Genomic DNA, 142,395 nt, shown 5'->3' with positions numbered 1-142,395 from the left:
GGGCAGGGCCTTCCTCGGACCATGACAGTCTATGCTAGAAATTTCCAGAACCTCCTTCTCTCTTGTCCTTCAACCCCAACTGATGCACAGTCACTACTTTATCCCCTGGACCACTGCCTCAGTCCCCCCTGCAGCCTCTCCCTCTCCAATCCATCCCTTCCCCAGCCCTCAGAGCAGAAGGAAATAGACCGAGTGGTTCTCCCATTTATAATCTCTCAGCAGGGCTGACGACAGGGGCACTGGTGAAGATGACAGAATTCTTGGAGTCAGGGAGAGAGAGAGAGAGAGAGAGAGAGAGAGAGAGAGAGAGAGAGAGAGAGAGAATATCAGTGTGCACAGGGAACCAGCTCCCAGTGAACAGAAACCCTGCAAACCGGTCTGGGCAGTCCTGGAGCCAGGCAGGTCAGGTGTGGCCGCAGCTTCCAGAGGGAGGAGCGTGACTGACTGAAGCCGGGTTGCCTTGGGGCAAATGCCCCAGGCCTTCTCCTCTTCCTCCTCCCCTTCCTCCTCCCATCTGGGAGGCCCCCCGGAGCTCCCCTGGCCTGGCCTCTGACAGCCCTGCTGGGTCTGGGGGAGAGAGAGGACTGCTTTGGGGGAAACTGGGGCACACGCTCTACTGTGAAAAAGCCATGCACTCCGTGTCTGACAGCTGCGTTTCCAGCTCTGCTCCAACACAGCCAAGCAGCAAAGGGCAGTGTTTGTAATAAGTGGTGCTGGGCCGACGGGAGGAGGAAGTTGGACCCTGAGGTTTTACTGTCGATGAAAATTAACTCAAAGTGAACCGAAGTCCTAAACGTGAAAACTATAAAACTCTGACAAAGGGAGTTCCCATCAAGGGACCAAGAATGGAGGCCACCTCCGAGGCCTGGCCCACGTCACAGTTATAAACCTAAGTCCATCTGCACTTATGGGAAACACCTCACTGTTAAGTAAACCTCACCTGTATCAGTCACAATTCCCCAACTCAGCTTTAGCTAGCTTCCCATACCCTGAAAAACAGGGCCTGCGAGCCTTATAAGGAAACCCCCAACTTTGACACTGAGTTCTTGGCTCTGACACCAGAACACAGGCAAAAGGGGGTGGGTGGGGGGAGGAGGGGAATGGATAAATTGGACTTAGGTCAATCAAAATCAAAATGAGAAAGTGAAAGTTTCGTTCATCAAAGGACATTATCAAGAGCGTGAAAAGAAAACCCACAGAATGGGAGAAAATATTTGTAAATCATATACAGTATCTGATAAGGGGTTAATATCCAGGACATAGAAAGGACACCTAAAATTCACCAATAACAATATCAGAACCATCCTGTTCAAACGTAGGCTAAGGATTGGAAAGGACATTTCTCCCAAGAAGATATACCGATGGCCAATAAGCACATGGCAAGACACTATACATCACTTATCCTTAGGGAAATGCAAACCAAAACCATGAGGAGATAATACGTCACGCCCATTAGGATGGCTATTAAAAAACAAAGCAAAACAAAACAGAAAATAAATGTTGATGGGGATGTGGAAAATTTGGAAACCTTGTGCATTGCTGGTAGGAAATGGAAAATGGTGCAGATGCTGTGGAAAACAGCTTGGCAATTTCTCAAAAAGTTAAATATAGAATTACCTAATGACCCAGCAATCCACACTAGTTATATACACCCTAAATAACTGAAAGCAAGTATTCAAACAGATACTTGTATCATGTTCATAGCAACATCACCCACATTAGCCAAAAGGCGGAAACAAGCCAAATGTCCTTCAACAGACGAATGGATAAACAAAATGTGGTCTATCCATACAATGGAATATTATTCAGCTATATAGTGGAACAACATGAATACATTGTGAAGGCATTACACTAAGTGAAATAAGTCAGACACAAAAGGACAAATATTGTATGAGAGACCTAGAATAGGCAAAGTCATAGAGAGTAGAACAGAGGTTACCAGAGGCGGCGGGGAGGGAGGATGGGAAATTACTGTTTCATGGGTACAGAGTTTCAGTTTGAGATGATAAAATTTTCTGGAAATAGCTAGTGGTGGTGGTTGCACAACATTGTAAATGCACTAATGCCACTGAATTGTGTACTTAGAAATAGTTAAATGGCACAGTTTATGTTATGTATATTTTACCACAATTAAGGAAAAAGCCTTGCTCCACGACATACCTTATAATTTCGGGCAAGTCCATTAGGTGCCTCGTGCCTCAGTTTCCTTATCTGTAAAATGAGAATAATGATTTCAAGGATTAAATTAACACATAGTTGAAGTGCCTGAGGCCCACTAGATGCTCAAATGTTATTTTCCCTTATTACTTTGTTCCCAAAATAAAAATAACTATTTCTCCCCTTGATTAGAAAACTAACACATACTCATTGCGAAAACATTCTTCTCAGACACCATCTAATAAAGAGAGGCAAATGTTTTTAAGAATAATATAATTCCACCATTAAAAAACACCACAATTGTCATTTTGATATATCTTTTCAGACATTTTTCTCTATTTCCTCATATATATATATCTATTTTTTCATATATAATTTTTATTATTAAGTAAACAGCATCTGTGGGACAAAAAAGTATAATATAAACAGATTTAAAAACAAAACAAAGCATAACATGACAGTGTAATAAACACAATAGTCTATCAATATATACATAACCTAAAATCTTAAGCAAACTTACAATGGTCTTTATGATTCGGTATCCTTGCCCTCAAAAATTAATATTCTAGTGGTGATGAGAGTTGGAGGTGACAAACAAATAATCAAAAAGTATACCTTTTTTTCCTAAACAAAAACGGGATCCTTTTGCACAATGCCACATCGTAGCTTTCCTTTTCATACCGTAAAATAGTTTTCCAACATCCTTACTGACTTTTCAGATATATTATTCAAAGCATTTCTTAAGACGTGCCTGTGTCTTGTGACTGTGTCTGGAAGTAATGGCGGGATACCATGTGGTTTTCACTGCTCCAACACACTGAGTTCTGTGTGCTGACCCGGGTAGGCTGAATGCATACTGAATTTAGCGTGGGTGTGGCCCCTCTGCCTGGGCAGGCTTCTCCAAGGACCTTCTTCAGGACACTATTCCTTCAGGTGCTTCAGCATGCAAGGATTCTATGGCAGGCAAAACATTTTGGAAAAGGTACCTGGTACATTTTCCTCTTAAAGGTTAGCTGAGCATTTGTTAAAGGCACGTTGAAGGCTCTGAGAAGTCCTGCAATTAAGCAGTTGGTTTTATCTTCTGTGTCTTGTGACTGTGTCTGGAAGTAATGGCGGGATACCATGTGGTTTTCCCTGCTCCAACACACTGAGTTCTGTGTGCTGACCCGGGTAGGCTGAATGCATACTGAATTTAGCGTGGGTGTGGCCTCTCTGCCTGGGCAGGCTTCTCCAAGGACCTTCTTCAGGACACTATTCCTTCAGGGTGCTTCAGCATGCAAGGATTCTATGGCAGGCAAAACATTTTGGAAAAGGTACCTGGTACATTTTCCTCTTAGAGGTTTGCTGAGCATTTGTTAAAGGCACGTTGAAGGCTCTGAGAAGTCCTGCAATTAAGCAGTTGGTTTTACCTTCTTTAACCCAGTTTTCTTATTTTTTTTAAAGATTTTTTTTTTATTGATGTTTAGAGAGAAGGAGAGAGAGAAACATCGATGTGAGAGCAACACATTGATTGGCTGCCTCCTGCACGACCCCACTGGGGATGGAGTCCTCAACTTGCAATCTAGGCAGGTGCCCTGACTGGGAATGGAACCGGCAATCTTTCATGCCCGGGACGATGCCCCGCCAAATGAGCCACACAGGCCAGGGCTTCAGTTTTCTTATTTTTACATGGCCATTGAATAGTGTGGCTACAGACCAGTGTCATGGTTACCGGACAGCATGTGTGTTGGTTGTTGTCTGCAAAACGCTGCTGGGAACACACTACGGTAGAGGTGGAACTAAAATGGAAAAAGGCTGCTTTTCTGGCTGGTGGGGTATTCTTAGGATGCGGCCACTGGAAATGTTGAAAGCTCTATTGTGTTTTTTGAAAATTCAGGGTTGGGGGGGGGGCGAGTTTTAATAGTATGAGAAGGGGTGTGGAGGAGGCATTACTGGTGGAAACTCGGGGAGAAGGGAAAACAAATAGTAAACACACCAATGGAAACGCTATCTCAATGATTATCTTAACGAGAATAAAAGATAATGCAAATTAAAGTAGACGAGGCACTTTCAGACATTATTTAAAAAGGCGAGAAGGGGATTAGGAGAAAGTGCAAAATGGTAATCCCAATGCTGGCAAGGTCGCGGTGAAACTGACATCCTCAGTGAACCAATGGCACTGTAGATTTCCACAACCTGTTGGAAGGCAATATGTAGCAAGAACCCCCAAGATAAGTATCTCTTTGGCTAGTAATCCCACTACTAGCCACCTAGCCTAAGGAAACATACACAGAAAGCCTTAGACTGCTGTGCTATCAACAATAGCAAAAGACTGGCTGTCTCCCGTGTGAAAGTGTCAAATGGGAGGTGTGACTTCAGGTAGAAGTGTCCTACTGGCGGTGACTAAGTACCTGTGCAATGGAAACCGAATCGGTATCCGTGCGTTTGAATTGCCTGAGGAACTTAAAAAACAGATTCCAAGCTCTCCCCGATTTGTGCGAAATCAGGGTCTGGTCAAGAGCTCCCCACCTCAGCCATTACACGTGGCTCCTCCCTCTCGTCCCCGACCTGCCATTTCTAGTGTCACATTCTCTCTGCTTCTGGTTTACAGTCCAGGGAGAGGGAATCTGGTTGGAAAACATTCTTTTGTGCCAGGTCGTAGGCCAGCCTCGGAGATTGGCTGCCCTGTAGTCAGTGCCCAGCCCCGATCTAAACAACTATAGGGATCGAGCAGAAAAAAGGTACAAAACACAGTCCCCTGTGCCTACCTGCCTTTCTCGTCTCAGCAGGGTCTGTGCACAGGACTTTGCCTGGGTTGCAGAGGCAATCACGAAAACATCCTGCAGCTCATTTGGGAGAAAAGCAGATTCCGTGATTCCAAATTTCCAGTTGACAAGAAGTCAGGCTGAATCTTTGGATTGGGGCACAGCAGAAAATCTCGGCAAATGAGCCTCCTTCCTGAGCCGAGGGCTCTGACAGAGAGAAAGAAATATTCCATAGCCATTTCATAAACAACCACCGAGTCAATTAGCAAACCTAACCTCCAGTAGCATGCATTTTGGCTCCCCATAAATTTCAGAAATGTCGCTTTCACTCACGTCAGGGTTTTTAAGTAGCACTTTCCCAAATGATTCCAGCAAATTAGCAGTTTGGAATATCACGCTCAGCTTCAGCCGTCCTTGCCAACCTCATCCTGCTCAGAGAAAGCCAGGCTCAGTCTTTTCAAAGCTGAGCGTGTAATGTTGCTTCTTGCTGAAGTTTGGCCAGTGCAGGAGGGTTAACTGAGGAGAGGCTTGGGCAATGGAGCTGCCAGAGAGATGAATAAGAAGGAGCTGAACTTCCAGGGAAACAAGAAAAAGCAGCCCTCCCTCCCTTAGCATCTCAAGGTCAGCGGACTTCCTGCTGTGCTGTCTACTGTGAGAGCCACTAACCATGTGTGGCTACTCAAACTGAAGACCCTAGCTCAGTCGGTTAGGTTTGATTCCTCGTCAGGACAAACAAGGATCAACCAATGAATGCATAAAGAAGTGGAACAACTCTCTCTCTCTCTCTCTCTCTCTCTCTCTCTCTCTCGCTCTCAAAAATCAATAAAAGAAAAAATAATTAAAAAACAAATTTAAGTTCATTTCAATGGAACAAAAATGACGTGAACCCAACAAAAGCTGAATGAAAAAATTCCGTTCCTCAGTGGCACCAGCCACATCCAAGTGCGCAACAGCCATATGTGTCTAGCAGCTGCGATATTAGTACAGATGTAGACCTTTTCCATTATTCCAGAAAGTTCTGTCAGATAGATGTATAGAGTAAGCCATGTTCCCTTCCCGCTACCCCTAGCCAAATGTTGGTCACACTGTGCCCACCCTGTGGGGACAGATGTCACAAAGCCAGTAGGCAGCCAAAACCACGTGCTAAAGGGGAGGGATGCCACCGCTCGGAGGCTTCCTGGGTGGAGCATGGACTCCCCAGGGTTTCTTTCACTTTGCAGAGAGGGGGGGGGGGGGGTTCATTGGTCCCTCCTTTTCCTTTTCTTCTAGAAATGCAGCCACAGCGGTCATTTTTTCGATGAGCCTGGGGCTTATTTCTGTGTTGTGATAAGGGAGAGAGCCTTGAAAGGAGAGAGAAAAGAAAAATAAACTAAATAAACAAAAATAAACCAAATAATAAAAAAAGAAAGGGGAGATTAGTCCGGGATTCAGATGCCATTCGAGTTTAAGGAATACATGAATGGTTGTAGCTTAAAAATAAATGGAACCAAACTTCCCACTCCTATCAGGCCAGTACCGGGCTGCCCTGGGAGGCCGTGGCGGGGGTGCGGGGTGGGGGTGGGGGGGGGCGCCGGGAGGGGGAAGGAGGGCCACATGCCCATCAGGAAAAGCCTCAGGGGAGTTTCACGCAGCAGAGCTGACCCTCATCCTCAAGTAGCACACTGTTTGCAGGATTACAGGGACATGCCGTGGGGCGCCTGAACCCCCACCTCCAGCTGCGTCTTCCCTTCATCTAATCCCAGTTCCCGAGACACAGGCCCCGCTGTTCCCCTGCGGAGGGCTTTGGGCCCCTCCTGCTTGGCATCCCCAGCAGAGCTGCTCCCTCTTCTGCACCCCCCGCCCCCCCCCCCCCCCCCCTCCTCCCAGCTCGCCCGAACCTCAGAGCTGAAGAGCAGCCACCCCATCTGTCTGGAGCAGTCCCACCAGGCCCATTGCAAAACACGCTGATGCCAGCCACCCAGGTTTCCCATCTGAAAGGGTTGACTCCTTTCCAAGAGAAGGCTTAATAGATTAATTAGATCTTTGCCTCTCGGGGAATTGGCAAATAAACAACGTTGCATTTATAACAATAGGTATAAAGAACTAGTAGTGATTTATCATCATTTAGCCAGCCTGGGTTTAACACGAGGGGCAAAAAGGAGTTAAAGTGTGTATGTGTGTGTGTGTGTACGTGTGTGTTGGGGGGTGAGGGGAGGTATAGATGCAAATTAATTGCATCTCTAACCCCCAGGCCCTTCAGATAGAATTTGGCAGAGAACAAATCTACAGGCTTTTATACTTTGCCTCAATGCGAGCCCACATTTCTTGATCTTTCGGAAGCATGATGCTGCCCTGGATGACTGAATAGATCTTTATTTCGGAGTTCCAGCCCTCTTTCGCATTTGAATATGTGGAAAATATTTGTAAAATGTACTTGTTTTTGACATCTTGAGGTCCAGGAATGTTTTTCTAACAGTGATTTTCACAGATCTGTTTCCTAGAACTCAGTGGAATGCCAAAGTTACCCCATGAACGTCCCTGGGGTTGAAAAATAAATTTCCCTGGTTTCTAAATAGATTTTTGTTTCTGGTGATTAAAAAATAAAGATATATAGATGAGAGATGATAGATAGATGGATGGATGGATGGATGGATGGATAGATAGATAGATAGATAGATAGATAGATAGATAGATAGATAGATTTAAAACTCAACCAGGAAGAGGTCCAACTAATATAGGGATTAAACATTCCTTGACATGTAGTAATGAAGATGGAAACATTTCCCAAAGCTCATAGGAAATGGGAGTTTCTAATGAGAAAGAAATCATCTTGTAGAGTCTTAAGTGCATTTTTCTCTGTGGTCCCTGCAGCAACATCAGAACGCGTCAAGGCCATTTCAATGCAGCCTCCTGGTGGCCCCTGCCCCCTAGTTCTCTCTCGCACACATCACCCCCTTTGACACAACCCCCTGGTCCGTGCCTCCAGCTCTGCGCATGCTGTTTCCTCAGCCTGCTGTGCCCTCCTTCACCCAGCCCTACTTTCTGCCGGCTTAGCATACTCCTACTTACTAGTTAAAATGCAAACAATAAATGGGTGCTTGCAAAGTACAAAGTAGAGCCACCACAGCAAATCTGAGATAGACAGCAGAGCGAACCCGTTCTGCTGGTTCCGACTTATCTGGGAAGCCTGGCTTCTCTGAGCCCCAACTGCCATTCCCAGATCAGTCAGCTGCCTTCCCCCTCCCCGCTCCCCGCTCCCTGGCCCTTGAGGAAGCATTGAGGTTTTCCAGGTTCCATTCCCGAGCTTGACCCCCACCGACCCCTGCAGACAGCTCTTAGAGTCCCCCAAAGTGTGGTGGGCACTTAGACAGACATGAGCAGAGCAAGGACGACGGGCCAGGGACAGAAGGTCACCAGGGCAGAAAGCCCTGGGTGTCTAGCAACGGGCAAAACTGGGAAAACAAGGCCCTCGCCCCGGAATAACCTTTCCCCCCCTAGCATATCCCTGGTGATGAGGTTGGGACACTCCCCTGACCTTTCCTCCCCTGGCCTGTCGCTAGTCATGCGGCAGACACCCTTGGAGGAAGAACAAGGGGCCGCCGAGTGCCCTCATGCGACTCCATGCGGGTCCTTGCACAACCCTCCCCTTAAGCACTAACCTCTAGGGATAACATCTAGGCCTCAAGTTTGTTTCAGCTCCAGGCCCAGAACAGCAGCAAGGCCAGGCCAGGCGGGGTGATGCCGTGGCTGACATCAGGACCAGCTGCATTGACTAATGACCCCTGCCCTGGTGTCGACCAATCAGTGGAGACCAGGACTGAGAGGACACACCTGGAAAGCTGATGAATATTCTATTGGGATCCTCCCCTGAGACCTCCAGATAAATATCCCTCAAGAAGGGGGACCCAGGGAGGCCTCCCACACCCAGAAACCTCTCTGGCCAGATCACGGGGCGCATGAGGAAGACCAGTTCCTGAAGCCGGCACACCACAAGGCGGCCTTGCCCCAGAGCCACTTCAGAAAGGGCCTGCAGCCTTCCTGGTTGGCATCAGAGCCTTTATTTATTTAGTTTTGGCCACAGTTACCAGGGATCTGGGCTCAGCTCCCCAACTTAGATCAGCCTCTCAGTGACAAGGCCCGAGGGCTCAACACAACAGGAGGCTGCCCCCTCCAACCAGAAAAAGGAAGGTGTGGTTCTACCCAGGGGAGGATTCTGTTCTGCAGCTGCATGTCTTGAGTGACACTGATGAGTTGGAAGGAAAAGAGAATAATCCCTACTGAGCACCTACTCCTACTATGCACTCATATCATGTTAACCCTCACAACAACCCAAACAATAGTATTGTTTTCCCCAGGCCTGCCTGTAATATTTGCAGGGCCAGGAAAAAAAAAAAAGTACAAATGGAAGTCCACATACCACATATGTTATGCTTTCATGCTTTAAAGTTAAAAATCAATCTAAGCCCGGCTGGTGTGGCTCAGTAGTTGAATGTCGACCTATGAATCAGGAGGTCACGGTTCGATTCCCGGTCAGGGCACATGCCTGGGTTGCAGGCTCGATTCCCAGTGGGGGATGTGCAGGAGGCAGCTGATCAATGGTTCTCTCTCATCATTGATGTTTCTCTCCCCCCCCCCCCCATCTTCCTTCCTCTCTGAAATCAATAAAGATATATATGTAAAAAATCAAGCTAAGAAGCTATTAAGTAAAGTATGTGTTAACCTTGTAAGTGGACAAATATCTTCATAATGATAGGGGAGGACAAGTCAAATTTAGAATTCTTAGGCTCATTGGAGCCGAAATGTGGCAATGCAGGGAGAACGGCCTCTTCTCTTTTCAACCTTGACTCTGTCCTAAGCCACCAGGAGGACAAGCCTGTGTGGAGACCAGATGTCTCTGCTCTGTCCCCATCTTCCCCTCCCAACAGCTGCCCGGGGCCGCCAGCAGACCTCAGACAGGCAGTGTGGTACATCTTCAAGAGGATGGATCTGGGAGCAGCCCCCACAGGCCCCAGAAGTGGGTTCAGGCCCAATTGGACAAAGAATTTCAGGGCCCTGGCCCGTGTAATGTGGCCTAAATAGGGAGCACGAGTTTTAAGGGGGCAGGTCCCTTTTCCCCATGAACCCCTCACCCAGCAGGGAGAAATCGAGGCAAAGAAAACGTAGAACAGGACCCTATCGATTAGGGGGACCATAGTAGGGACTCCCTTTTATGAGCCTAAAGATTTTACTGATTTTATTTATCTCCTGCACAAATGAGCAAGTCAAATACAGCTGGCCAGGAGGGGCCAATCCTGGGAAGGTGAACCCAGGTGGGAGAGTCAAAAGTCCTTAATGCCAGGGGAACCAAAGATCCCATCTCAATCCGTGGGTCAGGCGGGACTGACACAGCAGCGGCCCATTCTGAGGTCACCGGCTCAGTTCACAGATGGTCACAACAGCTAGTAAGCGATGGAGCTAGGCTGTGAACTCACAGCGGTGTGACCCCAAGATGCCTGCACTTTCCGGACCCCACACTGAGATTGAGGGTGGCTGAGATTGAAGGGAGAAGAGGATGCAGAAAGCAGAGGGCTGAACTCGGAGGCTCTGGGACTTGATGAGTCTTGGCCTTCCAGCCTGCAACGCAAAAAACCACAGTCCAGTTCCAGGGGTTTCTGAATGTCGGTACGCCGCCCAGGTAAGCTCCTGACCTGGCGCCCTTCTCTGGCCCCAGCACTGGACCCAAGATGCACAATTCTCTGATGGGTGCGTATCTGACGTCCCCCTAGGTTCTCAACCTGCTATCTTTAAGCTTTTGCTTTAATGAACTTGTACCTTTCCTCTCATTCTCCCAAGCCATCTATCTGCCTGCTCCATGAAAAAAAGATGACCTTGGGTGTACCAAGTTAATGAAGTTTCCCTCAGACAGGGAGAACTCACAGAGCACAGTGACACAAGGTATTTTTTTTTCCTCATTAAATTTAATTATTACAATTATAACTTGTTTATAGACCCCTAATTGGCTTTGCCAATGAAAGCCAGAATGCATTATGAAGCAAGATTTAAAGAAGTAAAACACCTAAGTACAGACTGGAAATATGGCTATTAAATTTATATGGCCTTCAATCCATTAAAGCCTTGGCCTTCCTTCATTATCTCTTTAAGGCCAGTGGTTCCTAGTCTTGGCTACACTTTGGAATCACCTGGAGACCTTAAGGAACCACTGACGAATGGGTCCCACTCCCAGAGACTGTGATGTGATTGGTCTGGGAGTTGGGATTTTAAAAAACTACCATGTGATTTTATGCAGTTAAGGTTGAGAACCACAATTGGTTAAGGGAAAGATTTACCTTAACCCTACCTGTGCTGCAGTTAGCATTTAAAAGTACAGGTCCTGCCCTGACCAGCGTGGCTCAGTTGGTTGAGCATCGTCCCATGTGCTGAGAGGTCACATGTTTGATTCCCTATCAGAGCACATACCTAGATTTTAGGTTTGATCCCTAGTTGGGGCATGTGCAGACGGCAAGCAATTGAGCTCTCTCTCTCTCTCTCTCTCTCTCTCTCTCTCTCTCTCTCTCTCTCCCTCCCTCCCTCCCTTCCTCTCTTTTAAAATCAATTAAACTTTTTTTTTTTTTTTAAAGTACAGATCCTTGAGCCTGGCTAGAGCCACCTTTCCCAAAGCTTACCATTTCTGCCAACTATGGAAGCCCCACTGCCTTTCTAGGTCCTGCGAGTCTCTGGCGTGCAGTCAAAACTCTTCCTGTGTTTATAGTTTTCAGAAAAGAGGGTCTTAGTTTATCTCCTCCATGGTCAGCCAAGTGGGGCCGACCCCTGGAAGACAGAGCCTGGGAAGACAGAGCCTGGGGAAGAAGAGGCAAAGTCCTTGGTCCGTGGACAACAGATGGTGCCGCCTCCATCCTGGGGGTGGTGGGGTTGCCACTGCAGTACTCCACATTCTCGGGGCAGCAGCACTTGCCCAGCCCCTACCGGCTGCACGGGCCCTGGGCAGGCTCTCCTGTGTCAGAATCCTGTGCTCTAAGAACCATATAAGAACGTTAAGAGGGGCCACAGAGGAGCTGCTAAAGGCTTCAGAGCTCAGGCCCCCAAGCCCACCTTCTCTGAGTCAGTCCCGGAGCCCTGGTCACATGGCTTGGCACGGGCTCCTTTGCTGGTGACCTGAGGACAGTACCCCACCACAGTCTCTCAAGTGCAGCCACTGCCGCTGCAGAGAAGTTGTACAACGAGTTCCGCCAGGAGAGCTGGCCTGTGGCTCTGGGACTGCGGTTCCCTGGGGCTGGGCTTGGGTTTTCTCTCCGAGCCTCTCCCAGGGCCTTTCTTCATAGACAGTGTGGCCTCTGTGGTCAGCCGTTGGTCATCCACCGATCTAAAGACTCGGGACCACACTTGTCGTCAGCCAGAATAACCACCTGAGCTCTGCTCCTGGCCCAAGAGGGGACGAGGCCTGGGAAGAAAATGCCCACATTGTTTTATGATGAGAGCAGGCGTAGCTCGCCCGTTGGTGAAGGGAAGCCCTCAAATGCCTTTAATATTTCTGCCAGTCTTGGCAGGAGGTTATTTTCATCCTTTACCCCGGCACAGAAAGCGATTGTTTGCGAAAACTCTCAAGCTCCCTCTAGTGTAGACAGGATATTGGACATTACTTGAGCGTCGACACTTAAAAAAAATATATTTTTTATTGATTTCAGAGAGGAAGGGAGAGAGAGAGCGAGATAGAAATGCTGAGAGAGAATCATCAATCAGCTGCCTCCTGCATGCCCCTACTAGGGATCCAGCCCCAAACCTGGGCATGTGCCCTGACAGGGAATCGAACTTTTTAATGATATGGGGAAATGCTCATGATATAATTTTTAATGAAATTATACATATATACATTGAGGTATAAGCAGGGTAAAAAACATATGTAAGGTGGGGAGGGACGAATAGGCAGAGCACAGAGGGTTTTTAGGGCAGTGGAAAAACTCTGTATGACACCATAATGATGTCTTTATACATTTGCCCAAACCCATCTCTATATATAAAAGCCTAAGGGACCATCGCAACCGAATGGATGACTGAACAGGCTGTGTGGGGCGACTAGGCCAGCAGGGGGGTTAGTGAGGGGTGACCAAACAACCGAACAGCAGGCTGCATGGGGCGACCAGGCCCACAGGGGGGCAGTTGAGGGCGACCAGGCCAGCAGGGGGTGGGGGGGCAGTAAGGGGCGACCAGGCCAGTGTGTGTGTGGGGGGGTAGTTGGGGGTTACCAGGCCAGCAGGGGTGGCAGTTAGGGGTGATCAGGCAGGCAGGCAGGTGAGCAGTTAGGAGCCAGTGGTCCCAGATTGTGAGGGGAATATCCGAAACTGGCAGTCGGATATCCCCTGAGGGGTCCCAGATTGGAGAGGGTGCAGGCTGGGCTGAGGGGAGCCCCTCTTGCACGAATTTTGTGCACTGGGCCTCTAGTAGAATATAAAACATCAAGAGTAAACCCTAAAGTAGACTATGGACTTTGGGTAATCATGTATCAATGTAGGTTCATCATTTGTAACAAATGCACCACTCTGGTGGGGGGTGCTGATAATGGGGGAGGCCAGGCATGTGTGGGGAGAGGGTTACATAGGAACCTCTGTGTCTTCCTTTCCATATTCTATGAACCTAAAACTGCTGTAAAAAAAGTAAAGTCTTTAAAAGAAAAGATCTGGAAATAGATGGTTACACAACATTTTGAATGCGTTTAATGTCACTGAATTGTATACTTTAAAATGGTTAAAATGGTAAATTTCATGTTGTTTATATTTTAACACAATTTAAAAAACTTTAAAAAACATATGCAATGCATGTTCTGAAAATGTTGGAAAGAAATGCCCAAAATGTGAGCTATTTTTAGGAGTGAGATTATAGATGGTTTTTATGTTCTTCTTTAGCCTTATCTTCTTTAGGCCCACACTGAGCATGTAGGAAAATGTAATTAGAATATAGACTCCATAGTCTGGAAAGTTATTTTATCAGTCAGGGTCTCAACAGGAAACAGATGGCACACTCAAAACAGTTTAAGGAAGGTGTATTGGCAAAGGGGTTAATTACAAAGGTGTGGGGGTGTAGGGGACCCCAAAGACTGCACAGAAAGTGATTGCTTGTGAGGACTTGGGTACAGAAACAACAGACCTATTACCATCCCTAGGCTGATAGAAGAAGCTAGGGAGGCAGGAGGTAACAGAACGGAGAAGGGGCAGGAGCTGTGCCAAGCAGGTCACACCGAGAGGAGAGTGACCTTCAGTTGGGGCAGCAGCCCACCAAAGGTGACTGCTCAGAGTCACTTGACTCCCTCCTCTAATCTCCTGCTGGGGATCCCTAATGGACAGAGCCCACTGGAAGCCAGAGCACAGGGAGACCGTGCTGCCGGGCATATACGTCGGCATATGAGGCTCGGAGCAGAGTGCGAAGGGTGGAGAGTGAGCTGGAGGGGCCATATGGAAGTGGAATTTTTAAAAGAATCTGTAGGCCCTGGCGGGGTAGCTCAGTTGGATAGAGCATCAGCCCGATGCCCCCAAGATTGAGGGTTTGATCCGTAGTCAGGGCACATACAAGAAGCAACTAATGAATGCATAAATAAGTGGAACAACAAATAGATGCTTCTATCTCTGTCTCTCTGTTTATTAAATTAATCAATAATTTTTTTAAAAAAATTGGTAAGAGCTTGAAAAATTTATTGATTCAAAATTGATTTGGATCTTAGGGGGTTTCTGGTCCAGTCATATCACTCGCATTTTGAAATGCATCTTTTTTTCCCCTAAAATATATTTTATTGATTTTTTTAAAGAGAGGAAGGGAGCGGGATAGAGAGTTAGAAACATCGATGAGAGAGAAACATCAATCAGCTGCCTCCTGCACACTCCCTACTGGGTATGTGCCCACAACCAAGGTACATGCCCTTGACTGGAATCGAACCCGGGACCCTTGAGTCTGCAGGCCAATGCTCTATCCACTGAGCCAAACCGGTTAGGGCCTTGAAATGCATCTTTATCAAGTCCTGGGAAGATGGCCATTTGACCTTTGCAGGGATAGTTTTAGGCATGGGCAGACCTTAATCCAGGAAAATCCTACCACTCTTTGAACAGAAATGATTATTAGGGGGTTGTTTGTGAAAAAGCAGAATGATGCCATGGGAAGAGCAGAGACAGAACACCTGGATTCCAATCCCTGCCACTCGGTCAATTTATTTATTTATCTTGGTCTGTTTCTCACATGTAGAGAGGAGCAATAAAATTTACCCGACCTATTTGTTGTGAGGACTGAGAGATGCTATGCAATGCGGAGGAACATAATTAATAGCTGGCACAGGGGATGCTGAATCCGAACCTAAAGTTTGTTTCCTGGAAACTTGCAGCCATCGGTCCCTGGTGACCCAGAGCACCCCCTCCTCATTACTCTCCTTCAGATGTTTAGAGATAACAGGAATATCCTCCTGAGTATTTTCTCTCCTTCAGGCTAAGCTTTTCTTTTTCCTTTGACCATTTGTGTTTTTCAGACACTGGATTCTCCTCCAAACAAGGACCTACCTGTTCCTAGATGACCCATCTCCATGGCCTGAGTGGGTTGGTGCGGAGAAGGTACTGCACCCAGGCTGGCCAATTAGATTCCTGCCCTTGGATTTTCAAACTGGAACCGGAGGGAGTCAGATCTCTCCTGGTAGGAGCTGAGGGATGTGAGGTGTGGGACAAGTCAGCGTGTGCTGTTGTGTGGTGGAAAGGCGCGGTGCAAGAGAGAGAACGAAGGTGATGGGGGTGGGGAGCAGAGGGATGGAGCGGGAGGGACCGATGGCCGCATTCTGGCGTCTGGGAGCAGTTGCTCTGGAGGCCCATCGCGCTCCCTGTCTCTCCAGCGGCTTGTTGCTTAATCCTTCTTGAATTCTGTGAACCAGCAAAGTCCCTTTCCCTAAACCAGTTTGCAGTCCACGATGGGTTTCTGAGCGTTTTGAATAAAAGAATCACATGGCCACATCTGAAAGCCTAGAGCAGGGGTGGGAAACCTTCTTTCTGCCAAGGGCCATTTGGATATTTATTAACATCATTCAAGGGCCATACAAAATGATCAACTTAAAAATTAGCCTGTTCTATTTGCTTAAACATGTACTTAACTCACCCCTCACGCCTTGGCAGGGCCAGACCAGATGATTTCTCGGACCGTATACAGCCCTCGGGCTGGCTGTTCCTCATCCCTGGCCTAGAGCATGGACTTTGGAGTTTAAAAGGCCTGGGTTTGAATTTGATACGAACCATTTACCAGCTTTGGGATCCGTAGCAAGTTCCACAGGCACTTGGAAGCCATTTTTTTAAACCTGTGAAACGAGACTAGCATTAGGCACCTGGTGACCTGACTGTAACGAGGAAGAAGCACGTATATAAAGTCCCATTTCTGTACCTGACACCCGGTAGACTCACCCCATTGGCAATAGCAAAACAAATTCTACCTTTATTATTACTGAGTTGGCAGTTAATTCAGACAGTTATACAAGCTGTCACAGATTCGCTTTCCCCGCCCCACACCTGCACTGACTTTGGGAGTCTAATTGTGGGATTTAAAATTTTCCCTGCTCACGTTCCCCTCTGTCAATCCCAGGGAAATTGTTTAACAGGAACGTCGACATCTTTGAAAGGACAGATGCTCCTCTGTCCCCTCGGAGGCCTCTGGCTTGTGCTGTTTTCAGAGTTTCATGACCGGAGCGACAGGAGCCGTCGGTGTTTGAAGGAGCCTTTCTCCTCCGCACAGTGTAAGTTCAGAAGTGATTTTCCAGAATAATTGTCCTAGAAAGCTGCACACAGCCCGCCTGTCTGCTGAGCTGCCACCCATTGGAGTCAATTCACAGCTCCTATCGTCCGTCTACAACGATGCCCACTGCCCACATAAAGCCCCTGGCTTAGAGTTAGAGGATTCGAGGCTCAATTTCCAGCTCCAGAAGTTTCTAGTAAGTATTGACTTGAGGTGTTGAAACTTCAGCTGGAATGATTCATTCACTCGTAATTCCTTCAACACGCATTTAATGAGCGCATTTCATGTCCCAGGCCCTGTAGGGGCTGGTGCTGGCGTTATTAGACAAACACCTGGTATCGACCTCAGACAGATCATATTCTAGTGAAAGAGATCAGTAACATACTGCTATAATTAAAAAAAAATGTTTTAATTCTCACCCAAGGACATGCTTGTTGATTTTAGAGAGAGGGAAAGGGGAAGAGAGAGAGAGAGAGAAACATTGATGTGAGAGAGGAACATCGATCGGTTGCCTTCCCAACTGGGGATTGAACCTGAAACCTATATATGTGCCCTGCCTGGGAATTGAACCCACAACCTTTCAGTGTACAGGACAATGCTCCAACCAACTGAACCACATCAGCCAGGGCCATATTGCTATCATTTAATGGATATAATACTATAATTAATGGTTAGTGTCTGCCATAAACAACCCCCCCCCCCCCAAATCTCAGTTATCATGGGAAAAAAGTTTATATTTTTGCTTATGCAAAATCCAGTGTAGGCTAGAAGGCCTCCTTCCTTCCTATAGCCACACCATCTGGGGCAGGTTGTTGTCACAGGCGGAAAAGAGAAATGGAGGCGGTGCATTGCCTTGGCCCAGAAGTAACACACATCACTCCCATTGCCTAGGACCGGTCACATGCCCCCTCAAGGCTAACTTCAGTGGGAGCCAGGAAATGCAGGAAGCTCATAGATACTTGGTGCTTTCTGCCTGTCTGCACCCCCATAGGCAGTGCTGTGATACCAGTTGAGCGAGGGCTCATGCATTAATGACGACTCTCTGGATTCAAGTAACAGAAACCAGCTTCCATTAGCATGAACGGAAAAGGAAGTTTATAGTAAGAATTTAAAGGATGTTGGGTTCTCTGAGAATCAAATGAGAGAAATGCAACCGAGCATTTAATAGGGATTAGAGTCAGGAAATGCAAAGCCATTGAGATATGCCTCGGGACTCAGGACCACTTTGTGGAGAGGAAAGGAAGCTTTGACCTTCATGGACAATCCAGTAGGTGGACGATCCAGGAAACACATTCCCGTGGAGTTGATGTCTGCCCTGAGGTTATATGGGGTGTCCCAAAAATGTATACACATACTTGGAGTAATTATAAAGGCAGTGCTCATTACAATACATTGCAATTTCAACATTGAGCTATTGGCTGTTAAAGTTTGTATACATTTTTGGGGGGCCACCCTGTATATTTTTTTAAATATACTTTTTTTTTCTACTGTGGCAAAATTACCCTGAGTTTTCAAGGCTAGAAAGGAGTTTGTCAGGAGAAGATAAAGAACAAGGTCACTCCAGGCCTGTGTTCTCGGCTCATTAGGAAACCAGCTTGATCTGGAATGAAGGGCTCAGGGAGGCCAGGGAAGAGTGGGTATGTGCGGAATGAAACCACGTGGGTTGACCGTGACCTGTTTCAAGGGAAGTGAAACTCCCGATATCGGACCATGGGAAGAAAGCAGCTGGAGACTCAGGGCCAACTGCAGGAGAGAGGGAGCCGGCCAGCAGTCAGGTGTCACGGGGATCGCTGAGTTTCCTCCTGCAGCTTGCTCTGTCCGAGGGAGGCAGGACATATCCTCACATCTGTGGACACCCACAGCTCTGTTTTCACACGGCTTTGACCCTCGCACAAACTGTAGGACTCAGGGCAGGAGGCATTATCTGCTCTTTATAATGCTGTCCAGTATGGTAGCCACTAACCTCAGGTGGCTTCTTGAGTTTAATGACACTTAATAAAAAACTCTGTCCCTCGGTCACACTAGTCCCATTTCGAGTGCTCAGCGGAGATGCACAGCACTCCCCTCATCCAGGGAAGTTCTATTGCACAGGGCTGCCTTGGACCGTGAACTTCAAGTGAGTGTCTGCCTTGTTCGTTGTGGTAGCTCCAGGCCCCGCAACAGCGCCAAGCACATATAGCCTGTGTTCAATAAAAAAATGTGGAATGAATGAGCTGTTGAACAAATCTCCATTTACAGCGGAGGAAAGGGAGACTTGGAGAGATGTAACGTCCATGGTCCGGCAAACACATGACAGAGCTGGGACTCCAACCTGGTCCCCTCTCCTCTGAGCGCGGGCCTTGCTCAGCCCTTCCCTGCAGCTGCCTGGTTGGACCCAACCTCTGACAGGAGGGAGTGGTCCTCTGCTGTCACCTTAGCGACCTCCTGCTAGCTGACTGGAAAGCCACTTTTAACAATGGCTTTGTTACTTCTTTTTTCCAAGGTAAAGGGGATAGAAAATGTGGGAAATAAAGAAAAATAGAAAGTTATTCCTTCCTCTACACTAAAGCCGGCTCGGTTAACATTTGGGGATCTTTCCTCCCAATCTCTTTTCAATGCAGAGGTGTTTGAGGTTTTCCACAGGGTCGTGTCATTTGCTTTTGAAAATCTAAGAAGTTATTTAGGCCAGAAGCTTTCTGTTTGCTTCTCCCAGCCTCATCTTAAAACATCCAAGCCCATTTCTCTCTTTAGATGTCAGGAGAGTCCTGAATTTCTGTGCCACAACCATGGTAGAGCTGGGGGCAGGGGCTAACAGGATATTAAAACTGGGTGGTTGGGCCCGGCTAGATGGCTCAGTTGTTTGGGCGTCATCCCGTGCACCAAAAGGTTGCCAGTTCGATTCCTGGTCAGGGCACATGCCCGGGTTGTGGGCTTGATCCCCAGGAAGGGGCATGCAGGAGGCAGCCTATCAATGTTTCATTCTCACATCAATGTTTCTCTCTCTCCCTCTCTAAAAATCAATTAAAAAAATTTTTAAACCAGTGGTTAAAAAAAATAAAATAAAAAACCAGATGGCTGAGGCTAGAGATTCCTACCTGCTGATGAGGGGCTCTGTTTTTTCAGGGAGAGGGCAATGCGTTGCCTGTCACAGAGGCTGCCTCACTGTGGCAGCAGGACCAGAAAAACCCCTCCCGACTCTGGGCCCTGTGCCGAGGTGCCGAGGTGCCGAGGTGGGGTCTGAGTTCCTATCACTTGAATGAATGGGGATTCCTTTTACATTAAGTGATGACCTTAATGTAAAAACTTGTCCAGAACTGGTCAGTCTCGGGGGAGGGACCTGAGGGTTCATGATGCCTTGGGATAGGGACACTTTCACGGTCAGGGATTGTAGGCATTCACAGAAAGGTGACAAAGATGGACTTGCAAAACATTTATAAACCCACGGGAGCAATAAAACCATACCCAGTCAGCAACTACAATAAATCAAAGACCTTGCACCCCAAGAACGGAAGATAAAAACAATTTGAAAGAAACCTTATAACAAGCAGATTTACAATTTTTGAAGCAATGAATGAAGAACAGATGCTTTAAGCCTTAAAGCCAGAGCAGAACAGTGTGAGAAAAGAACAGGCAGGTTTGAAAAGTGGCCACGTATTAATTCTAGGGAAGATATAATTATTGAAATGAAGGGAGCCGATGAATTCAGAGATGTGAAGAAAGAATGAATGAGATTGGCCTTTTAAAGGCTGTTTCTGTTGTTGACGTTCTTTCTAGGCTTTTCCCTTATTGCAATGTTGTCCACAAAATTGTCATTAAACATTCTCCAAAAACATGACTACTTTTGCCAAGTTTAAGCTAAAAATGTCATCTCTTATTTGAATTTGTCATATTTGTTACACATATTTTTCTCGGTCTCCTGATTGCCTTTTTATTGTGTTTATGGTGGTCTGAATTCCAAATTGATGTATCAATTTAATCCACATTTGCAACCTTAACTAGTAGAAGACATTTTGATGTCAACTTAAATCCAAGTGGAAATGGACTGAAAGATTTTCTATCTTTTTTGAAGACCGGTCCTTGAGATAATACACTTTTAATTTGAGTAAGATGAGGCACGAACTCAGAATCTTTTGGTCTCTGGGGGCGTCCTTTGGACACTCTCCAGGCATTTATGCAATGAGGCCAGCATGTCAGGTGCTTTGGCCAGTGATAGGTCTATTGTAGGGTGTGGCCTGAGTTTAGAACAACTCTTCCTTTCTATGCGAGCTGTCCCTGTATCCCACTCTTGAGCCCAGTGGTCAAGTTTTGTGAGGGAGGGTCTGTGGCTCACTGACCAACTCCTGGGCTGCAGTGATTGGTCCAAGCAGTGAGTACTTAAATGGAGTTGGGCCAATCAGAATGCTCCCTTGAGCAGCGGAGAATGGGAATGGAGGGAACATTCTCTTTTCCTTCCTGGCTTTGGAGTTGTGAGAAAGAGCAATTTATCTATCAGGTTCCTTTGAAGACACCCAATATAATGAAGGACAAGAGAAGCAGAAACAAAAGGAGCCAAGAATCCAATCCCTCCATTGAGCTGCCCTACTTCCGGAAGTTGTCCTTCCATCTAGCAGTTGTCCCACCCAGGAGTCCCCATTTTGTGTTTAAACTAATCTGAGTTGGGTTCCTGTCACTTGAGATCAAAAGAATCCTTCCTGACACAAGGAGGAGTTTGAGGCTCTGATTCTTACATCTAATTTCATTGCCAAGTTTAATGTTTTTCACTTATTTAATACTAGAGGCCTGGTGCACGAATTCGTGCATGAGTGGGATCTGGCCGGCCCGCCCCATCAGGGCAGATTGGGGCTGGCTGGCCAGAGGGAGGGCCCCTGGGAGGTTGGCTGCTGGCCCTGTCCCCAATCAGGGTGGAGGGGGCCAATCGGGGGCCGGACCAGTGGAACGGGGGTGTGGGGGGTGAGGGGCCATGGGAGGTTGGCTGGCCAGCCCCGCCCCCATCAGGCCAGTTGGCCGGCCGCAGTGTGTGTCATAGCGACCAATCATTCTGGTCGTTCTGGTCGTTCTGGTCGCTTGGCTTTTATATATATAGATACATGCATTAGTAGCAATAATCCAGACTTTAAAAATTATACAAGTAACACATGTTTGTGACAGCATCTTAGACTATATAAATAAGCAAAAAGAAAAGGATATCCACCTACAACTTTATCCATAGGGATAGATGCTCTTAACATACTGGCATTCTGCACCACTTCCCTGACTTTTTGCCATCATCAACATAACTATCTTTTTTAAAAAATACATTTTTATTGATTTCAGAGAGAAAGGGAGAGGGAGAGATAGAAACATCAATGATGAAAGAGAATCATTGATTGGTTGCCTCCTGCATGCTTCCTACTGGGGATCCAGCTCGCAACCCAGGCATGTGCCCTTGACCAGAATCGAACCTAGGACCCTTCAGTCTGCAGGCTAATGCTCTATCTACTGAACCAAACCAGCTAGGGCTACATAACTATCTTTGATCTATTCTCTCTCTGTGTTTCTCTCTCCCCTCTCCCTTATCTCCTCTCTCTCCTGTCTGTTTTTATCTATATCTATCATCTATCTATCATGGTAATAGCCAACACAACACTTACACACCATGAATGGTCTAATTTTCCACATAATAACTCAATGTTCACAATGATGTTAGGAGGTAAATATTATTATTCCCAGTTTATAGATGACAAAACCGAAACTCAGAAAAGCACAGAAAGGTTAGAGAACACAGGCTCAGAGAGGTTAGGTATCTCACCCAAGAACTTAACTGGTCATGGTGAGGAGTTGGTATTTGAATCTAGGCTATTTGGCTCCACGATCTTTATTCTTAGCCACCACACTATACCGACTTTATCTAACATTAGAGTCAGTAACCTGAATTTGTAACCCGCATTTCTCACTTACCAAAACATCAGGGATTCTCTGTGTGTGGGGATGTCTACAGTTCCCACGTCAACTTTCAGAGTTGCATAGTAACCTATAACACAAATGCACCAAACTTCACTGAACCAGACTCAGACTGACAAGCATTGAGATTGTTCCCAAATGTTCACTATTATAAAAATACCTAGCTGTAAAAGCGTACTAAAAAACTGTCTTGATATCAAAACACAAAACCCTTAAATTACTCCCGTACATCAGATCCCCAGAAGTAGAGTTATTGGGTGGGTGGGTCTGCAGATGTTATGGCTTTGATGTCTGCAACCATCTACCCCTCAGAACAACTTAAACTCTCCTTCCTGGGGACTGATGACACTCTTTTAGTTTAGTTTATTTGCAATTTTAAAAATTGAGATGAAATTCACATACCATAAAATTCACTATTTCAAAGAGTATAATACAATGGTGTTTAGTATATTCACAACATTGCGCAACCATCACCACTGTCTAATTTCAGAACATTTTCATCACCTCCAAAAGAAACCCCACACTCATTAGCAGTCACTCCACATTCCCTTTCTTCCCAGTCCTTGGCAACTTCAGATCTACTTTCTATCTCTTGGACAACTCATAGGAATGGAATCATTTTGTGTCTGGCTTTGTTCACTTAACATTTTTTCAAGGTTCACCCATATTGTAACATGTATGAGTACTTCATTCCTTTTTATGGTTAAATAATATTCCATTGTATGGATAGACCACATTTTGTTTATCCACTCATCATTCATCATTGATGGACATTGGGTGGTTCCACTTTTTGGCCATCATGAAGAATCCTGCTATGAACATTTTTTTTTTTTTTAATTCTTGATGGTAAGAAGAATTTGTGGGGGAGGCCAATTTACAGGCGGTTGGAGGTGGGGGTGTCTGGGGAGGAGGGATCAGCTCTTTGTGCTTTTAGACAATGCCTACATAAGACAAAAATAGAATTCCTGAGAGCTTTTGTTATTGAGGACAATCTGGATTTGATACCAGAAACAAAGGACTGCTGAAGGACTATAATGTTCATATTTATTTTAGAATGTGTTTTTCTAGGCATTTATCAGTTGTTTCTGTTTCAAGTTTCTGAGTTTTTGTGGTTAGTTTATAAATAGCATCTTTTTTGTTTAGAAACATGACTTATTGGCCTTGATTATCATCGAGCCTATTCTCATTTACACACCTCCTGCCTTTGCCCAGTAGATTTCTCACAACCAATACCCTGCACCTGGTCTCAGTGGAATCTAAGAGCTAAGTTCCTCACTGGAGCCCCAACGGCTTAGGTCAGAATGACCTCACACTCTGGACAGAGTCCAGATAGCACTCTTCTTGTGGGCAATGCCAGGTGCTTCTGTTGTGTCTCTTCTTGCTGTGCTCATGTATATTTTTAAATATTTTATCTAATTTTCCTTTCCTCTTTTTTTTCCTTTACTGTTTTACAAGTTATGCTCACAGTTCTCATATGTAATGTAGTCCACAGAGTAGAGGAAAAGGAGATAGGATTATAACCGAATAGAAAAAGAATTGATATCCAGGATTTCCTATGAGCTGTAACTGATAGGAGTTCTGGTTGACCCCTTTTGGGAAGGGTGAGCAGATTTTGGTTGTATAAAGAATGGTTGTTCTATGTCAGGTAGCAGTACTGTTGTATTTTAGAAGTATGGGAAATATATCAGCTAGCAAAAGGAGTGGACTATTGACAACATTTGTGTGGGTCATTCAGCTTTTAAATTTGGAAATGATTCTACCACATGAGGCAGAGATCACCTCCTACATTTCCCATTGCAAATGCAGAAAATGCCACGTTTGCTTTTCCAGCCTCCCTTGCAGCTAGGCATGGGCACATGAGCTAGGCTCTGCCAATGAGAAGCAGCTGTCGCAGAGCTCAGGGCTGCCAGGCAGCAGGGACTGTGTAGATTCATTTTGGTGAGGGTGGCAGCTGCAGAGCCAACTCTGTCCAGGACGGGCCTCAGTGGTGCCAGTTGTTCATGTGGCATGCTCTGTGCTTAGGGGCAGTGTAAGTGGAATCTATAGAGACCAGCTCTGAGATGTGCTCTTGATATTGTTACTGACCCCACATGGTAGAGGCACCACATTCCTCCATGGGGCCCACCCATTCTTTTTGTGGAGTAGAGAAAGACATTTCCTTTCTTTATTCACAATTGTCTTCTTGGTAAAGAAGGATACAAGTTAAAAGACTCCAAGGCATGAGGCTTATTTTCAGCAAATGTTTGTTCATTCAGAATCTTGGGTTTGTGACTGAGTTCTGGAAGACAACAGAAACCATGGACCCATTTCTCAAAGAACAAGTGAGAGATTGGCGGAGTTTCAGGTGGGACCCAGGGTTTCAGTCTAGGCCAGAAACCCATCAACTAATGATGAATTGTCTATGGGGCTCCGGGGCAGTGCAAAAGGTAACTTAATGGTTTCTGGGGTCTGTGTAAGGAGGCATGGTCAGTACTACCATTGTGTACAGGGGACACTGGAGATGTGTCATCTATGGAGGAGCAGAGATGCTAAAAATGTGAGGCTGCCCATAAGCCACCTGGCTGAATGACGGGATGTGTAACTCAGGAACTGGGTTGGGGTGGGTACTGTTGATGGGGACTAAAGGAGGGCATGTCCCCTTTTACCCCAGGGAGGAGGAGGGGGCCAGGGTAAAGTGGAACACTACTAAAGAAAATCACATACAGTGCCTGTGCCAAGACCACCAATCAGCAGAGGCCAACATTGGGACCAAAGTTGGGGACCTCTCCTTGGTCCCAGCATACTGCCCCCTTGTTAGAAGTACTGTGTTACTCATCTGGCCTGCCTGTGGGGCTGGAGGGGACAGGGAGGCCCCTGAGAGTTCAGGTAGACAAAGTAAGGGTGGGGAAGGAAGTTCAGAGAGAACTGGACCTCTGGTTACAATGATAAAATATGAATAAATATGAATTATGATAAAATATGAATTTCCTGCAATGGACTGAATCCTGTTGAAACTCTAACCCCTAATGTGATGGCATTAGAGGTAGAGTCTTTGTGAAGTACTAAGGTTTAGATAAGGTCATGAGGTTACAAGGGCATGGTCCCCGTGATGGGTTGAGCACAACAGGAAGAGAACTCTGACCAGGAACTGAATCTGCCAGCACCTGACCTTGGACTCCCAGCCTCTAGAACTGTGAGGAATAAATGCCTGTTGTTTAAGCCCCCAGCCTATGGCATTTTGTTACTGCAGCAAGAGCAGACTAAGACAACTGCATGTTCACCCCAGACAGGCTATTTTAAGGACCAGATCTGATTACAAAAATCATTTGAGTGGATGAAAATGTAAACAAGAATGGCACAAAAGACATTTATTGGAGCCGATTGGGGTGCTCAGAACCCAGAAATGTCTACTCTGTTTTTAAGACTAAAATTTTCACACTCAGACATAGCTGGGTGAGATTGCTCAGACTGGTTACACGTGTGTCCCTAACGTTAGACTTCAGTCTCAAAGAACAACCTCATCATCTTCCCCACACCTAGTTTGCCTAGTTTGTGGCACTGACACCCACCCAGTTGCCCAACCTAGAAACTGGCTCCATCCTTGGCTCCTCCCTCTGTATGCCTATCAGTTATCAAGTCATCACTTCTTCTTCTTAAATGTCTAGACTAAGACAACTCACCTTGTCCTCATTGCCACCATCTCTCCCCAGACCTCCTCCACACCCCAACAGGTCTTCTTACCTGGCTCTGGTTTGGACAATGATGTTGGAAGCCCTGGGCCGGCTTTGGGAGAAATCCTGGAACCTTTTTTGACTGGAGAGGAATCAAGAGGTTTAGGGACTAACCAGCAAATGATACATGGGTTTTGGTCACTGGGTGGCCATAGATGAAGGTGGACCTGTATAATTTGGGGATGGGACTGGGTAGGCACCTGGGGTTTCTAGAAGAGGTAAAGTTTGTGTTATTAGTCTATGTCATAGATGAGTGCTGATCCTGTTTGGAGCTGTCAGTGTTAGACTTCAAGATAGTGGCTCAGCCTTGCTTAAATGGCATAATTACATTTATTCCTGTGTTCTGGGTCTTGGGAAGGGTAACGCCTCATAAATCAGCCCTTTAGCAGATCTGCAGGGGAGGCTACTGATTGTGCTCTCATAATCATTTCCCCTTCTTCAGTAATGAAATTCCTAAATGTTGGCTGGGTAGAGTGCCATCCAGAATAAAGACTGTATTTCCTAAACTCCCTTGCAGCTAGGTGTACCAGCTCTGGATCTTGACATGATTAAGTTTTAGTTAACTGTGCAAATCTATGCAACTTTTAGGGATTAACCTTAAAGGGAAGGGGCATTCTTTCTGTCTCCTTTTTCCTCTTTCCAGCTGGAATATGGATGTGTTGGGTGGAACTGGAAGTCATTTTGGACTATGAGGTAGAAAGTGTATGTGGAGGATAGTGAAGCCACCAGATTGGAGGAACAGGGTGCCGACGACCTTGCAGTTTACCTTACCAGCTCTGGATTCTGGTGTTTATCTGAGAGAAAATAAACTTCTATTTTGCTCCAGACACCTTTACTTTGGTTTTTGGATTCAGAATTTGATACCTGAATGTGGGATGCTACAAATACCATCTAAAATGTAGCACTGGCTTAGTGGAATTGGCAGGCCAGCAGATGGTAGGAACAGAATTGCATTTTTACATAATTGCTTTTTTCAACATTTGATGAAATTGTCATCTGCGGTAACTTGGAGGATGGACCACATGCTGCTGAGGCCATGACAATAGAGAAAATGGGGGAGGATGCAAAAAGTATGACTTGCTCCTTGTTGCTTTTCACAAAGTCCTACACAAGTGAGAGGAACTGGGGCTAGAGCCAGCCAGACTCGGCAGAGATGGGAGGGGATCCTGCTTTGATAAGGGAGGCACTGTTTGCAGCCTGAACTCAAAATTAAGCTTCTGAAGCGTAGAAATGCCTGTTCTCCGAACTGCAGCTCTGAGGGCAGTGGCCTTGAAGTGGCAGCCTCGGCAGCCTTGGCAATCGATGCCAAGACTTCCCTGCCAGCGCATGCAGACCAGGTGGATCCAAAGATCAGATTAAGGGCGTTGTCTCAGAGAGGGAGAAAACCACCCCCAAAACTATGGGGCAAAGAAAGGAGGGGTGCTTTAGAGCAAACACGGCTGACAAAATGCTAGCCATTGAAACTGGGTAAAGTTGCAAAAGTGCTCATTATAATCTCTCTAATTGGGTATAAATGTGAAATATTCCATAATACAAAATTTAAAAATAAGACTATCTACAAACAAACAAACAAAGGGTGTTTCCCTCCCACCCTAGGTCCCCTTTCAGGTGGCCTTTGAGGAAGAGGCACCAAATGCCAGGCTAGACCAGATCTTCAGCTGTAGGTACTTGAGGAAATTCTACTGGCAAAGAAAACACAACCCTGGGAACCCTCCAAAACTGCCTCGAGAGTAAGCAGGCTACGGAAACTGCTGTCCCCAAGAAGTCCTCCCACTGCAGGTCCCACCTCAGATGTGGTCAATGGACAAGGAGTTCCTCCCATAGCGGGAGGGGCCGGAAGGAGGCTTTCCAAGGGACTGGTGGGCCTGCCAGTTGTCTTCACTCTTCCTGTGCAGTGGCCTTTGACAGCCACTTGGAGCGCTGTTTCCTGTTCTCCCCTCTTACGAAGGAGGTTTCAATGGCTGTTTGCCTGCTGCTTCACTACTGTTTAAGGGTTATGTTGGGAGAAGATAACTTTGTCTTGAGTTTATAGGTCACTAGACCACAAGAAGCCACCCAGAGCCTGAAGGAGACCACAAATTACCCAAAGGTGATTTTATCTTTAGCTTCATGCTCTACCTGGATGGACTTTGGATTGTCTTACCTTGAGGCAAAGAGTGAGCTCTATGTGAGGCAAGAAAGGTGACCCAAGGATTGAACTACAGCAGGACCACTTCTTGCCCCTCAAACACATTCTTTCCTTATTTCTCAGAACTCCTCTGAGTTTCAGTTAGGTACATGGCTTCTTGGAATAAGAACTACCTCTCCCAGACTCCCTTGCAGTAGGTATGACCCTGTGACTAAGTTTTGATCAATGGGAGGTACAACATCCCGATGACGCACCCTGAGGGAAGGGGGTCTTGCTTTTCTTCTCCCACCTCCCTCCATCCTGCTGGCTGTAGTGAGAACGTGCTCATTATGGACCTCAACGTAGAAACTTCACACTGGGGATGGCAGAGCAACAAGTCAGAAGGAAGCTGGGACCTGGGGATCATGGAGACACCCTGAGAACCCTGCATGATAGAGGGTAAAGAACCTTATACTTTGTGTAAGCTATTGCTGGCTTGAGAGCAGAACCTAATTCTGACCCAGAACTTACTATCCACACAAGGTTAAGACTGACAGGTGTTGCACATGGTCATGCCCTGACCAGATCAAAGGTGGAGATGGGTGGAGAGCATTCTTCTCAAAGACTTAGTATTTACTTGAAAGAAAGCAAACAAAATAAGAAAACACTTCCGGAAATCAAGGCAATTATTAGAACAAAAATGTCAACACACAATGCTAGTGTTGCATAGCTTGAATGTTTTTATAGTAATCAAATTGTTTGCAGTAGAATCACTGGCAGAACAGGTATGAATGAAAAACATTCCAAATTTACAGAAAAAATATTGCTGGTCAATTAATATAATTTTCAATAAAACTACATAACACAAATCCTTTGTTGCTCCAAACAGAATGTGAGTTATTAAGATGGCAGGCAGTCCGGCCATCAGAATCCCACGTATTTGGTTCCTCAGGCTGAGGTCAGAGTTTTTGCCATCTTTACTGAGTCTCAACTCAGAGTAGGATGGCAAGGATGGCAAGAATCAGAGGTGGCAATCCTTGTCTTTGCATTCAACAGCGTCAAGGTTTGAGGGACAATCGCTTGGGGACAAGTCACAGAAATATGATACATCTCTCTCCAGAAGCTACATGGGATTAATTTCAAATCTCTGGAATATAGACTCATAGCATGGTAAATGTTGAAAGAACCAAAGAATTCATCCAGTCCAGGCCAACCTTCCCCTTTTCCATACTGAGGCAGAGGGCAACACGTCTTGCCTTAGTCTAGGTCTCAATCCAAGACCTGCCTCTTGAGATCTTTCCGCATTGATGCAGCTTCTTTGTTGCCTCTGGAGGATGAAGAGGCCTGCTGCTTGCACTCGAATGATAACCTCCAAGCAACAAAAAATGTCAAGTAGCAACATAGCAGCAATACCATCTACATTAATCTAAAAGCATATTAGGTATAAATTACTGTGGTAGGAATTAAGACCAGCACAAGTTTGTGATTCATACTCCTCCCACCACCCCATGCCACCCCCATCCAAATGGAGTTGAACATATATATATATATTTTTTTTTCTTCTGGAAAGTCAAAACACTAAGTGCTGGCTCTAATGGGCCACACCAGAAGGAATCTCCCGTCTTGATGAAGTCAGCACATAGATGCACTTAAATTAGACCTTCTGGAGGGCGTCAGAATGCAGAATGTAAATGTCTTCTTCGTTCACACCAGCCACGTTCCCAGTCAAAATACTGATCCTGATTTTGATGTTCTTCGCTTAGGACTAAAAAAAAAGGCTTTTTAAGTATAATTTCTTAAGTGTATAAGGTGGTAGAGCAGAAATCTTGAGTTACAGAATTTCATCAGTAGTATCTACAGTATTTACTTGCAATATTTTGCCCCTTTAGGTAATCCCCTTATCTTGTGCATCCCCAGTATTTTGTGGTTTTTGTTCCTGATAACATCTGCTGGGTCTGAATTAATGGCCAGCACAGGGGCAGAAAAAGGCTAGCTGCAACCTTTGGTAAGCTTCTTAGAAATTTATGTGATAATAACAACATTTCTGCAACCATATTAAACAATTAACATAAAATACAAATCTGTAAACACATTTAGACTTCTCAAGCTTTTTGGAGACATGATGATGCCTTTTTATCAGATGATAATGATTTGCTAAATATCCTGATGGCATTTAAATTTACATCAGCTTTTCTGTCTTCCCCTCCTTTTTTGGTGCTTTGCGGACAGAATTTTTCTGAGTCCAGACTGAATGAAGGTATGATATTCCTTTGTACTTCTGTTCTTTCCAGAAGAAAAGCAACTTTATCTTATAGAAACCCATACGACCCTACTTCTGTCCCATGGGATTTGGGGCAAATCACTGATAAGTTAACTTTGCCACGTAATTTGTCCACAGCAGTGTCAGATTCCAGCAGATGAAAATTCATCGTCAACTTACAAGTCCTCAGTATTATTTCTCCTATTTATAGATGAGGAAGTAGAGATAGTGACCAGGCCTGGAGCTAGTTATGGATGAGTGGAACCAGGAACCTAATTTCCTACTGCTTCACTCTACTCTCCTGCTTCCTCCTGCTAGCCTGGCACCAAGCTGACAAGGATGGGGCTCAGGTGGTCACCTGTTCCACAGTACAGGGTTACAGCACGGAATAACACCTCCCTCCCCCCGCTGCCATTTAGCAGTAGAATAATGGTGGGGAAAAGATGGGAAGTATGCAAGTAGATACACTAGGTCTGAAGATAAAGATCTTTATTCCTCTTGCAACCAGGAAACTATTCAATTGGTCTAGAGTTTGCTTAGACATCAAAATGGCTTCACTTCTGTGCACTATAATAGAAAAGCATCCTTTTTCTATAAATCCCATTAAGAAACCGCCTTAGCTTCCTCTTCTGAATACATAAAAACCGCTACTTAAACACACCACATTAAATTTATTTTGTGGTTTATTTTCCTTAAATAATAATTTGCTACAATCCTGTCAGAGATTTTTAAAAAAAATGGAACACAGTATTAACAAAGGCAGAATTCTTTAGGACAATCAGAATCATGGCGCACTTAGAATAAATTAACATCAACTCGTGTTTATATTCAGATAGTCTGATCCTCTCCTTTGAAATGAAATGGAGACCATTGTAACCGAGGGTGAATGCACACATTTGTTCTATACAGAGACTCATTCTTTACATAAACTCCACTGTCATTTGAATGAAGTGAGGAATCCTGAGAAACACTCAGCCATGGGTGCACACGCATTGACCCACACCCACAGGCAGCCATCTAGAGCTGGCTTTCCCATGTGCAATGGCTAGAAGATCTTTCCTCAGAAGGGCCAAAGATTCCGAATATTTAGATGCTATCCTGTCTCCCCTCAGGAAAATGATAATGCTTCAAGTGTCATAGCTTGAAGTAGCAGCAATCCATGTAGTAGATTCAGTAGTTGACGATTCCAGTCTTGGGCGCCGACAGCTCAGCGAGAGGCGGACAGAGGCGAGCAGCACCTGCTCCGACCACCAACACCCAGACACCAAGACAACACCCCACATCCTCACTCTCCGAGTCTCAACTGAAAACTCACCCGAACCTAAAGGACTAACCCGGTTCAGGCACCGCGTGTGGACCTGAAGAAGGTCCACGAAGGCAGGCAGAAAGCGGGGCATTCTGGGTACCTTCTCAGGACCAAGAAAGTCAGAGGCGCAGGGTGATGGGACGAAGGAAAGGGAGGCAGGAAAGGGACTGCTCGTCCTTCAGCCGGAAAGCCCACCCCCTGCCCTTGGGCAGATCCATCTCGGTTTCCTTAGCATAGGGCGTGACCGCTACCTGCAAAAGGGGGGCCATTCCATATTCAGCTCGGCCTGGAAGCACAGAAAGCTCGGCTTTTAGAGTCCTGCACACACATATACACGCAGAGCATCCATGTGACTCCAAATCGCCGCACCGTCTTGTTTCTGGGAGGTCACAGCGCTGCTGGCGTCCCCTCTCGAGTGCCCAAGGATGGTTGACAGGATCATGGTGATGCCTGGGGAGGAAGGCATCGGGACAGGCCCCAAACGGAGACCCCCTTTTGCGCATTTCTCTCCGGAGGAATCCCGGGCCTAAATGATGCTACCGCCGCATGCGTATCTACACAGTTCCTATGTACACGACTCCTTTTTCATAGAAATTTAAAGTGCTTGGGTTCAACGCGCCCTCTCCTCTCCCACACCACAGCCTGCAGGTTCCTCTTGCTCTTCCAGAGAGAAGGTCTGTCCTTCGGAGGATGCCCTCGGAAAGAGGAATGAGCGTTTCACAGTTGCCTTAGCTGGGATCCAGCATTGGGACCAAGCCTTCTTCATAAACACGAAGGATGGCTTCGCACACAAACTTGTACTGGCTCTGGAAAAGAGAAGACAGCCGTCAAGCCTGCCAGCAGCCCCACAAACAGTCCCTCACGCCCACACAGGGTGATCTGATAAATACCCTCTGGGCTCCAGCGCTGGCCAGGCCTGCCCTGTGCTACATGCCAGGGGAAGGGTGGAGAAGACACACCTGTGACCCCATTATTGCTGCAAGATGAGGGGCGGGGACTGTTCCCAGAGTGAAACGGGCACAGTGTCAGGGAACCACGGCAGAGGGAGGAACTGGCCGTCTGGAGGAGTCAGGGCGGGGTGATGGTTGTTGCGGGCTGGCCACTCCAGTGCAGGCACCGGTGTGGAGGTTCCGAGGAGAACGGCCCATTCTGAGAATTGCGGTCAGAGCTCATGGTGCTGGCCCAGGACACCTGGGCATGGAAGGAGGGACCACACAGGGGGCCAGAACCAGGCCATGGGGGGGTGGGGGAGGATCTGGATTTTCTTTTAAAAGAAGAGCCACTGAAAGCCGCTCTGAAGAAGATGGTTCTATTAGCAAACACCTAAGAAACGTGCATTTGAGTGATGTGTACAGGCTGAAAGGAAGCCCTGAGACTGAGCTTCACCAGTTGGAAAAGTTACCCAGATGATGCACTTGAACAATTCTAAGCCAGCAATGAGGTCTTCCACTCCACAGAACAGGGTCCAAAACAGCCTTAATAACCTGATTTTTTCTCTCTCTCTTAACCAGACTGTGGGTACAAACGAATAGAAAACTACGAGAGCTCACAATGATTAGAGCAATCTTATAAACGCTGCCCACGAGCCTGTGAGAGGGTACAGAGTGATTACAACATGGCGTTCCCCTCCTTCCTTCGTTAACTCTCCCGGGGGTTTTGCCTCAGAGGCCCCTCCCCCAGAAAGCCTTCCCTGACTTTCTGAAGTGTCGGCTTTTGTTTCCCTTCCACCGAGTTCTTACATTTCCCGTGCCCCCCCCCCCCCCCAATGCCTCTGAGATTTATCATTGGCCAGTCAGTCCAGTTCTCCCACCATACATACGGGCTCGGGTCTCTCCTTTTGCGCAATGATCAGATGAATGAATGAATATGGAATGCCCCCCCCCCTTTTGCAGATAGGGAAACTGAGTCTGGGAGAGAGGTTAAGGGATTACTCAAAGGTTGCCTGGTAGGTGGGGGGGGGGGGCCTGAATCAGGGTCTTTCCACCCCCCCACCTTTCTTACAGCTCTGGGGAAAACCGCAGGATTTCCTCTTTGGGAGACGTGCAGTGCCAAGTCCCCAGGCGTGACAGACGTGGGAGAGAGCACACCGGAGGAGGAGGAGGGCCATGTGGAAGGTTCTCTGAGCCAAAAGGCTCATCTTGGAACAGGTAGGGGGGGGGGGGACCCTCAGGTGACCGTGCTTACTTCTCATGGACAAATGATGGGCCAGGGGGTCACCATGCAGAATGCAACCAGGGCAGCTCCCTGGCTGAGTGGTTGGCAGGAAACAAACCCTGGAGGCAGCAGAAGTGGAGGCAGCGAAAGGCAGGGGCCAGATGCGGTGTGCTGTGGAGTAGCTCAGCCTGACAAGCTGTGACCGTGGGCAAGCGACTCAGTCCCCTCAAGCCTCGGTCACCTGACCTGCCATGCCCTTTGCACAGGCCGGGCCCAGGGCAAGCGCTCAGGGAGCATCGGCCACTGTTACTATATTTACTATTGGATTTCCACTCACTGATGTCTGCACCATCATGGCGCGCTGGTCTCGCATTTTCCGGACAATATCCAGAGGGTAAACAGGCAGGTTTCTCTCGATGAGGCACATGGCTGTTTCCATGGTGACCAAGACACCGGTTCGACCTATTCCAGCGCTGTGGGGAGAGGAGCAGAGACTTGGAATTTGCTCAGCCAGCATTTCTGCACAGCCCAGCTCAGCTCCTCCCCAGTCCCACCTTTACTCAGACGGAGCTTTCCTCCCCGGCCTTCCAGGGTCCGGAACACACACTCAGGGTGCTCTTAAACTGGCTGACAAAGCCTCTCCTCAGGGAGTCGGAGGCCTGGCGCTTAAAACCAAAGGAAAGAACCTTCCCCACCCCCTCATCTCATTCACATCTATCCTGCAGGTCAGCTGCCTCGGAGCAGGCGGAAGAGGGAGGGACTCTCCTCTTCAACTCTGCGCTGCACTCGGAGGTTTATGCTTCCCAAAGTTCCACATCTCCTGACGCCGTAAAGAAATAGTCAACAGAGCTTTGTTCAAGCACGTCTAATCTGGTGGGACTCAGGTGGGTTTGACGTCTGCCAACCTTCTCCAGGCCTTTCCGAGGAGTGGGAATATGAAAAACACACACCCAACCCAAGCCCCAGTACCTGCAGTGAACGAGGACGGGCTCAGCGTCCGCTCTCAGGGACCTCACGTAGTTCACAAATTCCAGAAAGTCCGAGGAGTCGTCGGGCACGCCGTGGTCAGGCCACGCGACGTACTGCAGGTGTGTCACTGTGTGCTCTTCCCCGGTCTGAGGAGGACGCAGACTGGCCTCGGTCAGTCAACCCAGAGGGTGGGCAGGAAGACCCGGCCCTCTCCGGCCTCCAGCCCGGGTACTTCTGTCTCCTGATGCTCTTTCTACCCACCGTGCACAGCCCTGCAGGGCCCCTGCCAACTCCTGCCCACCCTCCTCACCTACTCCCACCCCCACCCTCTAGGCTCATCTGCCCACCCCTCCTCCCCACCCGGGAGTTCATTCCACTTGTTCCTACAGCACTTGCTATTAGGGCCACACACGGTAGCTCTTTTTTTTGGTAATGGGAAAAATTTATATAACGTGAAGTTTACCATTATTAGCGTACATTTCAGTGCTTTTAGGTGCATTTACAATGTTGTACAACCATCACCACTATTTACCCATTAAACATGCATTCTTCATTCTCCCCAGCCCTCCAGCCCCCCAGCCCTGGGCAGCCACCGCTCTCCTTCCTGTCTCTGTGAATCTGACTCCTCCAGGTACTTCACGTAAGTGGAATCAGACAGTATTTTTCCTTTAGTGTCGGGTTATTTCACTTAAAGTGTCCTCAAGATTCTCCCATGTTGTAGCATGGGTCAGAATCTCCTTCCTTTTTAAGGCTAAATAATAGTCCATCATACGACTATACTCCTAGTTTATCTGTTCATCCATCCATGGACATGGCTGTTTCCACCTGCTGGCTATATGAACAGTGCTGCGTGAACACTGTTCTGGCTCTTTTACTGAAATGTTTACCAGGTGAAAATGGGGAGCCGACCAAGAACAGCTCTCCCAGGACCACAGTGGCTGCTGACTTAGACCTGCCTCTAAACTGCCTGCCCGGACCACCCACCGTCAGGGCACCGCTCACCTCGGTGTTTGTGACCAGCATTTCTCGGAACACGTAGGCAATGGTGCAGTCCTCTGACTGACAGCGGATGTGGAAGCTGCCGTGTTCGGCGACATCGGGAGGATCGGGCCAGTACTGGTGACACTTGGTCTGCGAGGGAAGCACGGGGTGTGAGTGAACCTCCATGGGGGGTGCTGTGCATGAGCAGTTACCTGGACAGGTGGGCCGGGCATTCAACCAGAGCCCTCTCGCTACACCAGGTACTCCGGGCCGGGAGACAAGGAGCTCAGGCGGGGCTGACCTTCTGTGTATCTGCCCTCTATGGAGACGGGGATGGGGGTCGGCCTGCCAGGGGCCAGGACACAGCTCACAAACCAGTCTGGGCTGGAAGCCAGAGGACGAGTACAGAGACTTACCTTCTTTTCACCAGGGTCTGGAATGAACAGGAGGAGGCCTCAGGCCTTGACTTAGGAGTGATCTCTCCACCCCTGCCTCCTCCTACTTCAGTCAATCCCACTCCAGTCCCTCAAGCCCCTTCTCTGCTCTCAACACCCCCTCTCTACCTCAGCCCTCCTTCCCCACCCACCCCCACCCTCTTTGAGGTAAAGGCTTCAAGGCACAGTGGTTAAGACGGCACATTTGGGAGTCAGGTCTCTGTGGGAGGTAGCCATGTGACTTTGAACCTGCTACTCAACTGCTCTGATTTGCCTGTTCTTCGCCCAAAAGATGGGGAAGCACGCACTTCACAGACAGTGACAGAGGCTGGGGATAACAGTGCAGTGCCAGGCTCACTATGTGTGGGGAGCAAGTCAATGGAGCCCCTATGACTGTTGTCACTGTGGGCCCCGCATCAACTTGAGTAAGGATGGTGAGAGAGTCCACACAGTCCAGATGAAAGACATCCCTACGCGTAAATGAACGTCCCTGTGCACCCGAGTAGCAGCCCCTAGGCCTGCTCAGGCTTCCGTACAGGAGTCACATGGAGCTGAGACTCCCAGAGCACAGAGGAAGAGACCCCAGGCTCAGCGGGATTGAGGTCTTAGGGCTGCTGGGCTTATCTGCAGGCTGGCTGACCCCACCACCCTCCCCATTTTTATTTCCCCCTCCAAACCCTGAAGCTTGTCCCACAGATATCATACTCCCGCCCTGGCTTCAAAGCAAAACTCAAGGCCAAGCTGTCCCTCTCATCATAGTTCTGTCAGTCAAATTCTGATTCACTCAAAAATGTTTTTTCTCCAAGCACACAGTAGCATCCAATATAAAAATTACATCTGTTTGCAGCTGAAAGAGGGTATGCCAAGGGATGCACATAATTTGTCTGGAAACAGCTTTTCTATTCTTGTTTTCAAATGCCACAGTTTGAACTTAATGCTCTGAAATTAAAGCATGCTGCTGGAAAGATAGAGCTGAGAATTTTCTTGTAAACCTTAAGCCTGGGTATCTGGCTAACAGCCACTGCCTGACTCTGCTTAGACAGGAAGGGGCTGCTGTCCGTAGAACACGCGGCAGAGCCGACACCCACCAGCCTACATCTCCTCCTCTTCTGCAAGGGGGCGTGGAGCTCTGCCCGCAGGCCTGGTGGGAAGACAGCTTCTGAACTGATCAGCCCATGCAAGGCAGAGCGGAGCCACAACATCTCTACTTCTAGAGACTCCCAGTGAATCTGCCCGGAACTGGCCTCTCTCTTCACCCCCTGATCCGATTTAGATCTTAGGTCTATTTGGATCTGAAAGCACGGGGGGTGTGGTGGGAAGAGTAAGAAGTTTGTGGAAATCTTGAGTTTCAATCCTGGTCAGTAAGTCCCACTAACCAACTGTGTGATCGTGACCAAGTTACTCCACTTGCATTTCCTCATGAATGCTGCTGCTGGGGGCAGGGATGACGCTCAAGCTCCTAGTGTTTGAACAGCGTATGTAAGCACTAAATGGTACCTTTTAAAAATACATATGCATATTTTTATTGATTTCAGAAAGGACGGGAGAGAGAAACATCAATGATGAGAGAGAACCATTGATCGGCTGCCTCCTGCACGCCTCCTACTGGAGATCAAACCCGCAACCTGGGCATGTGCCCTTGACCGGAATCAAACCCAGGACCCTTCAGTCCTAAGGCCAACACTCTATCCACTGAACCAAACCAGCTAGGGCAAAAAATGGTGCTTTTTATGGGCATTATTTTACCTTGGTCTCAAAACCTATGAGGTAGGTACTATCATTGGCTCTATTTTGCATATGAATAAACTGAAGCTCAGAGAGGGAATCCAACTGTTGTCAGATGACACATATAATGGGGCATACACAGATGTAAAAAATCCCCCCCCCCAAGAAATATCCTTGATGGAAGGAGAAATTACTTTTTCCATTGAAAAGCTGTACCTCTATTTCCTTTATGAGGAAAGCATGAGCCTGAGGGGAGCACACAGAGAGAAACACTTGGGGCAGGAAAGAAAAAGGGAGAACGCAGAGATCCTGCAGGGAGGCGTTTCCCAGACCACGGGGTGAATCAGGGCTTCCGGGGAGCCCTCTGCAGTGGCAGACCTGAGGGCGGCACAGTGTGATGGGGGACTCGGCCAGCCACAGGCCTGCAGGGAGTCCCCCGCTACTAAATGCATAACCTGAGAAAACACATGGGACATGCTGAAAGTGTCACTTCCCCCGTAGTGACTGACTCCGGACTCCAGGAAGAGCCAGCTGCTGGGTGGTGGTGAGGACCGGATGAGGGCGATGAGGGCCCCAGGATGAAGGGCTCCCATCACCTGAGAGCTTGTAACAGGAGAGGGAGGAGACACGCAGCCTGGATTTTAGGAGAACAGGTTTCTAACAATCGATAAACAGGAGGGGTGAGTTCCCAGGGCCTGAGACTGTGAAGGGAACGCTGTGACTCAGGGGAGATGGGAATCTCTCACGCAGGAACCAGCAGGAATGGGTTCAGTTCGGAAGAAAGGGCTGGGAAACAAAGAAACCCGGCTGGTCACCAACAATAGAGAGGAGGGGGATGGACTCAGGACGGAGTAGGAGGGCCAGGGCCTGCACGGCAGCCAGAGGAAGTGAGGCCTCTGGGATGGGAGAAAGGACCTTGTCCGCACTTTTCAGCTGGAACAAGCAGAACAAGGGAGAGAAGGGAATGCTATCGGGGCAGATCACCTGCCACCAGCCATGCCTGCTGGAGCTCTCTTTTCTCTGCAGAGAAGAATGGCCTTACAGCCGGAAGGGGAGGCCAACATTAAAGGGGAAAGAGAAGGTCACCACAGGCATGCGGATGGCGCCCAGCACCCTGCACGGGCTCAGGTGTTGGCTCTGAAGCACTGCACCAGGGATGAAAGACGTATGAGACAGAAGAGCGGAGCCTCCACAGACAGTTCCTGAGAAAACCTGGAGCATCTAGGCACCCAGAAGTAACAGAATAGTCCGGCAAACAGAGCGTCATTTCCAAATGGGGGGGCTGGTAGATTTTGGAAAGGACAAGGCAATGAACTTGATCTATAAATACCAGAGTGGCCCCAGATGAGGGCCTGCAAAGTATGGGATGCCTGCAGGTCAATTAGGAGGAGACCAGGTCTGTATTCAACAGCATAGACCCACATGGTGGGATGGGTTTTGTTCATGGGTGCCATGGAGAGTCTCAATTTGGGTCCAGAATAGCTTTCACATTACCTCCCAGATACTTGAACTCTCTTTTTAAGAGGGAGGGAGGGGAGGAGGGGGAGATGCGGGTGCCTGAGGAAGCAAGCAAGCATCAGGGTTAGAGCCTGGAAGGCAAGAGTATTTATGGAGAATTTAATAGTGTTGTTTTGTGATCTTCGTGTATTTACACATACCTTCTACTTATGGCAAGTGATACTGGACTTTCATTTAAGTTGTATCTTTTCGGGGAAGGGGAATATAGTTGATATATACTGTGATAAGACAGATGGTGACATATGATACTAGAACTAGGGGTCATCATGTTGTAAGGTATAAATATGTCAAATGACATTATTGTACACCTGAAACTAATATAACCAACATAAGAATGTATACCAACTTTAATTAAATTAAAAAAATTTTAAAGATGTATCTTTCAAAGGAAATTTATTAAACAACAACAAAGAAAAATAGGTGAGTCAAGTTAAAAAAAAATAATACTACAGCAAAATAAATATCCTCTAATCCTGGCAATAATTGTTAAGGTGGCACTCAAACTACTACTGATGCTAACCTTTCTATTATACTTCTTGTGTACCAAGAAAGCTATCTGTTTTAACTCATTCAATTTCCCCACAATCTCACAACATAATTGGTACCCTTACCCCATTCCCACAGAGGTTTTACAGCTTTCCAAAGTCACACAGGTAGGTAGAGCTGAGACTTGAATTCAGGACACATGGCCCTACGTCTGCCTTCTTGTCCACCACACCACAGAACAGGACGGTAGCAAGTGCTCCAGAAAAACAAACAAACAAAATGTCCCGGTAACGCCCTAGCTGGTTTGGCTCAATAGATAGAGTGTCGGCCTGCGGACTGAAGGGTCCCGGGTTCGATTCTGGCCAAGGGCACATGCCTGGGTTGTGGGTTTAATCCTTAGTAGGGGCCGTGCAGGAGGCAGCTAATCAATGATTCTCATCATTGATGTTTTTCTCTCTCTCTCTTCCTCTCTAAAATCAATAAAATATATTTTTTAAAAATGTCCCTGTAACTTCATTTCCTATTCAAAACAAGACTAGAAGAATCACAAAAAACAAACAACAAACAAAAACAAAACATAAGCAAAAATTAAAAAACACGAGACTTTTAGACAAGGGGATGCCACAGACCTGCTACCTTGTGCTCTCAGCAAAGCCTCAGACAGGCCATCCCTCAGTAGAGAAGAGGGAGACATGGCAGGGGCTGGGGGCAGAGCTGGGAGAATTAATAACTGCTCCCCAAAGAGTGCCCTCAATGCCTCTGACATACAGGCTTCTACAGCCTCTTAAAGACCTTCACATTTTTTAAAACAGTGACTTATGTGAAGAGAAGAGATTTTGATGAAAACTGTGACAAGCAGCGGAGAGTGATAGCAAACACAAAGAATGAGAAAAGCCCCAAGGAGCACTGTGAAGGCCAGAACTGATGGCTGAGTCCTACCAGCAATGATGCTGATGACGATGATCACACACACACACACACACACACACACACACACACACACACACACACCAATGCATTAACTTTTGTTGGACATGTGCAACATGTAGTTCTCTAAGCTTCTTGTACATGTTGTCTCCGTCTTCATCCACCCTCCAAGGGGAGCACCATTATCATCTCCATTTCCTACAGGGACAGCTGAGGCTCAGAGAGGTTAGGCACTTGCTCAAGAGGAACCTTTTTGGGACCCAGACTGTGCGGCTAAAGAGCCTCTCCAGAGTGCTGTACGTAGGTTTCAAGGGCTTGAGACAAAGACCAGACAATGTCCACTGACCATAAGCTTAGTGGGAGCTCAACGTGTTAACTTTTGCAAGTTGAAGATGACTTTCAGATACCTGAAAGAGCACCACCTAGAAGAAGGGGTGACTCACTCTGCGTCTTCAGGTGGGAAAAGCAGGTGGGGTAACAGTTCAAAGCAACATGGATTTCAGCTTCTTGTGAGGAGGAGTTTTTAAAATATCAGAGCTGAACACCCACAGATGGACCCTGGAGGGTCTTGGCAGAGGTGGGGAGCGCTCTGCCCGGGACACCGCACGTCAAAGCCATTTGCGATCTATGGGGCTCTATCAATCAGCAGGAATCCGTATTTTGCTGTTTCAGGTGAGAGAGTAGACTGGTCTCCTCAAACATACTACCCATCCCAATCCTGTGTACTGACTTTCAGCGTGGACCGATTTGGCATTCTGAACTCTGTAGCGAGGAGAGGCCTGGGAGGAAGTGGCACAGATCCATTCAAAGCAGGTGGCTCAAAATTAATTTAGATTTGATTTTGGAATGTGCTTCTGAATAAACGTTTCATAATGAAGCTATCCAGATGTAGGCACCAGTTCCAGCATTCACGGTACAGTATCCCTTGCATGCTGATTTCTGTTACATAATCAGAGATCCGTTCCTGTGGAAAACGTACGCCCTGCTAAGCACAGTACGGGGTCCATCACTCTCCGAATGAAGCCCTCCTCACCTGCTTTTGCAAGGGGTTTTGCTGCCACACAAGCAGCGGCTGGCAGAGGTTGTCCTTTCTCCTACGTTTTACCTCCACGGTGAACCTGGCACCCACACCGCTCTTCTGAGGACCAGCACTTGTCCTGGGTGGGCGAGGCCAGCGCAGGGGCTCTGGGCAGGTGAGGTGAAACACGGGGCAGGGCTCTGGCTTGGAATAATGGACCCGAGCCAAGCGTGGGAGGGGCTGTCCTGTCATTCTTCAGCTTGGAGAAGGCCAGGGTGTGGGCAGCAGGAGGGCTGAGCTGGCCATCATTAGAGAAGTCCATCAGTAGCTCTTTACAGAAGCTTTGAGTCACGGAGGGGTTACACTGGGCCACATTTAAGACCCTTTTCACTCTGAGACTCATGTTCCACAGAACACAGCGTGACATGCACACATCTGAATTGGAAATCAAGCCACTTACCCGCCCTCGCTCTGTGAGAGTCGTCAACATGACGATGAGTGATAACTTCTGATCCCAGACGACTTGCCAAAACTGTGCACAGGTATGTGGCAGGGGTCCCTGAGCGGCAATGTACTTGTTCACAAGGTTAGCAGCAGGAATTTCCATCTGGCAAGAGAGTGTTAAGGCTTTAGAATCTGTTACTGCCACAGGGCAGACAGGAACGTGGATCTTAAACTCTTCTAGTTGACAACTGACATCACACCAGAATAATGTCTCTATCAACTTATGGCCAGTAAGAAAAAATTTCAAAAAGCTATTTTTAAAATTCCTTGAAAGATATTTGACAAAGGTGCTAGGCATTAGATATTTAAGACACAACTATGATACTCGGTAGGCGATCATTAGAAATGTACCCACAAGATGGTGGGAGAGTTTAAATGACCTTCACTGCTGTTTCGTAAATATAATCAATATTGGGCATCTGTATTTTCAGGGACACCTATCAATCCTCAATTTTTTTAGATTGATGGTTGCCAGGTGGGAGGGAGGTTGGGTGAAAAAGGCAAAGGGATTGAGAAGTACAGACTGGCATTACAGAATAGTCACAGGGATGTACAGTACAGCACAGGGAACATAGTCAATAATACTGTAATAACTATATATGGTGCCAGGTGGGTATTGGAAATATTGGGGGGGGGCATTTTGTAAAGTATATGATTATGTAACCATTGTGCTATACACCTGACACTAATACAAAATAAAATTGAATGTAAAAAATAAATAAATAAAACTAAAGTCCTTAAAAAAATCCTCATTTTTTTTCTTTACGCACAGCTTTCTATCAAAACCTACTTACTTTTCTTTGAAGTATAAACTATATAGGCTTATAACCACCATCTACTGTTGCATGAGCTTTCTGCACGGCTGCCCATGCTTGTGTCATGAAGTTGATCAATCTACACCTCCCCCCCCCAGCTTTAATGAGGTCTAATTGACAAATAAAAAGTGTATCTATTTAAGATGTACATTATGATGGTTTGATACCCATATGCATTGTGAAATGATTACCACAATCAAATTAGTGAACACACACATCCACCACCTCGCAGCCACCACTGGAGTTGGTTAATGTTAAACTCTGACATGTTTTCAGCTCTCCTAGTGTCTTCCCCAGCCTGCTCTGCTTTTACTTCTGCCCTGCTGAATGGAATTCTTTCTACGAAAGAACTCAGAATTCGCTGAGCTTTGCAGCAGTACCGTGATTCACACATTCTTGGATGGTAAGGTAAACGGAAGCACCTAAGTCATGGTTTCATTGGTGCTTGGGTTAATGGCTTCCTCAACTCTGGTACCAGTCAGTATCCTGCCCCACCACTGTTTCTTTGTTTTTAAATTGAATTTATTGGGGTGACATTGGTTAATAAAATTATAAAGGCTTCAGGTGTACAATTCTATAATTATTCATCTGCATATTGTGTGTTCATGACCCCAAGTCAAGTTGTCCCCACCATTTCTGATGCTCTGCTTTTAAGACACAAGGAATGTTACAGTGAAGGTCAATGCATCAATAAATCCCATGGATGTTTTGGAATAAATGGAATCACTGACCAGACCCCCCCCCCCCCACCTGTTTTTTTTTAGGAAAGCTCTTGATAGTTTTGCTATAAGTTGAGACCTTAACTTGAGAAGTCATCTGTTCATTTACACTCGGAGTTGGCAAACTATGGCCTGAGGGCCAAACGTGACCTCCACTTTGCAAGCTAAGAGCGGTATTTTTATATTTTTACATTAGACACCCAGTGCACAAAATTCGTGCACTGGGGGGGCGGGGGGGCGGGGCTCAGCCCAGCCTGTGCCCTCTCACAGTCTGGGAGCCCTCAGGGGATATCCGACTGCAGCGGAGGTGGGAGAGGCTCCTGCCACTGCCACTGCGCTCGCCAGCCATGAGCCCGGCTTCTGGCTGAGTGGTGCTCCCCCTGTGGGAGCACACTGACCACCAGGGGGCAGCTCCTGCATTAAGCGTCTGCCCCCTGGTGGTCAGTGCACATCATAGCGACTAGTCGATTTGCATATTAGCCTTTTATTATATAGGATGGTTGCAGTTTAAATGGTTGTGTAAGTACCTAAGTAATATCCTCAATTTTGCCTCTTGACTTGCAAAGGCCAAAATATTAACTCTCTGGCCCTTGACAGAAAAGGTGTGCTGACCCTTGGTTTAGATGAAGAAACGGACGTTCAGAGAGGTTAACTACGTTGCCCAAGATGTATTTTCAGAGTAAAATATGACTGCTTTTCTCACAACATGTGAAATCTTTTACCTTTTCTTTTTGGGTTATATGCACAGAGATGGTTTTATTTTTATTTCAGATGATAGTATATACAGTAATAACAGGGGGGAAAACACAGAAAGTTACTATCCTACCACTGGCAAAAACAAACAAACAAAAAAACCCACAACAAAACAAACCCTAACCCAAACCCAAAACACCTAGATGCCCGCAATTGAGGACAGAAGGCATGTGGACCCTGCAGTGAGAGACACAGAATCTAAGTTTTGGTCTCACCTTCTGTTAGCCTTGTGGCTTTCAAATTATTTAATCTCTCTGAACCTTAGTTTCCTCCTCTGTAAAATGAGACTGTTCTGCCTTCCCTCCGGGCAGTGGTGCTGAAATAAGGGAGTGAACAGGAAAGCACTTCCTCAAATGCAAAGCACCACCCGAGCCCTGATCGTGCTCCTGACGGCGGTTAAAGTGTTCTTATTACCCAGTTTCCTAACTTACGTTCACGTGACTCGCGTTAATATAATCTTCGTTTCCCTGCAGTAATACTCGGGTGGTGTCATCTGTGGGGGGAAGAAAAGGCATTTATCGATCATTCCCAGCCTTATTTTGATCTTACCAAGCACACAAGGGTTCAGTTCCCAGCCCCATCTGCAGCCCTCGCCGCATTAGCATAAACACTATTCCCCAACTGTTCCCAGTCTGAGATGGCTGCAATAAAGACGGTGGTGTTTACAGACACACTGAAAGTCGGTCCAGAATACCAGACAATCTGTTTTAGAAAGGGAAACATTATCTCAGTGTGTGTGTGTGTGGGGGGGGGGGGGGGGGGGGGGGGGGGGGGGGGAGGCGTTCGTGCCAGAAACTCACAAGGCAACACGTCTTTGTATCGGTTTTTGTCCAAATTTTGAGGCAGCTTTGCAAAGGTGATGGCCAACCCAGGTTTCTTTCTGTAGAGTTGCTATATAACAAACAGAGAAGTAAAAAGCCATTGTAAAAAAAAAAAAGAAAACCAGCTATCAAAGGAGTGTGAAAACATACTTGAACAGTAAAAGTTTATCGTTCACGGTGCCAAAATCTTACCATTTAAAAGTGGTTGTGTGTTACATCTTAAAAAAAAAAACACGTTCCCAATAAGAAATTCTATGATCCCATAAGAAGTATTCTTCAATTTAAAAAAAAACACACGTGAATGAGGACCTTAGCGGGGGGGGGGGGGGGGGGGGGGGGGGGCGGGGGAGTGGGGAAGGGGGGGAAAGGCACAGCAGTGGCAAAAGTCATATCTGTCTGAGTCACAGATAATGATCACAGTAAGTAAAACCTTTATGACAATCATTTGACAAATGCCAAAAGCAAGTAGAGAAAAAAAATTCCGACTTAAAATGAAATGAAAATAATTTATATTAGTCTAAAAACATTTCCCTCCAATTCAGTGGAGTAAACCGTATGTTTTGCTTGAAAACAAGAACATTTCATTCATCATTCCACAGGTCTATTTCCATAGTAAAAACACTTATTGCCTCAAGAAAACCAAAACATTTATTCCCACACATAGTAAACTTCATATGAAGAGGTATTCCCCTGTGCACGTAATCACCAGCAAAAAAATCAATTGACACAGTCTTTGCATATCTACAAGCACGCATTAGACACCTTTGCACAGCACCTGAAGTGATTTTGAGGACAGCTCTGTGAGAGGTATTAACAGTATCCTTCGTTTGCAAGCGAAGAGGCAGAGGTTAAATGCTTAGATCATGTACCACACACTGAACTCAGATCTGACTTCAGTGCTTGAGTTTTCTTTTTTCCTTGAAACCACTTTATTGAGGTCTGATGGACATGTAAAAAGCGGTCCACATTTACTCTATACCCGTGATCGGCAAACTGCGGCTCGCGAGCCACATGCGGCTCTTTGGCCCCTTGAGTGTGGCTCTTCCACAAAATACCACGGCCTGGGCGAGTCTATTTTGAAGAAGTGGCGTTAGAAGAAGTTTAAGTTTAAAAAATTTGGCTCTCAAAAGAAATTTCAATCGTTATACTGTTGATATTTGGCTCTGTTGACTAATGAGTTTGCCGACCACTGCTCTATATAATGCAGTGCATTTGGGGATAAGTACAAAAGAGTGAACTGCCACCATCAAGGCCAAGGACAGTCCCTCCCCTCCAGAAGTTTCCTCCTGTCCCGCCCCCCCCCCCCCCCCCTCGGCTTTCTTTTCTACACAACCGTTTCTCCCATTTTGAATCTGAAAGTGAAACATTATTCACCAGTGGTTTTTATTAACTTTATGGGAATTTTAAAACAACACAGTTTTTCAATGTTGGACCTCTTTTGTGTGTGTGTTTGTTTTTTTTTTGCAGAAAATTTGGGAAATTCAGACTCGTATAAAAAAGAAAATTACCAGTAATTTGACAACCCTGAGACAACCCTTTTCATATGTGTTCTCCAGTTTAGATTTTTGTGTGCACGTGTACACAAATATACATAAGCATATATGTAAACACATAACACATAGGTTTTGTAAAACAAAACACGGAGACTGAATTATATGCTATCATGTTCCATACTGTGTTCTAGGGGACCAAGTGTTCTGAAAGAAGCAAATCGGCACTCCTTAGGAAAAGTTTCAGGGTCAAATAAATTTGGGAAATACTACAAGCCATCTTCTGTTCTGTGACTCTCCAAGAAGACAAGCCCTGTAGTGCTTAAGCTTGTTTAATTATGATTAAGCATTTCTCAAGCTAATTTGGCCATGGAGAATCTCACATCTCACAAGAAGCGTTCCGGGAAATACAACCATAATTTTGAAGTCGTTTTTTTCCCCCCTACTTATTACATAGTCTAGTTTTCTGTGTCATTAAATATTCTAAGTATTCTCTACACACATTATTTTTACTGTCTCAATATCTGTAGTTTCTATAATTTATTTCAACTTTTACTCTATTTTTGACTAGGCTGTTTTTAATTTTTTACTCTTATAAATTTTCAGGAACAGAATGACTGCATCAAAGCGTATTTTGAAGGACTTTGATACATATAACCACGCTGCTTGCCCTACAGGGTGCATGAGAACGCTTCGTTCAACAAACTGCGGCTGGTATCATCTGCTAGAATGTGTCTGCAATTTGAATAGGGAGGCCGAATGTTATTTCACCCCTTACGTTTTTGCAAATTTTATTTGTTGGTTTTTCTCTTATTAGCTCTCTCTCTCTCTTTTTTAATTAAACAAGTTGTACAGAAATCACCAGGAAAGAATTAGCATAGAGATTTTGGGTAACAACAATTATACATTTACTAAATATTTAGAATTCCAATCTCTCCCCACGCTCAGCTACTGATCGCCTTTATAATTTTAGTTCATAATAATCAACTAGCCATTGGACAATTTCTTAAGTATCTGCAAACTGTAATGGACTCTCTGAGCTCATTCTAGAAACAAATTCATGGTTTATTGGTGATTTTGGTTTGTTTCTGAAAGGAGAATATCTGAATCAGTCAGATTCCCCTAAACTGCACAGAAGTGAAATCTAATTAAGCAAATATAATCAGTAAACCTAACCTGGAGGTAAAAAGAATTTCTTTTCAAATAACAAAAATGTAAATGTAATCAACTCGAGATGGTCTCTAGCAGAAAAGCAAAGATCTAGCAAAAGGCTTTAATTATATAAGTATATAAGTATCTCAACAGTATAATGATCTTTTGATGAGATTATAGAATACTAAAAATAAAAATAAAGTACTATAGCAGTCTTTAAAAATATTTTACATGTGCACACCTTGGGCTAGTAGAAATGCATGGTACAGTCATACCACAAAATTATATGCAAGTAATAAAAAAATTAGACTAAAAGCACACATTTGGAAGGATCTCCATTTGTCTATTTTTAAGTGAAAAATGCAAGTTACAGAATCATATATACAATAGTGACCCCATAGCGGCATATAGTATGTGTGTGTGTGTACTTATGTACATATGTGTGTGAAAATTACATTTTCATGAGCATTGGAACAAATATGGATGGATACTCACCAAATTATTTGTAAATTATAACAAAGAGAAAGAAGCTAGAGGGGATGGGGGTTAGGAGACTATTAATTTTACTGTGGCTATTTCTGAATTACTGGAATTATTACAAGGGAAGGGCTCATGTTGGAGTTGGGTGAAGGACTGGGTCCCACCTGGCGATGGTGAGTTTTGACAATGGATTAGACTTTTAACAGATTCTAACCCTAGATCTCTTTCAGTGTGACACTGGGCAAGTCCCTTCGCCCCTGAGCCTCATTTTCTCCATCCATAAAGGAGAGACCCTAATCATTGGGCCATATCTATTTCACAGAACTGTTGTTCAGACGATGGAGTATGTTAAACACCTTCGGCAGATTCCAATATGCTATAGAAATGCTAATTATTAAGTCTGATTTTGTTACAGCTGGGACCACATGCTTTCTGGAACACATTTGTAACTATTTATCGAAAGCCACGGGAAGGACAGCGGAATTCCCTTCACGGAAATATACTTCAAAGGGAGCTGGGCTGAAACCAGCTCATCACCATGGGAGGGATTTGGCCATGGCCCATCTACTGCAGGGCAGGCCCTTTATGTGGTGGAGTGGGTGGGGTGGGCACCTGCTAGGTCCCAGCCATAGCTTCCTGCCCTGGTCCAGGGCACAGCCCCCATCGGCCACCCGCTGATAGCACTGGACGAGCATATGGAGAGCCAGAAATGCCAGGACTGTGGAGTCAGAGAGCCCTGGGGTCCAACTCTAAGGTGGCGTGACCACTTTTTGTGTGAACACTGGGCATGTTCTTTAGACTCTTGGAGCCTCTATCCTATATAATAAAAGGGTAATATGCAAATTGACCGAACTGTGAAACGACTGGTCGCTATGATGCGCACTGACCACCAGGGGGCAGACGCTCAACGCAGGAGCTGCCCTCTGATGGTCAGTGAGCTCCCACAGGGGGAGTGCCGCTCAGCCAGAAGCCGGGCTCACGGCTGGCGAGCGCAGTGGCGGTGGCAGGAGTCTCTCCTGCCTTCGCAGGGCTAAGGATGTCCAACTGATGGCTTAGGCCCGCTCCCCGCAGCAGGCCTAAACAGTCAGTCAGACATCCCCCGAGGGCTCCCGGACTGCAAGAGGGCGCAGACCGGGCTGAGGCACAACCCCCCCCCCCAGTGCACAAATTTCGTGCACCCAGCCTTTAGTTTATAAATAATGTTAGTTGTTACTTTTTATTGCACTCTTACCATGTGCCAGACAATGCATTAAGTATTTATCTCATCTGACCCTAAAACTAACCCATGAGACACCCAATTGGGGAAGTAGAGGCCACAAAGATTAAGGGACATGCCAAGATTACGTAGTAAGAGCCAGGATTTAAAGTCTGCTTGGCTCCATTGTGGCTAGATAGCTTCTCAGATCGTTTCTAGCTCTAATTTGTACTAATCTAATGATAACTCACATGTAAATACATTCTGTTGTTCGAAAAGATTAGATAGTTGATAAGAGAGCAAACTCTTGAACTAACCTGCCTGGGTTCCAGTTGGCTGTGGGATAACCTCGCCCAGACTCTGATCCTTCATCTATACAATGGGCTGCTGTGAGAATTCTGTGGGATGATGCATGTAACGTCCTCGGGACATAGTAAGTGCTCATTAAAGGTTTCCCTGTCCTAGTTTCTGGTTTGATCTGGCTTCCTTTAAAATTCTTCTCTAGCAGCTGTGCGGGACCTCTTTCCCCTTCTGTAATAGTGGTCGTTAAATTATGTTTCACAGTCTAGGATCCCTTGGGACAAAATGGGGAGATGGAGGCAGGGCTCCGAGTACCCCACCGGCTGCATCACAGAGCTGCTCTGCTGTTATCTGTTTTGTATTCTGGAATTCGGCAAATGTTATTTAAAAAGAGGGTTTCCCTACTTCATTTCTAGGAAATACATAAACTAAAGGGAGGAAATGGAAATGTGAAACTAAAAATTAAAACCTAAAATTTCTATGTTGTCTATTTCTTACGCTCTAGTCTAGTGGTCAGCAAACTCATTTATCAACAGAGCCACATATCAACAGTACAACGATTGAAATTTCTTTTGAGAGCCAAATTTTTTAAACTTAAACTTCTTCTAACGCCACTTCTTCAAAATAGACTCGCCCAGGCCGCGGTATTTTGTGGAAGAGCCACACTCAAGGGGCCAAAGAGCCGCATGTGGCTCGCGAGCCGCAGTTTGCCGACCACGGCTCTAGTCTAACTATAGGCTCTAAAGGTAAGACTTGGGATGGGCAGCAGTGGGACAATGGTTCTGGTACAATCTTTACCCCACCCCTTCCCCCCATCATCCCCTGGATCCGCATGGACATCCAAACCTCCGGGAGATCTGGTGAAGAGTATCAACACCTAGGCCCATCCCAGCATGGCTGACCCAGGAGCTGTGGCTGGGCCCAGTGTAACAAGCTCTTTGGGTAATATCCATACAGATGTTCAGAGTGTCATCCTCTGAGAAACACTACTCAAAAACACGGGGGACGGGAGGGTACTTCTCTCCAAAGCATTTTTAAACTGTTAATGATGTTCAGTGAATGTTGGTTAAGAAAAACCTTATGTGGGATTCCCATACATAAAACATAAAAGCGGAGCCCCGAGTGGAGTGGATTCTCCAGAGCACAGGTTAAGACCAACCTTGGTCTTCTTCCTCATTGAGAGCCCGCAGCGCCTCCTTGTGGTCAGTGTGATAAAAGACAAACAGTTTCCTCTGGGCTGAAGGACCTCCATCACCCATCACCCGGAGACATCTCCAAGGAGTCCTTGCTGCAGTTCTCAGCCCAGGTATCCCTGTTTCCCTTTGCTACCTGACACCTAGGAGCTTAAGTCTGCATTTAGCTCGGGACCTTCCTGGCATATTCTAACCCCCTCCACACTTAATCCCATCCATCCTCTATTAATACGACATCTCACGCCAGAGGACCTCCGGTAACCCCTCGCCTCCCGTTTCTACAGAACACACATTCTGTGCAATGACATCTTGCCCTAGATTGGTCTTTAGCTGTTTCTGGGATTCATGAGACATCCATGCAGATATACCAAAATTAGACTGTACACTTCTTGGGGCCAAAACCCACCTTCTCCCTCCTTCATGTGCTCCTGATTCAGTATTTGAAACACGGCAACACCTAATCTACACCCCCTGAATGAACGAGTGACTGCACAGTGCCTTTCACATCTCCTCCAACACCAAAAAAGGAATACAACGAATACACTCTGTATCTGGCTTTTAAGTTCTTGTTTCAATGCTTTTGGAGAATGTTTAAAACTATGCAGTTTTAGTGTTTAGAAGGTACATTTCAATTCTGAGCTTTTTTGCAATGCAAGGCCAGGAAACACAACCTCTGCATTTTCTTCTTTTAAAATCCTAAGCCTACACAGCCTCCTGCAGGCCTGTGGGAGGAAGACTTTCTCTCGCTGTAGATATTCAGTCTACGTCTATCCAATTCTACCCACGTAATTATATTATTCCTACCCTTTAATCCTGGTCTCGCTTCCACAAGATACAAACTTACTTTTTGTCTATATTATCTGCCATGACTGTTAAGTTTAAAATTCCCTATTGATTTTTTTTTGGGGGGGGGGGTGGAGTGAGGTCAATTATCTTCACCTTTCACCTGTGGGTTTTTACTTTCTACTGTTGTTTAACACACATTGCTCTAATAATGTATTCTATTTACATCCTATTCCTTACACCATAAACCTCTTCTCACTCAAGACTCTATGCCTTGCGTTCCTTTTTGTTCCATAGCCATACTCCTGCTTTCCTGAATCAATGTGCAGTCACATACATTTGACAAGCTGCCTAGTTTTCCTTCTGTGACTCTCTTTTATACAAATAAACAAGGAATTGCTGAATTCTGCTTTCAAATTCAACCTGAGACTGTCTTTCATAATTTATGAATCCAAACTGGGTGTGTTGGCGTTAATCATGATCGATTTTCTTTTATGCACCTGTTTAATGCTCCTTTGTGCTCTCTGTTATCTTTTCTTAGCATGAAATACTCTGCTTTCTTCTACCTTGAGAAACATTTGGACGATACACACAGTCTGTTTTCATTCTGTTAGTAAAACTGGCTTAGAAACCGAGGCTTCTTTGGTCCTACTTTGCTTTGTAAAGTCTGTGTGTGCTTTCTGTCAATAGTTTCAACCCTGTGATTAGCGGTCCCTCCTGGAGGAGGACGAGGGCGTCTGACTTTGGTTACCACTCATGTTCACATGTTCACAAGGCCCTGTACTCTGATGGGATGACACTAACTGCTCTGCAGGATGCCCGGTGGGGCCAGGGATGGGCTCCTCCATCATGCTTTGGGCGCTCACCCACTCCGCCTCTCCACTACCTTCTATTGCTGAGTGTTTGGAGCCTTTGTGTTGGCAGCTAAATAGCTCAGAGTCCCTCCTCCTCGATTTCTGATGCGTTTCTCCATGACTACCAAACATACTAGAATAAGAGGGTGAGGCAGAGTTCAGTGATGGGCTGTGGGCCCCATCCCCCGCTTTCTGGGCCTGCTCCACTGCCCGGTGCTCGAAGTCCCTTCTGTGCTTGGCGATGAGCACGGGCCCCCAGGGTCTTGGCTGACTCGGCAGCACCTTAGCAGCCCACCAAGGCACCGGGGTCCAGGTCGTGGGTGGGCCCTCGGTTCTCCTACCTCGAACTGGATCAGCACCGTCCCACTTTCGAGGCCCTTCTTTAGCTGTTCCATGGATCCCTCCAAGGTGTCGGCACCCTCCGGACACTCAGGGAAAATGGCCTCTGGGAAGAGCTGGTTCAGTTCATCTTCAGATTTGATATCCGCAAAGGAATGGACAGCTGTAGGGGACAAGAAAGGGTGTGTCTGGCTGTGCGGCAAAGCTCTGGGGATCAGTTTCCTCCCCCCAAATTACCCTTACGACACCTGGATGCAGATGATTTAAAACGTCTTATCAAACGATTATGCACACAGCAATTTTCACCAAAGACACTACTTCTTGTTGAATGATTATACATGTTGATTACACAAAACGACATGCTATTGTGGTTCGTTTATGATGGTGTTTAGTACTCAGAGGCCTTTGACAAAAGTAAAAGAAAGGGAAAGGATGCTTTTATAGAAAACGTATCTTCTCTCTTCGCTCTCTCTGACCTGGTTCTCGTACCCATCCCCTCACCCCCTTCTCGGTTCCTTTTCAATTGCTCCCTTAAAACAGGCACTTTCCCAGGCCCTGGTGTGAGGTCCGGCATGCTATCCATGGCACCGTCGTCCCACACAACTCAGCCAACCTAACTGACGGGCATTTTTAGGTGGGAGGCTCCCGCGTACACATCTCAAGTCCTAACATCTCTACGGCACTTCATGCCTACCTCGTCAGTTCGAATCCGCCCTGCACGGCAGGCTCCATATGAATAAAACCGCAGCCCCGACTGCCCCACCGGCACAGTCCTTCTCCAGCCTCACGTGCCTCTTTCCACCTACTGCTACTTCCTTCTCCAGCCTCCCACACTGGGAACTTGAGCATCACCTCTGATTTTTCTCTTTCTACTCAGAAGGGGATGCCACTCCCTCACTCAAAAGCCTTCACTGGCTCCCTACTGCCCTCAAGACCACAGGAAAGACGAGGAGAGTAACAGCTTGTACCTTCCTCCACACAGTTGGACTGGATCCTTATAATGCTGCACACGAGTCACTATTCCCATTACACAGATGAGGAAACTGACTCGCAGGGCCAGGAAGTTGTCCAAAGTTGTCAGGGCGAGGCACAGGGATTTGGTCCGTATCTGTCTGACCCTGAAGACCACATTTTGTTCTCTGATCAGAGAAACTCGGCTCTTCCATTGCTTTCGTGGCTTCTGTCATATCAGCTCTTCCCTAGGCTGTTTCCTTATTTCTCTTTCAATCAGCTCCTACGTTTTTATTTAAAAACTAAACTTATCGTTACTGTTGCAGGAGACCAGTGGCACTGCCCTTGTGGTTGTAATAGTCGATCGACATCCGTTTTCCTCACCTCACACAGGCCAGAGTGCTGTCCCGCTGGCTGCCGAGGAGGGCAGCACCCCACGGGCGCATGGTGTGGCCAAGGGCCTGCTCCCAATCGCTGGACTCCTCGGTGCCCTATTATCTTGCAGCCTTACCAGCCACACCACAGCAGGGCAAGTTACCTCCCCTCTCTGTGACTCGGTTTCCCCATTTCCTCACTTGCAGATAATACTAACATTATAAGAACTGAAGAGGATAATTATTTAAAGCCATTAGCACAGTGCAAGACACTTCTCTGGCGCTCCACAGACATCAGCTACTACCACAACTGAATACCTACTGTGTGCAGAGCAGGGTGCTGGGATGTGGTGGGACAGGATGGGGTGGAAGAGGGTAGGTACGAATCCAGAGGATCTGATAAGGCCTCACGAGGAGGTGGGAGGAGAGCTGACACCGGACGGCTCCAGACTGGAAGTTTTAGTGGGAACAGAGAGAAGCAGCTGTGTGTTTGGGGCTGGGAGGAGGGGCTGGTGGGGTGTGGGGAGGGAGCAGCTGTGACATTCACCCTATAAGACCAGAACAGAGATGAGCGCTGTGGGGCCAGGGCTTTGAGTCACACACTGCATTTTCCTTCAGTGTTTCAAAGCCAGGCAGAAGCAGTCAAGGACTCGGCTTATTGTTCTATAGCAACAACACCAAGAACAGTGGTTGCGTTCACAGAAGCGATCCTGCCAACGCCCACCACGCACCGGGCGGCATTCTAGGCGCTTTCCAGTACCAGTGCCATTTAATCTTCACGAGAGCCCCGAGGCAGGGGCTGTTCTTATTGTCCTCGTTTTACGTTAGGGCAAGGAACTCGCTCAAGGCCCCTCAGCCGTAGGAGGCGGCTGGAGGAGGCGGAGTGAGAACCACGCAGAGGCAGCTCCTGGGCCCTGCCCCCCCCCCCCCCCCCCCCCCCCGCCGCCTCTCCAGCAAAACCAAATGCACAGCAATAACATATAACCTGATCCTTCCAGAAAGGGCTGGAATGCAAACGCCTGCAGGGCCAGGCAGCTGAGAGAGGTGTGCGCGGTGGGCCCCTTGGGCCTGGGAGGACTGGGGGTCATGCCCTGATAAAGGGGGTGCTGGGCGCTGCCCATCTCCAGAGGACTGGCTGGAGGGGCCAAGCGGCTGTGGTTAGATCTTCAAATTTTTCAAGTGAGAAATCACACACCCAGGTTGTTATAGGACAGTTCTTGATTTTTGTTGGCTACAAGCTCAACATTTTCAAAACCACGGAAGGGCCAGGTCAGGCCCCGCCTGGCTCGGGCGGCGTCCCTGGGCGGCTCCCCGGCAGGAGGGCGGCTGTTACCTTTCCTCCGGATGACCAGGGCCAGCTCCCGCGTGTGGGACTCCCGGCTGGCTTTGATGAACATCACCACCTGGTCGTGGGTGTGTTCTGAGATGTCCCGGCCGTTGATTAACACGATTTGATCCCCTTCGTTCAGCTTCGGAATGCAGGTGTCCGCCTGAGTGGAGGGAAAGCGCGTTTCTCCGGTTACCATGACACCGTCCTCAAGGGAAGGCCGCCGCCCGGGGCCCAGACACCTGAGGCCGTGATCAAGTTCTCCTTCCCTCCCTCCAGGATTAGCGGCATTATTTTTACATCCACTGCGATGAAGACATGGCAGCTGGCTGCGGCAATCTAACAACGTGCTGCTCAGAAATCAAGTTATGAGAGATTCCAGAATCAGGCTGAGAAAATCATGGAGCTACCGTCCCTGATTAATGTAACGCAACGGCTATGACGCTTCTGATCTTCTGTTTTCTAGATGGGCTGTCTGAAAATGGTTTGTCAGCTAAAAGTGAGTTTTTACTCGTCTTGCAATGGAGAGAGACTATGTAACACCCAGGGCAGAAGCCATCACGGAGAGAAGAGAGGCACTGACCAAGGTAAAAGGAAAGCCTTCGTCCCTGAAATGGGCCACGAGCAGTAAGAAGAAGTAAGTCGCCAGCTTACGGCCCCCTTCAGAGTCAAGCCCCCATCCCGGTGCCTTCTTAGGAGGTGCGAGGACTCTGGTGCTCACTGCTTTACAAAAGCACATGATCTGGCCCGGCCGGTGTGGCCCAGTGGTTGAGTGTCGACCCACGAACCAGGGTTGTGGTTCAGTTCCCAGTCAGGGCACATGCCCCGGTTGCAGGCTCAATCCCCAGTGGGGTGTGCAGAAGACAGCCCATCAGTGATTCTCTCTCATCATTGATATTTCTATCTTTCACTCCCTCTACCTTCCTCTCTGAGCACATGATCTGCTGAGAAGGCTTAGACCAGTGATGGGCAACCTTCTGAGCTTGGTGTGTCAAACTTCGCCAAAAAACTGAGCATAACTCGGGTAGTGTGTCACTTTGAGGAAAAAACATTATTTCGCAAATGTTTCATCCTCAGGAGCAGCAAATGTTTCATCCTCGGCATGCAGCCGCCTCAGCGGCCGCGTGTCATCAGAAATGGCTACGCGTGTCAGTGCTGACACGCGTGTCATAGGTTCGCCATCACTGGCTTAGACTGAGGGCTGAAGACAAGGGTGATGAAAGGGGGTGCCGGTCCCATGTGCCTACTCAGAGTGAGCAGACTAGCAAACTGTGCCTCAGTTTCCTCCTCTTGAGCAGCACTTCTCAATTTCAGTGTGCACACCAATCACCTGGAGAGCTTGTTAAAAATGCAGATCCTACCCGGCTGGTGTGCCTCAGTGATTGAGCGTCGACCAAGAGGTCATGGTTCGATTCCCGGTCAGAGCCCATGGCCAGGTTATGGGCTCGATCCCCACTGTGAAGCACGCAGGAGGCAGCTGATCAATGATTCTCTCTCATCATTGATGTTTCTTTCTCTCTCCCCCTCTCTGAAATCAATAAAAATATATTTTAAAAAATGCAGATCCTAGTCTGGGAGGTCTGGGGTGGGGCCTGAGATTCTGCATTTCTCACGAGCTCCCGGGTGATGTTGGTGAAGTTGGAGCTGTAGAAGTGGGGACCACCCTGAGCAGCAAGGTTCTGGAAACATGGACTCTGTTCTCCTGTCCTCCCCCTCCCCCGGGGTTTATAGGCATGCATTTACACACACTCTGCTGCTGGCTGCAGAAAAAGAATTCTGTTTAGATTTTGGGGAAAACAAAGAGGAACATGTTTACTTACAGGCGACTCTGGGTTTATCCTCGACACCACAAGAGGCATCTTTTGATCCACTCCTCCCTGTAAAAATATGTGAAATAAAAAAACAAAACAGCTGCGTGAGCAATTCACAGCAACAAAGACACGCAGCTCTCTCTGGCACAGGGAAGGGGTCTGACCTCACGTGATCTGGTTCTTAATCCGGGGACCAGGCCCTTTCCGAATCACAGGTTCCTGAGCCCTCTGGGTACTAACCAGACGACGGCTCAGAAGCTCCCACTGCCACCCCCACGTTCCATGAACTTCAGGTGCACTCGGGGGAAGCAAGCTCCTTTCAAAACATGCCAATAGCTCCAGGAGGAGGACTCCAAAAACACAGCCTCTAAGAGCTGCTGTACAGGGGGTGTCAGTGGAGGAGACGGAGCCACAGACAAGGTCACATGCCGCAAGGTCCTGGGCAGGGCTCCTGAGGTACAGGAAAGAGCAGGGCTGGCTAACTTCTTCTGCAGAGGACCGAGAGTACTTGTACACGTTGGGCTTTGTGGGACAGAAGGCTCTGTTGTAAAACCTCAACTCTGTCACCGCAGTGCCCACCGCAAATGAATGCATGTGCCTGTGTTCCAATAAAATTTTATTTGCAAAAACTGGTGTGTTTTGGTCCCTAGGCCATAGTTTGCAGACCCTGCCTAGAGGCAGGCAAAGGAGGGTAATGGCCCTGCAAATGGACCTTCCCTTGAACATAGTTCTCTTATTGGCTTAGCAATGCTGGGGGGCTCTCTTAATCACCCGTCTTCAAGGGTTAGATCTGCTTGCCAACTGTGGGCCCTCCTCCCTCTGAGCCTTAGTATGCATCTATAAAATGGGATTTAAATGCCAGCTGCACTGATTAGAACTCAGCAAGGGGATATAAGTAAGCACATAGCCAACACCAAGCACAGAACAGGCACTTGGCGTGAGGCAGCTGCTATGGCCACATAAAAACACAAAAAAAAAAATACCGAGGGTGGAGCCAGTGTCCTTATGCAGCCTCAGGTATGGGGCCCGCTTCCAATGGAAATGAAGTCCAATGGGAATTAAAAAGTCATCTACGGATTGCTTCAGAGCCTAAAATCCTTATAAACACGTACGACGTACCTTTAGGTTGAATCCAAATTTTCCATCTTCATCTGGCGTGATACGGATCAAGATTAAGTAGCCGTCCCCATTGTCATTCTGGAAAACGTTGGGAAGGGGTCAGTTAGGTTGCTTCCCTCTCCGCCAGGTGCCTCGGCACCAGGCAGCCTGGGCGGGTCACGGGTGCTTGGGCGCCGCGGGGCCTGGGCTCACGCACCTTGTCGCAGTAGTACTGGCTGGAGTGCTCGGTGGAGCCCCCTTCGGTCACCCTGTGGAAGTCCTCCAAGAACTGCTGGTCCACGCCATCTGGGGAGCAGGAGCCCGGAGCGTTTGAAGACGGAGACACAGAACTGGATGACTTCCGGGTCGGGCAGCTTTGTGCTGGGTTGCTCTCGGATATGCTCCTTCATTGTTGGGGAAGGAGGAGATGTTTTAATCACTGGATTCATATTTGATCAGAGAAAACATTACCGACTATTGAGGCCTGACATCCCACAGTTGTCACGAACCCTTCAACCTTAGAGAGCTCCAGAGGTCAAGCTCAGGGCTCTGATACCCCCTGAGTCCATGGGCCACCCTGGTCCCCACCTGGCCTAAACGTCACCACCTGTAGTTTGGGGGAAAGGAGGCAAAAGGACAGGGCAGATCTCAGCTCCCTACCCAGCTGCATGAGAAGGTGACAGGGAAATGGACCAGCTACTCAGATGCATGTCTCCATCCTTCTGAAAGCCTTTTCCTTCTGTCTCAATCCTGCTGATAGCTCTGCTTCATAGAGCTCGCGGATACCCAAAGCGAATGGGACTAATCCTATCTAATAAAAGAGTAATATGCAAATTGACCATCACTCCAAGATACAAGATGGCTGCCCCCATGTGGACACAAGATGGCCGCCACAAGATGGCCAGCAGGGGACGGAGTTGGGAGGGACCAGGTCTGCAAGGGAGGGCAGTTGGGGGTTACCAGGCCAGCAGAGGAGGGCAGTTGGGGGAGACCAGGCCAGCAAGGGAGTTGGGGGGGACCCAGGCCTGCTGGGGAGGGCAGTTGTGGGCAATCAGGCAAGCATGGAGGGCAGTTAAGGGTGACTGGGCTGGTAGAGGGGGGAGACCAGGTCAGCAGGGGAGGGCAGTTGGGGGGACCCAGGCCTGCAGGGGAGGGCAGTTGGGAGGGGGCAGGCTTGCAGGGGAGGGCAGTTGCGTGGGGGAACCAGGCCTGCAGTGGAGGGCAGTTGAGGGGGGACCAGGCATATAGGGGAAGACAGTTGGGGGGACCCAGGTCTGCAGAGGAGGGCAATTGTGGGCGATCAGGCCAGCAGGGAGGGCAGTTACGGGTGATCGGGCCAGCAGGGGAGGGCAGTTGGGGGGGGACAAGGCCTGCAGGGGAGGACAGTTGGGGGGGGGCAGGCCTGCAGGAGAGGGCAGTTGGGGACGACCAGGCCTGCAGGGGAGGACAGTTAGGGGCGACCAGATTGGCAGGGGAGGGCAGTTAGGGGTGACCAGGCCGGCAGGGGAGGGTAGTTAGGGACAATCGGGCCGGCTGGGGAGCAGTTAGGCGTCGATCAGGCTGGCAATGGAGTGGTTAGGGGGTGATCAGGCTGGCAGGCAGAAGCAGTTAGGGGCAATCAGGCAGAGGCAGCAGTCCTGGATTGTGAGAGGGATGTCCAACTGCCACCAGGATTGGGCCTAAACAGGCGGTCGGACATCCCTCAAGGGGTCCCAGATTGGAGAGGGTGCAGGCTGGCTGAGAGACAACCCCCCCCCCCGCCCATGCACAAATTTCATGCACCGGGCCTCTAGTGTTGCATATTCAGGGCAATTTATATTAATCCTACTTTGTGTTATTTGCCTGTGACTCCATTAGTTGTCCATGCTGAGATTATATGTTTTATCTTTCTCTAACATGGGTCTTTCTGTATCTTAGAGCTGCAATGTCCAATATGGTAGCCACCAGTTACACATGGCTATTTAAATTTAAATAAATAGAGATTAGAAATTTCTTCAATTGTACCAGCACATTTAAAAGATGATCAATATCCCTGGCTGGTGAGTTCAGTGGTTAGAGCATTGGTTAGACCCTGTGCACCAAAGGGTCTTGGGCTCGATTCCTGGTCAAAGACACATAACTAAGTTGCAGGTTCAATCCCTGCCCTAGTTGGGGCATGTGCGGGAGGCAACTAATCAATGTATCTCTCTCACATTGATCTCTCTCTCTCTCTTCCCTCTCCCTCCCTTCCTCTCTCTCTAAAAACCAATGGAAAAAAATATCCTCTGGTGAGGATTAAAAAATAAATTGGAGCCCTAACCGGTTTAGCTCAGTGGATAAAGTGTCAGCCTGTGGAATGAAGGGTCCCAGGTTCGATTCCGGTCAAGGGCATATACCTTGGTCGCGGGCACATCCCCAGTAGGAGGTGTGCAGGAGGCAGCTGATCGATGTTTCTCTCTCATCGATGTTTCTAAGTCTCTATCCCTCTCCCTTCCTCTCTGTAAAAAATCAATAAAATATATTTAAAAAAATAAAGTGGGGAAAAAAAGGTCAATAGTCTCATGTGGCTAATGGTTCCTATACTGGACAAGCACAGTTATAAAACATTTCCGGCATCACAGGAAGTTCTGTCTTGGAGAATTACAGACTGTTAGAACTAAACAAGCCTCTGTGTTTACGGGGTCCAACTCCCCCTTCACAGATGAAGAAACTATTGTCCAGAGACGCTGAGTGGCTTGACCAAGGTCACACAGCTTTCCCCTCACTTAATAGACAGAAGTCTGATGGACATGAGTCCTTGAGCATCTCTTTCCTCTCCAGGCTATGCCAAGTCTGCTCCTAAGACACCCTCCACACCATTCCCTCCCACCCAACCCTCCAGCACAACACAGTCTCTAACCTCAAAGGGCCGCAGGGAGTAACCATCTCAGCCATCACTGTATAGGACACTCAACTTCTCTGCACCACACACACACACACTAGACCCCCTCCAGAGCCACAGGCCTAGCAAAAGATGCCTTAAAGATCCTACAGAATACAGGATTTTCTTCTTGCTCTATACACAGGGTTCAGTGATGGGAGAGGTGAGTAGATGAAGATAGTCAGTGAAAGAGAAAAAAGATAGTTTGCTGCTGTCTCTTACGAAATCATTATTTCAAGCCCTTATCTGTGAATTTTTCATTAAGTTAGGGCTTCTCTGTTTCCTAGCAAGTTCAAGTTACCTTACTTTAAATACAAAATCAGTATCCTATTCAATTTGTTGAGTCACAATTCCAATTTATTGGAATATAAAAATTCAATTACAGACCAGTGTAGGAATATACTAGTAGCTACTTGCAAGAGAAGAGTTTGGCCCTATGGTTTTCAAGTTGAGGGAAAGGTATTATGGATGGGAAGGCGTTTCAGAACAGGATCCTTTGGGACTGAAGCTGTAGACAAGTGGTAAGTTTTCAGACTAAAAATGAATGACACTTTAATTTACTTAAGGCTACAAAAAAACAAAAACAAAAAAAAAATCTCTCCCACAAGTAGGGCAACTTGCCTACATTTTCATGTTTACAAGAGCACCCCCTAGTGGCAGACAAGGTTTAGGAAACCCTATGTCCTGAACTTTCAATAGGAAGAAGATGCAAGTAGCACACGCACTACACACGTGTGGGAGACTCTGGAGGGTGACAGCGATGGAAAGGGTGAAGGGCATGCAGACAAAGAAACAGGTGAGGGAGGTGACAAAGCAGAAGAGAACAGACAATGTCAGTAAAATTCTAATGTATTTTACAGTCACTCTTTTTCTAAAATTTTAATGTGTGGATTACATCATCCAAGGTTTTAAAGTACTTTTCCTTTTGACATAAAACAGCCCACAGTACTCAAAAGAATACATTCAAAGCCATGCTGTGCCCAGCCTGCTTTCTAAGTAGGGTCAGAGAGGTTACTTTTATTAAACATGTGACGGCAGCTTTTGGCTGATCGACTGTGTACAGACGATCCCCTGCAGGCTGCAGAGACGTTCTGCTCAGCATGGAGGACGAAAGACAGATGGTGAGGAGGACATCAACGACAAGGAGCACTGAGACCGTGGCAGCTGGATGCAGCACGGGGGATGCCAGGAGTGAAGACGCCAAACCACGCTGGCTTCCTCTCTCCTGGGGGCAGGATGTGCGTGCTAATGAGGGAGAGCCTAGTGGGTGGGGAGGGAGCGGTGAGGGGAGCTGTGGGTGGAGCCAGGGTTCCTGGGGAAGGAGTAGGATGAGGGAAGTAAGAAGAGAGGGCGGCTGGAGGAAGCAGGCAGGTGACTGGGGCTGGAGGAGGGAGCAGAAGCAAGAGGTTTGTCCCTGAGGCAGGAAGGGGACACCTGTCAGAGGAGGAGGGACAGGGAAGGGGGACTTCCGCTGCCGTCTGGGATCCAGAGTAGCCAGGGAGGGGCTGACCAACCCCAGCTCCCTGGGAATAAAGGGGTGGAGACAGGCAGGCAGGCAGGTCGCCCTCAGCTCCAGAACTGTGAATGTGACAGGCTTCAGCAACAAAAGCCATGGTGGCGTTCTTTCCTCTGGAGAAGAGGAAAAAGAGAGTGAAAATGGCAGGACTGCCCATGAAGAAGAGACTCCTGCGTGATGCTTCCCTCACCCCTCTTTCCTAAACCCAAGACAATGACAAATACCTCTGCCCCCAACCTGTGCAGGGGAGCAGCTGTGCTCCCACGGAGGGCTCCGCAGCCCTAACTCGCTATGGCGGTGGGACAGGTGGGACACAACGGGGCCATTCCCATCAGGTTTCTCTCCGAGTCTCTGAGCTTCTTACGGTCGGGGGAGACCCCCGACCTCTTTCCATTCCTGTCCAGGTGCACGTAAGGCTCGGCCAGGCACGCAGAGCGCGCTCCACGAAGACGCTGGATGAATGAAGGAGAAAATGCCTCCACGCGGCTCCTGGGGCTCGTGGAGTTATTCTAAAAGAGCATGGGATTCTCTCGAACCCAGGGAGCCCAGGTGAACAGAGAGGGTGGGTTCAGCCGTTCTCAGCATCTGTAAGATCAGAGCTCCCGAGAATGCGACAAGGATCTCTTTAACACGCAGGATCCGCCTCGGCAGGCTCTCTCAGAACGCTGCGTTTCTTTTGAACAAAGTTCCTGGAGAAATGTGTCACAGGGATCCTCACACAAGGGCCACTGAGTAACAAAAAGACCGGTGTCCGAAGTTTGGGCTCTTGTGATGTGGAGACATTCTGAACATGCCATTCTTATCTTGGCAATGACCCCAGGGAGGGACAGCCCGGTGCAGGGAAACGAATGCAAAACTGCTAAGGAAACCCGGCTGCTGGCTGGTCTCTGTGGGAGACACTGAGACGGGGTCCAGATCCCGCCACCACGTTCAAAACTGGGTGCGAAGGGTGGAGAGTGGCCGAAGGGCTGGAGCTGTTTAATTTGAAGGACAGTGCGTGGGGCTGTCAGGTAGGACAGGAAACAGACACCCTCTCTGGTGTCCCGGGAGCTCGAGGCAGGGACCAATGGATGTTCTGGGTCACTGCCAAGGAGGAGGCGCTGCCCAACCTCGGGACAGGCTGCCACCCTGCAGGAGAGCTCCCGTCACCAGGTGACAGGGCCTGGGGGATTCCTACATGGCCCACGTGGCTGAAGAGCAGGATTCCCTAAGCACCTTCCAACGCACAGACATTGTCTAAAAAATGTTTTCCTCCCTGCCGTTGTAAAAGCAAATTTAAAAGTTTAACAGTGGTAAATGCACACATAACATGTATCATCGTCACCATGCCTCCGTGCAGCAGCACTAAGGGCATTCACATGGTGTGTGCACAGAAGCTCTGAGTAAGAAGTGGCAGCCATCCTGTGTCCCACGGAACAAGGCGGCTCTGAAGAAAGAGACGAGCGAACAGCAAAGGCACCAGACTATGCAAAGCCCGACGCCCTCTGTGGAGTGTCTCCTCTGGTGATCCAAACCACGGGTAAATCAACAGCGACGTTCTTCACACGCACCCCGCATCTGCCCGCAAACTCGCTTCCCTCCAGCGTCTGCTCGGCAAAGCCATTTTCCCTTTAGGGGACTTGCCCTCCCGTTTTTCTGGGTGGTGGGGTGGTTGGTTTGGGTTTTACTGCCACGAAGGACACTTCCTTCTCTGCAGGTTTTGGCCTTCGCTCTGAAACAAGGAAAGGAAGGCAGGAGCCTGGGGAGGAGCGCGTACCGCCAGCCCACTTGGGCACAGAGCAAACTGCCAAGGATTGGTATCTGTGACCCCACACTTCGCTGTGCTGCTGTGAGCAAGGACATGCCGGCGGGTGACTCATCCACCCAGAGAGCGCTCAGAGACCCTGAGCTGCGCCACTGGGTTTCGAGCTAGAGTCTAGCCGCTCTTTTTCTTCCTTTCTCTTTCTCCTTCTTGCTTGAATGGGTACAGAACATTACAGTTAATTCTGCTTTCTAAAAGGAGCCCTCCTCGCTGCCTGTGATAGTATTCATCTGACTTCTCTGACAGAATCCTTCTTTTCGCCTCTTAACACAAATCTGCTGTATAAAACATGTCAAACGTTTCTTAAACATTTTGCAAATACTCACTGAAATAACCACAGTTTTTTTTTCACTAAGTACAGCTCAACCTTCCCTTCTTTCCTGGGGCAACAGAGAGCCCCCACCCCCAGACGCCCAGGGAGGCCAGCTGCCTCTGAGGACCCATCAGCCAGAAGGGGTCCCCCACCTAACTGGGGTGGTCGGGGCTGCAGTTTTTCAACTGTTCACCCCACTGGCAAAGGGCAGCGGCTATGTGACTGTGAGACATCTATTGTCAGTGCACCTGGCAAAGCCCCAACAAGGAAGGCTGCCTCTGAAATACTGCTATTTGCAACTTTTTAAAAAATATATGTTTTTATTGATTTCAGAGAGGAAGGGAGAGGGAGAAAGAGGTAGAAGCATCAATAATGAGAGAGAATCATTGATTAGCTGCCTCCTGCACACCCCCCACTGAGGATCGAGCCCGCAACCCAGGCATGTGCCCTTGACCAGAATCGAACCCGGAACCCTTCAGTCCGTAGGCTGACACTCTATCCACTAAGCCAGTGGTCGGCAAACCGCGGCTCGTGAGCCACATGTGGCTCTTTGGCCCCTTGAGTGTGGCTCTTCCACAAAATACCACGTGCGGGCGCACACGTACAGTGCGATTGAAACTTTGTGGCCCATGAGCAGAAGTTGGTTTTCGGCTCTCAAAAGAAATTTCAGTCGTTGTACTGTTGATATTTGGCTCTGTTGACTAATGAGTTTGCCGACCACTGCACTAAGCCAAACTGGCTAGGGCGCTACTTTTAACATTTAGCTGCAAAATGAAAAAGTGTCCAGAAGGACACGTCTTACAAGGTCTGGTGGAAGAGTTTCAGAAAGAATGGATGTGCAATGCGTAGGGGTGAGCAGGGCTAGCAGTGTCTTAAACAGAGCTGGAGGAAGTGCATTTGAAATTTAATTTAAATTAGAACAGCCATATGTGGTAGGGGCTCCTGGACTAGACTGTTGAAGGTCTAAGATGCTCTGCAATTCCATGGTGTGGCGGCAGACCAGAGCAGGGAAATCTGATGCAGGACACATAATTCTCAGAATCTTCAGACAATTCCCCCAAATCCCTTCTCCTTTCAGCAATGCGGCAGAGCCCCAGAGAGCGACGATGAAGACTGATCATGTGCCATTTGCCCCACTTGCCCGGAGGCCCCTGAAGGCAAAGATTTGTCTAATTTGTCTCGATGTTTTCCTCAATGAGCCTCGAAGGGTGTATTAAGTGTGCTGCTGGATTAAAACTTCCCCACTGCCCAGCCGATGTGGCTCAGTGGTTGAATGTCGACCTATGTATGAACCAGGAGGTCACAGTTCGATTCCGGGTCAGGGCACATGCCTGGGTTGTGGGCTTGATCCCCCATAGGGATTGTGTAGGAGGCAGCCGATCAATGATTCTCTTTCATCATTGATGTTTCTCTCTCTCTCTCCCACTCCCTTCCTCTCTGAAATCAATAAAAAATATATTAAAACAAAAAACAAACAAACAAACAAAAAACCCCATGCCCACAGCCCTGGACAGAGCTTCTCTCCCTGCACCTGGCGCTGAGCTGTGCCGTTAACAGTGCTTCCTGTGATGACGGAAACAGATTTATCTGTGCCATCCAACACGGTGGCCACTACCTACACGTGGATCTTGAGCACTTGAGATAAGGATGTGTGACTGAGGAACCCAATTTAAATTTGATTTTCCTTTAAATAATTTCACTTGGAATACCCACATGTGGGTAGCGGCTACTGGACTGGTGAGGGAAGGTCTAGCTGCTCCACAATCCCATAACGAGACTGCAAACAGCAGTGGGAAGATCTGACACGAGGCTGTGCCTGGGCCTCCCAGAGCCCCTGTCAGGTCCCCAAACCCTCCTTCTCCTTTCGGCAAAGCGACAGAAGCCCACTGCAGACGCAAACCAGTTGGAGCGATGCATGCCTGCACGCGCACCTCCAGATTGGCAAAGCCGGGGTTACACAGAGGAATGTACCCGCTTCCACTGCAGCCTCACCAGGCCTGCAGTTGGAGCAAGAGATAGTGATCATTTCAACCAAAGCATTGTCCAAGCTCCGGGTCACGAGGAAACAATGGCCAGAGGGATTATCTAACTAGACGTGTTAAGAACACGGATAAGCTGGAAACCGTGACTGCTGTGGTCCAGGACAGCAGAGAGGCAGCAGCCGCACACGTACATGGGAAACAAGGTTTGCAATTCACTTGTGAGGCCCAGAGGACAATCAGGCTGCATTCAATGCTTAAAACCAGGAGCTGGAGTGGTAAAAAGTTACCGAGGAACTGAAATGCCTCCGTGTGAACCCTATGCTGCTGGGGGAGGCATGATGTTTATGTTTGAGGGTTAGTATAGGACTTCGCAGAATGGATACCTGTGGCCATGGCTGAAGAGTTGACCCCATCCCACTTTAGCTTAAGATGTCATTTTATTTCTTTAGGACCTGTATCTTTCCCACTTCAAAAAAATGGTTTGAGATAGCTGACCCTAAAATGTACAGATATGGCAGAACTGTGAACTCATTACAACAAGAGAACAAATAAAGCCCATTAATAAGCAAGGAAGAGTAGGGACTCTATCAGAAACCTGGGCTAGGGGAAGCCAACTCAGTTGAGCATATCATGGAGCTCTGAGCGCCCTGGTAATCAAGTCAAAAAGGGAACTAGCGTATACGATACATCTTAGTGAATAATAATAGGACTCAAGCTAGTATTTTAGGAGAGATCTTTTTCCTGGCCTTGAGAGGAGTTGGTCACATTTAAAAAAGGAGAGTGGGGATATAAAAGAACTTGACGCAAACTGTCCTTGACACAAACGTCACAGAAAATCAGAGGTGTCCTACGCATGCCTTTTCTTTGTATTAACTATTCATTGAAGACAAAAAGGGAACAAACCCCAGAGGGCACGCTGTGGCTCTGCGCAGGCTTTCTGTGGAGAGCTAGAAAGAAGCTTGTTTCCAGGGATCTGGAACCCGGCCGCGGTACAATCTGACCATCGAGAGAAATTCTACTGTGGTTAACATGTCCGTACCTCCGGGGAATGTGGGATGAGACTGAGCTTTGCTCAGGACAGGTAACAACTCTGACAAGTCCAGCCCCAGCCCCCAGGCCCCCACCCCAGCCTGCCTTCCAGTGGGCACCCTAGGGAGCCCTCGACTCTGGCCATCTGGGCCTGGGCAACCTCCTCCACAGTCACCACAAGCAAGTAAAAAGAGAGAATAACCCAATCTCTTACTCTTGGTGTGGGCTCTGGTTCTGAGAAGCCTCCGAATCGCTGTCTTTCGGGGAGAGGGAGCCCTTGTAGGTGTAAAACACATCCTCGGTTTCGGTAATGTACGTCATCTCGTTGGCGAGGTTATCCGCGGAAGAGTGCCTTGGCTTTCGGATTTCATGCCGGAGCCGAGGACTTCGCCTGGGTGGGGAAAAGGTGGAGCGTGAGGTGTTGAAAGCAAATTCCACTTGAAAAAAATTTTTTTTTATCACACACCAGCGATCTAACTTTGTGCCCTGACCTTTCTAAGAATGACTGGGCTGATGCGGTTGCAAAGTAAGAGCCAGTTAACCCATTACTACCCCAGAGTCCACCAGGGGCCACGCGGGTCCCCAACATTGTCAGCCCAGCGGTGCAGCCCCCAGAGCAGTAGGCTCAGTTTCATGAAGAGGTAAAGGAGATGGTTTATGCCCTTTGGGAGGGCACTGAGTATTGATTTAGGGTGAGCCATCCTTCAAGGAGGACTCAAGTTCTCAATGCATAAATAATAATAAGCCATACTGACTGCTGATCTGACAATTCTCCTGATTCTCTTGAACAGTAGAAATAAAAGGTTAAGTCAAAACTCAAACCTTATTTCAACTACTAGTACATCCCTTCATGCAGATTTCATGTGATCCAAGAAGAAATGTTTGCTCTGTAATATATATATATATATATATATATATATATATATATATATATATATCTTATGTGATATTAGATGGACATCACAGCATTATCCTTTTCCTCTGATAGCAGCAGTAGCTGTGTGACCTTAAGCAAGTCACAGCACCTCCCTGGCCTTAGCTGTACCTACCTGCTCCTGAGAATAAGTCAGAAGAGGCAATGTTCTCAGGACGCCAGGTGCAGCCCCTGGGCACCGACTATTGCAGTGGCGATTCCAGGAGCTTAGCTTTCCAAGTTCTATTTTCCCTCAGCTTTTCCTCCTTCCCCTTGTTAGCCATTTGTCCTTGGGACTGTCAGGGCCTCCACTATTCACAACCCCCTGGGCCTGGATAATCAATAACACTGTGTCCACAGCAGAGTGGAAAGGCTGGTAACTCCTTAGGGAGGACCTATAAATAGCATTAGAGCTCCGGGCCACGGGTGTGGCACATCAAACCCAGCTGTTCTCCTGGGTGCCATCCTGGGCCTCTGCTGTCCCTGGCACTGCTGCCTAAGATACTCTCAGACAAATTAAGCTACTTTATAGCATAAATTTACCTCTTCACATACTGTGTACCAGTAGTTTTATTGCTAGCTTTACCCAGTGGCCAGATAAGTTTCTATTGAACGAGAACAAAAAACGTTTTACATAAATGTTAAAGGCACGCTTTAAAATTAAATACCCATTGCATTTTGAAGTTATTTATTACATGTTCTTACAAGCTAATGTATTTTTAAAGAATTCTCATGATTGGCCACAAGCCTTAGAACAGAAAACACGAGAATTCTCGTGATCTGTCCGCAATGTGTTAATAAGAATGTGGGACTAGATCTTGGAACCCAAGAAGCAAATCTGCTCAGCCCTGTTACGACTGCTAACAACAAACACATCGTCATCCTTGCCCAGAGCCTTGGGCTCCAGTGGCAGGTCCTTACCCAGAGGCCTGTGAGAATTTCCCTTAGCCCGGGAACTTAAAGGTTCACAGGCCTTTCGTGAAATGAACAGAAAGTCACACTCCTATCCCAGCATGGAGCTGGGGCAATGTTTCCAGATGGGTGTCCCTTCTGCGGCTGACGCCAGGGTGCTGGGGAAGCATTCACAGAAATCGCTTGATGCCTTTTTGGACACATTGTCATAAAGTAACAATGATAATTCCACCTCAAACTATTTATTTAGCTTACAAAGCACTGAGGCATTACTTCTTTTGTGGCAATTTTTATAATCCTTTTATAGTTGGGGTGACTGAGACCAGAGAGAGGTAAAGAAACTTGTGAATGAGCAGGCAAGTTAAAATCTGAGCCTGGGTTTTTCAGCTACAAACCCAGTGTCCTTCCGCGCTGCCCAACTGCCACTTCCTTCCTTTTCCCCAACTCCATCATCTTAAACGGGGGCGGGCTCCCTCCCCACGTGCATTTGTTACTGTTGCTGAGGATCGCACATCCGTACATCAGTTCTATCGTGCTCCTGTATCAGGTTTCCCCAAAGTTTCTTCTGTGATGTTAATGGGAAACATGAGATTAGATAAATAAAATAAAACCCAACGCGCTCTTTATTACAGGACCTGTTAGAACATTAATTGGCTCATGTGCACTCGCATTCCAAGAGGGCATTCCAGCAGGCTGCAGTTCTCAAATCTAGACCAAGTAACTTTTAAAAAAAGAACATCCCGGCATTATCCACCAAGGAAAATGTTTAGCTAGACGTGTGCCTTTCGCCAAAACAGTTTCCTCTGCAGCAGCCAAACCTGCCGATGCAAATTCTGTTGTTGGCCATCTTGATTTAGGAATTTATTATTAACTAGAGGCCCGATGCATGAAGATTCGTGCAAGAATGGGCCTTCCTTCCCCTGGCTGCCAGCACTGCCCTGGCTCTGGCCAGAGCCGCCTTTCTGCCTTTGCTCCGGCCGGAGCTGCCTTTCCGCCTTCCCACGCTGCCCAGAGACCCGAAGCGGCTGGGGCGGTACAGAACACCTGCGTCGTCGCCATGGCGATGACACAAGTGTTCTGGCCCCGGCCGTTCGGTGCCTGTGCATGCAAATTAACCTGCCATCTTTGTTGGGTTAATTTGCATACTCACTCCTGATTGGCTGGTGGGCGTCACGGTCAATTTGCATCTTTCTCTTTTATTAGTGTAGATTATTATTTTTATTTTTTTGAGAGAACGTGCTTACTGGTGAGTAATACAAAAAAAAGGAGGACGTACCAGTTGGGAGTAATAGGAGGGGACCGAGAAGGCAGACTCTTGGTTTCTAAATGCTCCACGGATAAGGATCTCCGCATGGCTGGGTTCCAGACCATCCCTCCAATCACCTTTTTGCAATACTGGTTATTTACAGACCTGAAAAACCAGATGCAGGTTCACTTTCTACACTGACATGTTCAACAAGGAAGACATTGCAGTGTAAGTGGAACGCTCTGCACACACTCCCTCCCCGGACCCTGGTGACACTGGCCGAGGTGAGCAGGAGTAGAGGTGCAGGGGTCAGAAGCGATCCTTTTCTCTCCTGACTTTTCTTTATGTTATTTTTTCTCTTCTGGTGGAGATCTCTCTCTCTCTCCTTTTTTTTTTTTTTTTTTGTCTTAATTACAGCACGCAACCTGGGCATGTGCCCTGGCCAGGAATCGAACCGTGACCTCCTGGTTCATAGGTTGACGCTCAACCATTGAGCCACACTGGCTGAGCTGAAGGTTACTTTTGAATTTTATTTGTACCGAGAATTTAAATCTTAGCTATCTAGATCCCTTACAGAGTGAATTATTTCAGAGGATGAAGTTTGAAGTCAGTTTAGGGGAAACTCAGGTCTGGGATTTCTAGATTTTTAAATAATGTTTCAATGTTGTATGGAAATATTCCACACATTTGTTGCAGCCTAAAACCACCACCAACAACAAAAGAACAAAACCCCAAAGGGCACAAACAACACAAAACAAACCCTAGAATATCATTGCACTAATTTACAATAAGAAGTGCCATTGTCACCCTCATCGAAATTCACACAGCAGCACTGCTAACCAGAACCTACACCAAATTACCACTGACCAAGAGCACAGCACGGAGGGAGGGCAGCAAGCGGGCAATTCAGAGGTTTAATGTAGCAGCTCCCCAAAGGATGTGTCATGCGTTATTAATAGGTACTCTTTGGGGGAAAAAAAAAGTGTTCCATTGTCCCATAAGCTCGGAAAACATAGAATGAGTTTCTTTTATGTGGACCCTCTCAGGGGGAGGCCTAATATGCAAATGTGCAGATGTATCTCTAGGGGTTCACCAAGGCCGGGAACCTCTCTAGGCCTCAGTTTCCTCATCTATAAAGTGGGGCTGAGATTTCCCAGGACATGAAGCTGACACTGGTAGTAAAGAATTGCTGACCTGTGCCCCTGGACTACCCCCAACATCCCAAGTGACCCCAGTGGCCGATGAAAGGTGGCTGCAGGTTCTTTGACTCCTGAATCGGGCTGGCCTGTGACGGCTGTGACCTCTGCAGAGCAGCTGGTCACAGCTGTGCCACTTCTGGACCCAGCCTTTACGATGATCAGCCACCTCTCTCTCAGACTCTTGGAGCCCTGAGCCCGTGTGTATGAAACCCAACCACCCTGCTGGAGGGCTCACATGGAGAGGCCCTGGGAACACAGAGAAGGTGAGGGGTCCGGGTGAGCCAGCCTGCCAATCACTTCATCAAGGCACCAGGTGTGCGAGAGAAGTCGTCTTGGACTCTCAGACCAGACTAGCTACCAGCTGCATGTCGCAGAGCAAAGAGCTGTCTGTCTGAGGCCTTCCCAAAGTCCTGACCCACAAAATCTTGAGATATAATACCATGGTTGTTGCTTTAAGTTACCAAAATAAAGGCAGCTTTTAATGCCACAGTGCATAACCAGATGCCCTCCCCCACACTCTATGCTGACTGCATTTTACAGATGAGGACACTGAAGCAGCAAAGTAAATTAAAACGGAGGTGGCACGGGTAGGATTTGAGCCCAGGCTGCTCGGCACCAGAGTCCATGCTCTCAGCTGGCCGGAAGGATTGGGTCCAACTGAGGTAAACACTGCATTCCAGTAAGCTGTGCTCATGGCTTGCTCAGTAATACAGCTGATGAATGTATAAAATACTAGACAGTATTATAAGAGCTAAAAACTTTGAAGATGCATTTGTTTGTGGCTTATCAGAAGCTGAGAGAGAGCACGTAGCGCCATAAATCCTATCACTGATACTAACAGAAACTTCCTACTTATTGAATCTATAGTTACTTAATGATCATCAATGAAACAGGAAAGTCACTGGAGTTGTCTGACACAGCCCCATGTATCAGACACTGGCTCATATAGGGGCGTTATTTAGTTAGCAACAGCCACATCAACAATGCAAAAATCACAAAACCAATTTCTCAAACCAACAAATGATCTACAAATCGTAAGAATAATTGAATCCAGCCAGGGTGGCTCAGTGGTTGAGCATCAGCCCATGAACCAAGAGGTCCCTGGTTCAATTCCCAGTCAGGGCATATGCCCAGGTTGCAGGCTCGATACCCAGCATGGGGTTTGCAGGAGGCAGCTGATCGCTGTTTCTATCTCTCTACCCCTCTCCCTTCCCCTCTAAAATCAATAAAAACATATTTTTTAAAAAATAATAATTGATAAACAATTTCTGCTACAGCGTGTACTTAGAAGGCAATCTGAGCACAAATACACAAAAATATACAAAGCATGGTTAGTTTACTTAGAGAATGAATTTTAATCTATATTAAAAGGTAAACATGTATAGGTTAATTTCTTTTACTTTACTACTTATTAAATTCTTTGAATATTATTCTTGTACATAATAGCACACAAGGGATTATACTTTTAAGAATTAAATATAATTAATGTGCATGATACAAAGCAAGCACTCAATAATTATCAGCTATAATTATTACTTGTAATTATAATTGTTATTTCATGATCGTTATATATAGCACATACCAGTCACGTGACTCTGGAACTCTTATTCATTCATTACTACGAAGCATCCCAGGGAATGAATGTTCTGTGGGCAAGGCTGTCTTAGTGGCAGCAGGCCAGGAAAGCCCATATGCCAGCTCCACGGTGACCCTGAGTCATGGCCACGTGCTTCCCTCATTGTGACCCGGAGTGAGAGCAGCTGTGATGCTGGCTGCTTGGGAGCTCGGAGGATAGCAGAGCGGGGAGGCAGAAGCAGGCGATGGGAACATGAGCAGAACCTGGGCATGTGTGGAAAGAGACACCACTGCCCCCGCAGGGATGGCAGCCATGGCTCTGAGACCTGTCAGCAGCCGCGGCCCCAGCGCCGGGGGCCCCTGGGTGATGCCATCCCACCCCCGATTGAGCATGTCCACTCCCCGGTGGGGACCAGGACGTGTTTACTTCTCAGTCTGGTGTGGAGACCAGCGTGTACTCACTTGTTGGGGTTCCTGGAGCCCAGCGTCCAGTACTGAGACAGAACATTCTTTTCCTGAGGCAGCAGCTTCTTTGCCTGAAAGAACGTATGGTGCTCGACACAGGATTTCCACAAGGTTTTGCAAGATCGGTAATTTAACATGTTGAAGGCCACAATGTGATCCCTGGATTCAGTCTGGGAGGAGAAACACAGTAGAGATTTCATCGGCACAGAAGCAGGCGGGAGGTCTCAGCATCTCACGCCACACGGGTGGCAGTCACGTGAGACGCGGCAGACCGCAGGAAACTGGCTCCCGAAGGCCTCGGCCACAGCCCAGCGTTGCAGGAATGCTCGGGCGTGGGCTGGTTAGCCATCTTCTTCGTGGGAAAGGCGACCCGCGTCTACTCTTTGTCAGTATCCGTGGTCCTTCGTGAGCACTTCCCTTTCAAAGGTGCCTGCGTTTCTAGGTTGGATATATTTGGAACAACCAGAAGGGCTGTCGGATACATTCCTTAGAACATTTAGCTCTGGGCAAACCTCTCCCCTGGAGAGAGAACTTTCACCCAGCAGACCACGGGAATAATTTCGTAACACTCTGGATTTCTCTACTTGCTTTCCATAAAGCAGAGTGAAATAGAGTGCTTGTACGGAACAATCGCTTTAATTACCGGCTTTCCTGTTAGCCTACCTGAGTTTAGGATTTGTTTTCACGTTAAAGTACCATCCTGTGCATTTCTGGGCCACCGTGAGTCCTGTGGGGGGCGGGAGCCCCAGAGGCTAGCCCTGGTTTTCTCTGGGCTTTTGTGCTTTTCTTTCTAAGTGCTCACTGCGATGGGGAGCCATTCTAGGTTCACACTCTCTTTGCAGCACTGGGAAATGGACACAGGGACAGTGAGTGAAAAGCCTGCAGCGTAACCAGAGGGAGCGTGGTGCCCTGGAAGGAGCGGCAGCTCCGGTTTACATCCCAGCCCCTCCCCTTCGTAGCGGGGAGCCTCAGCTCCCTCACTGCTGAGCCCCTCTTCCTCGCGGACAACCAGACGGAGATACTGGGAGTTACTGGCGGGCCGGTCCTCTCAGGAGACACGCACAAAGGCCGGCATGCATCCGAGACACATGGAGGGAAGGGACTGACCCTGCTAACACCTCCTGCTCCTCGCCTGCGCCGGCGCTCTGACCAATGCTCTTGCATTTAATCTTCACGATTCCCGGAGAAGCTGGCAGGGCTGTGCTTCTGTAAATAAGGTAACTCGGCTAGGCTAGGGGGAGGTAAGTAACCTGCCCGTTGGTACGTGGAAGAGCTAGCCTGAATCCATCGTCGGACTCCAAAGCCAGTTACTTCTCCAACCAGACAAGCAGCGTGAGTTCCACAGAGAGCTGCTGGCTCCTCGGGGCTCCGAGTTCCGTTTCCTCCCCACCGAAGGCCTGCTCTCCCCTCCCGGCTCTGCACACGGCAAACTGCCTTCAGCCGCTGAAGGAGCTGAGGTGGTGAAACACGAGAAACAAAGCAAGCGTAGGCAGAACTCACCTGCTTTTGTCGCTGATGGATAAAGAACTTCTTCCTTTTGAAAGAGATTTTTAGGATGTTCACCCTGCGAAAAGGAAAAGAAAACACACCAAAAAAAGCACATCAGGGATCAGTCGGGCGGTGGCTGCCGTCTCCCAGTGCCCGTCCTCTGCTCCAGGGACCGAGGGCCAGAGTTTATTTCCGTGGAGTTTACTTCGCGGCCCCATCGCCTCGGCCCAACACCAAGTAGCTGACGGAAGCCAGGAACCACATAGGAGCCGCTGGATGATGATGTAGCTTTTAAGTAACAAGAACTATGAGCAGCGTGCTCTTTGCTGCAGCTGCATTTGTGACAGCGCTGCATGAGCTGGTGTGCACCTGGGGGAGCCGGGGGGGGGGGGGGGGGGGAAGGGAGGGGCCGTGTGGAGCCGCAGAAAGAGGACCCACATCCCAGCTCCTTACTCAACAGCTGCGTGCCCAGCAGCCCCTGGATTGTTTGCATAACAACACAATTACAGCCACCATTAACTGAGCATTTTTTATATACCAGGTCCCCTACTAAAAGCTTTACAAGCAGTCCCTCATCTAGCCTTGCAGCAGCCTGAGAAGTACGTTTTATGACGCCCAGTTTTCAGATGAGGAAACGGAGGCTCGGAGGCACCACCTCAGGGCCCCGGCTAGGATGCTTGAAGCTGGGGTCTGAGCTGTGCTCTTAGTCCTCCGCTGTGAAGTGTGCTGAACGGGGGACAGCGCTGCCTTGCCCATGGGCTTGTCTTGTGGGGATTCAAGTCTTGGGTCCCCTGAGTTTTTAGACCAGAACCGAACACTTGGTAAAAAGTTCAATTAATCAGTAAAAATCGCATTGAAAACACAGTTCTGGCCCAGAGAAAGTTCTCAGAATTCTGGCCAATGCACTGCCCAGGATTTTTTAACTCCAAAACCCGCCTTGCACCATTTTATCCACATCACCACAGAGGGAGTCGGGTGGGGCAGGGGACGCCGATAAAAACCAAACTAACGTTCCCAAGTGCTGACTCTGGATCAGATTCAGAGGTCAGAGGTGAACACTTGGGAGAGAGTTTCCATCCCTTTTTTTTTTTTTTTTTTTTTTTTTTTTAGAAATAACCGTTTAAAATTAGAATTGACATTACTTTGGTTCAGCATATTTGTAAAGCATGATGCAGAAGTAATCAGAACCGGTTTGCACTTACCAAGGATAGAAACTTGTGCAAATATATTTTCGGTACACAGCAATGCCCGCGGAGGCAATCCCAATCATTAGATCTAAATTGTGCAGGTCCTGCCAAAAGGAAGAGCTCAGATTCACAGCGTGTTCTGGTCAGGCCCACGTCCTCTGGTATCTCCCAAGCACCCATGCTTTTATAAACAGCAACGCGCAGAAGCTCCCAAGGGAAAACGTTATGGAAAAGAGGCCCAAATCCCCTCTTAATGGACACTGAAGATCTAAGTATTAGCACCAGGTTCTTCTAAAGTAAACGCACTGACAGTAACACTCGCTCCACCGGTTTCAAAAAGTTACCAGGCCAGTCTGCTCATCCCACGGAATCACTGAGATGAAATTTGATTTTACATTTTCAACAGTTAGTATGAGGTGTCATATTAACATCACAAAGGCCCTGCCCCTGCACAGCTTTCCGTAGATCTCAACTCCTGCCACTAGAATGGAGTGAAAACCACGGACACTAAATCCAATCAAGATGTAAAAGCTGCTTATACTAGTAAATCCAGTAAGTTCAACATCTGCTAAGAACCTGTGTGCTAGGCATGCCGTAGATAACGAAGATACAGAAGGAAGATACAGCAACTATAAGCTGTTTAAGTTTGTTTGGAAACAAGGTATCAGTAAATAAAATTTAAAAATAAAACAGTTCCTTCCCGGCCCTGGCCCAGTAGCTCAGTTTGTTAGAGCGTCATCCCGATACACCAAGGTTGCAAGTTCAATCTCTGGTCACGGCACAAACAAGAAGCAACCAATGTATGCGTAAATAAACGGAACAAGTCGATGTTCCTCTCTCTCCTTTCCTCTCCCTCTCAAATCAATAAATAAAAATTAAAAAGAAAAGAGTCCCTACCCTTGAGTCACCTGTCCCTCTATGTACCCAATCGGATACTTCTAATTACAAAGCAAGAGCAGAGTTTGACTCGATCTGTGTTATTTTGGGCTACTGAGCGTCAATTTTTCCTTTTGTACAATAACGATTATCGGGCCCATCTCCAAGGGTTTTTATCAGTCTGAAATTAGGGAATATAAGTAAAGGACACAGAACAGGCATTGGGGACAACTCACTTTGGAAAAAATGATGTGAACACGGGAATTAGAAAAACTGATCAAAGAACACCGTGCCGATATCATGAAGGATCCAGAGAACATCCGCTATTGGGCACCCAAACGAAATCACACACATAAGCAAAACCAAATTTCCTTGGTGGGAACGAGGGCTGCATTTAAACATGACACTTGGGATCAAAATAAGGGAAAAATACTAAGCAGGTGGTACAGACACACAAATTAGCAAATAAAGTCAAAGTGGAGCGCAAAATAAGGAAATCAATGAGTGGCTTGGGTGGGCAGTGACCTGAGTCTCCAACCTCCTGGGTCTGTGGTATTTCAGTCTGCACTTCAACCTCGGCAGCACACACAGTTACGGATCCCTACCTTCCCATACCCATCCCAACATCTCCCAGCTCCACTTGTATGAGGCAGGGCCATACGACTAGTTCTGGCCAATGTGCTATATGGTCGGAAGTGACTGTGTCTCTTACTAGTGGTGTGCAACCCCCCAGCTTCCTCTTGTGACGGGCACGAGGCCTTGTGTGAAAATGGTGAGGCCACCAGACAGGGGCGGCCTAGACTGCTGAGTCATACCTGGAGGAGGGCCGCCCTGGCGTTGTCAGGACCCGCTGCAGACTCGGAACTACTGAGAAACTTGGTGGTATTAAGTTTCTGGTATTTAGGGGGTTTTGGTTGATGCGGCATAGCCAGGGGTAACCCAACTCCCTCTGATACCTTGCAGGTGTCAGCTGGCCTCAGGACCCTCATGGGGCACTGGGGGTGGGGAGAACACGGATCAACTGGAGCGGGTATAAAGCCTACTTCACCACTGAAGAAAGTTCTCCACAACATTCCACTAGAGAAAAAATATTATTTGCAAATGGAATCAAAATTTAATGGTCAAGTCCCAAAGTTGATATTTTGTAAGATCCAGTATCTTTTATATACTGGATCTTACAAAATATATATACTGAAATCCTCCAGATTTCAGAGAGGAAGGGCAAGGGAGAGAGAGAAACATCAATGATGAAAGAGAATCATTGATTGGCTGCCTCCCGCACACTCATTACTGGGGATTGAGCCTGAAACTTGTGCATGTGCCCTGGACAGGAATCAAACCTGGGACCCTTCAGTCTGCAGGCCGATGCTCTATCCACTGAATCAAACAGGCTAGGGCTAGATTTAGTATGTTTTTCCTACTTTATTACCTATGTCATAACTTGCCTACCACAATTATGCGCCTGAAGAAAGTGTTTCTATGCATTCCAAAAACATTATACAGAGATAAAATTTGGCCATTGACTCAACTTCCCTTAGCCTCATCTGCAAAATGAGATAATTAGACTACCAATTTCAAAGGTTACTATAATCTTTAAATGAGACCTTATGGTTTCATATGAGACCATCTGGAACAAATGACTAGGTGTTCCACCAATTATTTTCTTTCTTTTGGATATGATGTGGGCCAATTATAGCTATAAAAGGTAAAGGTCAGATATCGATTAGAAAGGGCTGGGGTCATGTACCCAAGCCACTACTTATGTGCTATTAAGTCCACGAGTATCAGTTACTCCATCTGTAAAAAGGGAGTAATGATAATACCCCATGGGAAATAAGCTACTATGTGGCAGATGAAAAGTGCTCAGAAAATAATTGATGTTAGTCCATTTTATTTAAAAAGTCACAACCAGCCCTGGCTGGTGTTGTCCAGTGGTTAGAGTGTCGGCCCAAGCACCAAAGTGTCTTAGGTTCGATTCCTGGGCAAGGGCACATACCTGAGTTACAGGATCGATCCCCGGCCCTGGTTGGGGACGCCTGCGGGAGGCAACCAATCCATGTGTCTCTTCCTCAATGACACAACCAATTTAAAATTATTGATTTTCATAATCACACAATGATAATTTTTAAAAAACGATATCTGAGTAATTAGCTCTAATTTGAGCAGCACTGAGATTAAATAGTAGAAACCTTAGCTCATTAAAGTGTTACTTAGAAAACAGACTTACATACCATTTTTGCTTTTTTAACCACAATATAAAATGGCCATACAAAAATTACTTGTTTTTAATCCTCATGACTCTCCCCAAATAAAGTCTTCAAGTACAAAGGCAACCATGAAAAAAAGCAACTGAAGAAACAACCAGCAAAACTCAATATTACTTTATAAACTTCCAAACGGCTAAAAAAAAGGTCTTGTTTTTTTTTGTGTGTGTGTGTTTTTTTTTGCAAAAGAAAGACTTCTAGAAGATACTTCCAAACTTTCAGAAATTAAAGTCGAAGTAATTTTTTGAAGTCAAATGTGCCCAAGGTACTTACCCTACCACTGTGCAGCTCCACGCCATAGAAGTCGAGGGTCCGTGCTATGTTGATGAAGCAAGATTCCGCTTCTGACTGCTTCAGCCCACTACAGAAGAGAGGAGACACAGCGTTCACCCACGAGAGGATGGCAACTCCAATTTAAAAAATGAAGACAAATCTAAACCATTTGCTAGCATTACTCTAAGGGTACTAAATGCCTCATGGTACCTAACCCTAAATTCCTTAAGCTTAATCTAACCCTAAGTTCTACTAAACCAGGGTTTCCTTCTTGTCCACTAAGACTTCTAGCCCATCATTTCTTTATTAAATACTCCTTCTCCTTTAGTAGGCTCTCCATGGTCAGAGAGCGAAGACCGTCGCCTTCGGAATTCCCACCCTACTTATTCCAAGTTGCTTAGCAGGTACTCGGTAGGTCTTTCTGCCTTTATCTACCCTTTTAGCAGCAGCCTCCAACTTCCAAACGTCACTGTACTATTTTAGGACGTTGGCTTCTGCCTGGGGAGCAATTCTGGGAGACAGGATTGGCGGTGCCTTTTAGAAGGGACGCTGGGTGCTTGGCCTTTGTTTTTATGGCCTTCCCAAGCATGTGAGGTCCCTCGAGACCCAGCCTTCCAGTCAGGGGGGGCTGGCAGCTGTGAGTCAGCTGAGGCGAGGAACCAGGAGGCCAGAGGGGGCGTGTTTGTTGCAGGGAAGGCTTGGCCCCAGGCAGCCGCAGAAGCCTGGGGCTCCGTTCTGGAAGTGAGGCAATTTTATGACCCGATGCCAAGGGAGGGCTGCGGACTGAGCCAGCCTGTCAGCACTTTTGTCCACCTGCCTGTGCGTTCGACCCCACTTGAAGGCGTGGGCCATTTTATTCAATGGGGTGAACTGTTCAAAGGGTTGCCTGGTAGGGCCCATTAGTGGGGCAGTCAGATTTAAAAGGGACCTTTCCTTCAGGAGTTAACGGATTTCAACTGCATCCTGACAAAGAACGCAGCAACTCGCCCTGAACTCTTACCACATTTTACACTTTACAGAATGCCAGTCCTGCCAAATATACATGCCCTCGTTACAGCTCAAAGGTTCGCAAACCCCCGACATCCTGAAAGGATTCGTGAACAAAGGAGAGAGGAGAACAGAGCAAACACAGGGGACACAGCGCTACCAGTACCCACCGGGGGTTCCCAAAGTAGGCCACCCCACCCTGCTCTCACCTGTGCTGCTCGTGGAGCGATTCCACCTTCGTGACAAAGTCATCGTTCTGATCTGGTATAAACTGGCTCTCAGAAAGATAGCCCGGATGGTGAATGGAAGAATTATAGTCTCCGAAATGAGCTAGCAAGACAGAATGGGGAGGAAATTGCCCTTTCAACAAGGTCTGCATTTACAAGCATCACAAGAAAAACATTAATTGGAAATATTCTCCCCGAAAGTTCTGCCCCCACAGGAACCTGAGCTTTGCCTTAGCTCCAGATCCCACATGTACTACTTGAACTCTCCCCATGGGCGAAGTGCTGCCCCGCGTGCTCCAACCAAATTCTCTCTGTCCCTGAGGTCACACGAGAGGGAAAGGGGAGACGGGTCGAATCTAGGTCCTATTCTAATCCCACATCTGGTCGGCACAGCAGTTTGTGCTTATACCCCCGGATAAAGAGAAACACGAGAACCCGCTCAGAGCAATGCCACTCCCTGCGTGCCAGGCACTGGGCCGGCTCTCTCTCTGCAGTGCCCCCAAGGTTGTTTTAACACTGGACCAACCAGCTCTAAGAAACGGGTGAGGTCTGCATCTTGACTCACCCCCTGGAGTTGAGGAAGTGTGGAAGGGAGGGAACCAGGGTGTGTTGAGAGGCCCTGGGGTGGGGGCGGGGAGTGTGAGGAATAGGAGTAGGTGGGGCTGAAGGGTCTAGGCCCTGGCAAGGCTGAGGGAAGAGTTTTGGGGAAGGGGGAAACGTTCTTAGGGGACTCAGGTGATAGGAAGACAGATGCTGCGGCTGGCAGGGAAATAACGTTGGGGACTTGCAACCAGAGGGGGGAAAGGAAAAGGGCCTAGAGGAACTCCCAGACTAGCCCCTGGGCCTAACGGCACTTTCCCCTCAAGGTCCTGGACTGCCCTCTGCAGGAGGTCGTGTGGTGTGATGGGCATTCCTGAGAGCTGTGCAGTGAGCACCCAACCTGTACCAGTGTGGGTGGCTGCCCTGAGGACTCGAGCATCTGGGTGTGTCTATGACTGTGGGAGACTGGGAAAAAGAACCCTGGGTGGGGAGCCAAGGACCTGGCCTGTTTATCTGTATAGAAACAGGAGTGAGAAAGACAATGCCTAGCTCTGGTAGGCAATTCATCTAGTATTTCACTTTCTTTGACAAGACAAGGCTATTTCATCTTCTAAAAAATATGAACCTAGATCTTTCCAAAGGTGTTCATGTCGTCTTCCTGCGGCTGGCTTCAATGTCAATGTCCTCAATTCTGAGGACTCAGGATCGTTTCAGAGTACCCACTCAGCACAGAAGGTTTCTAAGTCAAACACCACTCCGCGGCCACACGGGCGTGGGCTGGGGAGAGCGAGGTGATGCCTCAGGGCCAGTCACACGCAGGGCCGCTCTCTGAGATCACACTGTAAGGAGGGATCCGTTTCCTCCTTGCACTGTTCCTTCTGGGCTGGGAGTGGGCCACCTCATCTTTAGGGCCTAACGCTTAGACATGGCACACAGTAGGTGCTCAGGGACGTGTTGCTCAGAGCTGACTTGTATGGAGGCTACTGCAAAGTTCAGCTTTGGAAGGGAAGAGGGCAGAAAGCCAAGTGATCTATGCATGCAGACTTGGCCAAGGGTAGACCACAGGCCGTGAAGGCCAGCCAACTGTGGCTGAGCTGTGCACGGAAATGTGCAGGCTGGATGATGTCAGCACAAGTGTGGCCTGCCTGTGAGCCTGTGCACAGTGAAGTGTGCAATGGCATTTACAGGAGTCACTTGGGTGTCCTGACACAGGGTCCACAGTGAGGAAAGGTCGAGGAAGCCTTAGCATCCAAACTCCTCACGTTAAAGGGCAGGAAATGAACGTGCAGAGAGGAGAAGGGACTTGCCCGACCACAGTGCCATTTTTGAGCAGTCCAGATCGGAACGCGGGTGATCCACACCCCGGCTAGTGTGCCTGCCAATCCACTAGCCTGCCTGCCAGGCCCGAGCTGCTGCTGGCCACTGGCTGATGACAGTGGCCATGTCCCCAAAGGGCAACCCAATGCCACAAATGATGTTCCTGAGCCTGGAGGCAGAGTCCTACTAATTTTACTCTGTTGGTCTCATTAGCTCAGAAGACCCTCTTGGATCTTGATTCTGTCGTCCATCATATAACTAGCAGTCAGTCCCAACCCAGCATGAACAGCAAGGCTCTCTCTTTAGGCAAGTCACCCACCAACGTCTGAACTGAACACAGGACCGATGAACCTCCCTGAAGGGTGGTTTTCCCTTGAAATCTTAGCCGGCCACTCTGTGCAAGTCCGGTGCTGACCACTAGGGGGAAACAAAGTTAACCAGTGACACACAACATCTGGAAAGCCCTGGTCACTTGGAGCCTAGACTCTGACCACCATCCGCACTCTTTATGTATTTACTATACCACACGCCCGAGCAATACATGCAAAAGCTAATTATAGCAGCAGGAAAAGGATATGAGGGCTTCTATGTGGGAAATACCTTGCCTTTTAAGTTCCATGCATTCTTCTGGCTGGTATTTTACATTTTGTAAAAAAATGAGAGAGTATGTTGTGGGAACTCAAACGTGTGGCATCTCAAGTATCCAGCTGTTTCGCTGGGAAAGCCCTTTACATGCTATTCCTCCAACTCCCACTTGATCGCCGAGGCTCTTCTTGGGGATCCTCCCTAGGAAGCTGTTCTGGACTCCCTCCCTCTCCCCCAGTCAGGACCAGCATGTCCTCTGTGCTCACCCCACTGCCAGCATCGCCTGGTCCACCTCTGCCTGCCCACCAGTATGGCAGCCGCTGGCCACATGTGGCTACTGGGCACTTGAAGGTGGTCAGTCCACACTGAGAGGTGCTGCCAGTGCAAAGTCTGATGGGTTTTCGACTTTGCACAAGGCTTAGTACGAAAAAAGTAAAATATCTCATTAATATTTTTTTCATTGATTACATACTAAAATGGTAATATTCTGGATATACTGGGTTAAAATATATTAAAACTAATCTCACCTGTTTCATTTTACTTTTTTAATATGGCTACTCGAGAATCACATACAGAGCTCACATTATATTTCTACTAATATATATATGTGTGTGTATATATATATATATATATATATATATATATATATATCCATGAGCTCTATGGAAACTCTAAAAATAAATTCCTAAGATCCCAGCAGCGTGTAGAGTGACACCAAGCAAGTAGCAGGAAAGACCTCCAGCAAGTTCCGTAACTTAGATGGGCCTCACTTTCCAGGTCTGTAAGAGGTGACCACTGGGGTTTGTTGTGGAAATCAAATCCAAAATGTGAGCAAAGTCTCTAGAAAGGGTAATGGGCGATTGGTGTCTTACGTTTTATGGGCTCCCTGGGGAGAAAACCTCACACCACAGCTCATCTACTCTTTTTCCTTCAACCACCTTCCTGAGTGCAACAGCCCTGAGCTGAAGGAGAGAGTAAGTCAGGCTGAGAGGAACTATCTGGACAACCAGAGACGCTTGCCCCTCAGGAGGGGGAGGGACACAGTCAAACAGAAGCCAATGACTTTCCCGATACATGGGTCAGAACAATCTGTCCGTTCGTGACACACTCCTTTTTGACTTACATTGTACTGCGTAGGATGCTAGAACCACCGCTGAGTTAAGAGGGCAGGTCAACCTATCAGAAGAAAAACACATTAGCAAAGGCACACGAGCCCGAAACACTCATTGATCACCTGTCTTTTCTTTCTTGAGTTAAGCATGAGACACACCATGAATCACGGCAAAGACAATTTTATGATACAAACTAATATTAAGCAGTAAAGATGAATATAACACTAAAGATTTCTGAAAATGGAAAGAACACTTTTTCATGTTTAAAAATAATATACATAAATACATATACCATGGAGGTCATGGTTGGCCAGAGTTTTGGCTGGTCAAGAGAGGCCCGGCTCATATCACTAAGAGAAAATTGAACACTTAGATCCATGGGCGACCTTGGTATCTTTCGGGTAAAGACATGAGACTTTTCTTAGGGATTTCTAACTAAATCCCCAATGTCTGCTGACTCAATGCATCTCAATTACTCACTTTCTAAAAGGGTGACCTCCTCTTAAAAGGGAAAAATACAAAAGCATTATGAATTTTAAAACTCCAGTGAGTTTTAAATTACCTAATTAAATTAGTTATTTAAGATTCCTCAATCTATTTGCTCCCTGAAGCTTCCAGTCTATGGGGAACGCTCTGTCCACCTCTCAGTCTCCTGCCATCTGCCAGGAGTCCACAGACTCCAGGCTGGACTTGTTCTTCTACCCTCTGAAGCTCACTGCCCTCCAGTATACCCCATTTCTGCCAGTGATTCCATCTCTGTCTCGGTCATATTTCAAATCCTCTGAGTGCTCCCTTTTCTCCATTCCACACGGGGTTCCACAGTCTACTTAGGAGCTAGGCCAGCAGGCCCGGAGCAGGGTCACCGCGAGGGGGAGGGGTGCATTGGGAAAGGGCTGAACGCAGCCGCAGGAATGAAGGCTTGCAGGGTGGAGAGACAGATTTTCAAAGCATTCTTCCTAGCAAACCCATGGGAAAGTGAAGAAAACACATGGTTTCCATGGCAGCCCATGAAGATATGAGTCACCCCAACCTCTCTGACTAATCCGGCGGCCCCGCCAAGGTTCCCTGTCTCGTGCGCTGCCTGTGTGCTGGCCCTGCAGCTGCTTGGGAAGGTAGCCTTCCCTCCCTGCGGGGCCCCGACTTAGCACTTCTAAATGCTCTCTTCAAGTCTGGAGATACATCCAGGGATGCTCACTGTCTCTTCGTTCGCCTGGAGACCCAGAGAGTCCAGGGGGAGAGCAAACATCAGCCATTCGCTCTCCTGCCAAGATGGGCTTCAGTGGCATCTAAGCCGGGTTCTTGCTACAGAAAGAGCAGCTGACTGGGATTTGGGGAACATCTTAGGGGAGAAGCTAAAGGGGTCCAGTCTAGATGGAAGAAACAATCCTACGAGTACGTCAGGAAGGAAAACATCTCCACTAAGAGTGTAAATATGGTACAGAGCAGAGAACACTGAAAGCCTGCGTTGTACTCCGGGCTGGCCGCTCACAGGCCGCATCTTCCTAACAGGCCCTTTCCTTCTCTCCGGGCTTTGGGGTCTCCCTCTCGGGAACGAGATGGCTTTTCTCAGCAGAAGGAACTGATGCCTTCGGTACTGCCTACCACGGACAGTTCAAACAAGTCAGGGCACGATTCGACACCCAGGCGGAACGCTCACTAGATCCACTAGGTCTGTCAGACGATCCTGAGAAGCAGCTGGCAGCGGCAGGACCTCCCCTCAGACAGGTGGTGAGGGCCGCCTGCAGACCCGGTAGTGACAAGGACGCCAGGGTTCTCAGCCAGGAATTCTATCAATTCACACAAAACTACCAAGGGGTATTTCGTTTGGAGGAGAAAAAACTGAAGATGACCGATTTCCAACACTTGGAGAGCTGGACTGAACGCTCCTGAAGGGCAGGGCCTTGCCCTATACTGTCCAGCACAGTCGAGTGCCTGTCTCACAGCAGGTGCTTGCAAAGTATTTGGGAGACAAACCAATGAGTGAGGGGGAGGGGTATCTTTTCACTCACCACCCAGGGGGATACACCTCCTCACTTCGCTACCAACCCTAACCCCAGTGCATCGCAGCAGTGCAGACGTCCAGCCCACACCCGCCTCTCCTCCTCCTGAAACCCTAGGACGCATGCTCTCCATGCTCATACTGGTCCGAACTGCTTTGTGGGCTCTGGTGTCACCGCCCCAGCAGCCTGTAAGCTCCCTTCCGAAAGCGAGAGCGCGCGGAGGCTCTGAAGACCTTCCTCAGCAGGACTGCCCGGGCAGCGGGAGCGCGGATGCGGGGAAGGGAATGAGGTGGCCGTCCCCACCAGTCTACCTGCTGCACGTTCCTCCGGAAGCCAAGCGCAAACTCAGGACTTGGAGGAGGCGGCTCAGGGGCCGCTGGCTTGGTGTCTCCCGCCCTCCCTGAGCTTTCTGCACCTCACTTTCCAGCCACTGAGATGGTCCCGATACACAAGAAGTGCTGAATCACGGGCAGGTGCTCATGTCTTTGAGTAAAGCGTCCCCAGAGAGGAACTGAATCATCTGCAGGTACTAGGGGCTCTGAAGTGGACCTAAATGAGGCCTGACCTGCCTTCCTGAAGGAGGTCCTGTTCACATTCGGGGTCCCTCCCGCCCTGTAAAATTTCTCAGGTCTTTACCAGAAAGATATCTGTACCTTTTATAACAAAACTGAAACAACACGAAAAGAATGTTATCGATCCTTAGCCTCTGTAAACCAGGATCGAGTTGAACACATGTCCAAAGCATAGGGAATGCTGCTTTCAACATCCACGCTTCGTGTGCGTTTAGTGTTGCTACCAGGGGCGCATGCTCATTCGATTAGAACCAGGGATTGTGCTAATCTGGCAGCTGACAAGGGAAAAAAAAAGGAATGCAAAATTCTCATTACCTTCCTTCACAAATATCCATCTTCAGTTGTAGGAAATACAAATGCCTATGAAACAATTATTTTCATTAATCCATCATACTCAAATTGAAATAAGCAAAACAAACAAAAACAACCCCCCACCCAAAACAACGTTGATGCATCAAGGATAAGAGCTGTACACTTGAAAAATAAAATATATAAAGGCACATTTTAATCTAAAGCATCAGGTACCATTTTGCACATTTCAAAGCTGCCCCTTCAGGCATAATGGCTCATGTGGCTGCCTAAGTCTTGATTGGCAGGGCCAATGGCCAGCCAGCTTCATGCCAGCACATGCTGTCCTGGGGCGGGGGGTGGGGGGCCAAGCAGGGATGGACGGGGTGGAAGCAGCCCTCAAGGATCAGCTGGTCAGTGAGTGCCCAGACCCTCAGCCTGGACCTCCTCAGTCAAACTTGGCGTGTCTGAGAGCACCAGGAACTACAGGCGTTTGCACAGGCAGCCGCTGCTGTTCTGAACGCAACATTTGCACACCCACGTGCCCTCTGCATGGAGTTGCTGAGGAGAGGAGGGTCTGCGAAGACATCTCCTTGGCTGGGGAGCAAGCACCCCGCTGGGTTTTTTCCTGTGCCCCAGGAACTGTGGGTGCTCCAGCAAAAGCATAACCGTCAACTGCAGGCTGCCAGGACCTCCAAGCTGGATTCGGCACTTCTTTGTAAGCAGTATGACTTCAAAACCCGGGCGTGACGTGTGGGCAGAGCTCAGTAAATCGTCAGGCCCCCCACCAGCCTGGGAGCCCGCCCTCCAGCCAGGTAACGGGAGACAGAGGCATCCTCAGCGCCGTGCAGGCTGGGAAGGGCCCTGCAGAGTGTTATATTTAGGGATGCGGCACACCCGTGACACTTGGCCGCTCGCTCCTACTCTTTTTTAAAGCCCAGACTCAAATGGGATAGACATTCCAGTGTCTGGCCAAGATGACAAAAGCGAAACCTCTTGAAATACAATACAGATGCAGCAGAAGTGTTCAGGGGCCAGAGAGAGATCATTTTGGCAATTCAGACAGATCATTCTCAGTATTCCTTCAAATTCATGTTTAAAGGTGAAGGTGCTGGTCTTTTGAGACGTGAATGCCTCACATGGTATTAGGCCTTCCTATTTGCACGGTTCTGGGCCATGTGCATGGTATTTTAGAACGTATTGCCTCATTTCAGCCTCATAATAACTCTGTGAGGTAGGGACCACCACCTACATTTTTTACAGATGAGAGCACTGATGTTCAAAGAGGTGATGTGGGGTCAGTTATGTCTTATTTTAACCTGGACACTTACGCTATGGGAAAAATCTGACTATGCTACAAATTTATGTGGCTAATGGCTAAAAAGCTTAGGATCTATTTCCTAACTCTGATGTTATTATTACTTTGACTATAATTACCAGCTTCCCTCAATGTACTGAAGACCAGCATTGAGAGGCGGCAGAACACAGACTTGCTGATTCACGTCTATTCCACAATGGAATCCCTACCTTTTCCACCTAGAACATAATCCGTCCTTTCTAGTTTGTTTCTGTTTATCCCAGCTGACATTCAACCAGAATTAAGTGTTCTCTCCTTCCACAACACTACTGAGAGAAAGAAGAGAAGGGAGAGACTTAGACATAATCCCGTGGTTAAAGCTGGGCTTTTACGGACGAGCCCAGCTAATCGGAGCATCTTCCTAGGGATAGAAGCGAGAACACGAGCCTGGACATCACCATTCATCAAGTGCTACCTTGTTGTACATTCAGCAAAGCTCCTGAGTGAACCCCATGACATCATGACGAAGGGACCCGGATAGGGGGATGAGGCCTGAACCGAGCGGACCTCCCAGACATCTTAACGGGGCCTCAGTTTGTGTCTGCCAGCAAATGAAATTCTGTTTAGAATGATCTACATTGATCAGTAGCAGCCGTTGTGGAGGTCACCAACAAGGGGACACTTATTTCGCAGTTAGAATAAAGGGAAGACTTGGAGAAGAGACCCTGGCTGTGCCCGTCTTCAGAAATGCAAGGATCGATCTTAGAGCACACCCCATCCAGGAGCTCAACTTCAGAAAAAAGCAATCCCTGCCTCCCTGCCTGGATCCTTAGGAAACAAATGTCACCTCTGTGTTCCTTCTCTGACTCTCAGGAGCTAAATTTCTAACTTTAGGGAACTTTTGGAGAAGCTACAGAGCTGGGGCTTCAGGAAATACTATGTGCCAGGAACGCAGGTAAAACTCTTCATTTAAGTGAAAACAAACCAACCACACTCTCTCTCACACACACACAGGGGTGGCTGCTGCCAGGGCTCCTGCTGCATTGAAGAGAAATTTGGTGCCGAATCCTAGGAGGTGATGGCTCTACGCTACACCACACTGGGGATATCACCTGTTTGAAGACCGGAGGTGGGGAGTGGGGTTCAGAAGGAACACATGGACGAACTGAATTTTACATGGGACTTAGATAAGAACAAAAATTAGCCTGTTACTCACCTTAAGCCCAAACCTGCCCTTCTGCAACCTCTACCCACTGGCCAGAAGTCTACCACCTAGCTCATCCAATCCCCCTCTCCGTCTGCAGATCAAGGGCAGCCTTTGCTTCCCTCCCAGTCCTCTTTCCTGAACTCCCTATGGTTTCCTCAAATGTCAGGGCGGCGGGGCAGGAGGACGCTGTAGGCTCCCAGAGGGAGTGAGCGTCCCTCCCGTGGGGCACAGAAGTGAATGTCCAGTGACCAGGGAGGGTGCTGGAGAGGGCCTTGGACTAGGCTGCCCAGCAATCCCTCACTCAAGTTCTCCCTTTGGAGAGCATCACAGGGAGGAGAGGGGGGATGGGTGATACACACATAATATATACATAGCCCACCATGCCATTTCAAAAGCATTCCTTGAATAGAACTTGTTCTTTAGTAATGGCTCGGGGAAACCTTGGTAGGGTCATTTCAAACACACATTCTTACAGACAATGTCTCCACTTTGCGCTGCGTCCGTGGGCTTAGGAACTGACCTGCTAGGTGGAGCGTTCCTACACTGTCCCTCAGTCCACCAGGGTAAAGGGCCAGTATGGGGGAAAACAAACCACCAGGTGCACGGCCATGGTTGCCCAATGAGTCACGATGGACATCTCTTACACCGGCTTGAAATTTAACTTCACTGTAAACATAGTCAAATCGCCAATGTCTGCTACTATAGGGGAAGAGGTGCCCAAAGAAGGCAAAACAGAGCGATAGACTGATCTTTGGCCTTTAAACATATTCAAAGTTAAAATGTGATCATGTGACTACCATTAAAGAAAAAGATAGGGTAAAAAACAAGATGGCATCCTATGTGTGAGCCGGCTCGGTGGTGGTCACATGGCCACAGTGAGCACAGAACAGGATTCAATGTTCCTGAACATCCATTCATTCATTACTTTTCCTGGTGGAAGTTTCCCGTCCTCAGAAAAATAAATGTGCCCACAATAAAGGGCTTAACGTTGCCATGGGGAGAAGCAGAGGCATGGCTGAGTCTGCCTAGTACCTGTTCAAACAGCCACAACTTTCCTGTGCCCGCCCCCTCCATTCCAAACAACAGTTCCGGCCCAGAAAACCCACGTGTCAGCGCCAGCACAAAGCTGGGCCAGACACCAAGCCCTGAGGGGTAAACAACTCCTATCACAGCCCTTATCTGGTGCACATACTGTCTGCACTGGCGGATTCACGGAGGAGAGAAGCTGGCCCAGCTGGTTCTTCTTTCTGCCTCCTGCCAACGGGATCTGACAGAGAATTCTGAGCCCAGAGATCTCCTGTTATCCTGAAGAGCCTCAATTCTAGCCCTTCGGAGACACGTGCTCCTTGATCTGTACATGACTGTTTTACAAACTTGTCTTCCAAGCCCTGCCTGCACGAGAAGAAAAGGACTTCGTTCTTTGAACACAGGAGCTCTACAGGCAGGAGGGGCGGGGACGGTGAGGGAGACAGGACCCAGTGCGGGAGGCAGGACCAGGTGGGAGTGCACTGGGAATCACACAAGTCAGGAGGGGAGAGAGGCAGGTCCAAGACTGGACAGGAATGAGCTGATTCAAATTTCCACCCCCCTCCCCACGCCCCATTTTAATTGGATCATAACTGTTGGCACCGTTATACCCAAATGAAGTATTTGGCCACAGTGATAAAACAAAAGAATACATTTTTCGTGATCATTCATTTTTATATACTAAGTAGAAAACTTTAAAAAAAATATTATTACCTGGTTTGTTCTTGCTGCAGTGTGTTGGGATCAGGTATAAAAAATCTTACTCGAAAATGCAGGGTACAGGGGAAACCTCCTACAACATTTTTCAAAAACAAATTAAATTTTCCCTTTTAAAATAGTCAATGTATATAAGCGGCTGCTCTCCCATAAGTGATGCATTTTTCACTACACTATAGCTTTCCCATTAAGAGCATTAATTTCAAAAAAAGGAGTGCATAAGTTAATTGACTGTTCAGAAATCTTCACGTCTACAAGAAGTAAAATATTTTTGCAGCACCAGCATAGAATGAGGCATTATCTACTTCCTATAACAGGTTTAACTTAGGGCTGTATTCAAACGGTACATTTTTTGTATTAGGAATTTTTAAAAAATCCTTAAATCAGCAGAATATACAAAATTCACCAAGAAATATTATCTCCCACAGATAGTGATTTTACACTTTTCAGACATTTCCACGTACAGTCTCGATTTTAACACTGCTATGGCCAGGCGAGGCTGCCACTGCTAGCTCCCTTTGACACAGACACCTACAGGCTTAAAGGTGTGACTTGCCTTAGGCCACACAGCTGATCACAAAACCAGAAGGACAGCCCTGTGGTTTCTGATTCTGCTAGGCCACATTTTTATACTAAAAGACACATCATGCTTTTAATGCTAAGTGAATTCCAAAAGTGATTAACATGTTAGCAAATACTACATAATTAACATACTCAAATATGGCTTCATGCAACAATACCAAGAGTCAACCCGCGTGTATGAATAAAATAAGCCCATTTCTTTTGCTAGCTATAGCAGTACGGGAGTATCAGGTTGTGCTGCTAAGATCCATGCTCTTCTTAATGTCAACCTCACCCTCTCTGCTACTCAGTAATAGTCATTGGCCCTATCTAAGTGCACAGACTTACTTGCTCTCTGAAACTCAAGCCTTCTCCACCAGGGGCCTCTCACTCACCTCCTCTACCTTAGTTCATGCTGGGCACCACCCTTTCCTCTCTTTAGTATCATCTCTCTGATCTTTGGCTTGGGTCAAAGACTTTCATTGGTGTGTGTGCACCTATGAATGTACCTGTGTACAGGTGCCTGGGTGCCAGAGTGGGTGGTGCTGTCACACTGGGTGCAGGCTGAACACCTTCGCATCAGGGGATAGCTAAGTCCTCCCACTGCCTTGGGATGGCCTTCCGGCGCCCCCACTCCATCTGTAAGTTGTCACTGTGTGCCTCAGACATGCCTCCAAGTCTTTCTCGTTCTCCTCTGTGCACCCAGAGCAATATATCATGTGCCCAAAACTATCCTACAACTGTCTCTGCCCTTGTCAGAGTCCCCACACTTGGCTGTGAGCTCCTTAAGGGAAGGGTCCAAATCTGATCTGGACCAGATTCCCAGAGCTGAGCCCAGTGCCGTGCCAAAGTCTGAGCTCGGGGCACATTAGCTGAGTGAATGCATCAGGCAGAAAATGAAGGACAGCACCTGTGCGTGCCTGTGTGCACTTATCCCTCTGTGAATCGAAATGAGGCCGGGGGTTATCTGCACAAAGGCTCTGGGGCTCCCTGGGGGTACTTCTGAATGCCAAGGACACACTCATGGGGGACAGTGATCTGCGGCCCAGGCTCCAGGTGAGAGCAGCTGTGGGATCAGGGTCTGGGCGATTGTTTCTGCTCCTTCCCATCTGGGGGCGAGGGGTGCAGCATTTGTGCGTGCACACTTTTGTGTACAAATCCACCCGCCTTCACCCCTCAACCACTCACTGGCCACCTCCTGTGGGTGCGGGGTGGTGGGGGGGGACTCCAAGGAGTGCAGAGAGGATGTCCCACCCGGCCTCTCACACTGGGCTAAGAAAGGCCATCCTCCCTCACCTTGCAAACTGCAAGCTCCTTGACAAAGAGGAAGGCAGATAACTATGAGCTGCAGGAGAGAGTGTTTCGGGGCACGAAGCAGATAGTGTAAATGTAAGCGGGGGTAGAGGGAGTCAGGACTTGCAAGAGGGGAAGAAATGGGATCTGAGCAGCTTTGAAGAAGGGCAAGGTTTGGATATAGGGCAGCAGGAGGGAAAGGCATTCCCAACAGAGGGAACAGAATGAAGGCAGGCACAGAGGAGTGTGTGTGGGCCAGCAAGTCATCCAGGTTTGTCTGGGGCATAAGGTCCATAAAGAGAAATAGAACATGATGTTGAGAGCCCACCGAAATGGGAGTTAACCTGCACTGGGACCTACTCACAATGTATGAGCTGTATGTTACATTTCTGACATCACCTACCTATGCCTTGGTTTCCCGTGACTGGAATCAAGCTGCTGGAAAGGACTAGGTGTGTGTGTCTGTCTCTCTTTCCCACCCTGCCTCTCACTCTGGGCTAAGAAAGGCCATCCTCCTTCCTTGTAGAAAGAAAGTGGGTTCTCTGGCTCTTGGCTGCCTTCTTCCACCCTCCCCTGTCTTGCTCACAGCTGGTGAGGACCCCTGGAGGCTGGTCTGGAAGCATCTCACTCACGCCGCCTGGACCACCCAGAGTCCAGGTTCCAGATGTTACAGGCACACTGATGATTAGGGGGGAGAATTGGGCCATGATACACTAACACCAAATGAGTGTCCAAATGAGAAGGTCACACCCACCTTTTAACTGCTTCCTGATGGGCTTGCTTGATTCCAGCCACCTCTGCTGGTTAAGAAAACATAAGATATAAAAAACCAAACTGTGCAGAAGTCTAGCACATCTTAAAGGGATGGTACTCACGGGAGAGTCCATTGATTCATCGCCATGCTGCAAACCAAAATATTCCTTTTCGGTCACACACAAGTGGTTGTATGCCATGTCCAGAAGAACTTGACCGGTGTCCTGTTTCTAGGAATAAAAAGTCGGGTGGGTAAAATTTTAAAACAAATTAAGAACTAGTGGTTAAAAATCTTTACTGTAGCCCTGACCCGTTTGGCTCAGTGGATAGAGCATCGGCCTGTGAACTCAAGGGTCCCAGGTTTGATTCCGGACAAGGGCATGTACCTTGGTTTCGGGCACATCCCCAGTAGGGGGTGTGCAGGAGGCAGCTGATCAATGTTTCTCTCTCATCGATGTTTCTAACTCTCTATCCCTCTCCCTTCCTCTCCGTAAAAATCAATAAAATATATTTTTAAAAAATATTTACTGTAGCCCGGCCGGTGTGGCCCAGTAGTAGAGTGTCAACCCATGAACCAAGAGGTCAGGGGTTCAACTGCCGGTCAGGGCACATGCCCAGGTTGTGGGCTCGATCTTAAGTAGGGGGCACATGGAGGCAGCTGATCGATGTTTCTATCTGTCTATCCTTCTCCCTCGCTCTCTAAAATCAATGAAAAAATAACATTTTATTTTAAAAATCTTTACTGTAAATAAGGAGTTAAAACATTCAGAGATTTTATGTGCACACATATCCCACGATAAGAAATGCTTTAATAAATCCAAGTTCAGAAGCCACATGGTACGTATGGGAAGTAGGCTAAGAAAAACGACCCAAGGAGGACTGAACACAGCCCAGTTTAATTCTGTCAGACTTCCTGCTTCCCCTTAGTGCCGATGCCTTAATTGGGAAACTCAGCAATCGCAGTGAGCGCACCTCTCGGCGCCCCACCCGTGGCTTATCCCCAGCACAACGCTAATCCCACACGGGCTCCCGAAGCTCCTCAGGAGGCGCGGACTGCGCAAAGGGATGAACAAACGCTCTGCTAACCACGTGAAGGAAGAGGGCTAAGAAACTCCAATGACACCCAAAATACCCTCAAAGTGATCTGGCATGTGACACCCTGGGGATTATCTGCCTCCCTGCTCCTCGTCATCTGAAGTGAGAAGCCGGTGGGGACATGCAACCACTTCACATCCAGGGCGGGACTCAGCCGCCTTCACCACTCAGAGCTGACTCGGCAGGCACGAGGCTGAGCATGGGGACAGAGGCACGGGGGTGTCCCGTTCCTGCCCTACCTGGGGACAGAGGCACGGGGGTGTCCCGTTCCTGCCCTCCCTGGGGACAGAGGCATGGGGGTGTCCCGTTCCTGCCCTCCCTGGGGACAGAGGCACGGGGGTGTCCCGTTCCTGCCCTCCCTGGGGACAGAGGCACGGGGGTGTCCCGTTCCTGGCCTCCCTGGGGACAGAGGCACGGGGGTGTCCCGTTCCTGCCCTCCCTGGGGACAGAGGCACAGGGGGTGTCCCGTTCCTGCCCTCCCTGGGGACAGAGGCACGGGGGTGTCCCGTTCCTGGCCTCCCTGGGGACAGAGGCACGGGGGTGTCCCGTTCCTGGCCTCCCTGGGGACAGAGGCACGGGGGTGTCCCGTTCCTGGCCTCCCTGGGGACAGAGGCACAGGGGGTGTCCCGTTCCTGGCCTCCCTGGGGACAGAGGCACGGGGGTGTCCCGTTCCTGGCCTCCCTGGGGACAGAGGCACAGGGGGTGTCCCGTTCCTGCCCTCCCTGGGGACAGAGGCACAGGGGGTGTCCCGTTCCTGCCCTACCTGGGGACTGAGGCACGGGGGTGTCCCGTTCCTGCCGTCCCTGGGGACAGAGGCACAGGGGGTGTCCCGTTCCTGGCCTCCCTGGGGACAGAGGCACGGGGGTGTCCCGTTCCTGGCCTCCCTGGGGACAGAGGCACGGGGGTGTCCCGTTCCTGGCCTCCCTGGGGACAGAGGCACAGGGGGTGTCCCGTTCCTGCCCTACCTGGGGATAGAGGCACGGGGGTGTCCCGTTCCTGCCCTCCCTGGGGACAGAGGCACAGGGGGTGTCCCGTTCCTGCCCTCCCTGGGGACAGAGGCACAGGGGGTGTCCCGTTCCTGGCCTCCCTGGGGACAGAGGCACGGGGTGTCCCGTTCCTGGCCTCCCTGGGGACAGAGGCACGGAGGGGGGGGGGTGTCCGTTCCTGCCCTCCGAGAGGCCAGCCGTGGAAGCTGTGACTGTGCCGCGTGTGTCGAATGCTGTCGAGGGCTGTGAGACGCTCAGGGCACAGTGAGCACACAAGAGGACAACCCCAATGTTCAGCTCAGCCTGGGGACGAGTGGAAGCTCCCCTCCTGCAGCCCCCGGCCCGGGCCTGGGAGGGTGGCGGGCTGCGGGACACCTTCCCTGCAGGTGCAGCAGCTGAGAAAAGCCATTTGAAGCAGGTGCCCGGCACAAAGGCACGGGGCTGGGAGACAGTGTGGGCGTTGAGGAAACTGCAAAGTCTACTTTAATGCTCTGACTTCTCAGGAAGCCTTTGAACCAAACCACTTAACTGAAGGACAATTTGAGTCAGAAATAGACCGTGTATAGAAGAAGCAAAAGCAGTTTGGGGTTTTTTTTTTGGGGGGGGGGTGGTGCAGATAATGTACCTGAAAATAGGTCGCAGCGACCAGGAGGAGGACCTTAGGTAACTGTCAGGCCCCTTCCTGCAGCCTCTGCCTTGGCTCGGTCTCACGTTATCTGATCTGATGTGGGAACACGAGACACGCCCAATGCCTGAACACATCCCCTTCCCCTGCCGAGGGCCTGTTCCTGCCGCTTCCTCTGCCCCGACAACCTCCATCCCAAGGGAATCACGATGGTGTGGAAAAGATGACCGGTCCGCTCATCCCAAACCGTGAGATGCCCTCCCCCTAAATTGAGACACTCTCTCAATGTGTCAAAGAGCTATCTGCTCCCCTTGTTGAAGTGATTACTTCTATGACTTTATAGCAGATGAAATATATTATTATTATTATCATTATTATTTTTGTTAATCCTCACCCAAGGATATTTTCCCACTGATTTTCTAGAGAGATTGGAAGGGAGGGGGAGAGACAAAGAGAAACATGGAAGTGAGAGAGAGACACATGGGTTGGTTGCCTCCCACACACACCCCTCACCAGGGGCAGGGATCCAGCCTGCAACTGAGATATGTGCCCTGGACCGGAATCGAACTTCTGATCCTCAGTCCATGGGCCAACCCTCTATCCACTGAGCCAAACCCGCCAGGCTTACTATATTATTAATAACTATAATCCACTGAACATCTACGAGGAGCCAGACACGATACTATTACGTGCTCTTTATAAACACAATGTCTCACCTTTGCAAAGTCATCATCAGCAACCTCTTGGCCGATAAGCAAACAGAGGCCCCGGAAAACTCCGTGTCTTGTGCCATCGGCCGAAGGATGGTCTGCCTGAGTCAGGCCCACTCAATGCTAAAGCCTGCCTGTTCCCCCTGCACTGCCTCTCCTCTGGAGTGCATAACGCCTCCACGCCAGTATCTCTTGTACACAGCTCTCCCAGTTCTCAAAAGGAATAGAAACATAATAAGGGGCACACTTATAATAAGAACAAGCCTCCCAATCCAGTCCCCATCCCGCGAGAGGTCGTCGGTCAATGGCCAGCTCGCTCCCTGGGCTGGGCTAAGGACAACCGATGTCCATGGAATGAGTGGACCTGATGATGCCCGCTCCTGGCGAAGACAGTCCAGGCTGAAGGGTCTGAAGGAGACAGTGCCAACAATCCCCACGAGTACAGAAATGTAAGGCACCGGAGCCTCTACGCTGCCCGCAGGCCCTCAGCTTCCAGTTCAATGTGAGTAAGCTTTGACCAGGCTGCCAGAAGCTTGGGGAGGCAGCACGGGCCGCAGCGTGATGGCAACAAAGACGTTCTCAACCCAGAATGACTGGGCGGCCGCTGAATGCCAGGCTTACGGGATCCCCACTCCGGGTGGGTGCTTCCCTTGTCCCCGTTTACAGGGCTCGTCACTCCTTACACACGTTCTTAGCTGGGATTCGAAGACCCTTGCTCTTGGTTTCCTCCTCCCTCCCTGGATAGTCCTCTGTCCTCATCTCTCGAACCTTTGAACATCGAACCTCCTTCGTATCTCCTGTCCACTCACTTCTCAGGGGACCTCATCCAGTTTCATAGCCTCAGACACAATCTCTACCCTGGGAACACCCACATATGGACACCAACTCTACCCTGGGAACACCCACATATGTATCCCAGCCTAGACCCCGCTCGTATATCTCAGTCTAGACTCCTGACTCATATATCTACGACCATGGCTACATCCCCTCACAGGTGAGTAACAGGCATCTCAAATGGTTACAACAGAATGGTCACTTGTGCTCCCCTCGCAGCCTTTCTCATCTCCGTAAACTGCAACTCCGTCCTGCCGACTGCTCCGGCCAAAAACCCGAGTCACCTTGAGGCTTCTTACACATCCCAAATCCCATCTGCCAGCCAGTCCCACTGGCTCCACCTTCAAAATATCTCCTGACTTGGTTTACTCAGCCACCTCCACACTACAACACTGTCCAATGATCATCTCTCCCCTGGGCTGTGACAACAGCCTCGTAGCCCTTGGCCCCAGTCTACTGTTGACCGAGCATCCAGAGTGACATCTGAGTCAGATCATGTTGGGTCTCTGCCCAAACCTCGCAATGCGTCCTGCCTCCTTCAGAATGACCTACAAGGCTCTGCACAATCCTCCCCACCTCAACTGACCGGCTATCTCTCTGACCTCTCGTCACTCTCCTTGCTTATTCTTCTCCCGACACAATGGCTTGCCACACTGTTCTACAACCACACACTAACCAGGATTCTGCCCCAGGGCCTTTGCACTGCTGTTTCTTCGACCTGGAATGTGCTTCCTCCAGAGGACAGGATTCTTTTCCTCTTCACTTCCTTTAGGAGAGGACTTCCCTGATCACTTGTATAAAATGACAACCCCACCTCCTTGTCCCTCCTTGACACTCTCCATCTTCTTATCCTGCTTTATGTTTCTTCTAAGCATATAATACCACTGACAGTATACATTTGTTTATGGTCCAGTTCCTCTCTAAGACTTTGCTCTGTTTCATTCACTCCTCTATCCTTTGTACCCAGAACAAAGCCTGGCACATAGTAGGTGCTCAGTAAACATCTGTCAAATAAACATTCATGCTCTTGTCAGGAAGAAGTCACACAGCTGAGGAACAGCTCCAGGCTGACAACATAAATGTCAACAAAGGAGTCAGATATAAATTAACTGTCAGTTTACAGCAACTAGAAGAGATACTTGTGATCTTTGCGGAGCCGGTTTAATCACAAAATTCTATAATGACGATGTCAAAAGGAAACAGCATATAGAACAAAGTTTAGTGAGCCAAGAGCAGCTGCTTTTTGAGGGAGGTACGTATGACCTTGACAAAAGGCCCCTAAACCGGTGGTCCCCCAAACTGTAATGTGCATCAGGATTGCCTGAGGAGCCGTTAAAATGCAGATACTCCAGGGAGTGTTTCAAACACCCAGGTAGGACGAGGGATTTCTATTTCTAACATGCATCCCACGGGGTCCTGATGCACTTTCAGAAGTATTTACTAGGGCTGCACCACCCAGAGTACATAAAACTATTTACATTTTAATTAACTACAATAAATTTAGCGCGTCCGGTTTCTAGCCGCATGTCAGGTGCTCCATGGCCGCCTGTGGCTAGTGGCCCTGTGTTGGCGGCTGTGGATACAGGACACCTCCCGGCATTGCAGCAAGTTCTTCCGGCCAGTGCTGCCCTAGAGGGCGGCTTTTCTACAAACTGGTTTACGAAACAGGTCACAGGTGTATTCCTAGCCCCCTAGACTCGTCCTTCTACAATCATGCCCCCCACCTGCCAAAGAACGGGGCCCCGACCTTAGGGGAGGCCTGGGTAGCTGTGGGAGTGGAAGGGGCAGTTGGGTAGAAAGTCGGGGAATCGCTCTCTCTACTGTCCATTCCCACTCTCTGCCAGGAGAGGGGCCCAAACTCCCATGTCCTTAGTCATCTGTCTGCATCTTGTCCCCTGAAGGCAGACAAGGCAGCTGACTTAACCCTGAACCAGGAAGGAGAAATTAGCACGCACCCTACTGTGCCCTAGTGACCGAGGCTCAGCAGAAAGCAGACTTATGGGTGGGTCAGGAGCCACAGGGGTCAGCTTTTGTCGGCCTTTACACTCTTGTGGCCTTTTATCACCCTCCAGTTATTCTCTCCCCCCACCCCCCCCCCATCTTCTCTTTCTGATACGTTCCCCCTTGCACATTGAACTTTCCAGGCTGGGGCAGATGCTGGCAGCCAGCCAGGTTGGGGTTGACCCCTTTAGGGTCACAGGATGGGAGCGAGAGGCAAAGGTCACAAGCCTCTGTGGTAACTGCGGTGGGGGAGGGGGTGGGAGGCAGCAGGGACTGCTACTCTTCATGCATCTTCCCGCTGGGACGATGGAGACCTCATTCCTAACCCTGCCTCTGCCTCGGGCTTGAGGTGGGAGAAGCCAGGCCTCCCCTGAGCCCTGCCATCTGTGAGGCTAACTCTCATTACCCTCCAGACAGGACCCACCCATTTGCATATTTAATGAGCACCTGCTCAGCCCTGTGCCTCACTGGGAATTGAACCTTCGACCTTTCGGTATATGGAACGACACTCCAACCAACTGAGCCACACTGGCCAGTGCGTGGACATAGTTTTTAAGGGTCTTTCTACTCCAATCTCAACTTACAAGACCTGAGATCTCAAGCTTTCATTTTAAAATAGTTCCCATCTCTTGATTTATAAGATGAAGGAAACATTATTTCTTAGGGGCATTAACTCAGAAAAAATAAATTTGGAGAACTTACATTAACTTTAAAGGTCTGTACCAAGCCATCTAGAAAGCGGATGCTGCACACGACTTCGGATCGAGTTTTCTCTTTCGGTAATTCTGAGGTGCGTATGTTATTAATTCTTCCACCAAACGCACGTAATCGGGAGGTCATAACTATCGTTGAATAACCTGCAACAGAAGATGTACCTGTTAGCTCTCTGATATGCAAATTAACAGTTACATGCAAATGCACCTCACAGCCTGCCCACCCCATACAGTCTGCTTTGATCTTCACAATAGGAGGACCTCACGAATAATGTGAACTAGATACTTCTGCTTAACTTTTGACTTCAAAGAAGCTCTAAGCAAAGCGTATTGTTAAATTATAATATGTCTATAGAATTACATGGCTTGTTTGTGTTTTATTATCTCAGCCAGATAATATGTACATACCTATATATGTATTTCCCATGCTTTTAATTTTTTATTTATGTTTTACTATTTTATATATTTGTGTATCCTACCCCTAAGGATTATAGAACTAAATGTGATATAAAAATGAAGTAAAATATGAAGACATTTATTGATAAATTAGATTGTATTAAAATTAAGAACTTCTATTCATTAAAAGACACTATGTAAAAGAATAAAAAGGCAACCCACAGAAATACTTGCAAAATATATATGTATAAGTATACAAAGAGCTCCTATGAATCAATAAGAAAAACAAACAAACAACCTGTTAGAATAAAGAAGCCACATCAGTTGTCAGTGAAGTGCAAACTAAAACCACAAAGCACTAGTACTACATACCCACCCGAACGGCTGCAGTGAAATCTGACCAAACCAAGTGCTGGCCCGGGTGTGGTGCACCTGGAACCTCATGCACAGCTGGTGAGTGCATTCTGTTTGGCAGTACCTCCTAACCTGAGCACATGCATATTCTGTGACATAATTCTACTTCTAGGCTATTCCCAACAGAAAAATGCACATTTTTCATGACAGCACAGTATGGTGAGTGCTAATTCCTCCTTCCTGGCTCACTAAAATATATGTACAAGTATCTTCATAATAGCCCCAACCTGGAAAAGACAGAAATGTCCCTCAACAGAATGGGTAAGTTGTGGAATAGCATACCATGCATCACTATACAACAAAGGAAATAAAGGAGCCCGGTTTGGCTCAGTGGATAGAGCCTCGGCCTGTGGACTGAAGGGTCCCAGGTTCAATTCCAATCAAGGGCACATGCCCAGGTTGAGGGCTCGATCCCCAGTAGGGGGCGTAGGCAGCTGATCAATGGTTCTCTCTCATCATTGATGTTTCTCTCTCTCTCTCCCTCTCCCTTCTTCTCTGCAATCAATAAAAATATATTTTAAAAAAAGATGTCAAAAGCAGTTCTATGAATTTAAAAAAAAGGAAATAAAGGAACTACTGTCACATTCAACATGAATGAATGTCTCTAACGTTATGTTGAGCAAAAGCAGCCAGACCGAGAGCATGAACACAATTACATAAAGTCAGTTGGGCGCAAGACTTATTGGGATAATCACCTAATAAGTTATGTGCCGCAATGTCTAATCACTAGGGTGTAACGTCTGATTACCTGAAACTAATAGAATAATGTATGTCAACTGCAACTAAATTTTTTTTAAATGATTTTTAAAATCCCACACTTTTCCCTTTTGGTAGCCCTTTGGGGCTCGGTGGGATGCTGCCCCATTCATGAATCACGTAATAAATCCAATCAGATCTTCAAAAAAACAGCAGGCAAAACTAGTCAATGTTTATAGAAAACAGGATGGTGGTTACCTTTGGGTGTAGGGACTGAGGGGGGCCCAGGGTCTTCTGGGATGCTTATACTATTCTATTTCTTGATCTGGATGCTAATGAGACTGATGTAATCCACTTTATGAAAATCCATCAGGCTCTACATTTATGATTTGTGCACCTTTATGTACGTGTATTTCAATATCAAGTTTACTTACGATGAATACATGTATGAAGAGGGGATTCGTGGGCAGTTTGAATCTGACCATGCTATATCCAGGGAACGGTAAGGAAAGAGGTTTTACTAGTGAATGCAATTGTGGAGTGGTCAGCTAATAACCTGAAAAAGTGTGCAACTGAGCACATGGTCCCATCACGCAGGTAGGAAGCTAAGGATCAAGGTCAGCGTAAGGAGTGAAGAAGGTGTAGATCTGACAAGGTTGGGCAGAAGAACAGCTAAAGATGAAGGACCTAAGGGCAATTTAACGTTCCTTTTTATGAATTCTCCACAAACTCTCTGTAATACACTGGGCCTGTGCACATGCTGTTCCCTTCTGCCTGGAAGCTATTCCTGCTTTGTAGTTAAATAACTGCTGTTCACACCTCAGTGCTCAGCACAGCATCACCTCCTCAGGTAAGCCTTCCTGGTGTCCCTGACCACTCACTCGTGTTACAGGCTCTCCTCTACAGTGCTCATCATAATTTCACATTTATAACTAACTAGAGGCCCGGTGCACAAATTTGTGCACAGATTGGGCCGGGCTGGCTGGGGGGGAGGGGCTGGGGGCAGTTGGCCGGCCTGTCCCCGATCAGGGTGGGGGGTGGGGGTGATTAGGGGTGGGGCCAGCTGGGGGGAGGGGCCGACCAGGAAGGGCCCCCTGGTCGAACTCCCAGTTGAGGGGACAATTTGCATATTAGCCTTTTATTATATAAGGATGATGTGATTATTTAACATTTACTCCTCCCACTTAGCGTGAGCTTCGTGAGTGTAGGAACCAGGTCTGATTTTGCTCGCTGTATCTCCAACGCTTAGCTCTGGGAGGCAGTCAATGAATTTCTGAATGAATCAATGAGTGAAAGGCAGAATGAGATAAAAAAAAAAATGAAGCCAAGAGTTACAGTGTGGGTAAACAGCAGCGCAACATGATAGACAAACGTGTGCTGGTGGGAGCAGGCAGGAAGAAGGATGGGATCGGGGCTTCGCGTAGAAGGCAGCATGGGGATGTCCCGCAGACCAGCGATCCTCACGCTGGGATCTTAAGATGCAGGCTCAGGTTCAAGTAGGTCTGGGTGGGGCCCTAACGCCTGCGTTTCTTGGTCTCCCAGATGATGCTGAGGCTGCTGATCTGGGGTCCACATTGTGAGGGCAAGCCACAGATAACTGGAAAAGCAGCACCCAACGTCAGGGCCGGGCCAGATCTGGGAATCAGTAGCAAGGGAGGGATGAGGACCAAGCAGAATCAAGCCTCGGGGAGCCGCAGACCACGGCTCAGCTGCAGGAAGTGAAAGCACCAAGGAATGAAAGCTGAGTCGAAGATACATCCCAGAGAGAGGGTGCAGGGATCCCTTATCCTGTTTAAGGAGCTCCGGGTGAGCCTCCATTCTCCTGGAGGGAGGAGTAGGGAATCTCGTATTAATAATAATAAAAAAAAATTCCTGGGACCAGCAGTGGAAGGAAACTTGTTCTGAAACTTATAAAATTCCACCCACCCCCCACCCCCACCTTGCCATTTCCAATGCAAATGTCACAGGAGCAGGGATGCATTTTTCTGAGTAATACCCAAAGTTATCCAACACAACAAACGTGTTCTGTTCCAGAATGCCTTAACCACGCTGAATTTAAAACGCCAAATTTATTGTTTAGTCCTTTTCTAAGAATTTCAGGTGGGTTAGGACTTTTTTTTTTTTTAAGCTACAATAGAACTATTAGTGGGAAGTGCACATCAGAGTCCCCCGGGCGTTTTTATAAAATATGCCTGTCCTGGCCCCAGCCACAGACGGTGATTCAGCATCTGGGGGTGGGGCCCAGAATGACATTCCCTTTGGGAAGCTCTCAAAGGGAGGGCCTGATAGTCAAGGGCTAGAGGAGTGGGGGGTTTCTGGTACCTCAGGGCGTGCTGCCCATGGTCGGACTTAGACTACAGGCTCTGCAGAATCTGAGCCATTCATGGTGGGGCCACTGGTGGGAACCAGGCAGGTCCTCAGAACAGCTAAAACAGAGAGCGAACCATAATCACACCGTGACTCTAGACAGAAAGAAACCCAAAGGTGGTTTCCAACAGGAGCTGCCAAATGAGTCACCTGGAGGGAAGGACCACCGCAGGGGCACTGATTTTCAAGCCGCTCCTCATCTGAGACTCCCTACCGCTCGCACCAGCGTGGGTACCAGCGGGTCTTCTGAGCTTAACCATAGTGGATGGTGCTGCCCAGCATAATCAGGGCAGGGCCAGCTGACAAAATACGGTAAACCAGCGACCCAGAACAGACACACTTTGTCCTCCTCACATCAATCGCGGTTACATAAAGGGGTTGGAATGGCACTTAATGACAAGTCACAAGTAGGCACTTCACAAAAGTAGCAGCAATGTTCTTCCCGCCATTGTTCCTAAGGCAAACCTTGATAAGAGGGAGCCTGATAAATAAATAACCACACAATCAAGCCATGAAGTGTTTTCAGATTGTCTTGAAATGGCATCTTAAACAATCCAGTCGGGACAATGGGTGCTGACTAACTGCCCGTTTCCTGTACCACAGCAATTGCGGCACTCGGGGTTTCTATGGCTTCCTTTATAAGCCTCTTAATTCTAAACAAAGCCACAACCCGACCAGGAAAACTCTGGCCTCTCCCACCACAGATGATTACAGCTGCAGCTGATGCACTTATCAACATGGAAGCCAAGCTTGCTCTGTGCGTACTTTTTCAAAAAGCAAATAGTCACGAATTTGTTCTGCACTGTAAGAAGAGAGGTACTACTGTAACTATAGTTTTTTATCAAAGATTCTACTTGCAAAACATAGAAAAGAGGCCACATCTCACTCTGTGCACAGTAGACGCCCCATAGGTACAGAGAGCGTGAGGGCTAGCACGTGTAAAGTACCCACACAACAGAACAGCTAAAACAGAGAGCTAATCAAATTAAGTGGGACACATAACAGGTACTCAATAAAAGACATTTTATTAATAACTAGCGGCCCGGTGCATGAAATTCGTGCATGGGGGGCGGGGGGGGGGGGCGGGGGTGTCCCTCAGCCTGGCCTGCACCTTTTCCAATCTGGGACCCCTCGAAGGATGTCCTACTGCCGGTTTACAGGGATCGAGCCTCAACCGGCAGTCAGACATCCCTCTCAAAATCCGGGACTGCTGGCTCCTAACCGCTCACCTGCCTGCCTGATTGCCCCTAACCACTCTGCCTACCGGCCTGCTCTCCCCCAACTGCCCCCTGCCACCAGCCTGCTCGCCCCCAAATGCCCCCCCACCAGCCTGATCACCCCCAACTTCCCCCTCGTGCCAGTGTGCTTGCCCCAACTACCCCCCCTGCCAGCCTGCTCACCCCTAACTGCCCCCCTGCTGGCCTGCTCACTCCAAACTGCACCCCCCCCCCCGCTATCCTGATCACCTCTAACTGATCCCCACTGACGTCCTGCTCGCCCCCAACTGGGCCCCCTGCTGGTCTGCTTACCGCCAACGGCCCCGCCCCCCACCAGCCTGATCACCCACAACTGCCCTCCCCTCTTGGCCTCTAACCGCCTCTACCTCGGTCCCGCCACCATGGCTTTGTCCAGAAGAACGTCTGGAAGGTCTCCTGAAAGGTCTCCCAGTCTAATTAGCACATTACCCTTTGATTAGTATAGATACCAAGCTTCTAATGCCTTCGGGTGCTGACTGTAGAGTCTGTATTTTGTAGGCAAGCCTGACTTAAAAACACCTTACAAATGTATGAATGTTCTGTTTCTTAAAGTTCTATTTGTTTAAATAAAGACAACCTGCTGACGTTAAAAGAGAGTCGTCATAGATATGAGGTAGATTCTGGAACTTCTCTACCAACTCAATGGAGCCAGAAGCGGCAGCAGCACGGTGCCACAGACCGCCACACCTCGGTCATGTGAGACGCCAGAGCCCTTGTGCTCAGAATTGGGCAATGAGGCTTAATTAACCACTGTCCCCTCTGGGCTCCTCATCTGCCCTGGAACCAGACCGGGAAGAAGTGATGCTCTATTTCCTAAGGGCCTACATGCTAATCTGGGGACTGTGTTCTTGCACAAGCCCATGGCCACAGACACAAACAAGGAAGCGGAGCACACTCTTCTCCATTAGAGAAAGGTAGAAAGCAACTCCATTTTGATCATTTTAAAAGAAAGCGCGAGGGTGATTTCATACCCTTAAGAAATAAACAAGAACGTAGACCCCTTGACTGGAATAAAGTGCCAGTTAAAAGGAATGGAAGGAAGCAAGCAGTCCTGATATGAACACCTAATTTGTGAGTAAACAGTGCACAGGAACCACAGGTACCGGTCTACTACCTGCCCTGAATCATCAAGCTGATCTGGGCCGATGCTACCACCTAGTGGCCAGCAGAGGAAAACATGCCACCTCTCACCCTGACTTCCTTCTTCAAAGGAAACATGTCAGCTTTGCTCCCTTCTATCTTATCACAGTCCCGATCTTTTCAAAAAACCTCTCTCACAATATATAAGGCCTCCTCTGTAGCTCGGTTCCCTTCTCCCTTCCCTAACTCTTCTTCCCTAGTGAACTCAGAAGAGCTCTCTTATTCTTGTTGTTAGGAGCCCCAGCAGATACCTGATCAGCCGGAGAGGAACATCTCTAGCAAACAGAACTCATAGACACTCATGTACAACCAGCCCTGTGAGACGGATGACTCATCAAGTTAAGTGTGCTTCCTGTCAGACACCAACATCTAATAACAATGCTTGACTTGATTAGCTGCTAATATAATACCAATACGGCTTTCTCCTTTTCACTGTAAACACAGAGTCATTGGGCTGCTTTATGGGTTGGTTAACCAAGTCTTCCGGGGGCAAACCCATGCCCTAAAAACCACTCCTATCACTCGCGGCTTGACTGCATACCGACAGGAGAACCTAAGTCACACTTTGGGGTTGCTGCCTACACCTCACAGCCGGCAGCTTCTAGTTCTGGTGTGTTTTCAGGCCAGGCCTACGTGGTCCTTAAACTTCTCTGAAGCAAGCGGGGCAGTCCCTTCTAAAGATATAATTTACAAACAGCTGGCTGGGGAGTGATCACTTATCAAGCATGAGATTAAGATTAGATCAAAGTGGAGGAATGTACACGTTATTAAGCTGCTACAAAAGAGTGATTAAAGTGAGACTTTCTTTTAAACCAGAGACTTAAATAAAACTTCAGTAGTTAAGAATCATCTGGGGGAAGCTTGTTAAAACACAGATTCTTGGCACCATCCACAGAGATTCTGGTTTAGTAAGGACCCAGGAAATCGCATTTTCAAACTTAAGAATTTTTTTGAGCTTATGGAAAAGCTGCAAGAAAAACAGAACTCCTCACCTGCCTTGGTCTGGATTCAACTGTTTTTATTTTGCCACCTATGCTTCTCTCTCTCTCTCTCTCTCTCTCTCTCTCTCTCTCTCTCTCTCTCTCTCTCTCCTCTGCACCCCTACCCCAGGCTTTTAACTGAACACTTGAAAACTGTAGCTATCTTAGCATGTATCTCCCAAGAACAAAGACAGTTTGTAACCACAGCACCACCATCACTGATAAAGCACTTATGTAATATACAACCCATACTAAAATCTTGCACATGGTTCTGATGGCATCTTTTATTTCTGTCCTTTGGATCCAGGCTCCAAACCGGGACCTTGCCTTGCATTAACTGTCCTATAGAAGTTGCATGTTTAATGAGCACCTGCAGAGGACTGGGATGCAGGGGGTCTAAGCACCTGGCACCGTGGAAAACACTCAACCAGGTGATCATCTCCAGAGTTCCTTTGGGTTTTGACCGTCTGAGCCCACAGCCAGGGGCTTGGGGAGGTCAGCACCCTGTGTCAGTGCTCCTGCCTGCGTTGCCAGTGGATCACAGGGCTGCACGGAGTCTCTACAACTTCCACAGCAAGCACTTCCCGGAGCGCGGCAGGGACAGGCTTTGCAGTCTGTATGTCAGTGCCCTGATCAGCACTGTTGTCATAACAGGAAGAAAGCGAAGCGAACATAATGTCAGTTCAGAAAGGACGCTCTCACTCGCTATTATATAACCAGATGTCTTGGCTTGTTCCTTCCAATTAGTTTGCCTCTCTCACAGACAGCAATTCTGAACGATTCGTAATATCCACGCTATAAAAAAAGAGACCACAGTGCCTTTGTTATGCACACTTCCTCAGACATGGGCGAGACTGGACCACGTGCGGTTGTCATAGGGAAGAAAAGAAATAAAAGGAAAAGAGATGTTCGCGTTTTGTAGGACTCGTTAGGCTTTGCAAATGTTGTTAATGAAACTCAGCCCAACGAATGAAAAATTCGTGATTTCAGCTTTCATTTGTGAAATGCCCCTCTATTTTAGAAAACATTTCCATAAATTCGATTCCACTTTATTCATTTTAAATTATGTGCAGCTGATAAGCAAATGACCGTTCAACTGGTACATGAAGTTTAATTTCCCTCATGACTATATTTTCATAAATTTATCAATACTACCTTCTGCCATTTTTCCACTTAATTGACTTTTTTAATTTCCAAGGTACAACACTGCATAACAAATACAAATATACTTTATTTTAAAAACTAGCTTATAATGTAAACACCATTACTGACTAATTCCTAAATTGGAAAAAAAGTCAATTCATTAAGGAAGGCATTTTCACATTTATTTCTAATTCAATGGTAAAGCTAATAAACTAATTTGTCCTGAGCCTATAAACCAAAAGATTAATTTTTAAATAACATCTTTAAAGCTTAAAGCTTGCTAATGAATACAATAATCACAACCAACTATGGAAATACTGATGCACAAGACTTATTTTTAGTGTGTGTGTGTGTGTGTGTGTGCATGCGTGTGTGTGTGTGTGTGTGTGTGTGTGTGTGTGTAAAAGTACTTAATACCTTTTATTTGTAAAAATGCTTCCGTGAATGCATTTATGAAAGGCTTTAACTCTGACTTCACATTATTTTCCACCAAAGGGGAGAAAATGCTCACACAGTCATTTTAATAACACAGCTCAATACTAAAATTATCTTGCAATTATTAATCCTAATACTCCAGAAGTACAATATTGGCATCAAATCATTTGTTCCACAAATCCTATAATTTGTTCAGGGAGTAGGTGTCCAACTGGAGCTCCCAGGAAGCAGGGTGGAATAATGTGTAGGGTTACTTTCTTCGAAGAGAGACCCGTAATGAGCACTCTTGTTCTCATTCAACTTCAAAATGTCAAATAGTTTTCTTGTTATGGAATGGGGTTTATTTATAGGTTCGACACCAGGGCACTTGCAAAACTAACAAAATAAAAGTTATACTTGATACTGGGAGGATAACAAGAAGGAGCTTTAAGCTCCCTGAAGGGCAAGATAAAGAATGCTGTGGGAGTTGCAGGCCGTTTCTGGAAAGAGGTAATGTTGCTATAAAGAGAAACCAACCTCTTCTGTTCCATGAGCTGAGTTTTCAGGGTTGGGATGGGAAGCAAGGTAACTTAAAAACACAGTCCACTCCAAAGACACCGGAAAACTCATGTTAAACTTGTGAGTATATTACATTAAGCCATCCCCTCCCCCCCGCCTTTTTTTTTTCTCTCAAAGGATCACATAGTGGGGGGAAAAGCACAAATTCTAAGAGCATGGCTCTCAAGAAGCCGGCAGGGGCCCCCGCATGGCCCTTTTCAAATACGACACTTCCCCCTAGAGGTGACCACTCTCCTAACTTTTAATAATATTTTCATGAGATTTTTGTTGCTGTTAATTCTCACCAGAGGGTATTATTTTTCCATTGATTTTTCAGAGCGAGTGGGAAGGAGGGGGAGAGAAACATCGATGTGAGAGAGACACATCGACTGGTTGCCTTCCCACCAGGGCCGGGGATCGAGCCTGCAACCGAGGTGTGTGCCCTTGTCCGGAATCCAACCGAGGACCCTTCAGTCCACAGGCTGACGCTCTCTCCACTGAGTCAAACCAGCTAGGGCCATGAGATTAATTTAAATTAGATTTTTAAGGTTTTTGTGTTTTGTCTTTAGGTTTAAGTAAAGGTTAGCATGGTGCAGTGCTGACCCCTCCCCTCACCCCCCCAAGGACAGTCTCTCGCACGCATGTGTACACTTCCGGCAGCTTGTGCTGCGTGGACTGTAGAAATGAGAAGGGCTGTGACTCGGCCTCCCCCCACGTATGTCGTTGAACGGTGCCTGGTTAACTTCTCCCATCACCTGCCGACTTGGTGAACCCAGAAACGTTAGAGGCCAGCGAGCTGGTCTCCTGGGAGGAACAGGAGACACGGGCCCGCCCCAGGAGGAGCTGAACCAAACCATGCTGAGGGAGTGCCTTCCAGGACTCAGCAGCAGACAAGCTGCCCACAGCCTCCGAGCAACCGGCCAAGTTCCCGGCCCAACGGGAGGGCTCCACTTTCACAGACTCATTGATCTTGTGTGTAATCATTCTGGTCTTCGGTAGTACTTCAGCGAAGGAGCTCCGGACCACTTAGCCTTCATTGCCTGGGCACCTGCTGGGTGCCAGGCCAGAAACTGGGGCGGGGTGGGAGGGCAGAGGTGCCTGGAGTCTAAGCTCTGAGGGAATAAAAGCCCACGTGGTGCCCTAGCTGGTTTGGCTCAGTGGATAGAGCGTCAGCCTGTGGACTGAAGAGTCCCAGGTTCGATTCCGGCCAAGCGCACATGTGCCCGGGGTTGCCAGCTCGGTCCCCAGTAGGGGGCGTGCAGAAGGCAGCCAATCAATGATTCTCTTTCATCATTGATGTTTCTATCTCTCTCTCCCCTCTCCCTTCCTCTCTGAAATCAATAAAATAAATAAATATATATACACACTTTTTTTTTTTAAGCCCACGTGGTGCCAGAGGAACAGGGGGAAGGCTCCTGGCTGGGGTGGGACAGGGGTCCAGACCACAAAGGCTCCCTGGGGAACCTTGCAGGACGAAGGGAAAGGGGCCGGGCCGAAGCAGAGCAGCCCAGAAATGACACTGTGTGTGCACAGACAGGAGGAGAAACCGGGGCATTTTAGAAACTCCACGGAAAAAGATCTGGCAGGAGTGTCTGAGGAATAACTGAAATCCCAGGGAAATCTCCGGGAAGAGATTAGGTTCTTCAAAAATCCAAGGGGCTCTGACACAGAAGAGGCGTCAGGACGTGGTGTGAGGCCCTGGGAAGGCCAGTAGGGATGAACTCTGGGCAGAGACTTAGGTTGGAAGCCCAGCTTAGCCACGTGTTAAGCTGTGTGAACTTACAGAGGTCACTCACCCTCTCTGAGACTAACCGAAACCTCCTTATCTATAAAAGGGGGGACATTTTCTCTGCTTCCCAAGGTTGTTTTAAGCACTGAAGATAATACCTATGCAAATTAATCGGCACCTAGCAGGGCCCAATCAATGGTACTTATTCTTACTATGATCATTAGACTGATTATTTTAGACCCCAAGGTTTCAAGGAGTTGAAGAAGAAATGAAACAGAAGGAAGAGTTTCTGAACAGTCAAGGCTGCACAAACATAGAAGGGGCTCCCATCACTGGACGTAACCAAGCAGAGAACCTGGGTAAAACTACGAGGGTAGGACAGATGAACTCTGAGCGTCTAGGACCAAGATCCTATTATGAGTTTTTTTCAACAGTCCCCAAGTTTAATTTCTATACATGTCAGCCCTATGTGCACTACTCAAATTTGGATGATTTTACATGGATTTCTCCTGGGAAATAATTCTAAACAGATCCCTCATACCTCAGTCTTTTTTTAAAAAAATATATTTTATTGAATTTTTTACAGAGAGGAAGGGAGAGGGATAGAGAGCTAGAAACATCGATGAGAGAGAAACATTGATCAGCTGCCTCCTGCATACCCCCTACTGGGGATGTGCCCGCAACCAAGGTACATGCCCTTGACCGGAATCGAACCTGGGACCTGTCAGTCCGCAGACCGACGCTCTATCCACTGAGCCAAACCGGTTTCAGCCATACCTCAGTCTTAGAAAAGAAACTAAATGGCCCATCAAATCATGAAATAGGAGGTAAAATAACACAAATACACAAGAAAGCAATACACAAAGCCCAAAATATAGACAATGGAAAACATACGTTTTCTACTGGGCGGTTTCTACCTAAAATGAAGCTATTCAACTCTTTCCATTCTCCCTCTGAACAATTCCACTAGGCCCCAATAGACTGGAAAACAGGATGGAATAAATTTACTCTACAGGGATGTGAATCCAGTTGCATCAACTTTGCAAAAACACTGTGCTAATATTTGCCCTCGGGGCAGAGACACGCCCATTTGGGTGTCAGTCCATGATATGTCTATCTTGGGCTCCAGTCCCCACCCCGGTACGGCTAGCTCGGAGCCGCAGAAGTCTTCAGAAAACGGCTAACGTCACTTTGAAAGGTTTGAGATGTGCTAATCGCAGTGCGTCCCAGCCAAGAAGCTGGAATCTCACAAGTGGACCATCCCGCCAGCTCTGAGCCTGCCAAGGAGTCTGTAGTCGGCGGCGGCAGCCTGGCCAGAGAAACCCAATCCCCACCGCTGGCAGCCCTCGCCATCATGTTATCTCAAGGAAACACAGAAAAACACCTTCCCACCCCTCCCCACCAAAGCATCACCCTATTTGTCCAGGATCAGCCAAGTGACCTGGGAAGTCACAACTCGATTCCTTTTCAGCGGGGTTTCCCAGCGAGAGCCTAAGGCTCCTCCCAGCTGCAAAATCCCCTGCCTGCAAGGCTTTTAATCTGAGGGGCCGTCTCAGGTTACACCAGGTAGGGTAACCCTGCCAGGGCCTCTACAAACCAAGATAAAAATATGTTTTTGTGCAGCCCACTGAGGTTTCCAGGGCTTTGGGTCTTGGTGAGATGAGGTTAGGAAATTAAGGAAAGGAAACTGCATGAACTCTGAGAAAGACGTATAAAGGCACACCAAAATGCGAACCCAAGTAAGAGTTTTTAGGAACAATCGAACGAAAATAACCTCTCGTTGCTGCCTTTGGCGCATTTATTTGTTCCGAGGCCTTTCACTGGGAGACGGGGATGGGGCCAGCGACCACCCATGTCTCCATCTCCAGGGACACTCAGCGGGTCAGACCAGGGCCGATCCCAGGTCTGAAGGAACAAACCAGACCCGGGTTCCAGTCCCTGCTCCACTGCATCCCAGCAGATATGACCGTGGACAGATTCACTCTCTAAGTCTCAGTCTACTCACCTGTAAGTCATCCTGAGGAGCAGTGACCTTATCCCTAACCCAGCAGAGGGCCTGGCCCACTGCAGACACCTGCTCTCCACCAGCTGCCGTGAAGACTGACTGTATTAACACCCTTTCCACCCACCTCAGTCCTAGTCCCTGGCCTGCTCCCATCCCCAGGCTTGCTGTCCTGAGATGCAGCCAAGGGTCTTACCTACAGGGCTTCAGAGTTTTCCAAATACTTCCACAATCCATCACTCCTGGCTCGACTCGTTCTGACTGGGCCTGGAGGGCAGCATTGCTGTACCCATTTTACAGACCAGTAGATTAGACTCAGAGAACCATGCTCAAGTCACACAGTCAGCCTCCAAATGAGGCTATGATCCCAAGCTCAGTGCAAGACATCACACACCTGCCCACTGAGTCCAACGGTTCCTATGACTCGGAGGAAGGTGATTCACTGAGGGGAAAGGGCCCCACTTAATCACCATTGTCTCTAATTTACTGACTATAAGTATGGCCTTATCCTTTGAGATAATCTTCACCGACACTCCCCACACAGTTCACATGCCGGTGAATTTCCTCTTCCGGAAGGAATGGTCCAGGAAACCCTTTTTCTCCCTAAGTAATTCTGCAACTACAGAAACCTGAGTGACGACTTGGGTATTTATTACCATAGTCCCTCTGTTCTAAGATGACAATTGATTTAACAGGTATTTCATAAACTTTAAAGAAAAAGTACATCCCAAGTACCCTTAGATTGCGAAGATCGTGCCCAGTTCAGAAAAGTTAAAATGTGGAACACACCTCTTTCAGAACTGGGGAAACATCGTAAATGACTTCCTCTTACCGTTGCATAAGGCGTGGGCTGGAGTAAGTGCGCATGACGTGTAAAGGCCCTCCCAGCTCCACAGGCTGCCACCCTGGGCTAATTATTAACAGCGGGAGAGCGGGAGTGGGCGGCCTCATTTCCTGAGGTCAGCTGTGGCCTCGTGTACTGGTATGGGCTGGGCCTCTCCTACCCCTTGCCTGGCTCAGAACTCTCCTTCCAGCCCCAGCCTCAGCCCCTTCTACTGCACCAGCCCCAGGGACCTCAGAACCACAAGGACTCCTGATGGAGGCCCAGGTGCACAATAGCACCTGGGAGGCCGGGCTTCTCAATGAACTTGAGCTCAACCACACCTTTGCCCGCTCACCTTCAGGGCAGATGTGCTGGCTCTAAGCCAAGAATCTCCTGACAGCCAGGGGATGGGGGGACTGATAAACTGGGGGGCATCCTGGGTGTGGCAGGAGCCTGGGTCTCCAGGACGACCCAGGACAGCCTCACAGCATCTAGACCTTGAGGGTCTTTCAACGGGCTGTGAGAAACCTACCTCCAGGGCAGTGCAAACAAGTTGGCTCTGACTCCCCCTCCCCACCTCGAAGATGACAAACCCAGCAGGGGAAGGAGAGGGCAGCCCGGCATACCCACACATCAGATAAGACCAACACACCATCTTGTTTGTTTGGGGTGCATTTTTTTTTAAAGTTGAATTTGTAATGTCTCTCCAATCACACAGCCCACTCATTCCCATTATCCCACCACCAAACATTTGTCCAGGTAGTTCAAACACTTCCCTGGTATTTGTCGTTATGGTTTTACAACATCCTACCCAGTGGAATCATAGGCATGGCTGGGTGTTTGGATGACTTCTAATTAGTACGGCTCAGACTTCCAAAAGAACCCACAGTAAGCCCAGGGAGGGAGGGAGCATGTGACCAAGGGCAGGCCCAGATGTCAGGGAAGTGAGGCCCAGCGGAGCCTCCCCTGCTTTAGGGCAGAAGCACCAAAGAGGGGGCCAGACCACCGGCTGGAGGAAGATGGCAAAACAGACGAACAGGTCACTGATGATTTGTGGAAACCACCAGGCAGAACGATCTGGGCACACTGAGGGTGACATTCAAGGGGAGGGGACGGCACTTGTCATCTCATTGGACTCCCACATCAGGAGAGAGAACCTGGCTAAAGACTGCAAGGACCGCACCTGAGGTGACCTGGCTCAGAGCAGAACCCACACACCCAGTGGCTCCTAGCAGTCACTACCTGCAGTCAATATCTCCTCCCAGATATTGCACTACCTGCTCTGGCCTTTTTCATTGCGGCAAAACAAATAGAACATAAAGTTTGCCGTTTTCACCATTTTTAAGTGTACAATTCAGTGAGCTTTAGTTACATTTCCAATGTTGTGCAACCATCACCACATTTACTTCCAAAACTTTTTCATAGAAACTCTGTACCCATGAAGCAATAAGTCCTTGTTCCCTCCCTCCCCCAACCTCTGGCAACCTCTACTTCCTGTGTCTATGAATGTGCCTATTCTAGATATTTCATATAAGTGGAATTATATAATAACTAGAGGCCTGGTGCATGAAATTCATGCATGGGGGTGAGGGGCAGGGGGCAGGGGGGGGGTGTCCCTCAGCCCAGCCTGCACGCTCTCTAATCTGGGACATCCCTCACAATCTGGGACTGCTGGCTCCTAACCACTCACCTGCCTGCCTGCCTGATAGCCCCCTAACTGCTCCCCTGCCAACATGATCGTCCCCAATTGCCCTCCCCTGCCGGCCTGATTGCCCCCAAATGCCTTCCCCTGTGGAGCTGAGGGGACTGGGGGACTCCAGCTGGATGAGGCGGGCCTGAGGGGTCTGTGGGACTGAGGCTGGATGAGGCAGGACTGAGGGGACTGGGGGACTGAGGCTGGATGAGGCAGGGCTGAGGGGACTGGGGGACTCCAGCTGGATGAGGCAGGACTGAGGGGACTGGGGGACTGAGGCTGGATGAGGCAGGACTGAGGGGACTGGAGGACTCCGGCTGGATGAGACAGGGCTGAGGGGACTGGGGGACTGAGGTTGGATGAGGCGGGGCTGAGGGGACTAGGGGACTGAGGCTGGATGAGGTGGGGCTGAGGGGACTGGGCGCCGCCATCTTGTGAGTCAATTAGCATATTCCATCTTTATTGGCTGTGGGCGTCACATCTCGTGATGATCATTTAGCATATCCCCTCTTTATTAGATAGGATTTGTTCTTTCGTGTCTGGCTTACGTCTTCAAGGTCCATCCATGTTGTAGCATGTGTCAGAACTTCATCCCGTGTTAAGGATGAATAATAGGCCATTGTATGGATAGACCACATTTGGTTATCCATCTGTTGGGCACTTGGATTATTCCCACCAGGGGCTACTATGAATAGTGCTGCGATGAACACGGCCTTGCAGGCGTCTGTTTGAGCCTGTTTTCAGTTCTTTTGGGTGTCTATCCAGGAGAACTGCTGCATAATATGGTGATTCTATGTTAAGCTTTTTGAGGAAACACCAAACTTTTCTACAGAAGCTGCACCATATTATATTCCCACCAGCGATGTAAGAGGGTTCAAATTTCTCCACATCTTCACCAATACTTACTTCCTTTTTCCTGATAGACATCTTAGTAGGTGTGAAGGGATATGTCATTATGGTTTTGATTTGCATTTCCCTAGTGACTGGTGATGCTGAGCATTTTTTCATGTGCTTATGGGCCATTTGCAGATCCTCAAAGAAATACCTATTTAGGTCCTCTGCCCATTTTTTAATTGGGTTATCTTAATTTGGGTTGTTGAGTTATAGGAGTTCTTTAAACATTCTGGATGTTAAACCATTATCAGACATATGATTTGCAAATATTTTCTCCTATTCTGTACATTGTCTTTTCACTTTCTTGATAATGTCCTTTAATGCACAAAAGTTCTTAATTTTGATGAAGTCCAATTTTTCTATTTTTCTTTCGTTGCCTGTGCTTTTGTTGTCATACCCAAGAATCCATTGCTAAATCCAAGGTCATGGAGATTTACCCCTATGTGTTGTTGTTTTTTCAAAAGGGTTTTAAGGCTTTAGTGCTTATATTTAGGCAATGGATCCATTTTGAGTTAATTTGTGTATATGGTGTGTGGTAGGGGCTGCCCTGTATTTTTCTGACCAGGGTCCCCTCCCCACCGTGATCCTCTGGCAGAGCTAGCTAGCATCCCGGCACTAGATCATGAACTTCATGAAGACAGGGTCTGGGTCTTTTCAAAATCACCACTATGGTGTAGGCAGCCAGCCCAGTGCCTACCCAGCAGGTACTCAATAATTAACTGGGATAAATGGATGGTTGGGTGGACAAACCACTGAGTGGATAAACTCTACTCCCCACCCTCCACCCAGCTACAAGACCAACTGGCTGAAAGACTCTAGTCTGAAACAAAATAGTAAATCTGATTCGATAAACATATATATTAAGAACTAAATATATATCAACAATTGTATTCACACACTGCTATCACTTACACTAAAATGATCCAAGATCTAACTAGGGCCGATGGAGCCACTGACTTCCTAAATCCCGGGCTTTCCCCACCAAACACAGGCCCCAGTGACCACCCACTGCAGATAAGCAACAAAAATGTATGCGACTAGTCTGAATTCCTTCACATGGTGGGAGTGGCTCTCTGGCTCCAAAACCTCCTAACAAAAAAAAATGACCCCTGGGTCCTGGATCGTATCCTGTTCGCCTCACGTAGCACCACACCCACTCTCTGCTCCAGCCACACTGTCCCCCATCCCGTTCCTCATTCCCACCTCAGGTGTGCACACCTGTTCCTCTGCCTGGACACCTTTCCTTCAGACATCCTCCACTTGGCTCTCCCCCACTTTCTTCATGAGTCTGCCCAAGTTTTACTTCAGCAAGGCCTCCCCATCACTCCTGATCTCCCCTACTCTCTTTTCTCCTTAGCATCTATCACCACCAGACATATCACATATTTGTTTACTGCCCTCCTCCCCTTCCTCTTCCTCCTCCTCCTTTTTCTCCTCCTCCTCACAATCCCCATGTCCCTAACTCTCACTAGAATGAAATTCCCTGAGGGCAGGGACTTTTATTATTTAACAGCTGTATCCCTAGCAACAGGAACAGAACCTAGCCAACACGAGGTGCTCAATAAGCACCTGTGGAATGCATGCATTAAAAGGATAAAATGGGGGCCCTTGCCGGATTGGCTCAGTGGATAGAGTGTCGGCCAGAGGACTGCAGGGTCTCAGGTTTGATTCTGGTCAAGGGTACGTACCTTAGTTGCAGGCTCAATCCCTGGCCCTGGTGGAGGCACTTTCAGGAGGCAATCAATCAATGTGTCTCTCTCATATTGATGTTTCCTCCTCCCTTCCACACGATAAAACTCAATGGAAAAATATCCTCGGGTGAGGATTAACAACAATACTGCTACACGTCTGTCAGCCTGAGATGCTGGCAGCAGACACTCTGCTGACCTGGCCACAGAGAATGGGGTTTCTCCCCACAGGCCCTTCATAAACGCTTGTGACCTGCACACACAAATGAATGAACCAGCAGCTAATGTGCACAGGGCTCGCGGGCACTTTCAGAAGGCTGTCCGCGCTAACAGAGCGTCACTCCGGCTGTGCGGGAGGCGAGCTGATCAGTAACTCCACTCCTAGGAACCTACCGTCACTTTTATTGGCAAAGATTTTCCTCCCAGAGACATGTGTAACATTGAAAACTACAACTAAGAAAAAAGAGGATTTCCACCTTCAGAGGGCCAGGTAAGCAAGTCACAAAATAGCCACAGGGTGTCCATGAAGACTTCATAATGACATGGAAATGATTAGAAAAGCACATAAAAAAGGCTGGTTATAAAACTGTATGTACAGTATGCCCATACCTATAACATAAGTACAGGGGAACTCACAAGAACATCCTATATAATAAAGATGTAATATGCAAATTAACACTCATGCCCTCACAAGATGGCTGCCTGCGACCAGGCCGGCAGGGGGGTTACTGAGGGATGGCCAAATGACTGAACAAGCAGGCTGCGTGGGGCGACCAGGCCAGCAGTGGGGGCAGTTAGGGGTGATCAGGCCTGCACACGGAGGCAGCAAGGGATGATCAGGCCGGCGGGGGTGGGGGAGGGCAGTTAGGGGCGACCAGGCAGGCAGGCAGGTGAACGATTAGAAGCCAGTGGTCCAGGATTGTGAGAGAGATGTCCGGACAGTCGGACATCCCCCAAGGGGTCGGACATCCGGCAGTTGGACATCCCCCAAGGGGTCCCGGATTGGAGAGGGTGCAGACTGGGCTAAGGGGACCCCCCCCTCCCGTGCATGAATTTCATGCACTGGGCCTCTAGTAAAAATATAATTGTTAGTTTTTCTATCCTTTCCACCATTCTGTATTTCTTAAATTGTCTATGAGCAATAATGAGTTAAGAAAATCAAATTGACAGAATTTCTAAAAAATGCTGTTACCTGATGCTTTCCTGGTGCCCAGGTGTGTAACAGGTGTCTCTGTCCCCTGACCCTGCTTCCTCTCCCTCCCTCTTGCCCACAGAACCTGACGCCAACAGCCCTCCCAGCCCTGCCACAGCATTGACCGGGTTACCACATCTGCAGCCACTCCTCCTGAGAAACCTTGCTCCAAGGCTGGGATGCCCCACCTGGCACTCTCTGGCTCACAGACCCCAGTCCGGGCCTGACTCCTCCACTTCCCAGCTCTGTGGCCCCGGACAAGTTACTGACCTGTCTGAGACTCCACTTCCTCCTCGGGACAATGAAGCCCACCCCACCTCACAGGGCACTGACATTCAGGGAGCTAACGGTCCCCACCTCACAGGGCCCTGATCTGCTGGCTCCACCAAGCCTCGTGAAGGCTGAGGTTCAACGTGCTAACGTGCTAACAGCTGTGAGCGTGCTCTGGATGCTGCCTCGCTCCGAAGGTTGGCCCCAATCTGCTGGTTCCACCAAGTCTCATAAAGCTGGAATTCTTTATCCTCCATCTGCCTAAATCTGGGCACCTGCCCTCTCCTGAAAGCAGCAGAGAAAAGCAGCTTTGCCTTCCGACCTTAGACCACCTCATGGTTTCTTGACCGATATCCCCCTGTCCCTGCTGAACCCTCCACTCCTTCAGAGAACGCCAGCCCAACTCTCGCTCCTCAAAGCTGAAGTCCATCTTGGCATTTTCACTCGAGGCCCTGCTGACTCCTCAAACCCTCCTCCCCTCTACACCAACACCCTCCCAGGCACCCCAACTCAGTGCTTGGCTCTCACTGCTGTCTTTTAGTCACAGGGCTTTACACATTCTTCCTTCATGAACAGTCTGTATTTATCCTTCTCTCTGCCTCCCCAGGCATTTAATGAGCACCAACTGCAGCCCGGCTCCATGGCAGGGGCTGGGGGTCAGAGGGAAAAGGCTCTCTCAGGTCCCCGGCCTCGGGGAACTCACAGGCTTGTCAGAGAGATGCGTGAATAATCACCTTTCAGTGTGGTGAGTGCTATGGAGACAGATGTGTGCCACTGGCTGCTGGGGCCTTGTCTGGGCTGTGACCACAGCTCAGCCTGGGACGTTTTCTAAGGGGAGACGCTTAGGAGCTCTCCCAGTGTTAGGAGGTAGGGAGGAGGGGCGGGCTGGAGGAGGGATTTCCCAGGTGGATTTGTCCAGGACAGGTGTCGGGTGAGTGAAGTGTGACCCTGGGGTTTCACAGCGAAGACTTTCGGAGAGAGTGTTTTGAAGGAAGAAGGTGCTGAACTCTGTTTGGGATGTACAGAGGGTCAGGGGAGGTGATAGACATAGGATTTCAGTTTTGCAAGATGAACAGAGTTCGTGGCTGCATAAGGGTGATGGCAACACTACAATTTGACTATACTTAATGCCACTGAACGGTACACTTACAATAATTAAGATGGTACATTTTACATTACATGTATTTTACCACATTTTTTAAAAAATGATGTCTTTCATTCTAGGTATAGACAATCTGGACACCTGGAATTGAACAGTATGTCTGTGTCCAGAGAGGTGACAGCAAATCTTTTTCAGCAACTGCAGACTACTCCTCAGCAGTGGAAGAGAAGGGTAGGCTTGGGAAAGTTTTTTCCCAAGGTGATGGGACGACAGTCTTCAACAGTGAGCTTGAGCCAGAGATGCTCATTTTTTCAGACCGGAGGAAAGGAAGAAAGAAGAGGGGCCAGAAAATGAAGGAGGAGGGGTAAGGTGAGGAGGCTCTGAGCACCTCAGGGCCACAGGCGGTGGGTTATCTGGAGAGGTGAGAACAGCAGATGGGAGACCTGGAAAGAGTGAGATGCTGGTGGGAGTAACAGGGAGGTGGAATGCAGGGAGGGCCTAGCCGGCTGCAAAGCACAGAGTACAGTCTGAGACTGTCACTAAGCCTGGGGCAGAGGTCCTCAAAGAGGTCCCTGGTCTCTGGACCAGCAGCAACACCCCGGAGCTTGTTGGCAATGCAAATTTTCAGGTCCCACCTGAGAGTTTTATTCAGACCCACAGAAATCAGAAACTCTGGGGGCAGGACCTAGCAGCCCGTGTTATCACAAGTGATTCTGATGTGGCCAAGTTTGAGAAACACTAGTATAAAACACAGAAATCCAACAGAACGTTCACTATCTTTTTTATATGAACAAAATCAGCCTAGCAACGTCTACATAAGAGAGCAAGAAATACGTAACTGCTTCAATGTCTACACAATTTATGTCTATAGTTAAGAGAAACGCCAAAGCACATTATTAACAAAATTACAGAAATACAATCTATCTAATAAACTTCCTTAGATGAGATCCAGAAAACACACCTGAGATCTGGGGGCTTGAAACTGTACAACATGGGTACCCGTCCCTGCTCTGTGACTACCTGTGGTGCCCTTCAGGGCCTCAGTTTCCCCAAACGTAAAACCAAGCTGGGAAAGGCTCTTCTGAGGCCCTTTCCAGTTCTGACACTGTGTGATTCTTTCTGTCCTGAAAGAAATGACCTCAAACTAAACGCTTTCACATAGCTGAGCCTTGGGATGGAAAAGAACATTTCAACCGGTAAAACAGAATAAACCAGTTAACTAGAAAACCTTTCCCAAGTTCAGCCAGTGCCAGTGCCTTGCACTCAAAGAGCCAGAACGGTCCTTCACTAACTGGCTTTTCCCTTAAAGCCACCGATGCCCAGAGTTATACAAATACTGTACTGCCTGGATTGTGTTTGTGCGGCCACATGACTGCGATGGCCCAGAAAAATGTACATTCCCATTTTCATCCTGTAATATTTTTCAACCCGGGAAGTCAGGGATGGTATTTTTTTTTTTTTTGCAAGGAAGAAAATGGGTTAAAGTACCAAACCACACAGACCCCACCTATGCCCAGAGAGTCTGGGCACTGGGCATTACAACTCTAGGCTTCCTGATAAATGGCCCCCTACTGACCTTGTTGCCGGGATTCCTAGATGCTGGTTTCCTTCCTGGTTTCTCTGCATCCAAGTCCCTGTCTGCACCTACCGGTCATCTGATGACCGTCCTCTTGTGCCTGGGTCCCCAATGACACCTGCTTCCCTGCCTCTAGGGAAAGCAGCAACTTGGTCCTGACCTCTTCCACCCAAATGGGTGTTTGTGCAGGAAGACAGGGTGCGGGTGTGAGCACCAGGGAACCAGAAGATAAGGTCTAGGGAGACTCTAGTCTTCGGCCCCACCTCACCTGCACACCCTGGCTCTCACATTCCATTAGAATTTGGTCAGTGAGAAGCTCAGCTGGCTTGTTTGTCCCCCTTGTGCATCTGTCACAAACGCCCTCCCTCCTCCATCCAGCCTGGATACATAAGAGACATTGCAGGCTCTGGCAGTCACGTGGCAGGAAGGAACAGGTAAAGGGAGGGCTGAAAGATGGCTGGTGTCGCAGGAGCAAAGCATGCCAAGGGAGGTGCAACCAGAGGGGACCAGAGCCACGAACATGGACCGGGCCGGCAATGTCAAGGAGATAAGCTTTGTCTTTATCCAAGTAGAGGATTCCTAGTGCTGGGGGGGGGGGGGGGGGGGGGGGCGGGGCGGGCGGGTTCCAGGCTGATTTGCCTGCACACTGACCTCCAATCTCAAAGTCACATGTGGGTAGAGTCCCAGCTGAGGCTAGTTGGTTAGATGCAATTATTAATAGCCGCCCCTTTTATTCTCAAAATGTTCTGGTTCGGATGATGAATTCTAGTCACCCTATTCTTGGGCCCCTCAGGCCAGCAAAGTTCAAGTCCCAGTTAGAGAAGGCAGGTTAGCATTGGGAGGGACCTCCAGGCTGAGTCTCACCCCTCATCAAATGTTCCATTCTCCTCCCCAGCAGTCCTGCCAAGCCATCACCCAGAGTTTGCTTGCATGCCTGCACGGACAGCAGGCTCACTATTCCCTGAGGTAGTCTCTTTCTTTTGGGGAAAAAACTGCGTTATAAAAAACAGCAGGATTTGAACCTATGTATACTATGATTGCAACTAAATAACATCCTTCAGTAAGGAAAAGACTGGGAGTGGGGGAAACTAGAAAACCTGCTTTTTCCTTCCACCTTATGGTCTCTTCACGCAACAAATATTTACTGAGTGCATTTGATGTTTCAATGGTACTGGGGACACACTGGTGAGTTAAACACTCTCAAATTGAGGGGCATTCTACAAAACCACTGGCCTGCACTCTCCAAAAATGTCAAGGTCATAAAGGACAAAGAAAGGCTGAGGAACTGTCCAGATTAAAGAATAAAGAGACCTGACAACCATATGCAACCCATGATCTGGGCTTTTCTTTGTGATAAAGGACACTATTGAGACAGCTGGCAAAACCTGAATAAGGTCTATAGGTTAGAGAATAGTTTTGTATCAATATTGATTTCTTAATCCTAAAAACTGTACTATAGTTATATAGGAGAATGTCATCATTTTTAGAAAAATACACAGAAGTGTCTACAACTAATCCTTAAATGGTCCAGGAAAAATACCTACGTAGAGAGAAAGATAGAATAAATGTGATAAAATGGTGCCATTCGGGGAATTTGGGTGAAGAGTACATGGGAGTTCTTTGTTCTATTTTTGGAACTTTTCTGTGTCTGAATTAGGTCAAAATAAAAATTAAACAGTAAGTCTCAGGATTTTTTTTTAAGAAAGGAAAAGACTTCACAGAGTTCACAGTGCAGCTGGGGAGACAGGTACTAATACAAATAATTACACTAATTAACTGCAAAACTGCAACTGTGAAAAGCTCTGTAAAAGGAGACAGATGGTGGCACGCGCGTGTATAGAGGCAGGTTTACCCAGCTCAGGAAGGTGAGGGAAGGCCATCAGGAAGCAAAGCCCCAAAGCATGAGCGAACTGAGGAGGGGAGAAGGCTCCCGGCTCTCACAGCCTCCGATTTTCCTTTTGCTCCCTGACATTTAATTTTTAATTTTCTCCAACAACCATGTATAAATTTGATAACCAGGTCAGGGGAGGGAAGGGGGTGGGGGAAAACAGCAGGCAAGGCCTGGGTCCAGGCTGTCATCCTCCCCTCTCCCGGCCCACCCGTGATTAGGGCCAGAGCTGGTTCCTGCCTCTCTCGCTAAAAACCTCAGGACTACACTGAGGCTGACTCACCTGAGGGAAGCGGGGGCCGGGGGCCAGGTCTTCACACCCGCTCTCAAAGTCAGACCAGTGCCTTTCATCCACACAGCATCCAGCTGGCCACGGCCCCTTTCTGGCCCTGGATCCTGCCCCTGGAACATCCCTTCTGCGCTAAGAGCTGGGACCTGCAGCCCTGCCCTGGGCGGGGCCATGACTCGCCCACAGCCACTTGCAGCACCAAACAAAGTGCTTGTCCGAAGGGTCAGGGGCCTGACCACAAGGGAGGGGACCCTTTTCCGTGCCAAGTTCTGCCTCCGTGGGTTTTCAGTCATTAGCTCCTTTAAAATGGTCAACTTAAAGGACAGAGGTTCTATCATCCTCGTTTCACAGTTAAAGGACTTGTCTAGGGACAGGCTTGGGTTCAAATCTTCCCTGTCCTACTTACGAGCAATGTGCCCTTTGGGTAGTGACTTCCTCTTTCTGAGCCTCAGTTTTCTCACCCCATCTGTAAAATGGGGCTTGTGGGAATTTGCAAGATTCTGGGCCTAGAAGGTACTGCTTACCCCCTTTGGGGGCTCCAATAGGCTCAGTACAGAAAATTCACTCCAAGCTACACAGTGCTTAAATATTTACTAAAAGCTTGTGTATCCTGACAGTAAATCATAGGACCTGAATTTTCCAGGGCTATTCCAATTTCAAATCCTCTGTCCTAACTTTCCACATAAACCATCAAAATGTCTCAAAAATTCCACTCTCTCAGTATCCAAACAACACCTCCCAGGCCTCCCTCCTCTTGCACAAAAAAAAAAAAAAAAAAAAAAGCAGCACAAACATCCTTTTTCAGACTACAGTTCCCAATCTGTAGCTCAGAAAATGTAGTCAGGGAGCCCTGCAGGTCCCCTGAAGGACACGGGGTCAGCGATAAAAATCTGCGGCCGTCAGCACTCGCTCACAACTCTCAGACTCGGCTGTTTTCTGGCACAACAATGGAGGGAGCCAGGAGAAGGTGGACCACAATCGGAGCAGCACCCACAGAGGGGCACAGGCTGGGGGGGGGATGAGCTCTGCCCTGACCTACCTACCAAGCGGCTGCTACCCATGGAGGCAGCCCGGTGGGAGAGTTGCTACGAGGATTAAATGAATGCGTTAATATTTGGAAAGCGCTCAGGAGCAGTGCCTGGCAGCCAGTAACCGCTCATCAGTATTGAATAACTAAGACCAGAGGCCTCCCAGGCAGAAGGTGCTCATACCCTAAGGTCAAGCCAGAAGCACCGCCCCTCTCCAAGGAAAAGGGGAATGGGCACTTAGCCCTGGGTGGAGGGAAGCCAGGCCCCGTACAGGGAGGGGAGAGAACCCCAACTGCAGGAGGTGGGTCCTGCATTAAGCCAGCTCAGAAGGGGAAGAGTCACCACTCCTGAAACACACAAGGTCTCTTCATGCCTCTGAGTCTTTACATCTGCTGTTCTGTCTGCCCCCTTGAAGGTAGAAAAAGATAGTACCATCTTTTTCTACCTTCAAGGCTGAATTCAAATGCCAGCTACTCCCTATGATGTTCCCTGATGCCCATCAGAAGGAGTGGCCGCCTCCACTAGTCTCTTTGCATTTGAGTTTACCCTCTTGTAAAGCAGTTATCAAATAGATAGATTGGTAGATAGATAGATAGACAGAAAGACAGACAGATAACACACAGGTCAGTCTTCCCAACTCTACCATGAATCTTTCCAAAACAGGGGTTTAAATTTCATCTCTGCAACCCTATTGCCTGACATATACTATCTATAATAATAAAAGTATAATATGCTAATTAAACTGGACGTCCTTCCGGATGTCCTTTCGGACCACCTTCTGGACGAAGCCGGGGTTGTGAGGGCCGAGGCAGCCGCTGCGGTGGGGGACCGAGCCCCTTACACGAATTTCATGCATCGGGCCTCTAGTAGACTCAATAAATGTCTAAATTTGCTGTTAAATCTGTGCTCACAGCTGGTCTTCACTGGAGGCACAACTGGAAGCTGTGTGTTGCAAATCTCCAGGTTGGGAACCCCTCACCAGATCAGATTTCAGCCAGGCGCCTACCAAGCACTCCCTTTAGTCCCCCCTCAGGCAGATGAAAGGAGACACCTGTGAGAATGGAGGCTGCGGATGCCGGGACCCAAACCAGAGCAGGGTGGACACCAACTAGGTCCTGTCCTGTCCTGTCGCTAATAGAGTTGGTAAGAAGAGCTGAACACCAGCTGGGAAGAACACCAGCAGGCTGCCCTGCCCCCACCAGCCTGTCAATGCCATGACAAGCGCGGAGTTCCTTGGGCGTTCTAGCCCCTGCAACAGACCCTGGGACGATGTGAAGAGGGACTGGCCCTGCTGTCCAGGAACCCCTGTCTGGTGGAGGGAAGGTGAGCACTGGGATTACGGTCAATAGGCACTCTCCTACGCAGAGAGGGAGGGACCACAAATTGCTGGTCCCCTCCCAACTTGCCCCAAACCCTGGGGGTTGGTGGGGAGGTAGGGTGCCATGTCTTCCTGTTCCCTCCAATCCCCAAAGCCGAGCCCCTCTGGTGCGTTGTTCATCTTAGAATAACGGAATCCTTCATGGGCCTGAACCCAAGGTTCAAAAGGTCAAAATTCGTCCCTCTTGCTCCTAGACGCACACTGCCTTTGCTAGCACAGTTTCCTTATCTGCAAAAGGGGGGCAGGGAGGACAGTGACCTTAAACAATGTATGTGAAATCTCCCCGTTCACAGTCCACAATCAATCTGCTGAGACCAATTACCAGCTTGGAACCCCCAACTCCTTTGAGGAATAAGATGTGTCTCTAACCAGGGTCCTGACACTTGAGTGAGAAAGTTAAAAGCTACCAGGACACCTCTCTGTGATAAAATGCAGAAAGGAGGGCTCAGAGACAGGAGCGGTGAAGCAGTGTGGGGCCCTGCGTTTGACTCTGTGTTAACTTCGGTTCTTTCTCCTGCCCCAAGCTGTTCCTGTGGGCCTGATATGTATCTGACCTGGCCTCTCCTTGAAAAGGAAGTCCCCACCTTGTCACCCTGCATTCATTCACTGGGGTCTCCTGGCCAACCCTGCATCTCCCACCCCCAGCACTGCATCTGCCATATAGAAGCAGCCTGCCTAATAAATGCTGGCTGAACAGAATGCCTCAGCCACTCAGATATGACTTCAGTAACTTGACCTTTTACATTCCCCAGCTAATGTCTAATTTGCATACAGGAGTCCATTTTAGGAGATGGCAAATCACCAGAGACAGCTCAGGATCAATACAGAGTATGAGGCACGTTTTATTCTACTCTAATTCTCTGCAAATTGGTATTCCATTAACTGTACGTGGGGTTTATGGGAGCTCGCTATAAACTAGAATATTTAACTAGAACGACCTACTCTCTGTCAGATAATAGCCTACTGTTAATGTTCAACTAGTCAATCTCAGAAAGGTTTCCAGCTTCCAATCTACTTCACATCTTGATTTAATCACCAGCAAAGTTATCTATTTGAAAGTCTCAGTACAATAAAGGGCATCTTGATACAGAACAAAAAGACCTGCCTATGGAATCAGGAAACCTGAGTTATATCCCAACTGCACCACATGATGTGTAATCTGCTGCTCAAAGCCTCAATTTCCTCATCTGTAAAATGGGAATAACACCAGCCTCAGGGGGGAGTTGTAAGGACACATATGTAATACCTTAATCAATAAAGAAAAAAAATTTTTTTTTAAATGAGTTGATATTGTGGGTACACTCTGTGCAGTTCTACACGCCTATACAAAGATTAGTTATTATAGGAAAAACATAAGCTGAAATTCTCTAACAACTTCAACAGGCTAATGACAGAAAGCAGGAGTGGTTCTAAAAAGTGAGACAGGATATTTGCCCCCCCCCCAGGGGACATCTGGCCATGTCTGGTGGCATTTCTGGTTGGCACAACAGAGGGAGAGGGGTCACTACTGAAATCTAGTGAGTAGAGACCAGAGCTGCGGCTCAGTCACCTACAATGCATAGAACAGGCCTCACAACAAAGAACTGACTAACCCCAGCCAGGAGGTTAAGAAACCCTGATCTAAATAATCACAGAAGTTGAGTTTAGAAGCTTTTCAGAACGGTAATCCTCCTAACCTGGCTTTACTTTCAAGCATCATCTGCTTAAAACATTTGCAGGATGGATCCTCTCGCAAAACAGCTCTTTCGTAAGGACAGCCGAACTGCCAACTTCTGGAGTTCCTGAATGTATAAAACTGCTTTTAAAGAAGATGCTCTCCGATTACCATTCGCTAAATTGTTTTTCCAAAGCCCTTGACTTCAGCAGAAGTTCTCCAGGGCACAAAGACAGGGTCTGTCACTCTGCCACTAGGCCCCCCCGAAGATGCTTCCCTAATTCTAATTTCCTGGTGAAATGGGAGCCACGAGGGTCTCTAAACGAATTACATTCACATCACGCCAACTGCTCACTTGCTTTGTGCCGGGCACAGTGCCAAACACCTCCACATAATTTATCCCACTTAATCCACCCAACAACCCAGAGAGGGGGGCAATTATTACCGGCTGTTTGCAGGGGAGGAAATGGGAGATCAGAGAGGTTAAACAACGCGCTCAAGGTCACCAGCTGGCCAAGGGGGAGACCAACTTGACCGGAGGTCTCCAGTTTCCAAGTCACAAGCTCCTTGCACCGCCTCGGACAACCCAGGTGTCAAGTTGTCTCAACTTCCCATGAATTTTTAAGGCAAGCGCAACTTCTCAGTAAGTTTAGGTGGCTGACCATGGGACGCTCACATACACTCCCCCTCTGCAGCTGTCTCGCCGCAGGTACCTGATAACCCATTCCGTATCGCCCGCGGAACGGGGAGGGTTTATCGGCGCTGGAGTTCGTGCCAGGCCCAGGAAATGCCATCTTTGAAAGCCGAGAGGCGGATTCGCCCGGGGAGCTCAGAAGGTCTGGCCGCCGAGCTTGGCTGGCTCCCCACGGGCTGTGCGCCCCCTAGGCAACCAGGGCCTGGGTCGCGGCGCCGCAGGGCCCTCCGGTGCCGCCGGCCGCGCGGGCTCCGCCGGTCGTGTCCGCCCCTGTCCGGGTCGGAGCGCACGCCCACGCCCACGCCCCGCCGCCGCCGCCGCCGCGTCCCGGCGCCCGCCCGGAGCGAGCCCCACCCGGCCGGCCTGCTCCCTCCCGCCCCAGCCCGGCCAGGTGAACGCGGCGGGGGCGCCCCCTCCCCGCCCCGACGTGGCGCCGGGACCCCGGAGCTGCCCCGTCCGCCCGCCCGCCCGCGCGTTCGCCGCGCGCCTGGGAACGGTGGGGGCGGGGCGGCGCCGATCGCTACCCCGGCCCCCGTCGCCCCGCGCCCTGCCCCGGGCCCGCTGGGGTCGCGCCGGGCCGTACCTGCAGCATCCGGGGGCGCCAGGCGCCCAGGTAGGTCGCGCTTGCGGGCGGCGCGGAAGCTCGCTCGCTCGCGGCGCGACCTGGACGCCGTCTGAGCATGCCCAGTGCCGCCCGCGGGCGGCTCCCGCCGGTCCTGCTGGCCGCGACGGGCCCGCGCGCGGGGCGGGGGGCGGGCGCCCGGCACCGGGCTGCCCTGCGGGGCGTCCCCGCCCCCGCCCCCGCCCGGGGCAGTCTCGCCTGGACGCGCCTCCCAGCCACCCGGGCTCTGCTGCCGGGTTCCGGGCGGCCCGGAGTCCCCTCGCGCGTGCACGCAGACATTCGTCCCATAACCATTTATTGGGCACCTACTATGTGCCCGGCCCTGAGTGATTTCATGCCTAGGAATGTCAAACAGTCGGCTCAACAAACCTGTGGAATAAGGAGTCGTCTTGTCCAGAGGGTCCTGCTGTCCGGTGCTCATCCCCTTCCACTAGTCAGCTTACACCTCCTTCCCAAGATTTATGGGGTCCCTGCCCCATCTCTTCCACCTCCTCTCACACCTGCCTTCCTGCTGCCCATGGGCGCCTTTCTGTCTACCAAACACCCAGCACTTGGCCAGCCTCCACAGGCCTTTCCCTCTTTGCCCAGCTTTTCACGTGGCCGGCACCTTTTCATTGTGCAGATGAACTCCTGGGAGAGACCTTCCCTGACCACCTTACCAAATTAGCTCCCTGCCTGTTCTACTTTCCATGTCCTCCCTTTAGTTTCTTCACATTTATCACAATGTATCCATTAATTCATTCGACAAATAATTATTAGTCATCTATTCTGGTTCTTCATACGTGGTGACCAAAATAGACAAAAATCCTGTCCTCTGATGGAGTTTGGGGGGGGGGGGCGGGAGGAGGAGAGAGGGGGAGGCGACAGACAATAAACATACAAGCATATGGTCTACTTGAAGGTGGTAAGTTCTACAAAGGGAAAAGGATAAGGAGAATTGGGGGTGGAGGGAGTGCAGTTTTCAATGAGGTCGTCAGATCAGGTGACGTTTCAGCCGTGCAGATAAACTGGCGGAGGCAACAGCCAGGGCAAAGACCCTAAGGCGCAGGGCTGATGGGGCAATGACAGGGAACGCAGAGTAGCAGGAGATGAGGTCAATAACTGATTTCCTCTAATGTGCCTATTCTCATGGTGTATTATTCACCTCCGGGAATTTCAGCTCTGGGACTGCAGTGCTGCCTGCCTTGGCTGCTGTGTCTCAGGCACTACAATAGAGCCTGGCACACAGTAGGTGCTCAAAAACTATTTATGTGAATAAATATGTGAATGAAGGGGTGTAGTGATGGCTGGAACCATCCATCCTGTCCGGACCCGAAGCCTGAGGTCCAGGGGGTCGGTAGGCCTAGGGCCATAGGGTAGCAGAGGGCAGCACCAGGTACCTCACTTCGACCCTAGTCCCAGAGCAGCGCCACAGCTGCGGGCACCGCTGGAGAGTGGCCCCGGGGAACTACGACAGAACCAGGGAGACCCAGGAACAGGCCCCGCCCCGCGCCCCGCCCCGCACCAACCTCCGGTCGCCCAAAAAACCTGGAGCTGCGGCGCCCAGCAGGCACCATGAGACCGAGGGGGAGCGCACTGGGCATGTTCGGAACCCAGTTGGGCCTGAGCGCCCGGGTGGGGGGGCGGGGGGTGGGGGGGGTGGGGGGGCCGGGGGGTGGGGGGGTGGGGGGTGAGCCTCCTGGCGAGGCAGGGGACAGCCCAGTGGAGCCCCTCTCCGTTCCCACCCACTCTTAGCCGAGGGGGTGGTCCTGTCTGGGGACATTTTTTTTCAAAGCTCAGTGGGAAAGCTGGGGATTTATAATCTGTGAAAAACGTTCTCTGTCCTCTCCCAGCCGCTGTGTGATCTGGGGCATGCTCCTTACCCTCTCTGTGCCTCAAATAATAGGAATATCTATCTGTCTCCTGGATCTGGCCTGTGCGTGGGGATTGAGTGAAATTAAGAATGTGAACATGGTTAGGCCACTTTAAAGATCCATTTCTTGAGTGTCTACCTCAATTATCCCTCATCCTCAGACCAGTTTGCCAAGTGCTGAGATGAGGACAAAACTGCACTAGTGGACATGGGGTTTCTTGGAGGCGTCTTAATTTGCCTTCCACAAGAACTTAGGCCGAAACTACCTTTTCTTTCCCCACAGTCAACAGCCATTAGTTTAAACAATGTTCTCAAATTCGAGCTAAAAAATATCCGTACACCTAAGGAAAAACCCAAAATATTTGTAAAATCGTGCATTTCCAATCGCCACAACAGAAACAGGAACAAAGGGAAAGAATATCCCTCAAATTGGAAACAAATAAATGGGGGGGGGGGGGGCGGGGGGAAGAGACATATGTACTACTATTTGTAATACTTTAAACAATAAAGTAAAATTAAAAATGTCTAAAAACAGAGGAATGGTTAATTAGGTTATGACATATTTGTTGAAATAATAACTATTTTACACTAAATTAGATCGTGTTGCAACAGGGGATAACTTAAAGTACAATGTTAAGTGAAAAAAGGCTGAAAACACAAATGCACTGTGTAAAGATGTCTACACATTCGCCAAGACTTGGGAGGAAATATGGGAATATGTGATAGTCTGATTTTTAAGGTTATCTATTAATGTCACAATATTGTGTTGGCAATAATAAAGATTTAAAAGATTAAATGAGAAATTCTTAAAGTTTTGTGTATGTCAAATAATAATAACAATAATAACCACTAATATTGAGCGCAAGTATGATCAGTACTTTACTTCTGTGTTGTCTTTAATCCTTACAGTCACTCTACAGAGTGGGTGTCTTTAGGTCAGTTTTACAGAAGAGAAACATTCAGGAGCTGTTCACAGCTGGTAAGAAACGGGGCCAGGATCTGAACACCAGTTGGTCTGACCTCAAAGCCAGGGTGTTAGGTTTTATAATACTACCCCTCTGTGTAGTAGCTTACCATATATTGATCATAAAAGAAACCACATAGTATTCTATTATTCCATTCTGTGTGTTTTTTGCCTTATTTCCTCTACCCTTTGATGTGTTTGCAGGCCACAGATTACCTTTAAACATTCTGGTCTCCTGTCACTGTACTATTCTTGGGGCCAAAGTGATAAGGTCCATCCTTTCAGATCCTTGCCCCTGGAGTGACACGATGTTATTATCAGCAATCACAGTTGACCTTATATCATAAGCTCCCAAACCTTATGCAAATGGGGTTATTAGATAGGCACTTAATCTTCCTCGTCTATGTGGTTGAACTCAGCTAAATCTAGAGCAAATAGGGGACCAGTGGGGAATAAGGCTCTACCAAGTCTCAGATAATGAGCCCGGTCCAGAGCGGACCCACATAGATTACTGTTCCTGGCAATCACTTTGGAGGCAGAATCATAACATAATGGAATCACATGGCCCATGGAAACCTCAGGACTTTGCTCTGATGAAAAGTAACGGAGCTGATAGTTCTGATGATGTTTGCGGAGAGAAAGCCGGGGCCCTAAAAGCAGCTTTCCTACTGCTGGTAAGCTTTTTTTTTTTTTTTTTTTTTTAAAAAAGCTCTTTTTAAAACAGTGCTAGTAGACTGTACCTGGTCCAGAAATCGCTAAACAATAACAACAAATGCATAAAGCCAATGAGGGCCTTTTCACTGGAAAGGAAGAAATTCCACAAACCCAATATGCATCACTGGTAATGGACCAGATTCGTACGAGTGAAGAGGAACGACAGGCGAGCAACTGGACACAGTTATTAGCAGCGTTCCCAGAAGCTGCCATTTGGGCAGAAATCTGGTGCCAGAGTGCTGCACACAGGCAATTGGCTGGGGGCATTTATAGGAAGAGTTTCCTGGAAGAATCACTGAGGATTGTCATTCACATCAAGACGCAGGAAGTCTGGTCACTGGGTGGACTGTTTGAATGATTTACAGGGCAGGGCTCCCAGCTGAGATGCTAATGCTCATCAATTATTTGTGCTGTTAATGCAAGCTCACAAAAAGGGCCCACACACCCCTAAATATGTGGGCAAGTGGTGCCGTTATAATGACAAGTGAAAAGAATGCGAGGAAAAATTACTTGCACAGTATGGCTTCAACTGTATGAATTACTAGGTTAAACCATATAAAATTGCTATTTTGTAGGTCCACAGTGTTTGAGCATTGGCAGCTTCCTATATTTCAACTTAGTACAGACACATGGGAAAACAGACTAGAAAGAACTGCACCAAAATATGAATGGTGGCCAAGTATCGCCTTTACAGGCAGAGAAAAGAGGATACAGGAGGTTATCTTTTACAAATCAGGAGAATTTCAAGTCTTTGGGCATGTATTTCTTTGTATGTCTTTATAATTTCCTAAGTCTTCTTTTGTGGTAAGTGTGTTTCTTTTATTATCAGGAAAAATAAAACAAACTTAAAAGTTGGCAAACTGCAGAAAATGATGTAAAGAGAGGTAAAATAGCTACTCTAGGAATTTTACAAAAACGTGAGAGGTTCTTCTCAGAGAGAGTGAAGTTCACCCTGCCTGTCCAGCGGCGGCAGATGGGACAGGATGTCTGTCCTTGGACCAGGAGGGAGGGAGAGGAAGAAATACATGGTCGTGATCAAGCTTAGAAAAAAAAAGTGTTAGTCCAGCTCGGGACTCCTCATCCCCTCAGCCTGTGTTCCTGGGAATCCAGGACTTCATGGATATATACTGAGTGGCCAGATTATTATGATCTCTGAATGCATAATAATCTGGCCACTCAGTGTATATCCTATATAATAAAAGGCTAATATGCAAATTGTCCCCTGGACCAGGAGTTTGACCAGCAGGCAGGCCGGCCAACCACCATGTCCCCTCCCCCTGACCAGGCTGGCCGGACCCCACCCATGCATGAATTCATGCACCGGGCCCCCCCCCCTCTCTCTCTCTCTCTCTCTCTCTCTCTCTCTCTATATATATATATATATATATATATATATACACACACACACACACACCACACACTGAGTGGCCAGATTATTATGTGTTCAGAGATCATAATAATCAGGCCACTCAGTGTATATCATTTAGAGGAATACACATTTTTAAGCCTAAAGTTTTCTCCATTAAAATATGTCTTTCCATTGCAAATTATCACTGCCAAAGGATTGTGTCTGTAAAGCTGGTGAACAAATTTAGCATGCGCACAAAAGCAGCATGAGGTGCTCATTCATCAGGTATTTATTAAGCACCTACTGTGTGTCAGGCGGTGCCCTAAGTGCTTGGGTGACATCCGTGAACAAAAGAAACAACCATCTTTGCTCTTGTGGACATATGCATTCTAACAGGGCAAGCCAGTCAATGACCAACAAACATTATGAATAAATGAGTCATCTTGTATGTTAAGACACCAGGGTAAAGGGTGATAGGGAGAATGATGGAGGTGGGGTGAGGAGTTGCAATTTTAAATAGTACCGAGGAATTTAATGACTTAAGCAAACACTTCAGCCAAGACCTGAAGGAGATGAGGGAGTTATTCACACAGATATCTGGGGCAAGAATCTGGGCAGAGGGAATAGCCAGTTCAAAGGCCCTTAAGGGGGCATGTGTAGAGTAAGGGAGCTGGTGGAGTGAGGGGGAAAGCTGCAGGAGGTGAAGCCAAAGAGGCAGCAGGGGCCAGAACCCGAGTCCCCCACCCTCTCCTCCGTCAGCCCCAGGAAGGAGTCAGCCTTCCAGTCTGAGCTGGAAAGCCAAGCCAATGTCACGCCTGCCAAATGTACTTGACAACACATCGAAAGTTAAATGCTGTCCCTTTGGCTGGTCACTTGATGCCAGCTTGACAGTAAGCAGAGATTTCAATGAGGGAACCGAAATCATGTAGCAGCCCTCGGTTATAAGGGAGTCAGCCAAACGATCCAGAATTCAGGGGTCCTCAAACTTTTTAAACAGGGGGCCACAGACAGTTGGAGGGCTGGACTATAGTTTAAAAAAAACTATGAACAAATTCCTATGCACACTGCACATATCTTATTTTGAAGGAAAAAAACAAAACGGCAAAAACACCCGCATGTGGCCCGCGGGCCGTAGTTTGAGGACGCCTGATCCAGATAATGAGTATATTTTCACATTACCATAGAAATGGACAGGTACCATTCAGCGATATCTCAGAGGGCTCTCAGATCTTCAGGAACTCTTGAGTGAAGCCTCAAAGGATACACAGACCTGAGTTTCAAAAACCCTTTTCTGGCACACATGCTGCTGATCTGACAGAGGACCAAAGGACCGTGATGGATCCACGGACCGCCACGTAGATACGCTGAAAACCAGAAATGTAAGTCTGGAGACTTTGAGACCCTGCTCTGGAAATTCAAAGCTTTGAGGACGTTCCCATCCCTAGATGGCTGTGGCTTTAGAAGTGAGAAATGATGACAGATGTGAAAGAAGAAAGTTGGCATGCTGTACTGTGGCGGACCGTATTTAAGCAATGGCCTTCCCCGAAAGGGGTGGTGTCATTTTACAAAACCAGGGAAAATGGGTTTGTCAAGCCTCCCGACCACACCCTCAAGGTTCATATGACCGACAACATAAAGAGAAAGAGAAAAACAACAGGCAATGTGGAATAGTTATACAGAGGTCACGCCTTTGAGAAATCAGCCGTGATAAAGGAAACCCGCAATAATCCTTAATAGAAGATTCTCGGGAGAAGAGTCAGGAGCAATACTGAGGACAGCAGGTCTTAAAGTTCGATCCAGGAACCATATGGGAAGATCACCTTGGGGGAAACAGTCCTGGTGAGAAATGGCCTCCTGGTCTCCGTGCCGACCTTCTGAATCTCTGATTGTGGGACCCAGGAACCTACAGTTTATAAGGTGCTCTAAGAATCTTATGCGCACTGAGTTTTATAAGTTCTGTCCTAGAGTCTCCAATGTATGTACACCAAGAACATAGCCTAAGAAATCAACTAAGAGGATGGGACATTTTACCAAGAGATAATCATGGTCTTGTAGGTGTCACTGATGCTTGGCTGGATGAGATTAAGTTCCAAAGCATCTGCTTCCTAAAGAAAGTGCTGATATAAAGGGGAAAAGGGGAGGAGAAGAGGAGATGGAGAGGGGGCATCCCCTCCAGACAAATAGGGACCCTTAATAGAGAGCTGGCGGGCTCTCTGCTCTCAGATGTCTGACTTTCCTGGGGCAAAAGCAAGCTAACCACGTGGCTGGAGAGGAGGTGGTAATGGTGGTAGTCATAGTGGTGGTGATGTTTGCTAAGAGGGGTAGACCTTAAAATAAACACCTTGATGTGTGTAGAGTACACACAAAACTGAAACTGGGAAGGTCATTACCTCCTGAAGAGGAACTGGATAAGTGGGGGCAGGGGAGGGTTATACATCTACTATGTGATGTATAACCTATTTAAAAGGAAGTACTCTCTAGAAAAAAAAAGATGTATGCATAATATTTTGTAAAAATTATTTTGTTTTGCATTTCGGCTCCCTCTGAATTTTGCTGTCCAAGTGTGAAGCCAAGGTTACATGAGAAGCCAAGGCTGTAACTATGACCAATGCACAATAATGTATAACTTGTCCAAAAGAAACAGTCATAGGTCAAGAACTCTTACTCCTATTGGAAATGCATGTGGCTGAGGGATGGAACAGATAAAAGAGCTTTGGATGAGGATAAAAAAGAAAAAAAAAATGTTTCAGTGACCTCAGGATCAAGAACGATGCTTTCCAGACACAGCTGGGAACACAATGGCCAGAGCAGTAAGATGAGAGCTGTGTCTACCTGGGCCTCTACTGGAAGTCACATCCATGAAAAGATGAGCATCTGAAACCTCTTCTTGCTTGGCTGCCCATTCCACCTCTGAGACGTTGGAAACCTGACCTGGACCCAGGAGACAACTGTGTTTCAGCCCTGGTGACATTTCAGGAACGGGAGACACTGTTCAGCCTGCCCGGTGCTCGGGTGACCTTCTAGTGTTGCATGGATGACACACCACAGGATTTCCTCAACTGCGCCCTGGCGTCCTGCTGGGATGTCCTTCTCATTTTTTCCATGGTACACATCGTCGCCGCCGCATCACAGAGCAAGCACAGTGTCCCCCGACGCCTCTGTAAACAAGAGTCACGTGTGAAGCTAAAGGAATCTGTGTCCAGCCAGGGACAGCAGAGTCGCTAAGGCATATCATCTTCACATATGGGGTACCAGTTGATGAGGGTCACATGGTTTTACTGTCAAGATGCCCGAGCAGATGACTTGATGCAGCAGCCACCAAGGCCTACACAGATAGGGCTCTTTTTCTCCCCGAATGCCCCCTTCCAGGGGGAAGTTCTCCAGCTTCTGTATCAAAAAATATTACGCTCTTCCCATTTCTTCCCCTTCTTGGGCTTCTCTCAATTTGGTCTTTGATGCCACTACTGGTCCAGTCTTGGTCATCCCAGTCTAAGCACCAGCACAAACCTCTTTGCTGCTTCTCCTTGAAAATGAAGCCACCCATATCAACCTCTGGAAACAACTCATTCCACCATCTCTGCCTGTTGAAATCGTACCCATCCTTTAAGGTGCATCTCACAAGCTCCCTCTTCCTGGATTATCCCAACTTGTCATAAGCTCTCTAATCCCTGCACGCCAGCGTATTTGGTCTGTTCTTCTGTGCTTCTCACCTCATTTTGACTTGCATTTCTTTTTTAATGAGCATGTCCCTTTTGGAAGGCTCTTGGGAAATCCCTGAATGGGGTCAAAGTTCTTTCTGATACCATGTGGCCTGTGACTATTATTTCTGAGCAAGGTATGCAGAGGGCTCCGAGCCCGGTCTGAAAAATGACTTGCCTTTCTGCAGTGAGCAAGAAGAGTTGTGTTGTAGCTAAAGTCCCTCTGGAATTCCTCCTGGAATTTTGCTTTCGAGCTTGATAATTAATCCACCAATAGGTAGATAGAAAAGAGATACAGATAGATGCAGAGAGATAGATAAGGGAGACATGTGATCAGTGGTGTCCCAAATACAGTATAATTATTCTGTGACTAGACATCACTATGCACTCTCAATTTCTATGTGAAACAATTAAAGGAATTAGGACATCACCCCTGCCCTCCACACCTGGGAGTTACCCAGCTGTGCTGATAGAAGGTCTACCGGTCAAGGACACACCCCTTTGTTATCTACCTGCATTGCTGAGTGAGCTAATCCCCAAACAGCTCTGGGGCCCTTGAAGTCCCTTTTTAGACAGGAGAACAGGGAATAACAGGGTGAGTAAAATCCATCCTAGAAATTACCAAGGGACAGTGGGGGATTAAAACCTTCTTGGTGTCTCATGGTTTCACTTGCATTGCAATCTTGAATCATATGCAGTCTCAACCGTGGGAAGCTGGCCCAATTTTGTCAACACCGTGATAGTATGTTATCCTCACGCTACAGGATAAATGCATCGAGGGCAGCCTTCAGATCTCTCTCAATCTTGTGCAGTCTGAGTAACCAGCATTCTCTGACTTTGGCGGGCTCAGGGGCCCTTCCTTCTGCATTTAGACCCCACTAGATTCACCCTTAATACATTATATGCAATTGAGCAAGTCCACTACCTCACCCATGAACGCTCTTACATCGTTTCCTCTTATGCTGGGAGAATCTGGTACTTACCAGGATTGTGATGAGTGAGAAATGTAGTTGAAATTGGATTGCCTTATTGATATGTCCAAGTCAGGCCAAGTCCCTTGACTTACTAAGGCCAGTGTATTATTTTCCATTACATTTGGTTCAGGGCATTACAAAATGTACATAACACTTGTACATACTTCAAGTGCCAATTTATATGAGGGAACAATTTCCCAACAGTGTTATCTGGTTTCTTCTCAAGTTCCCTGGGTTGAGGTCAGTCTTTGTAGTTAATGTTGGGTTCCTGACCCAGACACATTCTGTGCCAGTTATGAAAAAAAAAAGCCAGTTTTCCATGGTTGGGATAAAGAGGTGACCGTGGGAACACGGACAGCCCTGTCTCTGGTTCTGGTGAAGTCACTGGAAAGCCAGCCCAGCCTGGCTGTCCCGTGAACCCGCACGGAAATGGGGAGAGACGAGGACTGTCAAGCAAGAGGAAATGGACCCATTCTGCAA

The 142,395-nt window shown here is 48.2% G+C and overlaps 1 protein-coding gene across 11 annotated transcripts; it reads right to left on the bottom strand.

Moving 5' to 3' along the window:
* Positions 1–31,092: 31,092 nt before the first annotated feature.
* PTPN3 (protein tyrosine phosphatase non-receptor type 3) lies at positions 31,093–132,470 on the bottom strand (the record flags this gene model as incomplete). 11 transcript variants are annotated; one of them, XM_079790554.1, is made up of 26 exons in its annotated part: positions 31,093–32,730; positions 34,416–34,551; positions 35,048–35,193; positions 36,050–36,178; positions 42,597–42,743; positions 45,359–45,420; positions 45,728–45,818; positions 53,537–53,697; positions 56,193–56,349; positions 58,007–58,063; positions 59,117–59,194; positions 59,313–59,499; positions 68,850–69,026; positions 71,737–71,871; positions 74,943–75,115; positions 76,446–76,509; positions 77,636–77,724; positions 81,034–81,121; positions 82,230–82,350; positions 85,813–85,865; positions 88,689–88,733; positions 92,906–92,984; positions 95,517–95,562; positions 95,638–95,745; positions 102,469–102,623; positions 132,327–132,470. In XM_079790554.1, the coding sequence occupies 25 exons, from the start codon at positions 102,604–102,606 to the stop codon at positions 32,653–32,655; spliced, it is 2,745 nt and encodes a 914-aa protein (XP_079646680.1). In that variant the 3' UTR covers positions 31,093–32,652. The 11 variants fall into 11 exon arrangements, with proteins under 11 accessions (XP_079646680.1, XP_079646676.1, XP_079646673.1 ...); XM_079790550.1 differs by having other exon boundaries at positions 74,943–75,016; positions 132,327–132,459; XM_079790547.1 differs by lacking the exon at positions 132,327–132,470 and adding an exon at positions 131,763–132,021.
* Positions 132,471–142,395: the final 9,925 nt, after the last annotated feature.

The sequence above is a fragment of the Cnephaeus nilssonii genome (assembly GCF_951640355.1).
Source record: "Cnephaeus nilssonii genome assembly, chromosome: 14".
NCBI lineage: Eukaryota > Metazoa > Chordata > Mammalia > Chiroptera > Vespertilionidae > Cnephaeus > Cnephaeus nilssonii.
This window is presented reverse-complemented; position numbering and strand designations above follow the sequence as displayed.